Source organism: Micromys minutus, assembly GCF_963924665.1.
Source record: "Micromys minutus genome assembly, chromosome: 14".
Taxonomy (NCBI): domain Eukaryota; kingdom Metazoa; phylum Chordata; class Mammalia; order Rodentia; family Muridae; genus Micromys; species Micromys minutus.
Genome location: NC_137983.1, coordinates 28,953,517 through 29,075,262, shown reverse-complemented (window position 1 = coordinate 29,075,262; position 121,746 = coordinate 28,953,517). Strand labels below are relative to the sequence as shown.

The following is a 121,746-nucleotide window of genomic DNA, read 5'->3' as shown; positions in this document are numbered from 1 at the left end:
GCTCAAATGTGTCCTTCGTGAGAGTGCCAAAGGAACAGGCTCCTTATGCAGAGAGAACTGGGACCATATTTTGGCCCAGCCTGCAGAAATTTTGAGATAATATTTTTAATCTATTTGGACATGCAGGTACTAAATGAATAACAGATAGTGTGAACTACTAGTCTTCTAAGTGGAGGATTATTTTTATATCTAGAAGAAGAAAGTTGTAAGAGGAGGCTGGTATGCACTGTTTCTTTTTCTTTTTCTCTTGTTTTTGTTTTGTTTCATTTTTTGAGACGGGTTCTCACTATGCAGTCCCCTGGTTGGGTTGGAATTCCCTGTGTATGCCAGGCTGGCCTTGAACTCTCAGAGGTTCACCTATCTCCCAAGTGCCATATACTATCTCAATATCTGAATATGTAGGCAAGAAATCTTAACAGTGTAAGATCTTTAGTCCTGCTTTATTAAATTTGTGGGAGAAAGCTAAGGTTAGAGCTGCAGCTGCTGTTTCTTCTCCCTCTCACTCCCTCCTCTCTCCTCGCCCCACCTTTCCCATCTTCTCCAAGGCTGACATCAAATTCAAGACCCTCCTGCTTCTACACAGAACACCTCCCTGACTCCCGTTCCTCAAGGTTGCCTTTTTTAGGGCTAAGGATCAAACCTCAGGAGCCCGTGCATTCTAGGCAAATTCTCTCCTGCGATGCTATACCTCAAGCTCTTTAAATCAATCCTGAAGTCATTACTCCTGTCGAAAACATTTGCTCATACCCAACAACTTCTGGATACTGTCACAATGCTGAGTTTTTCATAAACTTTAGAAGGTAATGACAAAACAGATATACGTTTGCACAGTTTTAATTTTTATTCCAGATTCCTGCTGGAGTAAAATCACTGTTGCTAGAATACGTGACTGCTAATCTTTTTCACTGATTACCTTATCTACCCTTTTGTAGCAAAATAGAGAATTCCTGAATTGTGTAAGTCACTGGGACATGTAGGGAGGGTGGGAAACATGACAGATAACAACACAGGTATGACACAGGATGGGACACCACGATGGCCAAAGATTAGACACTATGTCTATAGGAGGTAGTGGTGAGACTTGAGAATTTTGTTTCATTCTGTTTTGTTTGTTGCTGTTTTGCATTTATTTCTTTAGCCCAGACTAGTCTGGGAGTCCCTCTGCTTCCCAGGCTAACCTTGAACTTGGGGCAATCCTCCTACTAAACTAAGACGACAAGTGTGAGCCACTAGATTGTGTTGAAGACTTGCAGGTGATTCCAGTGAATAGCAAAATTTGAACGCCATGATTTTACTTTTAAACTATTATTCAAGTCCATAACTACAAATTAGGAAGGTCTCAGTTCCCCTAGCATCACTAAAAGGAAAAAAAAAAAAAGGTTCTAGAATGTCAAGGGTATTAATCAATGGGATAAAATAGAGGGCCCACATACAAACCCAGCTTCCTGCAGACACCTGAGTTTTGATAAAGAGGCTAATAGCACACATTTGAGAAAAGGTACCATCTTCAAAACAAAACAAAACACAGCACTAGTCAAACTGGATAGCTAAGTGTAGAGGAATAAAATTGGATCATTATCTCTCACTTTGAACAAAACTCAATTCCAAATGGATCAAGGACCTCAACATGAGACTTAATATCCTGAACCTCAAAGAGGTCATTGGCACAGGAAATAACTTTCTGAATAGGATCCCAGAAGTGAAGGAACTAAGATTTAAAATTGATAAATAGAGCCCCATGAAACTAAGAAGCCGTGGCAAAGAACAGGATCATTCATTTGAATAAAAAAGCCAGAACAGGGGAAATCCTTGACAGAGAATTACTAGCTAGAAAATACAAAGAACTCAAAAATTCAAACAAACAACCCAATTTAAATTTTAAAAAAATGTAACATGCAACTAAACAGAAAGGTGAAATATAAATCTAGATGAGAAACATTTTTATTTCAACAGAATATATTTATTTGTTTAATTTTTAAACATAGCAAAGGATAAAATCCCAATCTAAAGCCCAACACTTTATTTGACAATCTTAAAAGCGTTGAATTCTCAACAGCCTTACATCTAGAGAAGCGTTTTTGTTTTAATGTTCAACATGCCTGGCCGTTAATGATAGACAAAACGTTTCATCTTATCCCAGTCAAAACGGCCAAGTTAAAGAAGAAGAAAACAAATCAGAACAAAAGAAACAAAATACAAAGAAAACAACCAGCAACACATGTCAGCATGGGTATAGGGAAAAGGAACACTAACCCATGGCTGGTGTGTGCAGTGAGAGTTATGTTTTTGTTTTAATTCCTGATGTGGGCTATGGGATGCTTCAGATTGTCCACAGCAGCTGACTATGGTTCACCTTGTGGTCTGGCAGGGGTGTCATTCTGCCAGCCGAAGATACTTTGTTTGGAATTCTGGGGACTCGGGGTATAGAAGTGCCGAAAGAGAAACATCTCGTGTTCTCTCACTTGTGTGTGCTGCCTTTGCGTCTGAAGTTATATGTGCTTCCTCCGGAATACTCACAGAAGTTAAGAAATTAGAAAGGGGCCACTGATAGAATTGCTTCTGAGGGTGGGAAAATCTTCCAAGTGTGCTCCAAAGGATGAAAGGGGAGTATTGGAGGTAAAAAGGGGTGCCTCCACCGAAATTGTGTTTTCTGCACATATGTGAATTCATAGAGCTTGTGATTACATACATAAAACGTGCAGAAAGTTAGTCCAAAGTCCAAGCATGGGAAGGACAGGGAGTCACTAAGTCCTGCCTTTGGTTAAAGAGCTATTGGCAATCAGCACCAATGAAGAGAGTTCACTTTCTTTACAGTGTGACCTCTGGGAAGCTACCTGTGCAAGTTAGTGGCTATACACCTTTCACACAGAGGCAGAGGGTTTTTTTAAAGTCAGTAGGTTTATTTTAAAAAGTATGTGATGTTGGGAGGGAAAAGTAGTGGAGGGGATAGGAAATAAGAGATTTATGAACTTCTTTCAAAAATACAAACATTAAATAAAAACATCTTATATAAACATTAAATAAAAACTTGAAACTGGGTGAAAGGTCACCAATCAGAATAGCTAAGATCAAAAACTCAGATGACAGCAGATGCTGGCAAGGATGTGGAGAAAGGGGAACACTCCTCCACTGTTGGTGGGGTTGTAAGCTGGTACAACCACTCTGGAAATCAGTCTGGCAGTTCCTCAAAGAATTGGACATAGTCCTACCTGAAGACCCATCTATTCCACTTCTGGGCATACACCCCAGAGATGCTCCAACATACAATAAGGACACATGTTCCACCATGTTCATAGCAGCCTTATTTATAATAGCCAGAAGCTGGAAAGAATCTAGATGTCCTTCAGTAGATAAATGGATACAGAAATTGTGGTACACTTACACAGTGGAGTACTACTCAGCTATTAGAAACAACGGCTTTATAAAATTCCTAGGCAAATGGATGGATCTACAGAATATCATCCTGAGTGAGTTAACCCAGTCACAGAAGAACAGACATAATATGCAGTCACTGATAATTGGATACTAGCCCCAGAAAGCTCTGAACACTCAAGAAACAACTCACAGACCATATGAAGCTCAGAAAGAAGGAAGGCCAAAATGTGGAAGCCTCAGACCTTCTTAGGAAAAAAAAAAGTGTATAGCATCCTCTCAGAGTGTGGTACACCTGGACCTTAAATCATTAATAATTCAAGAGCTAAGAAGATAGTCTTGTGGCAATCCTTGGTATTTAAAAATCATTATGTTTAATATTTGACACCAAGAAAACATTGACTATTTCCATGTTACGTTTTGTTTTATATGTACTTTATGCTCATTGTAACTAGTAAGTTTTCAATGCATACTATCAAACCCTTTTTAAAAAAAATCTAGTACTGACAAAAATATATTCATATAGTTTTATGCAAAAATGCTTTTAAAATCTGTACATTTATCTCTGTTTTTTAAATAAAGTCATTTAATTAAAAAAAAGTCCAAAGCAAAAAAACTGGATGATTTGTATATAATATACAGTTTTGTATGCCTATATATTACATAACACATATAAATATTGCTCAGATATCAGCAAGATTTCTGAGTAATAAAAGACACTTGCTAAGAAGCTAGAGGACAGGCACTCCATCTTCAGTACTACATGGTGGAAAAAGAGAAGAGACACCCAAAAAAATGCCCTCTGACCTGCATATTTGTGTGCATGCAAGCATGCTCGGGAACACACACATACACACACACAAACACACACACACACACACACATGTAAGTAAACAATTAAGACGTTTTATAAATTAAATATTACTTAGCATTATATTTAGTGGTATTACATTTTAAAGATGATGGGAACTTTTGACAGGTGTCCATCTCAGTGGACTAGTGTTACCAACTCAGAAGCAGCCTTTTGTCCGTCAAATCTTTAAATGAAGTCATTTCAGAGTGTCATATCTTTTTCAAAGGGTTTATGTTAAAGTGACTACCAAACATAGTTTCAGGAATATGCTAAGTCTTCTAAATTTATACACCCAAGTTTGTACTTTTACCAAACAACTACTTCATTATAAAAAAAAAAAAAAAAAAAAAAATGGGGGAGGGGGTATTACAAAGGTTTCTTTGAAAATTTGGTCTTGGGCCAGGAAATGACTTAGCAGATAAAAGCACTTTGCAGAAAGCCTTGTGTGGTGACTTAGATGAAAAATGTCCCCTATAGTCTCAGGCATTTGAATAGTTGGTGGATGGTTGGTGGCATAGTTTGGGTTGGTTTAGAAGGTGTGGCCTTGCTGGTCACTGGGCACAAACTTGGAGGTTTCAAAGCCTCTAGCCATTCCCAGTTTGTTCTCTGTGCTTCCTGCTTCTGCTCCAAGCCGTGAGCTCTCAATACCTAAGACCTCTCTGTCTTACAATCATGCACTCTGACTATTAGCCCAAATAAACTCTTCCATGAGTTGCTGAAGTCATAGTGTTTTATCGCAATAGAAAATTAACAAATATATCTGAAGACCAGAGTTTGACTCTCAGAACTCAGGGAAGCAGGAAAAAAATCTGACTCTCAAAGTTGCTCTGCTGTTGAGGTTTGGTCTGTTGTAATGCTACATGCTGGCCCTGGTTGCCTCCTGGTTGAGAGAAGAGGCAAGTATACCAAGTAATGCTATGGACCTTGGTCTTTAATGTAAATCTATTGGTTGGATAAAGATGCACACCTATAGCTGGTCAAAAGAGAGGTAGGTAGGGCTCTGTTTCTGGGCGTGGGGTCAGAGGAGAGACCCTGATATGGAGAAGAAGAGACATGGTGAGAGAGAGGGTTCCATTAGGTAAGGGATTGTGAGAACTGGCTATGAGGATTAGCCATTGGAGTAAGAGTGGTCAAGGCAAAATATGGTTAGTCATATCTCAGGGTTATTGGCAGGGAAATAGACATAGAGGGTAGGTATCTGTCCAACTCTAGTGCTTTTAAGGCTTGTTATAAATGTAAAATATACTATAGATATAAAATAATTTTAAATATATATTATCTGGGAACTGAATCATCAAGGCAGGGTAGAAATCCCCAATGGAGATTTTAAAAATTAATACATCGCTATTTTGAATTAGAAATTATTATACTTTAAAAGTATTATAAAATTATCCACTGAAATCATCTTCAAATATCTGCTCTCAGACTGGCTGTATGATTCAATATAAGTTATTTTAAGGAGGTGGGGGATGCAATTCAGTGGTAGAATATGCCTCTCATGCATAAGGCTCTTGGTTCAATTCCAAGAACCTAAATAAATAATTACCCAGTAAGTGTGTGTGTGTGTGTGTGTGTGTGTGTGTGTGTGTGTGACTTTTTTGTGGAAGGGTTTCACAGTATAACTCTTGCTAGCCTGAATTCTAGTGTTGACCAGGTTGGACTCAAACTTGCAATAACCCTCTTGTTTCTACCACCCAAATGCTGTGTCACTATGTTACCATGCCCCATGCCTGACTAACAGTCAGAACTAACTTAGCAAACTACACTGTATTAAGCCTTAAGGCAAAAACATCTAACTTTAGAAATGTGCCACGGCACGTGCCTTTTATAAGTAGAATCATAAAACAAAAATATGTTGGTAGCATAAAAAATTGTTTAAACGATATGTTTTGAATGAGCCATTATGAGAAGACAGAAGAAGAGGGACATTTCTGCCAGTGACACAAACCAGTGCCTTGCTCAGCCATCATCAGAGACGCTTCCTCCTGCAGCAGATGGAAAAAAACAGAGACCCTCAGACAGACATTGTGCAGAGAGTCAGAGACTTTGGTGTGGAGAGCCGTTTTGGCACCTCTGGTTAGCTGGTGGCAGAGAAATATTAATTTTTCAGGACACCTTGAAGCTGACCGTAGGCAGGAAACTGGCTTTTGTGCTGTGCCCCTTAAGGGCTAGAATCAAACCGCTTAGGACTGAAGGCCAAGAAGGTACATTTACACTTGAAATGCAGCTCCAGACAGGGCAGATTCAGCCAGAGCAGATTCTGCGGGCTCAGCAGTCTTTTTGTCTTTTGAGACCACGTTTTGTCCCTGATCCTCACACCTGGCCTCCAGAAGGATGTTTACAGGATCTTTGATTGTTAACTTGCTTGTTCCCTGTCTTAGAACTGATGTAATCTTTCTGCGCGCAATTAAAGTGGTATATAACAAGAAAAATAAACAAAGGCTTCGCTTCAACCACGAGGCTTAGGCCTCAAGTCCGGCCGAAGTCATATTGCAGCTTTAACTAACTTGTATTTTTCTTTCAATCCTCACTCCGGTTCCGGGTGGACCTCTTGGGAGTCGAGCTGGTCTCGGACACTTTGGAGCACTCAGCACTAAGCAGTCTGTCTCGGGCTCAGTAACCCCTTCAGAAAAGGAGGCAGAGACAGTGTAAAAGCCAGAGGGAATGTACGACACCGAGAAAACAAGGCCCAAATCAATATGATCAGAGCACCGATTAGCTAAGAGACTAAGGTACACGCATAGAGCCTGCTCGTGTCTGCAACAGGTCCTTTGCACATGTGTTAGAGCTTCCAGTTTAATGGGATTTCTGTGTGTGCAAACTAGTTTTTGTTTCATCCTATCACATTATTTTATATTAAACCCTTAGAAGCCTGTTTGTTTTTTCATGAGAGACAGAAACGAAGTAGATCGGGATGGAAGGGGAGATAGGAAGGGCCCAGGAACGGAGGTGGGGTAGGAGAAACCTTTCGATAAAATGAAAAAGAATACATTTAAAAGAAAAAAGATCTATCGACAGCACTATATTTTCTAAGTTATCAGTCATATGTGAGCTACAACATTCATGTAGACAGTTAAAAGGATTGGAGAGGTGGCTCAGCGATTAAGAGCACTGAGTGCTCTTCGAAAGGTCCTGAGTTCAAATCCTAGCAACCTCATGGTGGCTCACAACCATCTGTAATGGGATTAGAGGCCCTTTTCTGGTGTGTCTGAATAAATAAATAAATCTTAAAAAACTGTAGACAGTTAAAATATTACTCATAAGCACTGCCTGAGAAACAGTGATATGCTGCTTTTCCAAACTTGCCCACATTTTCTGAGAATGGAATATTACTATATCTTTGTTGTTTATGCTAAGAATTTATATATTCTCTTAAAGAGCTCTAAAAAGCTAAACAGATTTGCTCTCCAAAATAGTTGAAAAGCATTTGGGAAGCCCAAAGAGCAATGTGTCTGTTCTATTTTTAATTCTGTAGGTGGAAATGAAAAGTTCTACTGTGAACTCCCAACTACTAACTCACTCAAGAGACAAAGAGACTGGAAGCTCATTAGATTCTAAGTCTTTCCTTCAAATCGCAGCTTTGCTTTGCTGTCAACTATCCCTGTCTCTCTCCAAAGCCGATGGTTATTTTCTCAGTCCTGGTGTCTGTCACTCGCTGTCACGAGAAAAGACTATTAGTATTATTACAGTCCAGTCAGGCGTACAGGTAATAACTTACCTCAAGTCCCAGTCAGGCGTATAACTTACCTCAAGTGGAAATGAATTTGTACCCAGATAGGCTCAGTCTACACAGGGCCTCCCAGGAACTTCTAACTGAAGTCAGAATTACAAACGGTTTTCCCCGTTATTTGACTAGATGCAGGCAATGTTGACTCTGGCTTTAATCCAGAAACAACATGTGGAAATCAGTTTAACTGGAAGGAATAAAAAATAAAAGGCAACCCCCCAATACTTTTATATTTTCAATTTCTCTTCCTTGCAGGACATTTTTATTGATTACATATCTTTATTTCAGCCTTTTATAGTTGCGTTCAGCCAGAGAATTTTGTACTTTATCCTAAAAGCCAAGCTCATCCAAAAGATTAAAAGTTAATAAACAGCCACCTGCAAAGAAGGAAACTAAAGTATCATTTCAGCTAAGACAGGGACAGAGGCTGCTTTTATCTTAGGTCTGAAAGCATCACCTCCACAAGCTTATAATGGACAAGATGGAAACATCTTTTTATTATAAGTTTTTATCCCTTTTTATTATAAGTTTTCTTTATTCTTGAGAACTTCAGCCATGAAAACATGAAATATTACCATATCTACCTCCAATGCCCCTCCAAGTTTCCCCATGTCCTCTACAGCATGTTGCCGTCCCAACTTCATTTTTTTTATACCGTCCTAAATTCCCATCAGTGCAGCCTGTGTGTGCATGGATGTGGGACTGTGGATTAGCAACAGTGTTCTCTGATGTGTAAGATTGTGACACTTCCTTCCTGTAAGCCTTAGCTGTGTTCTGCACTACCTGTTCTTTTTGCTTTTAAAGCCCCAGGAGCAGTTTCCAAGGTGTGAAAGGTAACATTTTCAGTTTTACTGATCTTGTGTAACAATCTCAGACTGGAAACCAGGTGATCCCTTCTCTTCATTCTGACGTAACTCAAGTTCTGTTGCCCCTATTTCTTAACTCGGATTCCCGGTAAAAAGTAGAGTGTTTTCTTTCTGTGCTTTGTTTGTTACTGAGGTGAAAGCTTTGTCTGCGTTTGACCTTCCGGTTAGATACTTTCTAATGACTGACTCAGGAAATTTGGAAGTTCTTATAGAAAAGCCAGTCCTGATGACTTAAAATAAATAAATAAATAAATAAATAAAGAAATGCCATTTAGGCTGAAGTGATCTATGCATACAGGAGGAATGGAATGATGGCATTTGAAATAGTAGAGAATTCAAGCCTCAGATATTAAAAGGAAAGCATGGAATTTTAAAGCTAAGGTGATAATAGCCACCTTGGTGACATGTAATATTTTGAATGTATCTTTCTTGCTTTCTCTGAAAAAAATAACTGTAAGCTCTGTAGTCACAGGTGGTCTGCAGGGCACACAATAGTACCAACAGCAAGAGCTACCACATTCGCCACATGCTCTGTGTGCCAGAGTGAGAAGCGGGTTTTCTTTGCCTTTTGGTGATGGTGAGGATTAATTAAACCCATGGCGTAGCACAAACTGAGAACCGCTTTACAGTGAGCTATATACCGGCTGCCAGAGCTGCATTGAGTGAACCCTCTACATCCGACTAGGCTGTCAGCTGACTCCATTCCAGTGGGGAAATAGGCTGGGAAGCTGAAGTGACTTGTCCAAGGTCACACGGCCATTGAGAGGTTGAGCCAGAACTCGAAGGCAGTCCGGCTCTGAATTTGTGATCCTCACTCTGAAAACTAGGTTATGTAGTCAAGGACTTGGCTCAAAACTCCGGTCCTAAAAGAAACCCGGGAAAAGCTAACAAGACCTTGAGAACAAAAAGTAGGGTCAATGTCCTCTGGAGGCATGCCCCAAACTGCAAATTTTAGGAATTTCATTTTGGGGGTGGGAGGATTGGAGAGGGCAGAATAGTATGGAAGGATGGTCATAAAGATCAGAGGTGGGCTCTGTCTGGTGACATGGATCACAAGTTGGGCTAGTCGTTGCTTGGTCATTCTCTCAATCTCTGCTCCGTCTTACCCCTGCACAGCTTAGACAAATTATGGGTCATAGATTTTGTGGGTGGCTTGGTGTCCTCCTCCATCCATTGACAGTCTTGCCTGGTTACAAGAGGAGGTCATTTCAGCACATCTCCTATTTCTAGGAGTCCTTATAAGTTCCTGGGAGTTTTGAACAAAGGAAGGGGAGATGGAGGGAGGGGATTGGAGAGGAGAGGAGGGAAGGGGCGCTGGGATCCTTATGTAAATAAATAATTTAATAATTTTAAAAAATATCAGAAATGTTGAAATAAATTCTATGAAGATCCTACCTGCCCCCAATAGTCTAGGTTCCCGAATAAAACATATTTTAACGTATCTTAATCAGCTGAATAGGTAGGCCACTTCCTAACCTCCACTACCTCCCGCCAATAATCCTGAATTACTACTTACTAAATTCTGTGTTCTACTCTGGCTGCCCTGGGCCCAGCTGGGCAGCCCTCTGGGTCGTGCTCTCCCAGCTTCTTCAGATGGCGGGTATGCCTCTCTGTCCTGCACTAGTCTCAGGCTTGGTGTTTCTCCCCTCCCACTTTCCCCAGCCTCTGATCTCCTCTCTCCTCCCAGTCCCAAGACCCGGACTCCTCAAATCCCGCCCACCTCTGTCTGCCCTGCCCAGCTACTGGCTGTTGGCATCCTTATTTACCAATCAGAACCAAGTCAGGGCAGGTTCCCAGAAGCTTATGAGCAGACACTCTCCAACAAACCAAATATACTTAGTATTCATAATACAAGCAGCTATGCGGAACCCCTGGGGGTGGTGGCATAATCCTGTACTATCAGCACTCAGGAGGATGAGGCAGGAGGATTTGCAGGGTTTGAGGCTGGCCTCGGGTACTTACTCCCTATATATTGGAAGGGGGGGTCAGCGAGAGGAAAAAGGGGGGAAAATAGGGAAAAATTGTTAGTATAACTAAATTATTAAGGCTGTAAAGCATGCCACAAGACCATGGGTCCACTTCCCACCTCACATCAAAAGCAACAACAACAACAAAAAAGTCAAGATTGTGACCTCTGGTGTTCACTTATATATACATAAAATAAATAAACTTTTTTTTTTTTTTAATGAAATAAGAGGAACAGGTTGGTCCCAGTGTTGAAGCAATGAACAAGAAACAGAAAGGTCAGGATTCATACCTGAACACAGGAGTGTTTGTGTATTAATAGACTCACACGTAGCTCAGGCTGGCCTGGAACTCTGGATCCTTCTGACTCCTTTACTTCCCAGGATGCTGGGATTACAGACATTCAACACCACACTTACTGTACTCCAGGCAAGCTCTCTACCAACTGAGATGTCTCTTCAGGCCCAATGCCTAATAGGCTTTTGTTTTGTTTTAAAATTGTATTTATTTTATATGTGGGTGTTTTTTCTGACCATACTTTTGCATGTGTGCTTAGTGCCCACAGAGGGCAGAAGGTGGTGGATTCCCTGAGACTTGAAGTTAGTGCACTACCATATAGGTGCAGGGACTCAAACCTGGGTATTCTAGAAGAGCGGCCAGTGATCTCATCTGATGAGCAACTCCAGCCCTGCCAATGCATGTTTTTTTTTTTTTTTTTTTTTTTGCTGTTGTTGTTGTTTTGAGACAGGGTCTCACAATGTAGCCATGGCTGTGTTCCACAACTCGAGATGCTGACCAGGCTGGCCTCAAACTCACAGAGATTCATTGTCTATTTCTCTAAAGTACTAGTACTAAAGGTGTTCAGTGCTATGCCTGGGTCCTAATACATGGATTTTAAAACAAACTTCATTGAACAAAACTGTGAGATCATTACAGTTCACATTTCATAGAAGCTGGATTTATATGGCTCAATACTTTCTTTCTCAAGGATTGCATGAAATATATATGCATTAGTAAAATATTAATATTTTGATAATAATATATATCACATATATATCCATAATAATTTATATTTTATATTAATATTACATATGTTAGTGATTATTCCTGGTTGTCAACTTGACTATATCTGGAATGAACTACAATCCAGAATTGGAAGGCTCACCTGTGATCCTGATCTTGAGGCATAGTGCCTATGATTCCCAGGAGACTAAAAAATTGCTGAATTCAAGGTCATCTGGGACAAAGCAAGTCCCAGATCCAGAAATGTTGGTACACACCTTAAATCTAGGACACACGTTCTGCTGGAGATATAAGGACACTGGTAGAAGGAAGACTTGCTCTCTTTGCCTGCTTGCCTTGTGGGACTGAGCATCTGCTACATCCTTGGACTTCCACTCACAGCTTCTGCTGACCATTGTTGGGGAGTTGGACTATAGACTGTAAGTCATCGACAAATTCTCTTATTATATAGAGACTACCCATAAGTTCTGTGACTCTATAAAACCCTAATACATATATTAATATAACATTAATAAACATTTACACACATTAGTATAGAAAAAGAGAGAATTGCTTTCTAACTTTTAGAGGTATTTTATTTAGAAAACCTGTTCATTGTGGGCTGTGTCTCTGATTAAAAAAAACAAACAACCAAACAAGGAGACTTGGAAAACAGAGGGCACTGGATAATCATGGGGGTTTTCTTTGTAAGAAATGGTCAGATTCACTGTTTTACCCTGCTTCAAGAACATTTTCATTAAGGAGAAGATATACAGCTTCTTCAAGAGTTCTCAGAGATAAAGGCCTGGTGAGAAGGGGATCCGAGTAGCCAGGGGGCAGAGAGATCTCTGCCGAGTGTGTACAGAAAGCGTGCCCCTGTCCTGCCTGATCTAGGGACCAGGAACCCAGCATTGGTACCTCTGTTCCCACCCTGCGGCTTTGGGGCGCAGAACAGGGCTCGGCCCATCTGCCACCTGGACCAGCAGTTCCCAGGGATACAGGCCTGGTGAGAAGGGGATCCGAGTAGCCAGGGGGCAGAGAGATCTCTGTCGAGTGTGTACAGAAAGCGTGCCCCTGTCCTGCCTGATCCAGGGACCAGGAACCCAGCATTGGTACCTCTGTTCCCACCTGGCAGCTTTGGGGCACAGAACAGGGCTCGAACCATCTGCCACTTGGACCAACAGAGATTCAGGGACACAGGCCAGGTACAAGGGAAAGGCAAGAACATATCACTGACAACAAAATGGCAAGAGGAAAGCGAAAGAGCATATCCCAGGGAAACCAAGACAACCTGGCAACACCAGTACCCAGCTCTCCCATCACAGCAAACAGCGGAATGCCAAACACTCCAGAAAAAGAAGACGCAGACCTAAAATCATACCTCAAGATGATGATAGAGATCCTTAAACAAGAACGGGAGGAAAAGCAAAAAGAATCAGAAGCTTTTAAAGAGGAAACAAGAAAAACACTCAAAGAACTAGAGGAAAACAGAACCAAAGAGATGAAGGAATGGAAGAAGGAATTTAAAACAGAAATTGACACAATAAAGAAAACACTAAAAGAGATAACCCTAGAGGTAGAACACCTAAAAAAGAAATCAGGAGTCACAGATGCAAGCATTTCCAATAGATTACAAGAGATGGAAGAGAGAATCTCAGGGGCCGAAGACAACATTGAAAACATAGACAGAACAGTCAGAGAAGATGCAAAAACCAAAAAGCTCCTAACCCAAAATGTCCAGGAGATCCAGGACACAATGAGAAGACCAAACCTAAGGATAATAGGAATAGAAAAGGGAGAAGAGTATCAACTAAGAGGCACAGTAAATATCTTCAACAAAATCGTAGAAGAAAACTTCCCTACCCTTAAGAATGAGATGACCATGAGCATAAAAGAAGCCTTCAGAACTCCAAATAGATTGGACCAGAAAAGAAATTCCTCCCGACACATAATAGTCAAAACACCAAGTGCCCAAAGCAAAGAAAGAATACTAAAAGCAGTAAGGGAAAAGGTCAGGTAACATATAAAGGCAGACCAATCAGAATCACACCCGATTTCTCAACAGAGACTATGAAAGCTAGAAGAGCCTGGACAGACATCATGCAGACCCTAAGAGAGCACAAATGCCAGCCCAAGCTGCTATACCCAGCAAAACTATCAATCACCATAGATGGAGAGATGAAGATATTTCAAGACAAATCTAAATTTACACAAATTATCTGACCATAAACCCAGCACTACAATGAATTATAGGTGGAAAACCCAATACAATGAGGGGAACTACATCCTAGTAAAAACAAGAAAACTCCTAAGCAAGAAAACCAAAAGAAGAAAGAGACACAAACACAACTCAACCTACAAAAGCAATAATAGCAGGAAACAGCAACCACTATTCCCTGATATCTATTAACATAAATGGACTCAACTCCCCAATAAAAAGACATAGGCTATCAGACTGGATACATAAACAAAATCCAGCATTTTGCTGCATACAGGAAACTCATCTCAGAGACAAAGACAGACACACTATCTCAGAGTAAAAGGGTGGGAAAAAACTCCCAAGCAAATAGCCCCAAGAAGCAAGCTGGAGTGGCTATTCTAATATCGAATAAAGTAAATTTCCAACAGCTTCTTCAATACCACATTTCTATGCTCCGGGATGGGTCAGCTTAGTGGTGATAGATAAATCCTTTTCTTCTCTTTTTGGAATAGCTCGCCCAGAGAACTCCTGATTGTAGAGATCAGACCCGGGGAAGCTGTCATCCGAATCTGCCGGGCCAATGCATCGTGCCTGCTGGACTGGACGCCTGCCTGGTATGTGATATTTGAGCAAATCCCAGTGGTGAAGGTTTTGTTTCAGTCTGTCCATCTCCTGCCAGCTCAATCTACTGTGGTGACAGGTCAGTTCTCGGCTCCATCAGGCAGACCCCAGGTAACTGACCGTTTGTCTGTCGCTTAGTACATCTTCCCAATATATGGTTCTCTTCCTAAAATTCTGCTGATTTGTTTTAATTAGCACAGCAAATAACGAGCTTCACTGTAAGGTTTTCATGGCATTTGTTTATATCCATTTCCCCCTTGCCTTTTTATCCTCCCCTTCTGCTTCCCATTGTCCCCATTCTTCCTCCCAAAGCATCTCCCTTCTGCTTCCATGTCCTGTATCCAAAGCTAAAGTCTGTGTGTGAGGAAAAGAAGAGCGACATTTCCCTTTTTATTTCCCCTCATTATTCTCTTGCCCCCCCTTCCTTTTATCCTATGTCTGGTGTACAGAGTTTGCAATATATATTCCATATAGGAGTAGAAACCTGCAGATTTGGTATTTTGAGTTTGACTTGTTTTACTTAACATGATGGTTTTTCAGCTCTATTCATTTTCTTGCAACTTAATAATTTTACTATTCTTTATTATGGAATGTGAAGCAAACCAAATAAAAACAAACAAACAAGCCAAAAGAATACAAGTGCTTTTAGAAGAGAATTCAAACGCTACAAAAAAAAAAAAAAAAAAAAAAAACAAAAACAAAAACCAAGGATGACAGCTGAGGTGGAAAATAAGACTGGGGAAATACTGTATGTCCTCTAACTTCGAAGCCTTTTTTCTCAGCTGCAATTTCTACCCTCGTCATACAGTGCTCATCCTTTGTTCTTCTTATTTCATTATGTAGAGAATTTAGATGATCTGGAAAGCATCTTCATTTAAGAGTACCAGGGGCACTGGAAGGAATAAAACATGCTCAGAAAAAGAAAACAAAAACAAAAACAAAAACAAATGAAATCATGCATGATACAGAATGAGACCAGGACTGGAGAGAGGGTTCCATTCACAAAGTGTTTGTCTTACAAAGTACCAGAGTACGAACCCCAAATCCTAAGCATATTAAAAACAAATGAACAAACAAACAAACAAAAAAAAAAAACCAGAACAAAAAGCAGGCATAGTGGCACGTTAAAAAACAAGTCAGGGCATGGTGACATGCAGCTGTAATCCTAGCACTGGAGAGGCAGGAACAGGTGGGTCCCTGAGGCTTGCTGGACAGTCAGTTTAGCCTGCTTGGCCAGATTCAGGACCTTCAGAGACCCAGTCTCACAGAGAAAGTGGTGGGGGGGGGGTGGAGAAAAAAATCTTCTTTGTTTTCCTTGTAGGCTTATACAAGGAGAATGTAAAATAATAATAATAATAATAATAATAATAATAATAATAATAATAATAATAATAAACAATATTGATAAACATTTGTCAAGTTTCCAAGAAATGTAATTTCATGTTCCACAAAGCCCATGTTTCTCCAGTGTTCTAGTTAAGATACAATGAAATGGTTACTTGGTACTTTAGTTTCTCACTTACTTGAACTTTTCATTTTACCTCTTATTATACAACCAAGAGTGCATTAATTATCTAGCAGGAAAATATTTAAACCACCTTTTCTCACAAAAGCTGAAAAAAAAAAGCTTCAACCAAGGAATATGTTTGTTTTCCTTTCTTGGTATGAGGAACTTTGGAATTGTGTATATTTTATGCTTCCAAACAGCACCATCTTTTTTCTTATATGATCGTAATATTTTTCCCACCAAATAAAGGTTAAATTCTAATTAAAAACAGGTTTTAAAAAATACTTAACACACAAAAAGAAATTCAGCTTTTCTGTGTGAAAAAATCTGTGGGGGAGAAAAAGAAAACAAGAACACATGGTAGGTAAAACTACATTCTAAAATATGCTTTTAAAAAAAATAATAATAATGATAATATTAATAATAATAATAAGGATTATTAGATACTTTCACACTTGCCATATGTCAGGAAATGGCCCAAAAGAACAAAAAAAATAAACAAGCTCAAATTGCTCTCTACCTACTTTGTGTTTAATTGTCCATTAAGCATTCTTCGTCTTGTTATTGTTGATAGTTTGAGTTTAAACAGTTTTGGTCGCTGGTTCTTCTGTGGTGGTTGTCTTGGGTGTGTCAGGATGCTTCGCAGGATTCCAGGCATCTCTCTTCTGGCTGCGATTGACATCCTTTACCCCTTCTTCCCTGTTGTCAACCAAAATGAGCCCAGATTTTGTCAAGTGAGCCCCTTAGGGTCCAAACAGCCTTCAGCTGAAAGCTACTATCTTACTGTTATCTCTTTTTTTAAAAAAATGTCTATGTCTATGTGTTTGTATGTGAGAGAAAGAGACACAGGGCAGTCAGGAGCAGGAACAAGGCAGCATAGGGCTGTAGAAACAAAGAAGATGGGAGAAAACACATGGGATATTAGATTTGTGGGAGATACACCAGACAAATAGCAGATCCAATTAAGGACTGATGCAGGCAAGCAAAAATGTAGCAAGGAAGGGTAACTCCAAAAGGAGTTCTTGGACTTTATCTGAACTGTACAGGACCTTGAAAGTGTTTGCATTTCAGTGGAAGTGAAGCTTCTGTATTTTCCTATGTAAACTTCAAGTCTCAAGAAGAGAAGAATGCATCCGATTAACCCAGTGACCTAAATGTCCATTGCTGTAAATAATAAATGGATGGCTTGATCTTTTATCAGCCCCACAGTCTCACTCCGAGGACACTGCTCTAGTGTGGAGTCAAGCACAAAGACTCACATGGTCACATGGTCTGCAAGTCACACTCCCCACAAGGGTCCCTTCCCAGGCGGTTCACTCTGCCCACCCTGTTTCTTCTGTCCCAGGTAGATAATGACCACCCTGGCATGTTCTGTTCCTCTACCACCCAGCACAATCATGACTCCAAAGTCCAGTAGCTTTTCAAGCAGGTTTATATATTAAATTCTCAATCCACAAACTCTCTACACACAATAAACTCACATCCAATGGACAAAGATACAAACTGCCCTTCTATATGAGATAAGACCTATAGAAACCCTTAGAAATATTCATATCTACCTATTGCCAATTAAGATCACTTGGATCTAGATCATCCTTCTCCAGCTCCATCTTTATTCCCTTCTGGAATCTCCTCTCCGCCTCCTGCCTCCACTTCTGCTCCTTGACCTTTCTCCGCCTACTTCTCTCCTGTTCAAGCATATAGTGCCTTAACATAAATCTACACATACAGCATAGATCTGACATATAGAGTTATCAGAGCTCTGTATATCATATCGGTGTGTAGCTCAGTGTATAAGCCATGTGTTATATAGAGTCATCTGTTATATAGAGTCATCATAGAAATACCCCTGATCTTTTGTTAATTTTGACTGGTGGGGGAGTCACTGTATGTAAGACTGTCTCCTTGGTAGGTGTCTCCCTTAATGCATTCAGAAAACAATAAAAATCTATCAAAGAGAAAGGGGAATCTATTTGGTTAAATGGAAGATGGCTTGGTTCAATAGCCATGCATAGCAAACATACTCTCATTCTCCATGACTGTACTTGACACTGGAACCTGTATGAAGTCCTCTTCTGTTACTGTTGGGAATGTATATATTCTAGGTCCTTTTCTGCCTTTTCTTTGTTTCTTAGCCAAGCTTTGCAAATGCGATTGTCTACACTCACTGGCCTCACACTCTCCCTACAAATTCCTCAACCAAAGTCAGCAACCTTTGACCCCTTTGTGATAACCACCCACAGTAGAGCCACCTGGCTATTTCTAATTGATTTCTTACAGTTTTTTCCTTCCGTCCCCCAAATATTTTTTTCTACGCAGGCAAGAAAGTTTTCTCAGTTAAAAGTGCTGGCTGTTCTTCCAGAGGACCTGGGTTTGTACACACAGCAATTTCTGAACAGTGTAGTGCCTCTCACATGTCTCAGTGTAGTGTCAGTGATATCGTACATCCCCCAACTAGCTGCTGAAAGTACAACCAAACCTAATGATCTTATTTATTTAGAGAAAGATACTTTCCTAAACCATATTTACTAATTTTTTAAAAACCAAACCACACTCTTCCAACTATGGCAAACTTCAGTCCTTAGTTCATGTAGCTTTTTTTTTTAGATTTATATATATATATATATATATATATATGTACACTGTTGATATTTTCAGACACACCATAAGAGGGTATCAGATCCTATTACAGATGGTTGTGAGCCACCATGTGGTTTCTGGGAATTGAACTCAGGACCTCTGGGAGAGCAGCCAGTGCTCTTAACCACTGAGCCATCTCTCCAGCCTGTAGTTTTGTTTTCAACAACAGGGTTTCAGTAGTAAAAAGCAGAGGGTTTTCTCTTGGAACCTTTTCTTCAGAGACAAACCATCAGTTCCAGTCCCATTTTTTTTCAGCCTTCTTGTTATCTAATTTTTCTATTTAATTAAAAAATGTACGTTTAGTTATAACACACATACCTTCATGCTGTAGAGATGGGTAGAGACTAGGAAAGAGTGGACTTTCAGTGTAGTCTTTTGTTTACTGTGACTTGTGTACCTATAATTTGATCCTAACAGGTATACATTCTACATGTGATTACACTGCTGCAGGCCGGAACAGGATTGGAATGGATACATAGGACCAGTGAAGACTTATAACCCTCACCCCAATGAAGACACAGGAAATGTTAAGTAGCTACAGCTCTAGAGAAACAAAGCTGGGGAAAGGTGGACGGCCAGCCAGCATCTAACCTTATTAGAATCAAAAGGGTTGTATTTATAAAAGGAGTGAGTTTTTGGGAGAAATGGACACAAATTGGTTATGAATAAGTGGGCAAGTAACCCAAATATAAACATTAATAATGCATTTTTGAGAACAGCAGTTAGATTTTTTTGAGTTTGGTGATGAAGACTCCTAACCAAGCAGTAATGGGAGATACCATAGTAATGTGATAGAAGGGAACCAGAGAAGGGTATCAGAGGTTTTGAAACATTAATTATACATGTGGATCAGATCGAATTAGCAGATATGATCATACAATTGATTCAATTATATATGTTAACTTTTTTCATGTAAAGAGATATGCAAAATCACAATTAGACAATTTTCTCTGAGCAGAGACTAGCCAGTGCTTCTCAGCTAGGAGTGATTTTCTTTTCTCTTTCTCTGCTCTGGGGAACACTTGGTAGTCAAAGTCAGAAGAACCTTTGGTTTCCATCCTGGGAATATAACTGTTTTAGGTATCTTGTGAGTAGATACTAAGCAGGGCTGCTAAACATTTTGCAGTATAAAGAATAGTTACCTCTACCCCTGAAACAAAATACAACACAAACAAACACATTGGAGAATATTTGATCACATTGTGAACCCTGAGGTGCTATTTACTAAAAAAAAAAAAAAAAAAAAAAAAAAAAAAAAAAATCCCTTAGCACACCACGTTTAATCCCAAACAATGAAGGTAAAGTTAGTTTGTAGAGGGAGCACCGTGTTTGAAAGTGATGTCTAAATGACTGGCAGACAAAGTGATGAATCAGAGAAAGATTTGACAGAATAAGATATGTTCAACTCTCACAAGGAGAGAGTGGAAAGGGAAGCTACTTGATGGGCAGTTTTACCTGGAGAGTTTCACAGAGACAGGCTGCAGAGAAAGAACAAGCTAGATGTAGATGCCAAAAGAATGAGCCAGAGAATCAGAAGTCCAAAGATTAGAACAAATTGCCAGAGTTCATTTGAAGCCAAGCAGAGCAATCCAGGAGAAGCCATTTTGAATCAGTCAGTGTGGAGAGGAGTTTTGAGCAAGAACAGCTGAGTTGACCAGCCAGCCAGAGTTCTGAAAGAGGTAGAGAGGGTGAGTTTACTCAGCAGTAAGTCTCAGAGGCTGCAAACAATTCTATGCCTAGGTTAGATTGTGAGAAGGCTAGAAGCTTCCAGGACTAGGCCTAGGTTAATAGACTAAGACAGTAAAACTCAAGAGACAACAACAACCAACAGGAGACTAAAAAATAATTACACACACACACACACACATATATGCACACTCACACACATTCACACACATACTCACAATCACCATTCAGGCCATCAAGATAGCTCAGTCTGTAAAATCCCTGTTTCTTAGCCTGAAAACCTAGATTCTTTCCTTAGAAGCCACATGCTAGAAGGAGAAAACAAACACCCAAAAGCTGCCCTCTGATCTATGTGCATGCACATAGTTAAAAACAAACAAATAAAAAACAAACATCAAGAATCATTAAGTCTGGGGACTGGAGAGATGGTTCAGTGGTTAGGAGCACTGACTGCTCTTCCAGAGGTCGTGAGTTCAAATCCCAGCAACCACATGGTGGCTCACAAGCATCTGTAATGGGATCTGATGCCCTCTTCTGGTGTGTCTGAAAACACCTACAGTGTACTCACATAAAATAAATGCATCTTAAAAAAAAATAACCTTGGAGCTAGATTAAAGCAGAGATGTCACTGTGCATAAAATGAACAAAAGAATAAGAAGTAGGTCAGAGGTCATTAGTGAGCATCTTACTTGGCACGATCAATGAGTTACATATAGCTCTAAAGTATATTTCAAAATTACTTTTCCATTCTACTTAGGGTTTGCATGCACATATATCAACATGAATAAATCTCAGAAAAATAATGGTTAATGAACAAAGCAAGTGAAAAAAAAAGAATACATTCAATGTGATGTCATTTTGTTACTTTAAATATTTATTTATTTTATATAAGTGCACTGTAGCTATCTTCACACACACCAGAAGAGGGCATGAGATCTCATCACAGATGGTTGTGAGCCACCATGTAGTTGCTGGGAATTGAACTCAGGACCTCTGGAAGAGCAGTCAGTGCTCTAAGCCGCTGATCTCCAGCCCTGTGATGTCATTTTTAATCAAATTTGAAAATAAAAAATAATATTTATTCATGATATCATAACTATATATGAACAGTGGAAGTGATAATAACCAATTCAGGGTAGTATGTATGTTTGAAAAGGGTAGTATGATTTGTAGGAAAGAATGGGGAGTTCATAAACACAGTAAATCAATTATTTTGGGTTATGTAATGAATCCTTAAGTGACTTTATTATTTTAGCTTACCACAGGTATTTTATACAAATTTTTCTGTTGTACCAAAAAAAAAATAAGTAATATGACAATGAGCTTCAGTTAAAATGGGCTGTTGGATAGTGAAGATGTCTACCTTTTACGTTCTAAGGTTCTATCAGGGCTATGAGGTCCCGAAGACATTCCCCTTACGTTCTGTCGCCATCTGCAGAACTTTGTTTTCAGACAAAAACAAAGTAAGGAGCACCAAAGTAATCTAAATCTACAAGGAATTGAGACATAGAGAAACATAAAGGCCCACATCTTCAGTTATAGACATAGCCTATTATTAGTAGACATGCAAATTATATTTTAAAATACAAACAATATAAACACAAAATGTTTTATTGTAAGTACCCCATAACCAGTGTCCTATAAGAAACAGAAACAAGTAGTAGTTTTTAAAATTTACTTTTATTTTTTTACTTATTCATTTTAAATGCCACTCACTGTCCCCTTCTGGTCATCCCCTCCCACAATCCTTCTTCTTCCCCCCCCTTCTCCTCTGAGCAGGTGGAGGCCCCCTTCCATGGCACTTCAAGTCTCTGTGAGGCTAGGTGCTTCCTCTCCCATTGAGGCCAGACAAGGCAGCCCAGCTAGAAGAACATACCCCAAGTAGAGACAACAGCTTTTGGGACAGCCCCCTGCTCCAGTAGTTCAGGACCCACATGGAGACCAAGCTGCACATCTGCTACATATGTGTGGGGAGGCTTAGGTCCAACCTGTGTATGTTTCATGGTTGTGGTTCAGTCTCTGAGAGCCCCTTGAGTCCAGGTTAGTTGACTCTGTTGGTCTTCCTGTGGAGTTCTTATCCCCTTCAGGGCCTTCAATTTTTCCTCCTTTTCTTCCATAAGAGTCCCCAAGCTCCATCCACTGTTTGGCTGTGGGGGTCTGCATTTGTCTGAGTCAAATGCTGGATGGAGCCTTTCGGAGAACAGCCATGCTGAGAGGACAGTCAGAGAGACAGACTGAGGGAGGGAACTTGGAGGGGGAGGGGATGGGGTGGGAAGTGGGGAGGGACTCAGAATCGGTTCAGGGAGGGACAGGAGAGATGGCCAGATGGCCATGAGAATGGGTGTGAGGGGTGAAAAAGTAGGGGAGGGTTGTCTTAGGGTTTCTATTCCTGAACAAAACATCTTGATTAAGAAGCAAGTTGGGGAGGAAAGGGTTTATTTAGCTTACACTTCCACATTGCTGCTTATTACCAAAGGAAGTCAGGACTGGAGCTCAAGCAGGTCAGGGAGCAGGAGCTGAAGCAGAGGTCATGGAGGGATGTTACTTCCTGGCTTGCTTCCCCTGCCTTGCTTAGCCTGCTTTCTTATAGAACCCAGGTCTACCAGCCCAGGGATGGCACCACCCACAATGGACTGGGCCCTCCCACCTTGATCACTAGTTGAGAAAATGTCTTACAGCTGGATCTCATGGAGGCATTTCCTCAAGGGAGGCTCCTTTCTCTGTGATAACTCCAGCTTGTGTCAAGTTGACACAAAACCAGCCAGTACAGAGGGCATTTCCAGGAAGAGACAGAGACTTGGGACATGTAACATTCCAAGAATTAATGGAGGTGGCCTTAGTTGTGACTCACAACATTGGGGATTTGAAACCTGAATAGGCCACTTCCTGTAGCCAGGCAGGAACCCCAGTGGATCCACAGAGACTCCAACAAAACTTTCAACCTCATATTTATCCTGTCTACAAGAAATGCAGGAACAGGAGATGATGGAACAGAGACCGAGGGAATGGCCAACCAATAACTGGTCCAACTTGAGACCCATCCCATGGTCAAACTATTAATAGTATTCTGTTATGCTTGCTGACAGGAGCCTAACAACTAGTATTTTACCTGGCACGATGACTAACTTTATTAATGGAAACCCGAGTAAACGGAATTGTATACATTTAGTTACTCCCTAATGCCAAACCAGGCACCTCCTCTTGTTATTTCTCCCTTTTCTTCTCAGCCTAGTTTGTGGTAAACATGACCACCTCATGCTATTTCAACTCTCAGCTATTTCACGTTCAGTGCAGAAGACAATGCCTATAATCCCCCGACACACAAAGGGTAGAAACAGGACAATCATAAGTTTGAGGTTAGCCTGATGAAGAAGTAAGAAGGAGAAAAGGAAGGAAACATAAGAGCTGGGGACACAGTTGTAGAATCGCATGTGTCCGATGTTCTAGGACCTAGTTCTCTCTCCAGAGCTGCAAAAACAACTAAACAGCAAGACTTCTTCCAAAGTCTCTTTCATTCGTGTAACTTTAATTTCAAGCTTATTTTTAGTGATGGTTCTTCAGTGCTTTAACCTTCTTTGTAGCCCACCACCCAGCAAAGGTAGTAGGGAGGAAAGGCCCTTTCCTTCACGTGTTTGCCCCAGCAAAACATCCAACCGGCTTCACACGTTCTCTGGAGAACAAAGTCTGATCTCTTCAGATTGGTAGTTATGATTTCCTGTACTTTGGACCCAACCTATCACTCAGTCTTACCTTGTCCAATCTCCTCTCATAAATCTCTACTTCAACCAGTCTGGTTTCTGTGCTTGCCATTGCTAATTCTGAGTGTACTATGTATTCCTGGCATAACCCATTTCTTTCCAATCAGTCTGCCATTTATACTCCTGAATATTTCAACAAATGTGTTCAATATTTCTTCTAAATGTCAAATATTGGAAAATCAGTTCCCAAGTGTTTCTTAATACCCAAGTTCTTTGTTTCCCACATTTTATTTTTACATGTGGCTGCTCCACATTTCATCCTCCATAGAAATCCTAGAGCTACTATTATTTTTGAGCTAATGTAGCCCTACTCCCCGTGCCCCACCTGCTATATCATTTACTTTGGCATAATCAGGTATTATTAATACCAAACTGATTTGTTTCCTTAAGGTGTTGTATGCCTTTATATATACAAGCTAAATTTTTGGAAGTCAAGATAATTTTACAACCTCTTAGTCTCTCCTCGACCCCTCATATTTCCCTACAAAGATCATTGATGCTGGTATTTTAGTTTGAGGAAAGTTTTTAAAAAATACAGTATTTTCTATTGATTCTTTTTGAATTTCATGTCATGTATTTTGATCATATTTACACATATCACACCTCCTTCCCACACGTCCCCCAAAATCCACCCTCTCCACTTCTCCCAAAATGGGAGAATCGTATCTTCTTAAAAGACACACACACACAGAAACACACACACACACACACACACACACACACACACACACACACACACACACACACACGGAAGGGTTGAGGGGGGGAGGGAAAGGGAGAGAAAGATTTAGTTCGTGTAAGCAACTCAGTGCGATTCAGAACCAAATGAAAAATAAGAGGCCTAAAGATATATGTCAATGGTAGGTAGAGTGCTTGCCTAGTATGTCAAAATGTCCTAGGTTCAATATCCACTATTAGGCTGGATTTATGTAGCTCAGTTGACAGAACGTTTGCCTAGCATGCATGAAACTCAGGGTTTGATTTCCAGCAAGGTACACCTCAGCATTGCAGAGGCAGAAAGATCTGAAGTCAGAGAGAGTTGAGGGCAGCCTGAGATACAAGAGACATTGCCTCAGAAAGGGAATAAGATGAAATCAGAAGGCTATGGACACAGTAGTCAATTGCAGTGGGCTGGAAAAGTTTTGTTTGTATGAGCCGTGGTGCTCTGAGAGAGCTGTACTGTCTTGTTTTGTAAACAATTTGTTGGTAATTGTGGGACCAATTTATTGTGGAAGCACAGAAGCCTATTCTTTTCCAATTATATTATCCTACATTTGAAAACCCCATTTCACAATCACAAACCGTCTAAAAGCAGAATGTACATGCATGTAGCTAAAATTGACAGGTAGTCTAACTTTGGAGCCTGGCACATTAAAAGCCTTGCAACTTTAAAAATTTTTTTTTTTTTTTGTGCCACATTTACCAATCTCAATACAGCTGTTAACAAGAATATAAACAGGATTTCAAAGACTATCGGTTCAGAGGAAACTTCAGGAGATTAAACTCTGTTTACAACTAAATGTTTCTACCAGCAAAGCAGCCGAACAACGTTCCAAGTGGCAATGATCACTGACGATCACTTAGGATTCTTGCACAGACTAACCACACACCACACATGACAAACTGGTTTAATCTCCTTGTTAAAATTAGGGGTTTGATTGTGAAGGCCCGTCAGTATCCTTCGTGACGGTAATGTGGGTAGGAATTCACTACAAGAGAGATCCGAGGATTTCCAGTCCTTCCGTCTCCCATCTGGAAGTTCATGCCTCCACGGAAAATTAGAAAAAGACCGGACACTTGCAGTGAGTTTAAAGTACTTATAACAAATTCAGGCAGGCCTCAAGCCTTAACACAGTGGCCCCATCTGGAAAGGCGCACAGCATACTGGGATTTGTAGTTCCGTATCCTTTTGCTACTCGTTTGAGTGGGCATTCTGGGATGTGTAGTTCTCAGGTTGTTCGTTTGAGTAAATCGGTTCCTGGCTAGAGGACCGTGAGCGACACCACGGACTCCTAAGCGTCACGTGACTCCAGTCCTGCACGCCCTGTGTTCGCACTGCGGCTCCAGCCCGGGAGAGTTCTCGCCCCCGCCCGGCCGTTGCCGAGGAGACGGCGCTCGTCTCGCGGAGCGTTGCGCCCCCCCCCCACCCTGCAGTTCCCCCGCCCCCCTCTTCTCCCACCACAATGAGGTCCTAAGATGGCGGTGGCTGCGGCGGTTGGCGCCTAGTTAGCTAATGTAGAGAAGGCGGCCATTGGGCTTTGGGCAGTCAAGGGAACTTGTGGGCCTCCCTCTTGCGGTCTTCGAGGAAGAACCGCTGCTGGTGGCGGCTCCTGGAGGAGCCGACCGCCACTCCGCCCTTGGCAGGAGGGGCGGCTTCGTTTACAGGTAATGCCTGCGGGGCTGCGGCCCTTGGCAACCGGGCTGGAGAGCTGGGAGGTGCAAGGCGGGCGCCGAGCCTGAACCGGGCCTGGGCCACGCCTGCCCGTTTAACTTTGAGGTCCCTTGGCCGCGCGATCCTTCCCCCCAGCCCCCACCCTCAAGGCTGACATGGAGTCCTCTCGACTCTGACACCCTATCACTGGTGAGCGTCTGGGGGTACGCTGGCACCTCCACGATCTTGGGGAGATTTGAGGACCGCTCGCGCGGTGCCCCAGACATTCCCCTTCAGGGTGGAGGGGAAGCTGGCTTGTAGTTTGGATGATGAGTTCTGAAAGGAACAGGCCTTGGCGGCCTGAGGCCCACTGACCTCCCTCCCTTCCTGCCCACCCGCCAAATTCCATCCTGGGAGGTCTCCGGGCAGCCCGAATCTTCCTGGGTGCAGAGCGTCTGCGGCCGGGGAATGTCTGCTGTCGCTTTTATTCTGGGAGCAGAAAGGCCACGGTAGGCGTTCCTGACTCCAGCTAGTAGGTTCTCCCTAAGAAAAATGTTAATTTAATAATCCTCGTCGGCGCTCCTCCCACTGCCTCTTCTCCACCCCTTCGTGTGGATCCAGTTTCTTCACACCTTGAATCGGGGTGTGTGGGGTGTGGCGGGGGTGTTGGGGGGACAAACGAGATGTCCAGTGGGATTCTGGCAGCATGGCTTGCTTTGCAGAAACTGCTGTTCAGGATAAGTGTTAGGCCCCTATGGGGTGCCTGCTTGAACCAGCTTTTCCTCTCACGGCCAGCTCCTACCGCAGCTAACCTTGTCCAAAAACAAAACACAAAACAAAAAAAAAGCTTTTCTTTCTTTCCTGGCGGTTTTAGGATTTGTATTGTGTGAACTACTGGTAAACAGATCGTGTTTTGGCGCTTAGAAGAAGCGGGCTTTCTGGGTGCCCCTACCACCCCCGCCCCATAACCGCTTTCCAGGCCCCGCCTGCTGTGTTCTCTGGTTACTAGAGCGGGTGTTAAAGAGCTTGTGCACCTGCTTTTTTCCCTATCACCTTCCTGGTCAGGGCCACTGGCTGTCGTCGTTAATACTGAATTTCGCAGTTAAAGGTACACCTCGTGAATGCAGTGAAAAAAAATTCTCATGCATAAGACTTTTTTTTTTTTTTAAATAGAGAGTAACAAGTTCTTGAGTAGTTTGAGTAACAGGGATTTAATGACTTAATCAGGAGAGTAAATTTTCTTCAGGGGTCTTTAAAAGAAGTTGGGGGCTATTTTCATTATATTGCAAAGTGGGTGCTATATCCAAGTTGTTTGGAAGAATCTTAGAAATTTGGGGTCTCTAAACATCTTTGATAATGTAAATTGAGTTTAAAATTGTTCATAAATTACATATTTTAATTATCTGAAACATTTAGGTCACAAAATTAGTGTTTGTTTTTAAAGTATAAAGTATAAGAATTTACTCGTGTGTGTGTGTGTGTGTGTGTGTGTGTGTGTGTGTGTGTATGTGAGTTATGGCTAACGGATGAGGAGACTTTGTTTAAAGTATTTTAGAGTTGATCTTTGTGTATATGTATCTCTGCGTGTGTGTATGTATATATGCATGCATCTATCTTCAGAAGGAATCTGAATTTACTTCTTCTATGCAGTTTGAGAAAAGCCATAAAAAAGTATATACCTTAGTCCCAGGAGTTGTGTAGCTGAAACAGGAAGATTAGGAGTTTGGGGCTAGCCTGTCCTATATAACCAGACCAAATCAAAATATCACACACACACACATTATTTGTGTGAGTGTTCTGTCTGCATATATTTATATACGCTATCTTTTTTTAAACCTTTCTTTGCCTGGTTCCAGGAGAGCTCAGACGAGTGGGTCAAGATTCCCTGGGACTAGAGGTAAATAGGGTTGTGATCAAAATGTATGTGCTGGAAATGAAACCTAGGCTAGCTCAGTCTCTCTTGTGTTTGAAACAGGGTCTCATATACCCCTGGCTGGCCTCTAATTCAGTGTGTAGTTGAGGAAGACGTTGTGTTTGTGCTCACCTCCCAAGCACTAGCATTCCAGGTGTTTGTCAACACAACCTGCTAGGAATTTTATTTTAAAATCATTTAATTTATTCTTGCCTTCTGTGAAAATAAACACATATTTAGACTCTCTTGTGAGGACCAGAAGTGAGACTGTTATACAGAACTACAGAATGGTAGTTGGTTTATATATCAATTGCAGATCTTGGTGGTTTTCTTTTTTTAAACACTGGAAGGTTATAACAAAACAGAATAGGAAAAAAATGGAACTTAGAAAAAGTCAAATGTGCGTGTTTAATGCTAAGTGATTGCATTGTGGTTGACATTTTGTGAGATAAAAAGAATTATTATAAAATAATTTTACTAAAAGGAAAAGTTAGGGAAGATGGATAAGAGGAATGAAAATATAGAGTAACTGACATAATTCACATGGGAAGACTTGGGGGGTTTTCTTGGTGAGAATTGTCCCATTGTAAAGGAGCAAACATCAACCTTGGTGGAAAACCCAGAAAGGAACAGTGACATGTAACTGTAACTTTTATTCTCCTGAAGTTGTTTCTGATGGCCTCAAATTAATGCTAGCAATTTGTTTAATCTTCTGGGTCCTTCGCATTCTCTGGCGTGTTCTGTCTTCACCTGTTTCAGTTAAACTCTCCAGATAAAGTTGCCTCCTTCCTGTCTCTTTCTGTACTGCTCCATGTTAAGAAGCCTCTGTTTTCTCCTTGAGAGTTGGACATATCATATCCTGTCAAACCTTTCTCTGATTTGGCACTTTGCCACTTAATTATTAGATATCATTTCTAAGCATGGGTATTTTTTCTACAACTAACTTTACCATCATTGTTTGGGATTAAAGGTGTGTGCTATGGGCCTAGCCACACTACAACCAGAAACAGGTTTTTCCAGTAACTAACACAATCTTGGGGTTCACAGTGTGATCAGACATCCTGCAACAGTCACATTAGGGAGTTTTGTATGATGATAACAGGCAATTCATAGCAATACATTCATTATATAAATTTGAGTGCTTTTAATGTAGTATGTATTGACAAATATTTGGGGATAAGCCAATGAGCAAAATAGACAAGATGTATTCCCCATGACAGTGCATTTATGTTGTATAATGTATATGACTTAAAGTCATGTCAAAAGTCAAAGCAAAGGCAATATCACTTTGAAAGGGTATGAATAGAAGCAAAGAAAGCAGGCAGTTGGTTTTCTAGAGTTAACAGAAGGAGCAAATAGAAAAGTCAAGGATGCTAGCAAGACATTTGTGATATATTACTTGGTTTGGGGTAAGAATGTAAAAGATTAAAAGAGAAGATAAAGAAAAATAATCGAGGGAACTGGAAGTATTCAGAAAGATTCAGAAAGAACAGATTCAGCATATTTAGACAGTGATATAGTAGAATGTAAGAAGCAGGACCAGGGAGGAAATTTAAGTTCCTGACCTTGAACAAATGACCAGTTCAGAGTGAAAAAGGTATTGGAATGAGGAAGATAAAATAGACGTTGGAATTGAGACTAGTCTCTTAGAAAAATCATGTACATACACAGTTCATAAAAGCAGGGAATGGTTGGCAAAACTAGGAGTCACTGTTTTCAAGGGTAGGACTGAACAAAATGATGCACAAGGGGGGTCGTATTTTTGATTTTGTATTTTTAAAAGAGGAAAAGCTGAGGATTTGTTAGTAAAAATGGCCTGCAAATAGCATCTTTTCTTAGTTAGCCAGAAGAGTAAGAAAAGGAGCATCTTTTAGAAGTGATTTGATAGGAATTGGTGCTTTAAGGAGGATTTGAGGTTTTATTGACACAGAAGAGGGATGTTTTGGAGCAGGTGGGGGATGCATAGGTAGTTGGTTTATAATACTCTGGATGTGTTTGATAGGAGGAGGTGTTAACTATAGGTATGGATTGGAGTGGCATTAAAGATGGAGATTTGAGGTTAATAACAATAGCACAGTGAAATGAATTGATTTTTGCTTAAAAATGAGTATATATTTATAAGGCAGTGATAGATTTAGTGTATATAATTATAGGAAGGAAAATGTCTTAGCAAACACGTTTATATATTGGTGGATTGCCTTTAGGGCTCATTTCTTACTCTTTATGAAGTAAAGCTATATTGAACAAATTTTGCTAGTGTTAAAATATTCTGCATAGCTAAAACAAATATATACTATAAAGAAATGATAGGGCTTGGAGAGATAACACAGATATTAAGAATATAAAGTGCCAGTCCAGAGGACCAGAGTTAGATTTTCAGCATGTCTGGTTCTCAAACATCTTTAACTCTAGCTCCAGGGAGATCTGGCCTACTGGCCTCTGGGGGTACCTGCACTCTTGTGCATGCATACACAATTAAAACTAATAAAAATATATCTTTTAAAAATGAAATAATGTTTGAGGAGATAGAAATGTTTGACCTAACTTCACATTTTACCCTGTAAATATATGTAGTTAAAAAAAAAAGTCTTGATCTGGTGCATACACTTGTTACCCTAGCACTTGATAGACAGTGGGAGGAGAATTGCTGTGAATTTAAGGCTAACCTGAACTACACAGTGTGATCCAGGTCACCTTGTGCTATAGCATTGGTTCTCAACCCCTTTCACAGAGGTCTCATATCAGATATCCTTTATATAGGATTTTTACATTACAATTTATAACAGTAGCAAAATTACAGCTATGAAGTAGCAACATTTGAAGATCTGTATTAAAGGGTCACAGATTTAGAAAGGTCGAGAACCATTATGCTATAGTATAAGACCTTGTTTCAAAAAGCGGGGGGGGGGGGGGGGGTGTCATAGTTAGGGTTTTACTGCTGTGAACATACACCATGACCAAGGCAAGACTTATGAAGAAATCTAATTGGGGCTGGCTTACAGGTTCAGAGGTTCAGTCCATTATCATCATGGCAGTGTCCAGGCAGGAATGGTGTAGGAGGACCTGAGAGTTCCATCTTTTGTTCTGAAGGTAGCTAGGTGAAAGACTGGCTTCAGGAGAGCTAGGATGAAGGTCTTAAAGCATTCCCACACTGACACTCTTTCACCAACAAGGCCAAACCTACTCCAAAAAGGCCACACCTTCTAAAACTTCCTGGGCTACGCATATTTAAATCATCACAGAAAAGCATGGAGAGACTGCTCTGCATCTAATAGTACTTTTTTTGTAATTGGAGAGGATGTGGTTCAGTTCTCAGCACCCACAGGAAGAGGAAGAGGGGGGAAGGGAGAGAGGGAACAAGGGAGAGAAAAGGAGAGAGGGAGGGAGGGAGGGAACTACATCATAAGTAACTAGTGAAAGACAGCACAATAAGTTTAGTTGACAAGGTACCTTGAGAGGTTAAATGCCTTGTCTTCCTTTTTTAGATAAGGTCTGCTGTGTACCCTTGGCTTGCCTAAAATCCAGCGATCCTCCTGCTTTTGCCTTCCAAATGTTGAATGTTAAGTTCTCGTCAGATTCAGTTGAATGCTACATTTTGTTGTAATATTTGTCTTATCGTCCACTAAATCTTCAGAGTTTGGAGGTTTTGTTTTGTTTTTTTTTCCCAATTTGATAAAGGTATCTTGAATCCTAGAAACTCACTCAGTTTTTAAAAGACCTTTAAATACATTTATTTATTATGTGTGAATGTGTGTGTACTTGGGCACATAGGTAGAGGTCAGAGGACACCTTGTACAATAAGTTTTTTTCTTCATTGTATGGGTTCAGGAGTCAAATTGTTAGCAAATTGGTGGCAAGTACTTTTACTTGCTCAGAGCCACCTTATCAGCTTTTATTGAATTTTTATTTTTTAGTCTTAAATAGAAAGGGCAGTGGGAAAGATCTCATGTGGGTATGTTGTTTTTGTTTGTTGTTTTGGCAGTGCAAGCTCCAGGGAGCCTTTTGTCTGTGCTCTCCCAGTGTTGAGATTACAGCTATTTATATGTGGGTGCTGGGAGTCTGAACTCAGATCTTCATCCTTTATTAAGTGCTTTACCAACTCAGCTGACTCCCCAGGACCCCTTAGAAAAGTTACATAGGAGACACGAGTTCCTTTGAGAGAGATATTTATAGAATGTTAGCTAATATATTGAAAATTCATACATATGTATATATTATCTAGCTTTATACTTTTTTCTCCTTACAGTTTTTCAGTTCTCTCTCTCTCTCTCTCTCTCTCTCTCTCTCTCTCTCTCTCTCTCTCTCTCTGTGTGTGTGTGTGTAGGTTGCAGGTGAGTACCTATAAAGGCTAGAAGATGATGGTAAATTACCTAGAGTTGGGGTTATAGGTGGTTGTGAACCATTTGACATAGGTGCTGGAAGTGGAACTCAGATCCTCTTTGAGATGTATATGTTCTTAACCACTGAGACATTTCTCCAGCTCTAGCTTTCTGTATTTTTTTTTTTTTTCTATTTATTTGTGGCAGGACCAGCCTGGAAAAACATGTTTTTCCAGTAAATAACACAATCTCAGGGTTCACAGTGTGATCAGATATCCTGCAATAATTAGGTTATTAAATATTGTTGTATGAGTTTTTCTGAGGAATCTAATTTTCCCTCACCCTCCCCCCCAAAAAAAGGAGGGACATCAGAGAATTGATTATATTCAACGGTAGCACATTTAATTAGGGTTACTTACATGAGCATGGGCAGGTACACCATCAAAGAGCAGTCTCTTTTCTCCCAGCCATTGTTAATTGTTGTATATTCCTAGAGTGGAGTGACCATGTGCACCTCAGGAGGCTCTCTTTCCATGACAGCCTGTCAATGGTCCCAGGGTTGTATAGGGTTCATGCTCTGATTTCAAGATGGCAACAGAGCACAGACTCCAGCACTCCACCTCTTCCGTATTAGAGTATACTTTTAGCCCTCCCTTCCATGGTGTTCCCTGAGCCTTGGGCATGGGTAGATGGGGGGAAGTCATACAGATGTATGATTTTCTCCCATTTAGTGGTGAGTATTGGGCTACTTTGTTAAAGCAACAGGGATTTGTTCTTAGTTCTTGGACTGCTTTTGAGTCTCTTCTGTAGCTGCTGTCCAAAGCAAGAAGAAGCTTCCCCAGCCAAAGTTGACAGCAGCAATAGTTTATGGGCATAAACATAAATGTTCAGAGAATTTTGATGGGAAGAATTTTGAGAGTTGTGTCATGAACATAGTTGGCCGTAGCTCTCTTATTGGGGCCTGTCACCTCCTTAGCTACAGCTGTTTGTTTTAGAGCATCAGATTTAAAGTTTACCTCCCTCTTCTGGAGTTAAGCCTTAAATCCCACCAGAAAGTAATTTTTATACCTCACAAAAGTCAAGGTACTTATATCAGTGAGAGCATCTTGATTTGCATGCATATGGTGTTAATATATCTGAATAGTATGGAGACAACAACCTCCAGCCCAGCCTCTATAATAGTATTTTTTGTTTATTTGTTATTTTGGCACTAAGAAAGGTAGCCATCAAGGAGGGAGCTTACTTCTAATTTGATTTCTCCGTTATTCTGACCCATGATGTGCTGTGTTAAGAGTTGTAGGATCTTAACATTCAGCTAGGACATGTGACCAATATTAGTGCAGTAGCTTGTGTTGTACCTCAGAGAGAAGTACCCTGCCCTTGGTATTGTTTTTAGTAGTAATCTTCTGGCTTCTGGGAGTATCTTTTACAATTTGACATACATATATACTTAACTGTTTTTGTTTACATAGGCACCAATAATATTGTAGGGTTTTCTTTACCACTTTGTCAGCTGTATAATTTATGCCTTATTCAACCATAAACTCCTAAGAGTGCCCAGTCTCTGTTCTTATGTGGATAATTTCCCATCTTTGTTCCTTTAGTTGTGTTTGTACTTTCGGATGCTTTTCTAAATCTGTCAAGTACCAGTTAGCATTATATAATAAGTCCTCTTAAGAGAGTGTAGGTAGGATCTCTGAAGGACCAGCATAGTTTGTTCTAGGCTTGTGCCAGTCAGTCTTTCGACTCAGCACTAAAGGGGAATCAGGACCTAAGGGGATTCATACACAGTAAGGTCTATTACAGCACAAAAAGATCCAATGTTTGTATCAATTCTTCAAAAGGGCATTTTTGGATACGGTTGTGTGGTTAGAAGGCACAATCAACCTTCTCTAGGTATTGTTCCACCTCCTCATCCTGGAGCATGAGTCACATTTCCCTACCCCTTGCTCAAAAGGGAGCTTGGAAGTGACACCAAGCCCTCAGCCTGCTCTCTGTTGGGCTTTGCAGGCCTGTTACTTGGGCAGCTTTGCAGCCACCACACTCCATTAGCTACACCTGGATGCCAAAAGCACCTAGGCTGAGCAAAGTGGATTGAATTCCATTGTGCCCTCGGCTAAAGAGTTAGGTGAAGTGTTTAGGCCTAAAGCCTTCCAAAACCTCCCTAGTACTGCTTTTTTGTCTTTCAGTTTTTTTCCCCTTAGAAACCGGGACAAATCTTGCCATATTTGCTTTTGTCCACAATAATAATACCTTTTTGTTTTTCCTTCTTGCCTTTTTAATTGCTTTTACACTTCATGAACCTGATTTACATGCTTATTTAAGTCAGATCTGCTGGAGCCTCTCCTACTTTTTAAAGATACTGACCCACTGTTGAGGTTTGGCAAAGCTACAAAAGACTTAGTCAGGGTTTGTATCCCTGCACAAACATCATAACCAAGAAGCAAGTTGGAGAGGAAAAGGTTTATTCAGCTTACATTTCCACATTGCTGTTCATCACCAAAGGAAGTCAGGGCAGGAACTCACACAGGCTAGGTACTTGGAGGCAGGAGCTGAAGCAGAGGTCATGGAGGGATGCTGCTTACTGGCTTGCTTCCCCTGGCTTGCTCAGCTTGCTTTCTTATAGAACCCAGGTCCACCAGCCCAGGGATGGCACCACCCACAATGGGCTGGGCCCTCCACCTTTGATCACTAGTTGAGAAAATGCCTTACAGCTGGATCTCATGGAGGCATTTCCTCAACTGAGACTCCCTTCTCTGTGATAACTCCAGCTTGTGTCAAGTTGACACAGAACCAACCAGTACACCTACACTAGAACCGAGGCCTCCATTGACTTCCTTCTTTCTTTTCTCTGTAGTGAACATAATCCAGTATAGCAAAGCGAAATAAGTATCATACCCTGCCTTTACCCTTACCTCATTTTCTCCCTCTTAGGTTTTCCTCATGTGTCCAAATTTGTTTTGTTTGTTTTTAAATCCTGAGAAGGGTATTTAGCACAGATCTTATTTCTGTTCTTTTTTCCTTATGTAACAGGCTGGAAGCGAAAGTTCACAGCATCTGTCTGTTTGACATCATAGCTAGCAGTTTATCTTACTAATCCAGTACACATGATTATATGTTTTAAAAACATTTCTTAATTTATTTTGAGCAGGGGCAGCTCATGTAGAGGTCAGAGAAACAGTAGTCAGTTCTCTATACAATGTAACATCTGAGTGAAATTGTAAATTCTGGGGTCTTTTCTATGTCCTGTGTTTATTCCCAAGTAAGTGACACAGAGACCTTATATTTATTAACAAGCTGCCAGCACTATGGCTGGGTAGATATTCATTTGTTCTGACTCAATCATGCTCGCCTGGACTACTTTCCAGCCTCGTGCCCCATACTTGCCATCTGAGTTTTGCCCTGGCTTGCTCTGATCCATGTGTGTCCTTACTCCCTTGGAGACCTGCTCTTGGTGAATCCTCCTGGTCCTTCTCTTCCTCTCTTCTCCCTCTCTCTGTCCTTGAGACCCCCTGTCTGGGATAGGAAATTCTGCCTTCCCTCTTCTGACTATTGGCTAATCAGCACTTTATTAACCAGAAGTAATAAAAACAGTCTTTACGTTATTGACAAAGATGACCCAATAATTATGACAGCGCCAGTGTCCACATACTGCACGGAACTCTGGGCACAGAAATGGGCGTCTGACATAGACAGTAGACAGAACCATCCCAGTTCCTTCATGCTCTGCTGCTTTGCTTAGGGTTCTAAATTTAGCAAAGGTTTAGAATGTAAAAACATTTTCTCCTAAATTACATTTTTAGTTCCAATATAAAAATTTTACTAGTTGTTGAGAAAAGATTTAAAAAATATTTGCTATTTTCTCTAAATTATATAGTTTTTATTTTAGAAATTTATATAGTGTTTAAAGTCCGTGATTTATGCATATGTCTTTAGAACAAGCTGTGAATTTTAGTTAGAAATTTAGAATGTAAAACATTTTCTTCTCAAATATATTTTTAGTTTGGCAGTTCTGGGATCAAATTCAGGGTCTTAAACATGCTAGGCAAACTCTGAACTGCTGAGTTATATCACCAGCCTTATTTTTGGTGTTTGTTTTCATTTTGAGATAGGTTCACTCTGAAGCCAAGTGTGCCATTGAATTTGCCACTTTCCTTCCTTATTCTTCCTAGTACTAGGATTTCAGGTTTGAGCTACCATGCCCAGCTTCTTGCCAAAATACATTCCTAATTTATGTTAAATTTGGCTTACTTTGTAATTTACAGAAAGCATAACATACCCCATTCAAGGAAAATTTTAATATTTATGAATTTTTGCTTAACAAGTAATCATCCTATTTACTTATTTCTAAGTGTGGGTGTGTCTCTGTGTGTGTGTTCATGTATGTATGAAAGTGGTTGCCTTTGTGCCAGGAACACATGGGGTAAGTACATAGGGAGGTTGGGTGTTGATTCTCATCTTCCATCTTGTTTGAGACTGAGCCTTTCTTATTGGACATTGCTGTTGCCCATACATTTCTAGGCAGGATTCTCCTGTCTGCTTTTTATCTCTTCAATAGGAACACTGTACTTCTCCATTAAACCTTTGCCTAGGCTGTGGGGATTTGAACTCAGGCTGTTAGGCTTGTGCTTTAAGTACTTTACCTTATGAGCCACTTTCTCAGTCCCACTTTTTTCTTTTAAAGCAGTTTGCTTTTTGTGCTTTTAAATACAGGCTCATTTTTATTACCTGTCTAATTTTGAGCTCCTATTTCTTATTAATCTAAGACATTGCATGTAGAATATGTTCAATAACTGTTCATTGTTCAGGTAAGTCTCAGTTCAGTGTGCATGTATCTATAAATATTATTTTAAAAGTTTTTCAGTATATTTCTAATGTGCAGTAGTGTAAATGATTGTTAAAAATATAAATCAGAAAAAAGTAAAGGTTACTGCATTTCTCATTCACAACTAGTAATTACGTGTATGCATGCTTTTCAGTGTTTTTTCTCTCTTATAACTTCCCCATAAAGATACAGCATTTTCCCCAGTCACAAAAGAACAGACATAATTTGCAGTCACTGATAATTGGATACTAACCCCAGAAAGCTCTGAACACCCCAGAAACAACTCACAGACTATGTGAAGTTCAAGAAAAAAAAAAAAAAAAAAGAAAAGAAAAAAAAAAACCATTATGTTTACTCCTTACACACCAAGAAAACTTTGACTAATTCCAGGTTACATCCTGTTTTACATGTACTTTATGCTCATTGTAACTAGTAAGATCTTAATGCACACTATCAAACCTTATTTAAAAAAAAAGCCAAGCAATGACAAAAATGTGTTCGAATACTTTTATGCAAAAATGTTTAAAATTTCTACATTAAAAAAAAGATACAGCATTTTCCAACCTTTATAATTATACATTTGGAAGGATGCTTAGCATTCTAAAAATTCAGTGGATGTAACACTGTTTGCCTAATAGCATTTATCCTTTCATTTCATAGGATAAACATCTAGTTATGTTAAATTTATCATGATTAAAGCCCGATGTTAACTTGCTGCCCCTTATTTAAAATAGGCTATATATGGAGAGCTATGATCACTGATATGTAAGTTTTGTTCTTTTTTGGGGTGTGTGTGTTAGTGTGTAGCTCTGGCTGTCCTGGAATTTGCTCTGTATACTAAATTGGCCTTGAACGACAGATCTACTTGCCTCTGGCTCCCAAGGGCTGCTTGGATTTAAGGTGTGTGAGTTTTGATTCTTGGTACATTATTGCCAAAATGCCTTCTAGAAAGATGATACCAGCTTAGATTCCTACAGTTAGTATTCATTTTGCTTTTAGTGCCGGTCAGTATTAGAAAATAATTTATGTGAAATTTAGCAAGTTTAATACTTCATTATTTAGTTTGCAGGTGGATCTGATGACTTTTTATTTTATATTTACTTTTTTCTTTTGTATACTTGTTTTTCTTTTTTTGTAGAGATGTTGGGGGCTATAGATGTGGCTCAGCTAGTGTTGAGAACATTTACTGTTCTTGAAGAGAACCCTACCTTGATTCTAAGCATGTTAACTATAAATTTCATACTTCTCTCAGATTTCTTCCCCCAATCTATTATTTTCTGTTGTCAGAATTTTTGGGACTCACTTTGTATGTAAATACAATCTAAGACATTTTTTTATTTCTTTGTGTTCTAAATTTTGTGAGATTTCCTCTTGTTAAAAAAAATTGCTTTTTTTTCTCATTTGGCTTTATAAAAGTCCCCTCCTCCCCTCTTTTAAGGCTGGCCAGAGCCAAAGACAGAAGCAATGCAGGAACCTTTTATTTGCTTTATATATTTGAGTAGCTGTCTTCAGACACACCAGAAGAGGGCATCAGATCCCATTACAGATGGTTGTGAGCCACCATGTGGTTGCTGGGAATTGAACTCAGGACCTGTGGAAGAGCAGTCAGTGCTTTTAATCCCTGATCCATCTCTCCAGCTCTGACACTTCTGTTTTTAATCTGATTATTATCTTGGTTTTGGGTAAAATAAGCTTTTTCTATGTGAAATGGCTAGAGCTTTAATGACATAGCCCCCCCCCCCCCTTTGACATTTTTCTATTAACTTTTAGGAAGTAATGATGTAGAAAAATACTGGGTTATATCTTTGGGAGATGTGGGCAAACTAGCTAAATCGTGTTTCTGTGTTCTGTGCTTGAGGTAAAGAGTTCTAGCTAAGGAAATCTGCTAAGGCTTTAGCTCTTTGTTAGGAAATAGTTCAAACTGTTGAACAATCATATCACAAAGTTTGAGGCATAAAATTCTTAATGTTGTGCTTGTTGAATAGTAACCAGTTTTACCTCTGTTAACAATTACTACAAAATATTTTTAGCTGGATGTATCTTTTGGATTATTACATATTTTGTCATTAAGTGCATCATTTTTCCTCTTTAAAATTGTTGTTGATATTTTGATGTTCTATACTCTTAAAGATTTATTTATTTATTATATGTAAGTACACTGTAGCACACCAGAAGAGGGCATCAGATCTCATTGCAGATGGCTGTGAGCCGCCACATGGTTGTTGGGATTTGAACTCAGGACCTCTGGAAGAGCAGTCAGTGCTCTTAACCGCTGAGCCATCTCTCCAGCTCATTCTATACTTTTTAAAATGAAGGTGGGGGGGGGGGGAAGAGTAAAGTAGAAGAGGCCATGAGCATGTGGAGAGAGAGGGAGGAGGGGCGTGGGGAGAGAGGGGGTAAGGGGCAAGAGGACAGAGCAAGAACAAGAGAGCAAGAGCAAGTTAGGATCTTATAGTCAAAGAAAATTGACTTTATAATTTTTTTGTTTTTTGAAAGACTGAATGATTCTAGTAAAATTATGACTGTTGGTTTATTCCTTTTGTTGGTAGTTAGTGACTTTTTGTACTAAAATTACCTCCATGTTTCCTCTTTTATCTGCTCCTTTCAACATGGTAATCCCATAGCAAGTAGAAATCCAGAATCTTCCTTAAGACTTTTTAGAAGTCTTTCCTCATGGTCATTTCTACTTCTGATCTTCAGCTTCTGTTTCAGATTGCTTCTATTTCTTCTTTCTGATCCAGGCATAATATTTAGTACTCTTATTTTTGTATGTATCAGTAAAAACTCCATGGGATATCTTGCGAGGGTTGGTGGCTCACACCCCTAATTTTTAGTACTTGGGGGTCTAAGACAGCCTAGTTCAAAGCCAGCTGGTCTATATAGGAAGCCCAATCTTAGAAAATTAAACAGGGCCTTTGGAGAAGGTCATTAGGTAGAGAGATGCTTTCCCCAACACCTGACAACCCAAATTCCACAGTGGAAGTCGAGAACTGCCTCCTGCAGGTTATCTTGGTCTCTATACTTGCATTGTCGCATGCACCCTCTCCCAATAAATAAATAAATACATACATACATACATACATACATACATACATACATACATACATACATACATACATACTAACTAACTAACCAACCAACCTGCATTGTGGCATGCAACCTCTCCCAATAAACAAACAAACAAATGTAATTAAATTAAATCCTCAAAAACACCACCAAAAATTTAAAAAAAAATCTGAAGCCAAAAACCTCTGCAAGGAGGATTTATGAGTTTGGTAGACTTCAGGGAGATTGACACAACACTATGAGAGACAGTGAAGTAGTCTTTAAAACATGTTTAGTGTGTTTGTTCTGTTTTATTTGAAACAAGGTCTTAAATAGCTTATTATAAGCTCAGGCTGGTCTGGAACATGTGATTCTCCTAGTTACCTCCTAGTACTGAGACTACAAGCATATGTACCATCTCTATTATATAATAGATAGAGCACATGAATCAATTTATCTGTGATATGTATTTGATAGTGTATTTCTTAAAATAAATGTTTGAGCGATTCCTGTGTATTAAGTTTGATAGAATGTTTTAAAATCTGAAGTTTGGGCCAACAAGATGGTTCAGCATGTGAAAGTGCTTGCCATACAGACCTGATGCCATCAGATCACACAGTGGCAGGAGAGAACTGCCTCTAGACAGTTAGTTGCTCTGACATCTGCACACATGCTGCGATCAATTCATGTCTGCACTTGCACACAAAAACATGCATACACACAATATAAGTACATTTTAAAATAGAATTTGACTTTATGTGTTAAAAATTTTATTTAATTTTGCAGAGAGTTAATTAATTAGAGCCAGCATGGCCACAGGTGGAGGTCCTTTTGAAGAAGTCATGCATGATCAGGATTTACCAAACTGGAGCAATGACAGCGTGGATGACCGGCTCAATAATATGGTATGACGTTTACTGTGGGTGGTGTATTGTTTATCACTAATGTTCAGTGAGGCTTTCCTGTCAGTTGAATTCACTGAAACTGTAAAAACTGCGGGCAAATTGATTAAGAGACTCTCAGTTGAAGACACTTGAGCTGTAGTTAATAGAAAGCATGAGTTAGCTTAAAATAAAAAATAATTTATTAAAAGGAGGTGAAAGTGCTTTATAGAAACCTTGTTAAAGGAGTAAAGCTCAATTTTAGGGAGGGAAAAAGAGAAACTGCAAAGTTGTCCAAAATTGCTTTTCACCATTGTGTCTGTGCTTCTAAGAACCTTTCCCTAACCTAGTTCCCCTCTAGATCTGCCTTTTCTTTCTCTTTCTCTCTGGTTTATGCCATATACTGAGGTTGCCTTTTTGAAGATTTGCAACCATGGAATTATATACTAATTTATACTAATTTAAATATATGATTAGCTAGCTAAATTTGGCTTAGATTTTTTTTTTAACTTAGTGTCCTGAAAGGGGATGAATTAAATAGTATAAAAGGTTCTCAGGACTACCCATAAATGGAACAGTTCCTAGAGAGACAACATTGCTTAGGATGAGGACAGTACTAAACAGTTTTAGTATAGTAGTAGCTAAGCAGCTTCTAGTGTGGATAATGTGGGAATCCATAGTTGTTTTTGTTGAATGAATTGTTATGTAGGTATGAGTAAATGTCCGTATTTTCTAGTTAAAATGTCATTTTATTCTGTATCGGATAGTATGTAGTAGATTTTTGCCTATAAAACACTAATGGGGACAATAATAGTTATACTGGTACTTGCCAAGTGCTAGGCATTGTTCTAAATACTCATGCATACTGCTTTTAATCTTATTTTTAAGGTACCCTATTTTAAAGATTAAAAAACTGATCCCATGGGAAATGAAGGGATTTGCCTAGTGTTTCTTTAGTAGTAATTGCTTTAGAACCTAGGTCAATTATTTCTATCTTCTTTTGTTATACATACAGATTTTCATCTAAAAGTGGCCTATTAAAGATGTATTTATTTCACTACCTGTTTTAGAACAGTTTTCTACCTTTTTAAGATAAGGTTTCAGTACACAGCCCAAGCTAGCTGCCCTTGAATTCTTTTAAATGTTCCTTCCAGCTTCTCGTCTTAGTCCTCTTAGTGTTGAGATTAGATATTCGTCATAGAAGGTAGATAGAATAGTTTTAGAAATGCTTTTGAGCTCTTGCTCCTTTTGCTCTTACCTCTTTGTCCCTCCTCGCCCCTTTCCCTTCCCCCTTCTCTCTCCATGTGCTCATGGCCTCATTGCTGGCCTCTTGTCCTCTACTCCCTCTTCTCCTCTTCTCTCTCTGCCCTTACTACCCTCTTAACTTCCCTCCCCATGCCCTGAATAAACTCTATTCTATCCTAAAAAAAAAAAAAGAAATGCTTTTGAGCTGGGCCTGTAGTCTTGTATACTTATACAATTGACAGACTGAAGTAGAATCATGAATTCAAGGATAATTCTGGATTGTATGGTGAATTCAAGGCAATCTGAATTAACAAGACCGTATTTCAAAAAAGAAACTATTGAAAATATTTAAATTAATTTGCATGTTGAGATTTGTGAGTTGGAGCTTAATATCAATAATAGGAAGATAATAGACTTTTTAAAGACCAAGCTGAAATATTAGGATAGATGTAATAATGGAAAAAAAATGGGTTGACAGAAATAAATCTCTAAGATAGAGTATTTGTATATGAAAATGTCTTGGAATAATTAATATCCACACCAAAGTTTTCTTTTTTTTGAACATACCAAATTATTTTCTGGTTTGCTATAGGTCAGATTAACTTTTGCTTTTACTTTTTTAAAGGAGTGGGGTGGCCAACAGAAGAAGGCCAATAGATCATCAGAAAAGAATAAGAAAAAGTTTGGTGTAGCAAGTGATAAGAGGGTAACTAACGATATTTCTCCGGAGTCATCACCAGGAGTTGGAAGGCGAAGAACAAAGATTCCACACACGTTTCCACACAGTAGATATATGACTCAGATGTCTGTTCCAGAGCAGGCAGAACTAGAGAAACTTAAACAGCGGATAAACTTCAGTGATTTAGATCAGGTTTGTGAATTGCTTTCAAAATAAGCTATCACAGTGGGAAATACTTGAAATGGATTAAGTAGTATCTTAAGAATAAAAGATTGGAAAGAATAAAAGTTTCTGTATCTGTGGAAAGAACTTTACATTCTGATGATGGTATTATTTTTAGAGAGAAGCAAAGTTGTATTTTTACATTTTCCAAAGCTACTTCTTTCTGGGCTATTATTATTCTAATAGTTAGCTTAAATTATAAAAGTAGATTTTGCTAACTAGTTGAAATGCTACTGAATTTAGTACATGTATTGGATAAGTGTGAATGTGCTTGGTTATCTAAAGTTTAGAACATAACTGACTTACAATAAAGGTCACCAAAATAAACTTTAGATCATTTAGATCTAATGATGATAATAATCTCTTCACTGGTGTTTTATAAGTATTTTGTTGTCATATCTCTGTCTTCTTGCAGAGGCAGAGGTTTTCAAACATGCAGAATAATAGGTTCAGGTCTAATATGGCAGTGAAAATGTAAATGATTATGTAAATGTACTAGATACACATATGCTAGGTATTAAACTGATGTGTGTATGTGTGTGTATGTATGGTGTTGGTTAAACTCATGGCCTTAAAGATACTTTGTAAACAGTCTATCTCAGCTGTATTGCCAGTTCTAAACTGCTTTGTCAAATAATGTTTCATGTAGATAAATCATTGTGCTTATATTTTATTAGTTAATACTGATTCATTGGCTCCAAAACCTAAACAAATTTTGTTAAGTAAATAGAGTATGGATTATAATGTAGCCCACAATACTTGTGTTAGACTAATCTTACTCATATTTATCAACTGCATTATCTCAAAAAATGAGAATGAGAGTAATAAAATTTCAATAATGTATCAAAATTTTGTAGATCTGAAGCTCAAAGCTCTTTTACAAAGCTATGTCCTCATCATCTAATGTTGAAACTAAGAACATTGGAATCTTAAAATTATTTGTTGAAAGATTAATGTTTATGTGATTTGGTTTCCTTTTTGTGTATAGAGAAGTATTGGAAGTGATTCTCAAGGTAGAGCAACAGCGGCTAACAACAAACGTCAGCTTAGTGAAAACCGAAAGCCCTTCAACTTTTTGCCTATGCAGATTAATACTAACAAGAGCAAGGATGCTACAGCAGGTCTTCCAAAAAGAGAGATGACTACGTCAGCACAGTGCAAAGAGCTGTTTGCTTCTGCTCTAAGTAATGACCTTTTGCAAAACTGTCAGGTCTCTGAAGAAGATGGGAGAGGAGAGCCTGCAATGGAGAGCAGCCAGGTAAGAAAGAAAATAGGTTTATTTGGGTGGCTGTTTTTTGTTGTGTGTAATAATTAAAAACCAATCCACGGTATCACTGGCTAGGCACCGTGTGGCTGGCAGTCTGTTCTCAGCCTGGTACATAGACCGAGATCCAGACTGCATGTTTCCCCTTGCCAAGGCCTCTCCCACTAACGCTGGTTATGCCTCGCCAAAGCTCTGTGATAGTTCTCTTGGTTTCTGCGGGCAGCTGTGGGTGTGCTCTCGCCAGTCCTGCTCCCTACCCTTCCCCTGGGGCTCAGTCCTTGCCCAATCTTCCCGTCCCAGCCTGGCAGACTTTTCTACCTCGGAAAAGATTTCAAAGTATAGATATTAAGATCTTAAGAAGTATTAGGCTATGCATATAGGAATTTTAGTTAAGTAGAACTAGTTTTTCTCTAACCCTCTTCAATAATTTACCATATTCATTTTAAGTAGAATAATACTTTATTTCTAAATGGTTGGGGAATTACATATTTGTGTTCATTAAATCTCTAATTTGTGAAATACTGAACTGCTAATTTTTAATAAAGGGGGATTGGAATCAGTATGATTAGGCTTTTTAAAAAAGAATTTGTTCCATGTAGCTATCTGGAGAGATGGTTCAGTGGGTAAGGGCTCATAGGGTTCTTGTGGAAGACCCAAGTTTGGTTGCCTACAAATACTCTAGACAGTTCACACCTCACCTCTTGAAAGCCTGGCTCTAGGAAGATCTGATACGTCTGTTTCTCACAGGCACCTGTGCTCTCATGTACTGCCTACATGCATGTATACAACTAAAAGTACGTAAGTCATGAAAAAGAATAAGGCAATGTTGATGTTTTTGGAAAATACTTTCAAAAGTGTAGTACTTTTAATTTTATTTCCATAACACTACCAATTATTTGTAAAGAGATGTAAATATTAGAAGGACTGTTTAGGGCCAGTGAGATGGCTCAGAGGGTACAGGTGCTTGCTGCATAAGCCTGGCCACCTGAATGCGTCACCTGAATGTGACTCTGTGTGAAGGTGGAGGGAGAACCAGTGTCATATTGCCACATATGACTGTCACATGTGTGTATACATAGACATATATTGTGCATATGTGAGTACCACCCTCACCCCCGCCGCCACCTGGTGGAATATATAAATGATTTCTCAGCAATTTGTTTTATAAATACAGTTTTGGGGCCTGGCGAGATTACTTGGTGGAAGAAGCTAAACTGCTTGGGTCCTGGTACTCTGTAGGGAGAACGAGGGAACGAGGAAAGACACATGGCTGTGCTGCTGTGAACTGTACGTCTCCACGAAGGTCCTCGTTCACTCGGCTTCCTCTGCTACCTACAAGCTGCACCTAAGCATTCAGTACCCAGAAAACACGGATAGTAGAAGGACAACTCCATACAATTTTCAGATAGTATAAAGTAAAATAGTTTTGTAATTACTTTTAAAGTGATGGTGACTGAAGTTTATTGGTCATTATGTTTTAATTTTAAAAAATTTAAGTTTAATTAAACATTTCTTGCTTGTAAAAATTTATATGGTAAACTTAGATATATCTTTGCTTGGTAACACTATTGCTATGGACTTAATTATGCTTGGTGTTGTATGTTGTATACTGCCATTCTTATTTTTATTTTTAATATTTTTCCTACAGATTGTAAGCAGGCTTGTTCAAATTCGTGACTATATTACTAAAGCTAGTTCTATGCGAGAAGATCTTGTAGAGAAAAATGAAAGATCTGCTAATGTTGAGCGTCTTACTCATCTAATAGAGCACCTTAAAGAACAAGAAAAGTCATATATGAAATTTCTCCAGAAAATCCTTGTAAGTTGTAGACTTTTTAAGTGATGTGTTTTGAGTTATTTTTATGATGACCATGTACAAATACTGATGACATTCTGATGTCACTCCAGAGGAGTTAACATATTTTCAAAAATCGTGCCATCCATTATAACATTTTTATTGCCCTTTTTAATAGTTGTATGATTTATACCACTAAAATATTTCAGGCTAGAGAAAATGAGGAGGAGGATGTTCGGACTATAGACTCAGCTGTGGGATCTGGTTCTGTAGCTGAGAGCACATCGCTAAACGTAGATGTGCAGTCTGAGGCTTCAGATACCACGGTAAGCGGCTTTTTGGTAATTAAAGTGCTGGAAAGGAAGATTTGAGGTTTTCCTCCAGTTTTCAAGATAATAATTTTTGGCATTCTTTAGTAAAAAAGTGTATTCTAGGAAAGAAACCCTCAAATTGTTAATGGTATGCACAGTTCCTAAACATGGAAGGAAGCTTGGAAGCTTTCTTACTAACATTATTGTTGTTGGAAATCTAGCCGTTTTTATATTTCGTTGTACAGAAATGCCAGCTTAGATTCATTGTCGGTATAAGAACTGTTAGTATCACTAGGATGTGATACTCATGAATATTAAGCTTATAATTGTTGGAGAAGTTTCCACATTCATTTTCTGATGAGGACTCATTTTAAATGTGCTAAGATTAAAAAAAAATTTTTTTTTTATTTCTCATGCTGTAGTACTTTAGCAAAGCTAGATGTCTAAAACATTGAAATAACGGCTAATAAATGAGACAGGATAATGTTGACATTATTTACTCTCAATGAGGAAAAGTAATGTGGTTTCTGACTATAAAATAAAATTAATAAAACATTTTCTCCCTGGGAAAAATAAATTATAGAACTTTGGAGAAAGAAAAGGTTATAAGATTGATTTACTTCAAAGAATATAGTACATTTCAAAACTGCTTTGCTTTTAAACACTTTTATTTGAACAGATGTGCACTTGTCTGAAGTGCATGTGATAACCACTCCACTATGGAGACAATACTATAATCATACACGTGTAACTGTTAAACACATAGTACTAGTAAGCCTTTCTTTTGAAATGATTAGCACTCATGTATTATTTTTTGAAATATATTTTAAAATACCATTCAGCACTAGGAATTTGAGGGTTTGTTTCCTTTTATTACTGCTCTACAAATTTTACCTGTTTCTTTTCTCCTCCCTATCCTTTCTATTTAAACTTTTTTTAAAATAAGAAACTTGAATTTTTTTCTTTTTATTTAGGAAATACTCAGGGGGCTTGATCCAAACAGTTGTTGAAAACGGATTCTGCTGTGGGAAATTGTTTTCTGTTCATAGTGGTACTGGGAATAATTTTTCTCTTACATATCAGCAGAAGGAGGATTGGGGTTGGCTGGTTATAGAATGTTATAGGAGAGGTATGGGGAATGGTATATTTGATTGTTAACTTATATGCTAAAATCCAAAGCATTTACTGTGATGGCAATTTCCTTCATAATGATGAAAAAAATCATGGCCTTTTGTAAATTGTTATGTACCAAATATTAAACTATGCTTTAGCAGTTTTGTATACTTGGAACTTGTCACAGATATAGTGCTTGCTTATATTTAATAAGTTAACTTTATTCTATAGAAACTTGAAAGTCTAATTAAATTTACTTCCTCTTGGGAATGGCTTTGGGTTAAATTTTTTTAAAGGTGAAATGAGACATTTTTGTATTTATTTATAAGGTTGGCTTATATGTTAAACAGGAGTTTGTGTTAAGAAATTAATATGTTACACTATCTAATAAAGGAGGCATCTTTTAGTCTGAGAATTCGGCCCTGCATTGAGGACAAACTAGGGAATTCAGCTTCACAAGAACAGGTTTCAGACATTGACGTTACTACAAGTCCTAAAGGGAAAGGTGACAAGGCTCCTCAGAATGACAGGGAACTGAGACCTAATAGAAAATGTAGCCGAAAACGTGGATTTCCCTCAAAGGTATACTTTACAATGTTAACTTGGGAAGTCTTTAAATGAGCAGCTCTTTAGTTCTATTTCTTCCTAATTTGCTTTTCTGTTAACTGCTATTACTCTTAACTCTAAATTATCAACTCCATTAATATACTGTAATCAGTTTTAGTAAAATGCTGTTGCTAAGTCTTTTTTGCTTTAGAATATACCTCTGCATGAATAAAACATAGGAGCTAATTGGATTAGAATAATAACTTGTTCTTTTTGCTATTGAAGGTTTAGCATAAACAAAACATTCTTAGACCTTGACAGTTGCTTTTGTTTATAATATTAGTGTTTATGAATTTGAAAGATACTTTAAATTTTTGTATTATTACTATAGAGGATCACTAGAGAAAAGGAAATAGTACAAGATGTTAGATTTTCAGTCCTAAGTGGAAGAACTGCCTTGTATTTGTGTTACTGTTGCAAACCTTCTTCCTCTCTCTCTCCCTCTTGGGGGAAAAAGATTTAGTTGATTTGCTCATTGATGCTTTAATGTTTTGCTAGATTTCTTTCTTCGGTGTTTGATTTTTTAACATTTTTTTGTTTTAGTTTCCTGTGATTTGTATAGAAGCACTTGAGTGAAGAAAACTATTTCTGTAGTTCTTCTAATACATTTGAAAGAAATAGCATTTGTAAAACTGTGTATCCTTTTAGCAAGAGCAAAATGTTGTTTTAATAGTTTAGGGTACACCATAGTAATTTCATAAGTTTTATTACTAGCTTGTTACCAGTGATCAGTCTTTTACTTTGTAGTTATGCTTTTTTTTTAATTCTTAAAAAAAATTTTATGTTTATGTTTAAGTCAACAAAATAAACAATTTTGGTAGTTTTTTTGTTTTGTTTTTGTTTCTTTTTGGTGTGTCGGGGGTTGTCTTTAGTTATATACACAAAGCATTAAGCTTAAGGTACCCCTTTAAGCAGAAAAGTATCTGGCTCTTTAGACTTAATAGTATTGAAGGGGCGAAAAAGAATGTGAGCTATTCCAGGTATGCTTTAAAATTTGTTTTCCTACCTTATACCATGGGCAGGCACTGCAGCATATTTACCAGGTCTTCTTTCACCCTATAGTAGCTCATTAAAAAACAAAATAAAGCAACCCCCTACCCTGCCAAAACCAGAAATCTCTTCTGTTTTTGTCTCTTGGAAAGTATTAAAAATAAGAATAATTGTAACTTAAACTTGCTTAGGGATTTGTCACAATTTAACTATCTTTAATCTTGATTAAAAAAAATAATTTATTTTTAGTGTGTGTGTGTGTATGCCTGTGGTGGGCCACAACATGCATGTGGTGGTCAGACGACAACTCGAATTTTTCTCCCTGTACAGTGCAGGTCCTGGGGATTAACTCAGGTCATCAGACTTAATGCTTATCTGTATATGACCAGCTCTCTAATCTGCTGAGCCATCTAATCATTATTCTTAAGGTCCTCCTAATGCAGCATACTTACACATAATTCACAAAATGATTTTAATTAAATAAAACCTTAATTTGTATCACCTGACTTTGCTTATAGAATCTCTTAACTAATTTCTTCTACTTCTCCCCTTTAAGAAACCTTTCCAATATATTCTATTTGAAGAATAGAGAAAAAGGTTCGAGGTCTTAGGTTAAATTTGGAACTAAAAAAAGCCTTGTGAGTTGCAGGTTGATATGAAATGGTATTTACAAAGACTGGTACTTTTGGTGTATTTTATAGATGTACCATTTTATATTATTTAATATGTATACGCATCCTTTGTGAGAGGATCACTGTCCCACCATTTTTTTTTTTTTTTTTTTTTTTTTTTTTGAGAGTGCCTCTGATTGGCTTGTAACCGAACCACACAGACTAGTGAGATTGGCCATGAATTCCAGGTATCTGCCTATCTCCACCTTGGAAGGAGTGAGCTTACAAGGTCTGGCCTTTTTCTTAAAAAAAAAATACAGGTTCTGAGGATCCTACTCAAGTTCTGTTCTTATAAGGCAAGCAATTCAATTTGCTTCCTCCTAATTCCCTCCAAATTCACCCTCCCCTTTAAAGACAGGTCTTACTGTGTAGCTTAGGGTGGAACTCCTATGTAGACCACATTGGCCTTGAATTCAGAGTTTTACCTGCCTCTGCCTCTCAAGTACTGAGCTTTTAAGGCATGTGCCACTACACCTAGTTTCTCAGCTTTCTTCATAGTTGATTATAAATACCAATCTGAAATGTGAATTATATGTATATAGAAGTTGTTAGGTGTCATCAACCTGCACTAAACTTCTAATTTCGCCTTAACTTTCTCTGAGTACTTAACTGTACTTTCTTCACTTTCTTTTTCCCATTTCTAAGTCACAATGTAAGATGTTGTCATGGCTACCCATTCTTATTTGCAATAGTGATGGTTCTACTTGGGAGGAGGTAGATGGAAGAGGCTTTGTGTAGTGCTGGTGAAGGATGTCATCCAGAAGAAAATTTCTTGAGCTGTCTGTTCCCTGTGGCTTCTCTAGAACTCACATGTGCCCAGGGAAAGTAGATCAGTGTATTCATTTTTACTTTCAAAAGAAATCATTGAACTCTTTACTTGCCTTAGTAATTTTGGGGGAGAAATCATTTAAGATTTTATATTCTCAACAAAAATTTGTTAGTGTGGCAAATTTGAAATCAGATCAATACATTAAAGGGAATATTCTATGTCAATGGATTAAAATAATAGAGCTTTAAAATATTTTGATTGATGGTAAATCATTTATGAAGATTTACATTATATATTTTATACATAATTGGACTTAAATTTTATTATTTTGGGCTATATTTACATTTCTGTTTTTGATTAGTTTTGTTCAGCTGTGTTTCAAATTTTAATTTTTTTTGTATGTGTTTGTTTCTTTTTTGAACACATGGGCCTTAAGCAAGAACTTTACCACTAAGCCATATCACTAGCCTACTTGGTCATTACTTCTTTAAAAAATTTTTTTTAAAAATATTGGTTTATTTTTCATGTGTAAGTGTTTTACCTGTATGTATGTGTGTATCCTATGCATGTCTGATGCCTATAGAGATCAGAAGATGGTCTCAGAGCCTAGGAATTCAAGTTATCTATTCTATGTGACCTTCTATGTATGTGAGCACTGGGAACTGAACCTGGGCTGGGTCCTCTGCAAGGGTAACAAGTGTGTATAACTGCTGAGGCATCTCCAATCCCATTGGTAGTTTCTTTTATGTTGCATATAGAGAGGATGATACATTATAGTGTGTTGGGGAAGTCTTCCAAACTCAGTTTATGTCCCAAACTTAGCTGGATGGACATAATTTAAGAGTTAAAAACTAATAAAAACACTTGATACAAAATAGAGTTTTCTGCTTTGTTATATATTTAATGTGCCTCAGTTAGGCCTTTTTACATAAGATAACAAATATATTTAAAATTTTTTGATGTTGGTTAGAAGTTGGTATCTTTATTCTCTGTGTCTTTCTTCTCCTGCCCCACTCCTCACTTATTTAGCTTTTGTTGTATATGTTAAAACTTGTTTTCTGGAATGAGTAGAAAGTTTTGTTAACTGAGGTTGAGGAGAAAATCTTTGAGAGCGTTAACTCAGTATCACTTTGTCTGTGACATGTACAACTCCAGTTGCCTTCTTAGACTTTGAACCTTCTGTTTTGTAAGAGTTTGTTTTTTCCTTTCCTTTTAACTCTTCATAGTTTTCACTGTAAAGTTATTTGATATTTAATGTGGGATATACCAGTTTTCTAAGTCTATTGAAACTGTACCTAGAGTTGCAGATTTATTCAAACGTAGTATCTGTGGTACTTTGCCATTGGCAAATGAAACAGGACCATGGATTTCAGCTGTCATGTATCAGTATTGTTGGTCTTATTTTTCAGGCCAGAGATCCTCAGCAGGAGCCTATGGAAGAGACAGAAAATTTGAAGAAACAACATGATTTATTAAAAAGAATGTTACAACAGCAGGAACAGCTTCGAGCTCTACAGGGCCGACAAGCTGCTCTTCTAGCTTTGCAGCATAAGGCAGAGCAAGCTATAGCTGTGATGGATGACTCTGGTATGTGATAGTTGTAGAATAACAGTTTTAGAAAAAAGGCTCGTTAACTGTTTGTATTACAGAGTGAGTGTTATTACTAACTATATAATAAGATCTTGGTTGTTGGTGGTTTAGTGACCTGCAAGCAAGGTTTATTACTCTGTCCAATGTTTTTCTCTGGTTATACAGAAGAGGTTCAGGAACAACCCCTGGCCATCATACTATACTGTGCAGACAGACAGCTCCTTTTCATAAAAGAGACAGGCCTGAATATAGTAATATTTTTCTTTTGTTTCCACTTTGCAGCAATTACTACTTGTATTTTTGTTTTGTCTTCTTTGGTTTTTTTAAATTTCACTCAGTTAAGATTGTTTTTTATCTGTCTTGTGAAGAAGGTTTAAAAAATCATAAGTGAGCCAGACCTGGTACTGTAACACCTGTATACCAACACTCAGAAGGCTGAGGCACGGAGGCTCAAGAATTCTTAGGGTATGAAAAGTGCTTGATCCACCAGCATAAGGACCTTAGTTTGGATCCCCAGCAACCACACTAAAGCCAAGTGCAGTGGTACACATCTGTAATCCCAGCTCTGGAAGGGACAGAGACAGGAGGATCCCTGGGGTTCTGTAGTCTACCCAGTTGATGAGCTCAATGAGTACTCCAGTTTCAAAGATAGGATGGAGAGTGACTAAGAAAGACACCCAAAACCAACCTCTGATGTGCATATGTGTGTACACAGATGCCCTCCTCTAATAATACTTTATAGTGAGACTGCCTCATAAAATAAAGTAGGGAGGGCTGTAGGCTTGCCAGCTTAAGTGTGCCCTGGGTTCCCTAGCATCTAGAGAAAACAGAAACAGATTTTAAAAAAAGTAATAAGGAAGTAAATGAACAGAACATCTTTAGTGTTCTGTGTTAGCAGTTCTGCTATTCAGTTTAGATATCTGGTTGTATATATGAACTTTGAAAGCTGCTATTATACTTTACTCAGTATTTGTGAGACTCAAAACATACTTTTCTTTCTCTTTCAGAACTATGTATAAATTATAATTTAAGTGACAGTTGAATTAATTAGTATTGAGTCTTAATTTTGAAGTCGGTCTTACTGTCTTCAAACCTGTTTTAAGTTTATTAGGTTAAAAGTAAGATTGTTGCTTATTAAAACTCAAAGCTAAGTTTTTTTAGTTTTATTTTTAATTGACAGATTGTATATATTTGCTAAGTGATATAATAACTTCCATTGGCTTAAATATAATTATTTTTTTCTCATCATTTCTCAGCTGATTTATCTTTGAGCATTATAATTATGCCAGGTTTTTTACTATGTTTGTGTTTTGTTCTTGGGGAGGTGTAGTTAGCTTCATGAGGATTGCTTACAGGATTGTGGGGTGTGCCGCTGCAGCACTGTGTCCTGCCTGTCAGCCTTTTGCTGCCTGTGCGTCGTCTTGTCAAATCATCAGAGTCGTGGTTACTGACTAAGGCTTTCTTACCCTTGCGACTGTTCTATAGAAAGGATGTCAAATACAGTTTCTGACTTGGCTAGGCTCTATAGAATATTAGTAGAATTTTGGTTAAAATGTACAAACAATTTCTTTTACAAAAATATACTATTAGGAATTTCAATAAAAGGCTATAACTAGGAGATTTAAATTTGCACTTTAACTTCAACAAAAATTTAGCTTAATAATTTTGAAACAGTTTTGCCCCCGTGTGTATGAAATTTCATTGAAGAAAACTGATGGAAGCAAAGGTTAGTGTTTCTAATTTGTTTAGAGACACCACACTTCTTCCTTTCTTGGAGAAAGATTTATTCATTCATTCATTCATTCATTCATTCATTCATTCATTTATTTATTTATTTATTTATTTATTTTACTGTCTAGCAAGTTCTTTGTTAATTATTTGAATTGTAATTTTGTTGATTTTTATAGAGAGTTTAGGCTAGAAAAAGGTTTCTGTCAGTCTCAAATACTAGTTTTTGTTTCTTTTGGTTATTATTGTTTTAGCAGAAAACGATAGTATTGTCTTAAAAAAAGCATTTTGTAGCTCCTGGCTTTTAAAATGGAAAGGCTAAAAGTGAGGATAAAGATGGGACACTGCACAGTAGAACAGGAAGTGTTGTCAGCACTGTTTCAGAAATGGGCTTTAGGAGGATGAGAGGACGGTTGTTTTTAATGGAGATGATAAAACCCGTGGTCTTTAGTGTAATTGCTGTGTCACAAGCAACTACAATAAATTTGTCTGTTAAACAATGGGAGTACAAAGCTTGACTCGCTGGATTTGGTCTACTTCATGGCTTTTATGGGACACTGCCATTCTTAATTACATATTGCTAACTTTTTGCCTTTTAATTGGGAGAAATGGGTGGTTGAGGCAAGAACTGTGTTCCAGAGAGCCATGCTAATTTTCAGTCTATACTTTGTAGAAAAACGTTCCATTCCTGTAATGCAATATTAGTTTTCTTGGAGGAGGCAGAGTCAGCACTGTTCCTCTGTTAGAGCCCTTCTACCTCTGACCCAGCAAATCACATGTATTAATTGGGATTACAATCCTAACCTTCCTTGTATGTTAGATTGAAAAACATGAGTCACTTTACTGGAGTTTAGCAGTCATCTCATTGTTTTTCCATTGTCAGATACAAGCTTCTAATAAAATGATTGCTTGGTAGATAAGTAAGATAATTAAATGTTTCAAAATATGTTAGTTTGAAGTTCTCTGCCCCATTCAAAATTTATGCTTACCTTGATGCTTCTTTATACTGAATATAGTATTTGTTTTTAGTTGTTACAGAAACTACAGGAAGCTTATCTGGAGTCAGCATCACATCTGAACTAAATGAAGAACTGAATGATTTAATTCAGCGTTTTCATAATCAGCTTCGTGATTCTCAGGTAATTGGTTTATACAGTTAAGTTTAAAAACTACATTAATTAATCCAGTGGGTCTCAAGCCTTAGTAAACGTAAATATCACTGGCATGACTGTTTAAAAAAATGGAGCTGGGTGGTAGTGGGGCATGGTTTTAATATGAGCTCTCGGGAGGCAGAGGCAGGTGGGCATCTGAGTTCAAGGCCAGCCTGGTGTACAGAGAAATTCTGTCTTGAAAAACAAAAAAGGAAAGGAGAAAAAAAAAAATGGATACAGAATCCTTCAACCTCCAAAATTTGTAAGATTTGAGTGGTTCCCATATGATCCCAGTGCTATTCTTGACACTATCCTTTGAGAAATTCTAGGTTAGAGGAAAATCTACTTTGTTAAGACTTATTTGTATATGTGTACCTAAATGTGTGTATGTGCATCATATGCATACAGAGGTCAGAAGTGGGCATCAGATCCCCTGGAACTAGTGTTACAGGCAATTGTGACTGTCTGATGTGCATGTTAGGACCTAGGTCCTCTGTAAGAGCAGCAAGTGCTCCTAACCAGTGAACCATGATGGATCCACACTCAGAAAAACTAATTTAACTGTGCTGAGTAGTACGGTTTTCTCTGTGTAGGCTGTTAGATAAGCGTTCTTTGTTTTGTTTGTTTGTTTTTGTTTTTTGTTTTTACCTCTTTTAAACACTAGGTGGTTATAACCTTTGAAACTTAAAGTTAGGTTGGATGTGATGGTGCATACTTTAATCCCAGCACCCAGAGGCAGAGGTAGGTGGATCTGTGGATTCAAGGCCAGCCTGCTCTAGCTAGTGCTTTCCAGGACAGCCAGGGCTATATAATGAGACCCTGCCTTAAAACAAGCAAACAAAAAAACAAACAAAAAATCAACCAAAACAAAGAAACCAAAACAGACTTCCTCTTCCTGGGCCCCGCTCACACTATACCCTCTTCCCAAGTCACCTGCCTACCTCCCCTTGAGAAAAACTGGACATGGGGATGGGGAGGGGAGCCTGCCAGAGAAGGACCCTTTTCTGCGGCATTAGATGGGGGAGGGACAGCTGGGGTCCCTCTAAATTCCTGACAACCCCCAATCAGTGTTTGAGCCTCCTCATTCCCTTGGTGAATCCTTGGTGATGATTTTGACAACTTCGGGAATAAATGACAATTCTCATGAAAAAAAGAAACAGACTTAAAATTAGTTTCAAGTTTATGCCCTTGCATTATTTTATCTTACTGACAATTTTAAGAAAGGCTTTTGAGGGAGGAAGAGTGTTTTTGTTTGGTTTGGTATTGAAGCAAGTCTTACAGACAGTAAGACAGCCTGACCTTAAATTCTCCATTTTTCTATGCTAGCCTTTTAAAGCACTAGGATTACAGGCTTGTGCTGCCATGTCTAGCAAGACAGTTTTAGAAGTGATAATGTTTCAGTTTTGTGAACTTTGTAAAATAATGAAATGCGTGTGAATTTTGAGTGTGGGATTTGGAGAAGAATGGGTGAACATTGTCTCACACTGGGAAAGTAGTGATGCTTGTCTTGCCCATGAAGAAAATGAGGAGAGCCATTTGTTCTGGACAGTTATCTAGCAAAAGTTTAGTGAAGTTTTCTTTTCTTTTCCCCCCCCCCCTCTCACCCCATTTATTTAAAGAAACAGTAAGAAAAGATACAATGCAGGAAAAACACCAACCATCCGTCACACTAGGCCGAACAAAGCACAGTGATTTTCCTTTGTCTCTCCACCCCCACCCTAACTCCCCAATTCCCATCCATATCAGTTTGAGTTTTGAGGTTCTTTGATTGGGAGTACCAGTGAGGAGGGAGCTGGATGACTGGAGGAACCTTAAATCTGGCCACCCCTAAGTCCCAGAAGAAAGGAGCTGCAGGCCCAGTCCAGCAGAGATGTGGTGGGTCTGTGACATGGTGTCTACCTCCCATTCTGTGTTCAAGCCCCCAGGGAAAGGTCTGGCAGTAGAGCATGACTAGGTCCAGGGTGCCCAGGTCAGTTACTGAAGCATGGTCCGCTCACCAATGCAGCATCACTAGACAGCAAGTGAGCCAGCCCTCCAGTGGTGAGTGGGGAATTAGGACCTGTAGGCCAATGTATCCCTGAGGAAAAGTCCAAGAGAACGATTCAAGAAACTAGTAAGAAACAAGGGCAGAAAGCTGTGGGACAAAAGCACAGCAGGTTTCCGAAGCCCAAGATCCTTTTTCTTGAGCCCAGGACCATCCTTATCTGCCACAGTTCACATTTCACAAACAACAGTTTGCCTTCCATCAAGAAAAAAGAAGGCCCATTTGAACTCGAGCCCCAGCTATGTTCTTCAGACTGTAGTTCCTTCTGTATCTACTCTTTTATCTTAGAGACAACCCCAGCTCAGAACCACAGTGCTTAAATAACCAAGTGGCCCTGGAAGAAAAATGGTATTTAAGGAGGTAACATTCCATTTGGGTACATTGCAGACATTGGACCCCCTAGTCTGGTCTTAATTTAAGAATGGCTTGCTCCCATTTTAATGGCAGCAGGTCTTTTAGGGACAAATTCAGTTTCTTTTTCTCAGGCTTCTGGAAACATGGGCACAAACCCACCCACCATGACAAGAGTACCTGGCTCCATAGGTCCAAACACGGGTCAAATCCCTCTCCCATGTCTAGGACCCCTGGCCCCATGGGTCCTAATTCAGCTCATTTCTCAAGAACAGGTGGCCCCATGGGAGTCAATACTGGAGTCTTTCCAAGGGGGACAGGATCAGGAGGACTGAACCCAACTGCCTTCTCTCAGTTTTCTGGCATATTGGCCTCAAATCCAGGTGCCTTTCAGAGGTCTGCTGGCCTCCAGGGCTCAAATCAAGCTGTTTTCCCAAGAGCCTTTGGGCTACTAGGCCCCAACCCAGCTAACTTTCCAAGGGCCACTGGCCTGCAGGGTCCAAGTCCAGCTGCCTTCCCAAGATCTGCTTTCCCCAGGTCAGCTACTGGCCACCTGGGCTCTTCTCCAGCAGGCCCTGTGGGTATCAACCCAGCTCCTTTTGCAAGACCAACAGGGACCCTGGACCTTAACCCAGCTTCCTTTCCAAGGATAAATGGCCATGTAGGCAAGACTTTGTTCCCATTTTCTAGAGTGGGCAGCCTCCCTGGCTCAAATCCAGATGCTTTCCCCAGACCAGGGAGTCCAGTGTCTGCAATGTACCCAAGTGGAGTGTTATCCCCTAGTGAAGTTTTCTAATGAGCCCTGTCAAACCTTAGGTAAAGAAGCTCTCAGCTTCTCTAAGGACATAGGGATAAGATTGTTAGTGGAAGGACTGTGTCAGTGACAAAGTAGGAAAAAATCAGTGTCAGCATACAGTAAAATGCAACTTAATTTTCTTTTGTTTTGTTTTAAATGGTCTTTTCCTTTTTTTCTTTACTTTTTAAACTCAAGCCTCCAGCCGTTCCAGACAACAGAAGACAAGCAGAAAGTCTTTCATTAACTAGAGAAATTTCTCAGAGCAGAAATCCCTCAGTTTCTGAACATTTACCTGATGAGAAAGTACAGCTTTTTAGCAAAATGAGAGTACTGCAGGAAAAGAAACAGAAAATGGACAAATTACTTGGAGAACTTCATACACTTCGAGATCAGCATCTGAACAACTCGTCATGTGAGTAAATCTGACTCCGCAGTATTACATGAAGGGCATAGTATACAAGGTGGCACATAGAGCCCAGGTTGGTTCTCAGAGCCCACATTAGGCAGCTCCCAACTGCCTGTCTTTCCAGTTCCAGGGCATCTGATGGCCTCTGGTTTTTAGAGCACCTGCATGCAGGTGGTGAGCATAAATTCACACAGGTACATATACATAAAATATAAATACGTCACTCAAAATAACAAAAAGAGTTGGATGTTCTCTTGTGTTTTGAGACAAGACTTTACAGTGGTGATCAGGCTCCCTTCAAATTTGCAATATTTCTGCCTCCCAGGTCGGGATGATATGGTTGCATTGCCACATCTATCTTGTAATATTAATTCTTTATTCTTCACGTATCTCCTATTTCTCTGCCACTTTAAAAGGAACCTGACTATTTCTGCCCTGAACCACACTCATTTCACTCTATCTCAGCAGCCTTTCTCTTCTCTAGAGGATAGTATCAGTTGTTACCATGTAAGAACAGAGGAAGACAACTAAGGAAAACAAAGTTTGAAAGTCTTATTTATGGCTTTGTGTCAGTTTTATACACAAAGAAAGTCATACTCTGCTGCGTGACAACTCTTAAAGACCACTCCTAGAAAACCGTGGAAGAGCAGCAGTGAAAGGAAGGATTACAGCGCAGTGTAATGAGAGACCATTGGAACCAGCTGTAACAATTGTGGCATTTAACGTGAGAAGTAAACAACAATAGTCCCATTGAGAAAGAGATAAATGGCTGTAGTTTTGAAGTAGTTGGAGGTAGAAAATTATAATATATTTATCTTACTAATTAATTGGCTGCTAGGGTTGGCCTTTTGTGTTCTGTATATTATATATACCCACCTTCTTTAATCTCAGACAAGTTTATCCTGTTGTTCTTTTGGTTGGTTTTCTAGCATATAGCATTGCAATTCTTGACAGTTTCTGTCTTGTTTTTTTGAACCTTCTATTTTAATCTAGTAGCTATAATGCAAAAGTTCTAGACAGTCTAGAAGGAGGAAGTAAAAATATTTTCCCTTGTGTATTTTGATGTGTTTAGTTGTTGAGATATGTTAACAAGCGTTCTATTTATGCATTTAAGCTGTCAAGATTTAAATCTGCAAATTTTAAGATGCTAATTAATTTTATTCTGTTTGTAAGAATCCAAACTGCACATATATGCTGGTTCATACTATGCTTATTCTGGTAATTTATTTTTTTCTTTCTTTCATAGTTGTGCCTTCAACTTCTCTCCCAAGAAGTGGGGATAAGAGAAGTTCAACTGCAGCTCTGCCTGCTGCCGTGGGCTTTGCACCGGCTGTCAGTGGGGAGTCCAATAGTCTCACCTCATCTGTTCCTTGTCCTGCCACCTCTCTAGTTTCTCAGAATGAGAGTGAAAATGAAGGTCATCTAAATCCAGCCGAAAAACTACAGTAAAATACTTTTTACAATCCTTCACATCTATTAAATAAATAATGAGGATAATTTTTTAAACTGTTGAAAATTTGTAAGAACCTGTAGTTTAGTAAGATAAACATTCTTATGATATACAGTGGAAGAAGTAGGAGATGTAATATCTGTGAATCTTATCATTTGGCTGAAAGGAATATGACATTGCTCAGGTAGTTTCTGTAAACTGCTGCTAATCATTTTTCAGAGAAAGGGTTGCAAATAGTAGAACTATAGGTAAATATTCAAATAAGCCCCATGCTCTGGAGTCATACCCCTGAAACTATATATACAAGACTGTCAGTGTGAGCAAAGCTGAAAACCAGGAATGATGTATGTGACATTCAGTTCACATTGTTGGAGTTTTGTTTAGCTTTTGTTTTTGTTGGTGTGTTTTGAGACAGTGTCTCACTATATAGCCAGTCTTGGCTGGTTCGGAACTCACTGTATAGACCAAGTTGGCCTTGAACTCACAGAGATATGCCTGCCTCCACCTTCTAAGTTTTGGGATTAAAGACATGTGACAACATGCTCAGCTGAACCTATATTTTAAAATTGACAGATGCCCTGAGATCTTGGTCTAAATCTGTGTGTGTGTGTGTGTGTGTGTGTGTATGCGTGCGAGCGCCAACTGCTATTAAGTGAAAGTAAGGGTTTTCTTTCTCTTTTTCTAAGATGGTGTTGGTGTTAATGTTACATTTTTTTTAATCAGGAAGTTAAATGAAGTTCAAAAGAGATTGAATGAACTGAGAGAATTAGTTCATTATTATGAACAAACATCAGATATGATGGCAGATGCTGTAAATGAAAATACAAAAGATGAAGAAACTGAAGAGTCAGAATATGATTCTGAACATGAAAATTGTGAACCTGTTACTAACATTAGGTGACAACAAGTTTCTTCTTCCCAATGTATTCATCTGAGTGTTTGTGGAGTTGGGGCAGGAGGCACATCAGTGAGGTGTTCATTATTAGCTTTGCATTTAGCTTTTACTGTGGAAGTTATCTGTTAGTGTGATAGTCATTCCTGCCCTGTGAAGAAAGGAGGAAATACCGAAGGCAATAATTTAGGAAAATTGCTGTTTGTAACTGAATGTAAGTAAGTTTATGAAGTATCAAATTCAGCACTTTCTTTCCCTACTTCTATACCTTAGGTATATTGTGAGTTTTCAGGTGCTTTTGTTTATAAACTTCTAAGTTTATGGAAAAGCAGGAGTCTGTTATTAAGAATTTCAGCTTAAATGATTCAGTTAATGCTGTTCTTGGCTTGCACCTACATTATTTTAGGCCTAAGGTAGATTTTTAATTTTTATTTATTCTTGTTGTGGTTTTAAATAACTTGGCTTTAATTTCTTTCAGAAATCCACAGGTGGCTCCTATCTGGAATGAAGTGAATACTAACAGTAATGCACAGTGTGGCTCTAATAATAGAGACGGGAGGTCAGTCCATTCTAACTGTGAAACTAATAACAGATCTGCTGCCAACATCAGAGCTCTAAACATGCCTCCACTCGGTATGATTTTCTATATTCACAGGAAATTTTGCATATTATTGTTGTGGAGCAGATTATCTTTGATTTATACTCTTAATGTTTTAAAATTATATACTTGAATGATACTCGTTTTTAACAGACTGTCGCTACAATAGAGAAGGAGAACAGAGGTTGCATGTAGCACGTGGTGAAGATGAGGAGGTGGAAGTAGAAGAGGAAGGAGTCAGTGGGGCTTCATTATCTAGTCGTAGGAGCAGTCTGGTTGATGAGGCACCAGAAGATGAAGAATTTGAACAGAAGATTAGTAGACTCATGGCTGCAAAAGAAAAACTTAAACAGCTCCAAGATCTTGTTGCTATGGTACAGGTCAGTTTGTTGAAATAGTAGTCATGTAAGATGCAAATTTTGTGTGTGGTTCATAATTATGTTGTTATAATTTCTTTTTATTTTCTTATATTGAGGGCCCTGCACATATACTAAACAAGCATGTTGCCACTGAGTTATATTCCCCAGGCCTATATTTGTATCCTAGGTGTTCCCATTAAAGGATTAGTTGTTTATATGCTATATCCATCAGATCCTGGTAAACTTGAGAAATCGAACCGGACATGGTGGTGCACATCTATAGTCCTGTTACTTGGGAGGTAGAGGTAGGAAGATTAGGAGAAGTTCAAGGTTATTCTTGACTACATGCAAATTGGAGGTTGCTTTAGGCATAAGAGACTTTCTAAGAAAAAAATGGGGAGATGGGTTAGAATAGGTATCTTTGTCTTTATAAAGCATATAATGCCCTTTACAACTTATTGGTGAGAAAGCAACTGCATGTATATAAAAACACAGGAGCATGGCTGTGTACCACTGAGTTTTATATATAACCCTGTATATAGAATTGTTTTTGCTGATGACACTGACATACATAAATCTCATAAAAGCATCATGAGGTAGATATTAAACAAACTGTTATATAATTATGATGTCCAGAATTTAGATGGCCTAGAGCAAAGCCTGAGATCTTCATTTTTTAAGATTTATTTATTTTATGTGTGAGTACACTGTAGTAGTCTTCAGAAAATGGCATGGCGTCACATTACAGATGGTTGTGAGCTACTATATGGTTGTTGGGAATTGAACTCAGGACCTTTGGAAGAGCAGTCAGTGCTCTTAACTGCTGAGCCAAATTTCCAGCCCCAAGCCTAAGATATTAACCTATTTGATGTTTAAAAAAAAAAAAGAAGAAAGAAAGAAATTGGACATAGTACTACCTGAAGACCCAGTTATTCCACTTCTGGGCATTTACCCCAGAGACGCTCCAGCGTACAACAAAGACACATGCACCACAATGTTTATAGCAGCTCTATTTATAATAGCCAGAAGCTGGAAAGAACCCAGATGTCCTTCAGTAGATGAATGGATACAAAAATTGTACATTTACACAATGGAGTACTACTCAGCTATCAGAAACAATGACCTTATGAAATTCTTAAGAAAATGGATGCATCTAGAGAATATCATCCTCAGTGAGATAACCCAGTCACAAAAGAACAAACTTAATATGCAGTCACTGATAGTGGGATGCTAACCCCAGAAAGCTCTGAACACCCCAGAAACAACTCATAGACTGTGTGAAGTTCAAGAAAAAAAAAAAAAAGAAAAGAAAAGAAATAACCATTATGTTTACTCCTTACACACCAAGAAAACTTTGACTAATTCCAGGTTACATCCTGTTTTACATATACTTTATGCTCATTATAACTAGTAAGATCTTAATGCACACTATCAAACCTTAAAAAAAGCCAAGCAATGACAAAAAAGTATTTGTATACTTTTATGCAAAAATGCTTAAAAATTTGTACATTTATCTTTGTATTTTTAAAATAAAGTTCTTCAATTAAAAAAAAAGAAAAGGAAAGAAAATCTAAATTTTAGGATGTTAAAACGCAACTATTAATATATGTGTTTGAAAATAATTTATATACATGTACATGTAATTATGTAAATATCAACACTTCCTTATTATCTAATGTGACCCAAAGGTCCGCTGAGCTTTTTGCAGTTTACTAAGGTAGGTATAACTTTTTTCTAGAGCAACAAAAATGGTTTAACTTGTGAAATTATTTCTTTGCTTTCTTTTTCTCTGTTGTTTCTTTCATGTGTTTTGTTAGATCATTGGCCTGCATTACCATACCTTTTAACTCTAATGGAAAATTTCTAATTGCTCACCTGAATCACTATTATTTGATAATCTGAGCAAAGCGAGTCCATTTTCCCATACCTTTTATTACATTTTTTATTATATTGGTGTACTATACCTTGTTTATACATTGGGTTTTGGCTTTTTCTACATTTTCTCTATGAGAAGAAGAGCTATTGAAGAAAAGAAAGTACATAAACACGTACCAACCTATGCATGTAAAATGTGTATAAACACCAGTTGAGGTATATGTGCCTATTTTTTTTTTTTTTGCTCATATATGTGAAGTGTGTCAGGAAAGCATATAAGATAAAGAAATCAATAGAAAGTATGGCCATCTTTCTGAATTTTCATCTTACTTTTTGAACGTAGGTCACATGGCTATTACTGTTTGAAAAGCATGAAATAGCTTCTGAAACAGGTTAGGCTGTCCTAAATATTTTTATGGTCATAAGAACTCAATATATAACTCAATATCTTGCTAATTGTTATTATCTTTTACTTGTTATATTCACACTTGTTTGTAAAATTAAAGAAAAAATGAGGAAATGAGGGAAAACTCTAAACAGTGGGCATGGATTATTTGAAATACTATAATAGATACATCTTAAATTTTAATATCAAGTTTCTTGCTCCATGATAATTTTTTTAAGTTTCTGCATATTTGACACAATGCTATTTCTTTGGATATCTCATTTCAACAAAATAAGAAATGGCAAGTTGCTGGGCAGTGTTGGCATACTCCTTTAATTCCAGCATTTGGGAGGCAGAGGCAGGCCTCTGTGAGTTTGAGGCTAGCCTGGTCTACGGAGATAGGTCCAGGACAGCCAGGGATATACATACCCTGCCACCCTGAACCTCCCCAACCCCCCACAGCAGGTTAATTTTTTAAAACATGTTTTAGTTCATAACACTGTAATGAAATGTCTGAGTTTGTGTCACTTTATAAAAAACTAAGCTTATTCAGTTTACAGTTGTAGAAGTTTTAAGGGTTCACATTCTGATTAAATGTAATAAGGCTGTGCAAGATAGTACATGGCAAAAGATGGAGAATGAACAGTATATACATGAGTCTGTTCTTTGTGTCCAGTGTTTTCTGTCTCCTTCCCTTGCCCCTCCTGTAGCCCTTTCTGTATCCTTCCTCTCCGTGTAAAGCCAACAGTGTTCAGTTGTGGGAGCTCCACCTTTATGACTTTACATAAGTGGTAACTCTGAAAGGCCTCATGTCAAAACACCATACCGGGGTTAAATTTTCACTCTGCTAATACTTCACAGTAGGGGTTAAAAACACGTGAACCTTTGGGGAATGCACTCAAGCCTTATTCCAACCATAGCACTAAGTATTGACAGCTCAGACTTTAAATGGTGGCTAAGGATGCCAGTATATCATAGATCAAGTGCCTGATGTGCCCAAGGCCCTGCATTCAATCCCTAGCCTGACAAAAATTGTAATGGCCTCATTTTTGTTTTAGCACTTAATTTCTTATCATTGATAGAAGATACACTTTGGTTTTCTCTAGAAATTATTTACATCATCTGACATTTATAATGTGTCAGTTTTTAGCCTACTAAATTATGTAAAGTGTAAATTAGAAATTTGGATTTCCAGATAGTTTTATATAATTTTGCTGTTTCAGGATGATGATGCAACTCAGGTAGTTGTCCCTGCTGGATCAAATTTGGATGATTTCTATGCAGCAACAGAAGATATCAAACAAAATTCCAATAATGCAAGAGAAAATTCAAATAAAGTAGATACTGGAGTAAATGACAAAACAAGGTATTGTAAGCTTTTGCTTTCATAATAAAAACTCAAGAGCCAGTTATTTAGCTTGTGTTATATTTTCCTTAGTATCCTTATTTTATTGGAGTCCACAAATATGTCAATTTAATTATAGAGAGAAATTTTATGAGGCTAAACTACAGCAGCAACAGAGAGAGCTTAAACAGTTGCAGGAGGAAAGAAAGAAATTGATTGAAATTCAAGAGAAAATTCAAGCAGTGCAAAAGGCATGCCCTGACCTTCAGGTAATTATAAAATTAATTTCTTTCAGTGTGTTTGAAAATGTATGAAAACTACTGTTAGTTTGAACTAGTCTGTCTTTACTGGTGCAAGGTGACAGGTTATACTTGCCAATTTTCTGATTACTGAAATGAATGAACTAATAATGAAATAGATTTGGGTTTTTTTTTTTACTTTGAAAAGTGGTACATGGGGATTAAATGGCTACTTACATTTTTGTATTGGGTTAGTTACCCATTCATGACATAAAAACTCAAAACTGTTGTCATAGTAAGATATTCTGGCTTATATATAGCAGATATAGATCAACATTCCATTTTTATTGACCTAGGATTACAGAGTAAGACTTAAATCATCATGAGTTATTTTTATTTCATTAATTACTTTAAATTCTGATCACAGCCCCCTTCCTCATTACAAGTCCCTCCCCCCATTACCCTGTCTCCTCAGAGAAGGGGAAATCTCCCATTGGGTACTGCCCCACAATGTGACATTCAGTTGCAGCAGGACCTTTACCCACTGAGACCCAACCAGGTAGTCCAGGCTGGGGAAGGCGATCCAGTTGTAGGCCAGAGACAGCCTCTGCTTCAGTAGTTAAGGGAACTCCCATGTTGTTAGGGACCAAGCTGCACATCTGCTACAAACATGTAGGGGACTTAAGTTGAGCCCCTGCATGTTCTTTGGTTGATCGTTCAGTCACCATGAGCCCCCATGGGCCCAGGTTAGTTGACTCTGTAGGTCTTCTTCTTGTAGTGTCCTTGACCCCTACAGCTCACTCAGTTCTATCCCAAACTCTTCCACAAGACTCCCAGCTCTGCCTGATGTTTGGATGTGGGCCTCTGCATCTGTTTCTATTTGCTGCTGGATGAAGCCTCTCTACTGTCAGTTATGTTAGCTTCCTGTCTTCAAGAATAGCTGAGTATCATTAATAGTGTCAGGGGTTTGCTCTCTAACATGGGACGTGTTTCATGTTGGGTTAGTCATTGGTTGGCTGTTTCTCAATCTCTGCTCCATTTTTATTGTTGTGCATCTTATAGGCAGGACGGATTTGGGGTTGAAGGTTTTGTGAGTGGGTTGCTGTCCCCTCCCTCCATTGGAAGTCCAGCCTGGATACAGGAGGCAACCACTTCAGTCTCCATATCCTCTGGTTGGAATCTCAGCTAGGGTCTGTAATTCCTGTAGTTCTCCCTCTACCCCCAGTCTCAGGTCTCCAGCTATTCATATAAATGCCCCCACTGATTTCGGTTCTCACAGTCCTTCTGTCCTTATCCACTCTCTCACCTACATCCCTCCCTCCATGAGTTATTTAAAGATAATAATTGTATATAACTTTAGTTTTAACTTATATACTTTAAAGTAATATAGGTTCATTGTATGGAGCAGAGAATAGGATAATTTTTCCCATATTAATTATATTAGATGTCAGTGTGATATAGAGTATACTCTTTTGAGGTCTTCCTAAAATATATTGATTTATTCTGTATAGTTTTATTCATTTGTATGTGTGTGTGCATGTGCACAAGCCTGTGTGGAGACCAGAGGTTCACGTCAGGTGTCATCTTTCTCACAGTTCAATCATACTTTGTAGACAGAGTCTCTCTCACTGAACTGGGAGCTTAGTGATTCAAGTGCATGACCAATGAGTCCCTGGTATCCTCTTGTTTCTGTTCCAGAACTGAGATAATAGGTCCTCGTAACTTTACGTGTCTTTCTATGTGAGTCCTAGGGATCTGAATGCAGGCCCTCAAAGCTTGTAAACCAAGAACTTTAACCACTGAACCATCTCCCCAGCCTGGTTAACTTTACTGTGTAGTTAAACTTGTTTTTGAAGAAAGAAAAATATCAAATTATGTTTCTGACACAACTGTTTCTAAGTCTGTACTCTACATTTTTTTCTAATTCTTTTGTCCTTTATCCTCAATATAAAATACTGTCCAAAGGAGAGCATATGCCAAGGTTGGGTTGAGTGTAAACTCTCCATCATCTCCCAATATTTGATTTATATGTTTTTACTGTTCAGTTGTTAACTCTCATCACCTTTAGCCTATTATCATGTTTGTTTTCTTCTGTTGTCTTTGGATCATAGTGCCTTTTTTAGTCGCATAATAGCAGATTAAATATGACACTGGAGCTCTAGAGAAGTAAAATAACTACTTCATGAAATAGGTTCAATTATATTAGTGCTGGATGGTAGTATTTGTCATAAATATAAATATATATATATATAGTATTTGTTTAAATGTGTGTATTTGTAGAAGTATGTATATATATATGTGTGTATGTATCTATATGTACATTTATACACATACACACATGCTTTGTTTTTTAGCTGTCAGCCACTAGTATAAGTAGTGGTCCCAGGAGACAATATCTACCAGCTATTACTTCAACTCCGACTGTTAATGACACGGAAAGCAGTGCAAGCAAACGTGTCACTGAGCCTGAAGATTCCTCAGTGGTGGATAATGAGGTGTGGTATGATTTACTGTTCCTGAATTTGTCTCCTGAGCCTGCAAAGTTGTGTGTGTGTGTGTGTGTGTGTGTGTGTGTGTGTGTGTGTGTGTGTGTTTCTCTCTCTTTTTGTGTGGAGTGATGTGGTTAGGAATAGAACTTTAGGCCCTTTACCTAAAGTTATATTGTTTCAAAATAGTCATATTCCTTATTAGCAAATATAAAAGCAGTTATAGAAAACACTAATTATTTCATTTAGAAGGGCATATTCTTTGATTTGCATATACGGCTTTTCTCAAATAGTTCATGAAATATATTTAGTACTTCTTGTTTTCATGAACAGCTGATAAATGACTGTTTTGTATCCCTAAAATACTATCTATCGAACATCTTCAAGAAATTGTAATTGGTGTGTGTTGTGGAGGCATGTGCAAATGAGTGCAGGTGCCCATGGAGGCCGGAAGGGTGAGATGTCCCTGGGAGCCAGACTTAGCAGGCTGTCATGGGTCACCTGGTGTGGGTGCTGGGAACTGAACTCAGGTCCTTTGCAAGAGCAGCATGCACTCTTAGCCATTGAGTTCCTTTTATGGATATCTTAGAATGAAAATAGAAACTTCGAACATAAAATATCGTTGTACTGATAGTATCATTAAAACTTATTCTTTAAAACTTCAGCAAATCCAAATATTTACTTGACTCTGATTTTTAAAATAATAGCTGTGGTCAGACATGCGAAGACATGAAATGTTAAGGGAAGAGCTACGACAGAGAAGGAAGCAACTTGAAGCTCTAATGGCTGAACACCAGAGGAGGCAAGGTCTAGCTGAGACCTCATCTCCAGTGGCCATATCGTTGAGAAGTGATGGATCTGAGAACCTGTGCACTCCTCAGCAGAGTAGAACAGAAAAGTAAGAAAGTCATTTAAAGCATTTTTTTAACCTCACTTACCCAGAACGTTAAGCTAGGCAGACTCATTGTCCTGCACAACCCAGCACAAATCAGCCGTGTCACTAAAGCAAGTGTTTGTCAGTGTGTGACTAAGAATAACTCAATGCAGCCATTTCCTAGTCTACAGCTTTCCTTTCTATCTCAGGTACTCTGGCACTTGATCAAATGGTGATACAGATTCTTTGTAAAAGTTTTATACTTACAAAATGAAAAGTAGGATTTTTGTAGTGCTGGTTTTCTTCAGAACAGAATGCTTTATGGTATTATGACAGAGTCTCATGTAATAAAGACTGGCCTTGAATTCCGTCTGGAGCTCAGGATGACCTTTTAACGATGGGTCCTCCTGCCTCCGACTCCTCAGTGCTCATATTATAGGCATTCTCCACCATGCCCATTTGAAATACTTTTTATCTTAAATTGTGTATCTACCATTTGTAAGGTTCTTAAGGATAATCGTAGTCTTTTTATAAAATAATTAAGTATTTAGAAATGAGTTTGAAAGTTCTGTATTTGGAATAGTTGTTAGAGAGTTAGTTATTTGTAAGATAAGTTAATTAGCTGTATAGTAATATTTAATCTAAAAAATTGAAATCCAGATACGTTGCACTCTTATCTTTAGATATTCAGATGCATTTCTAAAATATTATAAATACTCTCTTCCTTTTAGGAGTTTTTATAATATTGGAGTCTCAGTGTGCTTTTTACTGAATAAATATATTACATCTGTTCTGTTCTAACCACTGCGTATCTGTTTTTTTCACAGACCTCTTCAGATATTTTTGATGAGCATCTAGTTTCAGAATTATTTGTGTAGAGCTAGCTTCCTAACCTATGGCCTGTGACCCCTCTTATGGATTCATGTGACTGAATGTAACTGAATCAGGGACGGGGCTTACAAAAATTATTTTCAACATACTACAGCCAAAAATGTGGTCAGCATTAAATGCTAAGTGAATACAAGGTGTTCCCAGCATTGCCACACCTGAGCTGCAGTGTGTGTCTCAACTATAGCCTTGGCTCTAGGAGTCATGCGTATGCAGTGTGTGCGTTTGCACCATGTACTGCCCGTCTCCAAAGGTTTCCTCAGTTGTTTACTGCACATACAGATTTAGTTGTGGGAAACTTCTGTTTTCCTATCACACCTCGTCATACCTCTTCCTCTTAGTACCAAACTAGTATATCTTTTTATTTAAAAATTGTTGATTTGCTGACTTTTGTTTTCTCTTTTTGGTTTTTTGAGACAGAGCTTTGCTGTGTAGCCAAGATGTTCACTTTTGATATACATACATACATGAAAAGAATTTTGACTTGGTTAGGGCAGAAGTTCCAGTAATTTTCAAAATGATTTTAAACATCCTATAATTCTGTATTACTAACTTGGAAATTATGATATCAAAATATTTAATTACTGAGCTGTGGAAAACAGTAAAGATATTTTGTGTACTTCAGTCTTAAATATTCCTTCAATTTTAATTTATTTCTACTTTTCAACTTTGTGTGTATTGTGGGAGTATATGCATGCTAGCACATCTGCCTGTGGAGGCTCCAGCCATTGGATGCCTATTGCACTGTAGTTAAGGCGCTTGGGAGGCTCCTATGTTCAGACTGAAAAGGGAACTCGGCTTCCCTAATTGAGCTGCAAGTGCTTTGAACTCAGAACCATCTCTCTGGTCCCCAAATATTTGGTTCTTCATTTAAAAACAAAGCAGTTTCTTTGTGATTATCAGATGTTTAAATTGTATAACTATTTGGTATATCTACATACTACTTGGGGTATGTAAAAATTCCCCGATTAGAGGGGGATTCTGAGAGGAGACAGTTTAGCATGTTCAGGTGTAGAGTTATTTTAATATTACAGCTGGTAAATACAGTGGCTATTTAAAATAAAATTTCATTTTTTCCCCAGTCATATCAGTAGCATATTAAGTGCTCAGTATTCATGTGTCCTGTATCTGCAGCACAGGGCAGCACAGATAGCGATCATCACAGTGTTGCAGAAAATGTTGTCAGGTAGCACTTAAGAATGGCAGGCGGAAGTTTAGTTAAAGGAAAACTTTCTAGAAGATGTAACAATTATTTCAATTTCCTTGAAATACTATTTTGTGGAAGGCAAACTATACATTTTGTTGACAGCAATGTAAGATAACATCTCAGAATTACTGTGATGAAATGAAATTTGTATACATGTATGCTTTCTTATATATCAAAATCTTAAGCATTATAGCTCTTAACATATCTGGCTAATCGCCATAATAATGACTGTTTTCCTCTCATCCCTAGAACAATGGCAACTTGGGGAGGTTCTACTCAATGTGCATTGGATGAAGATGGAGATGAGGATGGTTATCTTTCAGAGGGAATTGTTCGAACAGATGAGGAAGAAGAAGAGGAGCAGGATGCCAGTTCCAATGATAACTTCCCTATGTATCATCCTAGCATAAATCAAAATTCTTACAGTGGAAAGGAAACCAAAAATAGGTTAGTAGGTGTTTACGTTTTACTTGATTTTTAAGTATCTTTGTGACACCAAGCAGTTCTGAGTTTACACCAATTAACCAAATATCCTAAAATTTAGTTCATAATGGCACCAACTATTCAAAGGAAATGCAGATCTTACAAATTAAAGAACTTAGTCCCACAAGAGTACTATTCTTTTTAGTACAAGTCTCCAAATTAACTGTATTTTCCTGTCTTGACTAAAATGAGGATTTCCATAATTTGTCTTTAGAATTAATAATTTGCTACAACTCCAGAAAACACTTTACCAATTATTATCAAGTATTCGACTTGGCTGCTCAAAGCAGAATAGCTATATGAGGCCGTCCTGTAACAAATGCAGTGCGAGGTTTCCATTGCCTTCTCTGAGCTCCACCTTAGAAGTTGGTTACCACCCTTGAAAGTTTTTGATGTCATCTAAGAGATTTTATGGAAGTTTTATTATGTAGCTATGATTGACTAAGTAATATGCCATTGATAATCAGATTCAATCTCTGGTTTCATTTCCTTCCCTAGAGGTCAGTGGGTAGGTCTGGAAGTAATAACCAGATCGATTTTTCTGCTGATCGATTTTGATGCCCCTCATCAGAAAGGGCTAAGAGTTATAAACTCTGGCTTGTTTGAAAGGGGCTTATTCTGCATAACAAAACAGAATCTGACACTGATTCCAAACATTTTAGGGGTGGAGAGAATACCTGGGATTCTTAAATTAGATACTTTTTTTTTTCTTTTGAAGAAGTCAAAAGTATCTTTATTTGTAGATGATTACATATATAAATAACAGTTTTTTTTTTTTAACATAAACATGTTGTTGTAATAGTTCCCACCTAGACCAGATCAAGAATCATACCTAAGCTTTTGTCTTTGCTATTCTTTGGGGTAATTAAGCAAAAAATAAATTTTCAGGTAGTGAAAAGTTCTGTTAATAAACTGACTGTATTGCTGGCAGCAACAGTCTTTACTGATAGTTGAGCTGCTGCTTGAAGGGTCACCTGAGACCAGAACAATGTAGTGAGACCTTGTCTATAAAGCAAAGCAAAGTAGAAAAAGTAGAAGTTACCGGAGCAATATTGTTATTTGTGGGTTGTTTTTAAAATTACATATTTTTAAAATGTGTGTGTGTGTGTGTGTGTGTGTGAGAGAGAGAGAGAGAGAGAGAGAGAGAGAGAGAGAGAGAGAGAGGGAGAGAGAGATGACACAAATGGAGGTTAGAGAAAGTTTTCAGGGGTAGGTTCTTTCTTTCATTCCTGGGAACTGAATTCTAGGTTATCAGGCTTGGTGGCAAGTGCCGGTCCTGCTCATCCATCTCTGATCTGCATCTTACTTTTAGTAATGATACACATTTGTGAATAAATGCTGCCAGAGAAAACTGTGCCCCTTGTTGAAGTAAAGGATGAGGATGGAAATGTGCTTTAGTCTAAAAAGTAGTTTTATTTTGTAGAATATAGTTAGACTATAATGTAAGAATCCGAATAAAAACCAGAACACAATTAAAGAATAATTGGATGGGCTGAAAATACGTGATTTTTTAAAAATATTTAATACTGAATAAAGAAGTAACACTCTTTAGACTAGGATTTAAGGTTTGTTGCCATATTTTAAAAATCAAGTTATTCATATGATAACGCTCTGAATTCTGCATTAGGTGGAAGAACAATCGCCCTGTTTCAGCAGATGGAAATTACCGTCCTTTAGCCAAGACAAGGCAGCAGAATATCAGCATGCAGCGACAGGAAAACCTTCGATGGGTGTCAGAGCTCTCTTACATAGAAGAGAAAGAACAGTGGCAAGAACAGATTAATCAGTTAAAGAAACAACTTGATTTTAGTGTCAATATTTGTCAGACTCTGATGCAAGACCAGCAGGTAAATTTTATATACGAAATGAATTTTTTTTAATGTACATCGTTTTGAAGCAGTACACACTCTATTCAACACATTGTAACTAGTGTCAACATTCTCTTTCAACAGACATTGTCGTGTTTGCTGCAGACTCTTCTAACAGGTCCATACAGTGTTCTGCCTAGCAATGTGGCGTCCCCTCAAGTACACCTTATCATGCACCAGCTGAACCAGTGCTACACACAGCTGACCTGGCAGCAGAATAATGTCCAGAGGTGAGCTGTCTGACTACAGACAGTAACGATGGAGAGTGAGTGCTAAGTGACAGCCATGATCTGTTACTGTGGGCCTGGCTTTTGTTTACAAAATTATTGGATTGTATACTTAATGTTAGATAAAGTAGATAGTATTTGAATTATAATACAACAAAATCAATGAGCAAGCAAAAACTTAGGTTCTTATATTTATACCTGTGTCTATTAGAACTAAGCTCAGTACTTGTTACAGTGGCCAAGTTATTAAATTGAGCCAAGCTATGTTATTAAATTGTGTCAACAGAGCAGGCAAATACTTACTGTAGGGCCAGAACAGTTTGTCTATTCTGAATGCTATTTAGTCATGTCTTAAATGTATTCTTTGAAATACAAAAATTTTGAAATGTCAAAAATGTTTTTGAACTTAGTTTATTGATGGTACTAAAAATGACTTAAGTTACTGGCTTTTTTTATAGGTTAAAACAAATGCTAACTGAACTTATGTGCCAACAAAATCAGCACACAGAAAAGCCTAGAAGCAAAGAAAGAGGCAGTAGTGCATCACATCCCTCTTCTCCCAATTTATTTTGTCCTTTCAGCTTCCCAACACAGCCTGTAAATCTGTTCAACCTGCCTGGATTTACTAACTTTCCATCCTTTGCACCAGGTAGGAAACAGAAAACCTGAAGGTAAAGTAAATTTGTAAATGTGGAGATTTTGAACTGGGTATGATATTTCATGCTTATTATCCCAGAACTCAGAATTAGAGGCTATAGGATTAGGATACAGTCAGTCTCAGATACATAGTGAGTGAAGCCAAGCTGGACTAACTGAGATCTGCCTCAGAAAGAAAAGAAAAAGAGTTTGAGAATATAATTTATCTGTTGTGTGGATTTTCTGTTTTTATTGTTTGAGGGTTTCTTACAACGTGTTTTAAGCAATTGCCCCTCCTTGTAGATTTTTTTTTTTTTAAACCCACTTAGTTTACTCAGTATGAGCATGGATGGAACAATATACTGGATTATGAACAGCATTTTCTTTCTCCTTTATCACCCATTAGTTGACAGAAGCTTTTCAAGTAGGGACAGGACTTTGTGACTCCCTTGCCCATCTATATTACATGAGTGTTTTAAAATACATAATTCTTTTGTTCTTTGGAAATTTCCTACGTGCATAAAATGTAGTACAGTCATATTCTTCCCTATTTGTCTAGACCATCCTCCACCCTCTTCTAATTTTATATCCTTTTTTGTTTAATGACCAAGTCCAGTTTAGCTGCTCACAAACTCCTGAGTCTGGTGCCATCCTCTTGTACCCTTAAAGAAAACTGACTCTTCCTTCCTTCAAGGCTACCAACTGTCAGTAGTTCCTCTGCTAGTGATGGAGATGTCAGAGGGAGCTCATGAACCTTTCTGTTTTATCTTTTTCTTTTTAAGATTTACTTATTATATATAACTACACTGTAGCTGTCTGCAGACACACCAGAAGAGGGTATCAGCTCCCAATACAGATAGTTGTGAGCCACCATTTGGTTGCTGGGATTTGAACTCAGGACCTCTGAAAGTGTTCTTAGCCACTGAGCCATCTCTCCAGCCCACCTTTCTGTTTTCTGTGCTACAATGTTGACTAGCTTGGTCTTGTATAGGCCTTCTGCAGACAGCCCTAATTGCTGTGAGATTATGAATGCCATAACAGTGTTTACTCTGGTTTTCCCCAAACACTAGCTCTTTAAAACATTGTGTCCCCAGTTCCTAGATATACCCTGAGCTTTGTGTTTTTTTTATTGTGTGCAGGAGGGGCTACAGATGTACTCTGAGCAGGGGACAATAGGAACGTTTTATTTCAGGAAGATTATACTGTGACATTATTGAGGAATTGGAGGAAAGGAGCTAAGAGAAAGACTGACTAGAAGGGCTTTTTTAGGGATGTTAGGGAAAGGGTGATGGCCTGAGCAAAGACACCAACGAACGGTAAGAAAAACAGTTCAGAGTGTTAGAGTAAGTTAATCAAGATGGAAAAAGAATTGAATTCCTTTGCCAAAGAATGTAGAGGTTGTGAAGTCTTCATGAATGTTAATCTCCATCTTCCATAGTGTATTTCCTTAACAGAATTTTCAAAGCATGGGCATAAATAACAGCTTCTGGAGTAAATTGATAGCAATCATTATTTGAGTAGGCTTTTAAGTAATAAGTAAGAGGGTGCATGTGTTATTTTCACATTAATAATAGTCATACCCATACCAGATGAGTAAATGTGTTTGGCATGAAACTCATAGCATTATTTTGACTATTTCTTGTAATGTTTCATTATTGTGAAATTGTACATAAAGTACTTAAAATTGAGGCTGGCACCCTGTCATAATTTGATAAAGGCACTGTTAAGATTTCTAGGTTTTTTTTTTTTAACATTTTAAATTAATTGTGTGTGTATGTGAATGTAGGCTTGTGCATGCCCACTGAGGCTAGAAGAGGGTGTCAGGTCCTCTGAAGCAAAAGTAGAGGTAATTGTGGGTCTATGTGGGTGCTGGGAACCTGAACTCTGTCTGCAAAAGCAGTTCGTGTTCTTAACTATTGAGCCATCTCTCTGCTTGCATAACTTGTAGTTCTTTTTATTTTCTATTTTTTTTTACATTTTATTTTAATTGCGTGTATATCTGTTTCACATGCATACAATGCCCATAGAGATCAGAAGAGTACATTGATTCCTGGGACTGGAATTACAAATAGCTATGAGCTGCCAAGTAGGTGCTGGGAATCAAAGCCAAGTCCTCTGGAAAAGCATCTATTGCTCTTAGGGCTGAGCTATCTCTCCAGCCCTAATTTCTATTTCTTAAGGGAGAACCATTAATTTCTTTAGTATCACAGTTATCTCAGATGTAAGTAGGCTGACCTATACATAGCAAATGAGCATTAGTTTATTGAATTATATGTTTGATTTGATAGGTTTGCATAGGATATTCATTCAGTTAAATCTCTTAAAAATACATTTTAATTTCATTAAGGCTAAGGCACTTCTTCTTTTCTTCCTTGTATTTTTATTAGGAATGAATTTCAGCCCTTTATTTCCTTCTAATTTTGGAGATTTTTCTCAGAATGTTTCTACACCTACTGAACAGCAGCAGCCATTGGCTCAAAATCCTTCAGGGAAAACAGAGTATATGGCTTTTCCAAAACCATTTGAAAGCAGTTCTTCTCTTGGAGCGGAAAAGCAAAGGTACTCGATTGTATCAAAGTTGGATGCTTTTACTATTCACTTAATTTTTTTAAAAAATTAGAGTTTGTGTGTGTTCTTGTGTATGTGTGTGCATATGGAGGTCAAAGGATAATTTGGAGGAGTAGGTCACCTCATTACACCATTTGGGTCCTTGTGGCAAACTCAGTGGTCAGGCTTGGCACCATTTACATGTTGACCTTGTTGGTGGCCCAAAATTCACTTTGTGCCACAACACAGGGAGAATTTTTGTGATTGTGCAGCTTGATATAGTATTGGTTATATAAAACTTACACATCATGTAGATATTTCTCGATCTTAAGAACTTAACAGCCCCCAGAGTTTTAGTCCAGGGTATCTTACAAGAGTCATATAACATAAGCAGAAATGTATGATTTAATCTTGATTTGATGTTTGTCTTTAGACTAAAAATGTTCAATGTTTACCAATTTAGTACTGGAAACTAGTAGTAAGTGTGAAGGAATAGTTTTTTTGATACCTAACTCAAAAAGAAAATTCCCTATAACCTGTTTTAGTTTGTTTATTCTGGGAGAAGTGGGCAAATTGAGATACATAAGGGTCAGTAGGCAAGGCAGCTCCAAGAACACTCTCCACGGTCTTATTGTTGTTTACTTAAAGCAAACAAATAACCAGGAAGAATGAAAAGCACAGATATCACTTGGACCCAGTGTTCTGTTACAAGTATCTCTGTGATTCTTTTTTCCTACCTCAGATCTTTAGAGATGTACAGTGCAGACTATGCCTCCATCTAGTAATATGATTGGGCATGTCTCAGCTTCCTAAATTAGCATTTGGCACTGTTGTTAAATCATGAACTTTGGAGGGACACTTGATTAACAGATAAATCTTAGAATTCTTGCCTTACAGTCACCTCTAGGAATTACTTTTATCTCCTTGACATTGTTCACTCCTTATTAGTTAGCTTAACCTTCCTTTTTTTTTTTAAAACTAAGTTCCCATTTCATTACAAAAGTGTTCTTTCATCAGAACTTGACACAATGCTTAATGTACAGTTGCCATTTAGGAAAGAGATTGCATCACAAGCAATGAATATTTGTTCAAAGCTTCAGTGAACTGGGCTTCCTGTTGTGATTTTCTGCTTTATTATCCATGCTTTATATATCCTTGGTAGAAGAAACAACTCTTGAGTTTTCATTATGTATGTCATGGTTAGAATGGAACTACATATCTTGTTTTAGCTACTTAAAATATTTCAAATTAGATATCTTTATCTTATTAAATCTGAACTAGTATAGATAAGGGTTAAGTGACTAACTAAAGATAGTAAGACAGTTAAAACCTAGTAGTCTTTAATAAAGACCATAAAACTTACTATAAAGTGCTAGCAAGGAAGTATTTTAAGATATGCAGACCATACTCTATCATAGCCATTCATCTATACAGTTTTTATTAAAACAAATAAAAAGCAGCCAAGGACAATCGATAAAGAACAGAGTGGCTGTATGTTCATAATATTTTATTTATAGGAATTTAAGTGAATTTCGCTGGGCATGTTGGCACAATGCCTTTAACCTCAGCACTCAGGAAGAAGTTTGAGTTTGAGGCCAGCTTAGTTTACAAAGCCAGGATAGCCACTGTTGTTACATAGAGAAATCCTGTCCTAAGAAACCAAAATCCAAACAAACCAAAATTAACAACAATGATCAAAAAAACAAAAAAAGCCATTAATTTTATGTATAATTTCCCCAACTGTAATAATTTTCTGATTAAAAAAATAACTTTTAAGAATAGAAGCAAACACAACTTGTAGTTAATAGGTCATATAGAACAAATTGCAGCTGAATTTGTCCTTTAAACTGGAGACTCTTGTTTTGAGTTTTCAGTGTCTTGGAAAAATATTCTTTGTAAAACACTTTCTGGGCTCTATGATAAAAAGATGTATGTTTTTGTGAAAATGTTTTCCTAGCCTGTTGATTTCATTAACTGGAGATTGCAGTAAGTACAAATACATCTAAAGTGTGACACATAAAACTTTTTTATATTGGTAAGGAATCAGAAACAGCCTGCAGAGGAAGCTGAAAACACGAAGACACCATGGTTATATGATCAAGAAGGAGGAGTAGAAAAACCATTTTTCAACACTGGATTTTCAGTGTCTGTAGAGAAAGCTACAAATAGTAACCGCAAAAATCAGCCAGATACAAGCAGGAGAAGACGTCAGTTTGATGAAGAATCATTGGAAAGCTTTAGCAGTATGCCTGATCCCATAGATCCAACAACAGTAACTAAAACATTTAAAACAAGAAAAGCATCTGCCCAGGCCAGCCTGGCTTCTAAAGACAAAACTCCCAAATCAAAGACTAAGAAGAGGAATTCTACTCACCTGAAAAGTAGAGTTAAAAATATTGGTAAGTTTTGAAACTTGTTTAACATTTATAGTGTAAATATAGACATTGTCTTCTTACTTTGACACACTGACATTTTTGTACAGCTAGATGCACAGGCGTTGGTGAAACCTACTTGAATCGTTTTTAGTTATCTTTATAATTTTTAAATTCTTTTTTTTTACTTTATTTTAAAAAACAAAGATAAATTACAAATTTTTAGCATTTTTGCATAAAAGTATACCAATACATTTTTTAAGGTTGTAATTAAGTATTTGTGGGTACATATACATACACATATGTATATATGTAATAATAATATAGGAAAAGAGGCTATTAATTTGAGGGGATAGGAGAGAGACTAGCAGGGGCTGTAGGGAGGAAAGGGGGATGTGATACAGTTCTATTTTAATTAAAATATATTCTTTTTTTTTAAATTGAACTTCACACAGTCTGTGAGTTGTTTCTGGGGTGTACAGAGCTTTCTGGGGTTAGTATCCCATTATCAGTGACTGCATATTATGTCTGTTCTTTTGTGACTGGGTTATCTCACTCAGGATAAATTCTTAAGTAGCATTTAATGTAGATAATTTAAAACATTGCTTTTATACTTAGTGCTTTTTAAACTTTCTCTTGTTTTAGGTATATGTGTGTGTGAACATATATACTCACACATATCCACCAGTATGCTCTTCTCCCAATGGCTTATCCTTTCTTCTCTTCCCTCCCTCCCTTCTTCCCTCCCTTCCTTCTTCTTCCTTTTCTTTCTTTTCTTTTCTTTTCTTTTCTTTTCTTTTCTTTTTTTTATTCTTATTTTTTTTCCCATAGTCTATTAGTTCCAGTTAGTGAAGCCCTGTGTATGGGTGTAGGGCTATCCACTGGAGCACAAGGAATGCTGCTAGTAGGAGTGCTTTCACAGAAGAGCGGTTCTCTCCCAGCAGCTATCAACTGCCAAACTCAGTTCAACAGATTTCCAAGTTTTGTTACTGAAAAATTGCTCAGATGTCCAAATGTTACTAATTTCTGTCTTTCAGTGTTTTACCAGGGTATTGCTTGAATTTTTATCATGACTTCTCTTTAATTTCTTGATGATTCATTTAATGGGCTTCTAATTCATAATACATTGTTAGTTTTTTATTACCATAAATGAAACCACTTTAAAAATAGACTTATTTATAAATTAGTGTTTCATTGAGTATTATATTAAAGTTTTTTTAATAGCATTGCTACATGTACCTGCTTTAAAAAAATAGGTTCTTGTCTAAAATTATTTTATAGGAAGTTTAAATTATTTTATTGGATATTCTCTTTATTTACATTTCAAATGTTATCCCCCATCCTGCTTCCATCTCCCCTCGCCCTCCACTTGTTTCCATGAAGGTGCTCCCTCTCCCAACCACCCTCTTCACCTCAGTGCCTTGGCATTCCCCTACACTGGGAAAACGCGCCTTCACTGGACCAAAGGCCTCTTCTCACATTGATCCCAGACAATCGTGTCCTCTGCTACATATGCAGCTGGAGCCATGGGTCTCTCCATGTGTGCTCATTGGTTGGTGTGCTCAGTGGGAGTTGTGGAAGGTTTGGTTGGTTGATAATGTTGTTCTTCCCATGAGGTTGTAACCCCTTTCAGCTCCTTCAGTCCTTTCTTTAGCCCCTTCATTGGGGTCTACATGTTCAGTCTGAAGGTTAGCTGCAAGCATGCTCAGCTGTATCTGTCTAACTCTGGCAGAGCCTATGAGGAGGTATCCATATCTGGTTCCTGCCAGTAAGCACTTCTTGGCGTCAACAATAGTGCTTGAGTTTGGGGGTTGCATATGGGGTGGATCCCCAAGTGAGGCAGTCTCTGAATGATCTTTTCTTCAATCCCTGCTCCTCTATTTGACCTTGCATTTCCTCCCATGAGTGTTTTGTTCTCCCTTCTAAGAAGAACTGAAGTATCCACATTCCGGCCTTCTCGCCTTTTTGAGCTTCATAAGTTCTCTGAATTGTTTCTTGGGTATTCAGAGCTTTTGGGGGCTAGTATCTGCTGAATGCATACCATGTGTGATCTTTTGTGACTGGGTTATCTATAACACTCAGGATGATAGTTTCTAGTTTCATCCATTTACCTAAGAATGTCATAAAGTCATTGTTTCTAATAGCTGAGTAGTACTCCATTGTGTAAATGTACCACAATTTCTGTATCCATTCCTCTGTTGAAGTATAATTTTCTTAAGACTAGATTTAAAGCAGTTTTATTAGTTAAACTCCGAATAAAGATCACATGTTTAAATTTGGTGAAACGAGAATTATTCAAATAGAAAATGCTTCATTTCTGAGACAGACTGTATGAATAATCAAATAATTTTGACTTTTTGGTGCTTTGTCCCCACAAATACATAACTGAAGAAACGTGAGCATCTTTATTAGAACCCTCTCAACATTCTTTCGTTTAGCTAGATAATTTGATGTGCTGGGAACAGTATTCCTTAAACTTTCAAATATTTCATCTGGGGCTCCCTGGGATTACCGTTCTAAGTATAGATTTTGATTTATCACTGAGACTGAGGCAGGAGGATTAAGAGTTCAAGGTGAGATTGGGCTACTTACCCAGACTCTTTTTATTAAACAAAAATCAGATCCTGGTTTAGTTGGTTTAGAAAAATATATTATTGTGAAATACCTTATTTTTAATTACAATATTTTCTTTTGTTCTGAGAATTTCATGTTCTATTCAATGTAAAATTATGCCCAACCCCATTCCCTCCAGCTGCCCATTTGTCTTCTTCTTTTTTTTTATGTACAAAATGTTGAATGATCTCTTTCATTGGTAAATGATCTTGAGCAATCCACTCAAGTTAGGTCATTTAGTCCAACTCTCTGAAGTCCTTTGTGTACTGGTGGAGAAACACTACTGAAACTTGTTCAATTCATATTTCTGGATCAGACTTTAATGGTGTGAATAGGCTTAGAAAATTAAGAAACCTGTCTAAACATATGTGGACTACATGAACTTGTATGAGCTGATGCTGACCTAGCTTGCCTTCAGATGGCGAATGAGAGAGAAGGCTGTCTTTTTTGATAACTTACTTCCGAGCATGGGTGTGGGGTAATCCACTGGAGCACAGAAAGTGTTGCCAGTGGAAACATCCTCAAAAGAGACTGATTCTCTTTTCCCCAGCAGCTATCAAATTCCACTCACTCTAAGTTAAGGAAAAGACCTGAAGGGTGCCTCCCCATTTATCTAAGCCAGAAGTTTGGCTGGGCTGATGTTGTGCAAGTGACCATGGCTGCTGTGGGCTCATGAGTTCAGTGACGGCTCATATCTAGAAGACAGCATTTCACTACACTTTGCTCCATCCTCTGTCTCCTACACTCTTGCTACTGTCTGTTCTGAGCCTTGGTAGGGTGCTTAGGACCGAGCACTCAGTTTCTTCTTATCATTTTGACTAATTTTGCATCTTTGCATTGTAAAAGGAAAGCTTTCTGACCAAAAAATAATTGTAACAGGTTCAGTCCTAAGGCCTAAGCCCTCCCAGCCTTGGGATGAAACTTCCTCTGGAGCAGGATTCAAATCTCATTAGTATTGCATCATAGGGTACATTTGCCAGAAGGTCTGTACTGTGGCATGCAGAATCCATTACTGGGTAAGATCATTGATCTCCAATCAATGATTGGAGATCTCCAACTGGCATTAAGAAAACTATCCAGTAGAAAGGAAGTTTCCACTGTTGTTTTGAGGTTGATATTTTTATATATCACAGCCATAGTATGTGATGTCTTCAGGATATAGTCTGTTGAGTATATGCCTAAGAATCATATAACTGAGTCATAAGGCTATTTTTAGACTTTTTGAGAAACCTCCTCAATTATTCCCAGTGTAACTGTACTAGTTGACATATCTAACAGTGTAGAATAATTCCTCTTCAGTAGTATCTGCAACCAATATTTGTTATCATTTATAATGCTGATTATGGCCATTCTGTTAATGCTATATAGATGGTTCAGCTTTTTTTCTTTCCTTTGGGGCAAAGATTGTTATTCTGATCTTTGTATTGCCTTCCCTCATGTTAATTTTTTAAAAATATCAGTCCAAATGATAATTCACATTTGTTCAGCTGACATTCACTGCCATTGTTAAGGTTCTATTTTTATAGCAGGATCAAACTATAGCACTACATTTGATTAACATATGACAGAATAAAACTGGTCTTCTAAATTCTTGCTACATAGAATGTAAGCCATTGATAAAGAACATTGACATCTGCACACTTATTAGAAATATACAAACTTTTCAGCCCAGGTGTACTAACAGAATCAGTGTATTTTGTACCAAGAACAACACTGAAACCAAGGGAACCAGAAGAGAGTTGCATCTTTAGCCATTTTATAGTCCACTGGTGTCCTTCAGGAGTGAGACAGACAGAAAGTTCTTAGGGAATAAGCATCTTTTTTTGAACAGTCTCTCGGAGAGAGAAGAAAGTGAGTGAGTGAGAAATGGCCCCATAACAACTCTTGTGTTCTAGGAAGCTGATAAACAGTGGGTCAGCTCTTCCTTCAGTGGCTTGGAATCATGCAGGGCCTCCAGAATGCCATGGCTAATGTATTTTTTACCAGTAAAGGCATTAGTAGAAGTACTATTTCTTGTAGCTATTTCAGTCGTGCTGAAAAAAATAAGAACCAGTCATAAGGGAGAGTTGTGGACAGAAATTAGAGGTTAGAGCCTCACGCTTTCACAGTGTTGTCTCAGTTAGCCAGTGATGATGTGAAGCACTAACCCTTACATATTCTGCTGTTCTCCTTGGAAAACATTTGGCTTGGTAGCTCACATCTATAATTAAAGTTTTTTGAGAGGCTGAGTCTGGACGGTTGCAAGTTTGAGGTTAACTTGGGCCCGTTGCGAGACACTGTTTCAATAACAAAACAAAACCCCAAAACAACCCCCAAATGTCCTAGAGATAACTCATTAGTCACACATTAGTACTTTAACTTAGAAACCCAGACCTTGGATTGGAAAGATAGCTAGCTCATCAGATAAAAAATTTTGCCACTAAGCCTAGTGACTAAAGTTCCATCCCTGAGATCCCCTTTGTGGAGGACAGAACAGATTTCCCAAAGTTGTCTTTTGACCTCTACATGCTTACACATCTAAACACATACATAGTAAATAAAATTTAAAATATAATATAAAAATTCAAAAGAAATATAGTTCTTGCTCTTGATATTTTCCTTGATTCATGTTTTTCCTCCTTCTTTGTAAATATTTAAAATTATTTTTACTATTACTATATCTTATATTATCATTATTATTTTTCTCTTTCTGGTGTGGTGGTGGTGGTAGTCCCCAGCTAAATGCACTATGGCATATGTGTGTAGGTTGGGGGACGATTCCATGTAGTTTGTTATGTCTGTATGTGTACCACATGGCTGGTGCCCTTGGGCATCAGAAGAGGGCAGTAGACCCCCTGGAATTGGGAGTTATTGATGGCTCTGAATCAATAGCAACAGATGTTTCTAACCACTGACATCTCCGGTCACCAGCTCTTTTGAAGAATAGTACTCATTCTTGACTCTCCTCTTCTACTCTTTTTCCCTAAAACCCATCCTTCTTTTTTCCTTTATGTGCTCTATTTAAAAATAACTTTGTGTTGCTGTGCTGAAATACAATGACTAAGGCAACTTATAAAAGAAAGGGTTTATTTAGCTTATGTTCCAGAGGGATGAAAATCCTTTGTGATGGGGAAGCAGCAGGCATGTCAACTTGAGAAAGAAGGTAAAGGTTTATTTTATGTCTTGACCTGCAAGCAGGAAACAGCATGAAATAAAAATGGTGTGAATCGTTTAGCTCTCAAGAGCCTGCCTTCAGTGACATACCTCTTCTATCAATGCCACAGTTCCTAAGCTCACACCCAAACCATACCATCAACTGGGGATTAGGTATCAAATGTCTGAGATTATGGACATCTCATTCAAACCAGTGAACACAGTTAGTACTGACTGTGTTTACATGGTCCCTGTCTTATCCATGCTTGATTGGCTTGTGCACAATAAATGCAGATAACACTGGCTCTTTGAGTTAATAAGTGTACTTGTTATGTCCAAAAGATAGCATTCCACAGCAGAGATGAGTCCTATAGTCTTTCTGCCTCCTCTTGTACAGTATTTCCTAGGCTTTGTTTGAGGGAATGGCAAAGGTGTCCCATTTAGAGTTGAGCACTTAACAGTTCTTTCATAGAACTTTAACCAACCTGAGTTTCTGTATTAACCTATGCCCACTGAAAAAAGAAGTGTAACAGACTAAAGTTGAGAACAGTGTAAGTCTTTGTCAGTGAGCATAATATTTAGAAGATGGTTTTCGAACACGTCCTTTAAGCAAAACAGTGGTAGTAGGTTCTCACATAGGGCTTTTGATCTCCTTAGTCATGGACTTTGTGAAATAAGTTTACAGTACCAGATAATTCCCTCCTGTAGCTCAGGCCTCAAGTCCAATTAGAAGTCAGTTACTACATAATGGTCATGCCACTGTTTTACCAGTGACCTAACAGATAGCTATTGTAGCATGCAGGGCCACCACTAGGTGGGACTATTGATGGATGTTTCTCCTCCTGAACTGACCTACATAGCACCTTTCAGCACTATAAAAGTTAGCTAGAAGGGAGTAAATTTCCAGGTCAGTTCCAGCTTAATTTTGCTATGCCCTGCATCCAGAATGTGTAGTGTCTTTAGTAAAGGAAATCTTATCTAGTTATAGTAGACAATTATTTCCCACTGTCTTAGTTAGGATTTCTATTGTTCTGGTAAAGTACTATGGCCAAAAGCAACTTGAGAAGGAAAGGATTATTTCAGCTTATAGTTTGACATCATCAAAGGATCAGGGCAGGAGCTGATGCAGAGGCCATGGAGGAATGTTGCTTATTGACTTGCTCAACTTGCTTTCTTATCACATCCAAGACTGTCTGCCCAGTGTTGGCATCATCCACAGTGGACTGGGTCCTCTCATATCAATCATTTACAAAATTATACCTCCCAGATTTTCCTATAGGCCAATCTTATGGATGTAGTTTTTCAATTAAGATTCCCTATTTGCAGATATGTCTAGGTTTTTATCAAGTGGAATAAACCCAACCAATATATTTCTCTTTATAGCATCTGAATTGTAGGATGTTTCTCTCATAATTTCAGTTTTATTAGCAGGTTGATGGCATGTATACCTTTATAAAGTACATAAAGAAAAATTTGCCCATATCCATAAACTATTTAATTTCAATTAGGATTAATTTAATATTTTTCATGTAATTTGGTAATAAAGTCAAAAGTTTAATTTCATTTATGTAAATCTTGTTAGGTTAATATAATTTTTTCCCTTCACAGCAATTTGGGTTGTTTAACAACCATATGTGTGTACTCATATCATTTTCCACAGTATTTTTGGTAAAATTCCCTTTATTTACGGATCTGTTTTATGTACATACAGTAGTAAACTAGACTTTAAGAGAACTATTCTCAGTAAGTTTTATGCTGAAAGGGTAATTGTGACCAGACTTCAGTGTAAAAACCAGTAAAAAAAAAACCTTAGAAATTTAAATCTGAGGAAATGATATATTAACTCATGTTCTTAGAAATGGAAGAGGAGGTTTGAATCCTCATAAGATATCACAGAGACAGCACAATAATTTGGGAGTTTACTTGACATCAAAGCAGCTACTTCAATCTGGGAAGCATAAGTAGCAAATACTCTCTTCACTTATGTAGAATGACAGTGTTATTCTTAAGGAAAGCTATAGTGAAAGATGTAACCTTTCTATCTTTGTCCTTCTTATACTGATTATTATCAGTCTTGTGTCTCTTGGAGATACTGTCAGATACTAGTGAACAATGATGTGGTGATTCTTCCTACCCTTGCACATAAGTAAGCATTAGCTTTTGCAGCTGAGAGGCTTCACCAGAGAAAAGTGGAATGTAACCATTAAAGTTACCCAGCATTTGTTTTTATCCTTAGTCATAACTGGGCCAGGAGAACAGTGCATAAGAAGAAAACTAGCAGCCAGAGAGAATTCATAGACACACACTACCAGAGCAAACAATCTAGCAGAAGAATTTTTTGAAGGATACACAGGTGAACAAAACAAGGGCATTTAAGCAGATTGAATTATAATATATAAGTTCTTTAAATTTTGAAAAATGGTTTTGTTAATCTTAATATTGATTGTTAAAGAGGGTAGATAGATGCCATTAACTCCCAAATTACGAATTTTGAAAACCAAAGACTTATGTCATCATGTAGACCATGATAAAAAATAGCAGGTGATAAAAGCTATTGCAAGGGCATTTTAGAGGCTTAAGAGAAAATCTTGGAGCTCTAAAATGCTATGAGTTGTAAAATAAAAAGCAAGAAGCAATATTTAAATGCATAATGAACATGATTAAGGACTTGAGAGTAGTACAGTTAAGTATAGTCAACTTTCGCCCATCCATGGAGGGATGGGGAAATTGCATGCACAGGGTGACAAATTCTTGACTATCAGAGATAAGTTAAAATCAAACAAACAAAAAAAAAATGGCTCTTTACAGAGAAAAACAAAACCCCTAACTGGCATCAAACAATCTCACATTCTGTAGAAGAAAGATGAATACATAATTCAAATATAGACGCAGATATCTGTTTCTAGCATTTCGGAGTCCAAGGAGGATTTAATTAATTTAAAAGCATCCAGATCCATGTCCAATTTATTAAATGTAAAACAAGCAAACAAAAAGGCATACTGGTTACAGTGGTCTGGGTCTGCAATCCTGTATTCAGCAAAAAAGACCTGGCTTAGCCATTTTGAAGCAAACCATAGAAACCAAATGTGATTCATAGTAGATTTGCCTTTGTCTAAGAAAGATAAGATAGAACACTAGCTAGTCATGGTCTTGTACACCTGCAGCCCCAATACTTTGGAGGCTATGTCAAAAAGATCTGATGAGCACCTGGGCTACAAAGTAGCAGACTGCATCCTGTCACAGGGAACCAAAAAGAGACAGCCAGCCAGAGAGGTTAAGAGAAGACAAACACATACACACACTAACACACTTTTTGTTGTTGCTTTTTGAGACAGGGTTTCTCTGTGTATTTCTGGAGTTCTGTAGACCAGTCTGGCCTCAAACTAAAAAGATAGGCCTGACATTGCCTCCCATGTGATGGAGGATTTAAAGGCATGCATCACCACTGCTCAGCTATGATGTATATATACTTAGAAATTGATATACACAAACAAATCTCAGTGAATATTCAGGTGTAAAGAGGCTGATGCACGAGGGTTGAGTTACCTTTGTCTAGGAAAGATAAGATAGTGCACTAGCTAGTCATGAACGTGTACACCTGCAGCCCCAGTGCTATGTTCAAGGGCAGATGGAAATTTTAGAGTAAAAACATGTAGCAAAAGAAAAAAAAATCAACACTAGCAACTGCTACTATATCAAAAGAATATTAGGTAATTGAATGTACCAGTTAACTTCAGAAACATTCTCATAATATATTACCAAAAAAACTTATCTTAAGAGGAAAAGGCCATATCCACAGTGGTAGGTTAGATTTGAAGTCATTCCTAATTAAATTAAAATAGATTAAACAAAACATAGTTAAGGATGATAAAGCCATTAGCCAGTGTTTATCACACTGTAGAATGGAAACACTTCACAGGCATTTCTGTCAAAATGGAAAAATAAAGAAGTACTTTTTTATTACCAGCCTGTTCAGCTTTTCTGGAAGCTTAGGACCAGAAATATTGGAGTTAAGAGAAATATTTGCTTCTATTAGTATTTTAACTAATGTTAATAAGGTAAACTGTTGAAGTGGTTGGTAACTGAATAAGTGGCCAAACACTTCTTTGCAAACTAGAAAAATAGCAGCAGTTCTATAAAAACCTGTATTTTTTGACAATATAAAAAAGGTTAAGTATAAAAACAGAGCTACTTCTGAGATAAAAATGTATGAAATTAAATATAACTTCTTCAGACTAAGTGCACTTAATTCTAGTCTGTTTTACATTGCCTTGGTTTCTTTTGAAACTGACAAAAACAAAGAGGTTCTTAGCATCTATAGAAAGATAGATTCCTAAGAGTAGCCAAGGAAAGAAGCTAAGTGGGGTCTGTTTGCCAAATTGTGTGACTTCTGTGACCAAAAGAATACAAAATGACCCTGCATGTAGGGCGGTGGTGTGGTGACACATGCCTTTAACCTCAGAACTTAAAGGCAGAGACAAGCAGATATTTGTGAGTTTAAGGCCAGCCTGGTCTACAGAGTGAGTTCCAGGAGAGCCAGAGTTGTTACACAGAGAAACTCTGCCTCAAACAAACAAAAATACTTTGAAATAGAAACTAAAACAATGCAAAAAATAGAACACTTAAATATGAGGGTTCCTTCAGTGTTTATCTCAGTGGGAAGAAGATAGACTTAACCATCAGTCCAAAATGAAAGAAATTGAGTCAGGGCATGCATAAAATGAATGTGAAATGTAAAAATCGTAGAAAGAACATGTAGCAGTGTGGATTATTTGTTTATTTATGTATTTATTTTTATTGTGTAAAGTTGAAAATGTGTTACCTTAGAGTCTAATAGAGAATTCAGATCTTATGAGATTCGCCTTACTGTACTTTTAGTTGAAATGTTCTGATGAGTATCAGAAGATAAGTGAACTGTTGGAATTGATTGTTACCCAGTCCTACTAAAGGTTATTCTGAAGGTATCCAAACACATTCTTTTGTATTCTGTCTGTGCCCGGCCATTATACAGTATAAGCTGCGTCGCTTGTACAGTTTTACTATGGGATCAGTTTCCCTTTCCGAGTAAGTTAGTTGCATCTGATAACAGCTGTCGCCTTTTTTACCCGAGGGTATGAAAGTGCCAGTGTGTCTAGCACATGTGAACCTTGCAAAAGTAGGAACAGACATTCAGCCCAGACTGAAGAGCCTGTTCAAGCAAAGTTATTCAGCAGAAAGAATCATGAACAGCTGGAAAAAATAATAAAATATAGTAGGTCTGCAGAAATATCTTCAGGTATGTTTCTCTTTTTTTGTTTGTCCTAATCCAGGGAATTCATCTTAAACTTGAAAAGCTACACTAAAGCAAGTTTTAATAATAGACTATCACAGATTCTTATCATGTGAAAGGTTTTAATCATAGAGAAATGTCAACTTCAAGTAGTTTCTGTTGCTCTGATCTCTTTAGTGTTTTTGACACATTAAAAAATTTTATTGTAAACAAGTAATTGTCAATAGGAAATTCTTAATTGAAATTCTAGATATAAAATCTAATTACTTCTCTTCTTAAAACATTTGCTGCATCATGTCTGTGATAAAGTCTGTGTGCCTTATTTTAACAAATACAGCTAACAAGGAATTAGCTCCTTCTTGTCTTGTATATTCATATCTCACAATCCTTTGCCTTGAGCCTTTTTCTTTCAGTGATACTAATTAGAGCACTCCCATGTTATTCTCAGGTTACCAGTTAGTTTTTGGTTTTGTTTTTGTTATTTTCTACTTTTACTCATTACTAAAAGTTTAGTTCTATAATCTTGAAATTGTATCTGCATTTAAGGTTGTGTAGCTTTCCCTTTCTCTTTCACTTTCATTTGTGTCAGGGTAAAGCTTTTCCCTTATCTGAGTCACAGGATATTATATTAACTGATTTTAGATGTTCGTGTTGTCCTTTTGAATCCTTTGGGGGCAAGAACTACCTTTCGTATGTTCACACTAAGTGTCAGTACGGTATGTAATTGGTGGAATGCTCTCAGTAAGTGTCTATTGAATGGAGTCAGTGACTCACCATTTTAAGTATTCACCAATATTTAATGATTTATAAAAGAATAGGTATATGTCAATACATAGAGTTGATAAATAGAGATTCAGTCTTATTTGTCTCCTGTGGTGAATATGGTATCATCTATTTGTATCATACTTTGTATATAAAATTTTGATTATAGAATTTTTATGAATGTCATTTGAGCCTATAATGCCACATTATTTTATTTTTATTTTTCAATTGTGGAATTATAGGGAAGGTACATGCTTCTTCCAACACTTCTAAAAAGGCTGCTAATACCAATTGTACTTTTTTGTAAAATCTTTGAAAATGATGCCCTTAGCTTGTAACTATTCATTGAGATTCATCCTAATGGAGAAGTAAAAAACATGAGGGTTTAGTATTGGTTGAGCAGTATGATTCCATCTATGTATGAATAGAAATATAAAGGAAAACAAGAATAGAAGAAAAATGTTTGCAGTGATTTTTATGAACTATGTGTTCTGATTTGTATGTTAGTTGTTAGTTTATTAAATTAGAAAAGAAACTTCACATTTGCTTGTATGTTGAAATGGCTTTCTCTTATTGCTAGGAATTAGTAGCACTTAATTTTTAACTGTATAGTTCAAGATTCTTTTGGCAAAAATAACAATTCTATAGTCCTGGACTCAGCAAAAATTTAAAATTTTTATCTCCTTTCACTGTTTTTACCCAACAGTGTTATTGTCAAAGAGTTGGGTGGCAGTTGATGGAGGGCACAAAATTGAATAACTTAGTAAAAATTTAAGAGTATTATCTTTATTGAAAGTTAGTAGTACAGACCTTAGTGTTGTCATATTAAAAAAAAAGAGGTCTGGCACAGTGGCACATGCCATTAATCTCAATACTTGGGCAGAGATAGGCATGTTTGTGTGAATGGTGGCCAGTCTGGTCTACATGTTGAGTTGTCTATCAGGGACACAGAGTTAAAACCTGTCTCAAAAATTTATTGAATTTTTGGTGAAAAACATAGAGGGTGTAAATATGCTACTCATCAGTATTCTAAAAGGCGTGATTTTCATTTACCGTGACCCTAGGATTATTCATTGATTCTTGATGTGATTTGGCCTGTAACATGGTAATTAGAATGCAGCATTTATTGCTATTATTGGATTATGCTTTCCTCTTTTCCCACAGTAATTATAGGAGTGTCAGTGTTTTTATACTCCCTACCTTCAAAACACAGTACACCACTACGGCTCTCATCACTTATCACAGCAACTTTAGTTTTATAGCAGAGGTTTTTTTTTTTTTTTTTTTTTTTTTTTTTTTAAATAAGAACATTTTCCATTTTAAGCAGAACTTCCTGTGGATGTTTTGGGGCATATATATTTTATGCACCAAGTGAATGTCTAGTGCCTGAGGAGGCAAGAAGAGGGTATCGATCCCCTGGGACTATAGTGATAGATGCTTGTGAACCACCATGTGTGTGTTGCAAATCAAGCAGGTCCTCTGGAACATCAGCTAGTGCTTACTCTTAACCGTTGAGCCATCTCTCTTGCCCATCCAATGAGAATGTTTCCAAATACAGCATAAATTATTATTTGCAGTAGCATGTAGGTAAATATCTTAAAATTTTTTCCTCATTCATTTATTCATATTATAAGCCCTGTCTTTACAACATTTTATGTTCATACTATGTCTGTCCTTTCTATAGCATATGCTAGAATTTTGCAGCAGTATTAACAATTTAGAGAAATCCATGTGATGAAGTTCCAGGAAGTAAAATCTTCTTAGTTCTAGTGTCCATATTTGTTACTTTTCTTTATCAAACTTAAAAATTTTTTATATTATCCTGATTTTTGTTTGTTTGTTTTAGTTTTATGAGTTGGTCTCTGTGTGGACTAGTCTGGCCTTGAACACAGATCTACCTGCCTCTGCTTCCTGAGTTCTGGGATTAAAGTTGTGTGCTACCACACCTGACTTGTTTTGTGTTTTACTTTATGTGTGTGGGTGTTTTGCCTGTGTATGTCTGTGTGTTGGATGCCTGATGCTGGAGCTACAGCAGTAGTTAGACATCATGTGGATGCTGCGAACTGAACCTGAGTCCTCTAAAAGAGCAGCTAGCACTCTTTAACTGTTGAGCCATCTTTCAACCCTTGGTTTTCTTTTCATTTTTAGATTTAGCTTAGATATTACTAAACAAAAATAAAAGCCACATTCTGAAGTCATTGATTTATAATTTGCAGTTGGCAAAACTGGCCCTTCCTTATTTTACAACACATTTGTAAAGGTAGTAGAAACCTTTTTTTTTTTTTTTTTGGTATGGCATAGTGTTTAAAAAGTGTTTCATATATCTGAGATAATGAAATGCATTAAGGTTTTTGTAAATAGATACAGGTGTTTCTATGCTACACTATTTTTTACTACCATTCAGTTTCTACAAAAATAATAAACTATCCAAAAATCCTAACTATGATGGGCATGGGCTGTAATAAATAAAGATCATAGAAATTTAGAAATATTTTAAAATGCTATTTTGATTCAGAAGTCTATATTTGTATTAGTACATATTTATATTATTTAGAATTACAAAAGTATTTTAGCTCCTGCAGAATATGAGGGATTTTTTATTTCATATGATTTGCATATGATTTAAAATTATAAAAACATCTTAGCTTTCTTCTGCAGCAATATATGAATAGAAAGTAAAGTCCTATTTGAATCCTTAGAGGACACTAAAGAAGGTAGGACAGGCAAGAGAGAAGGCTGATGTTAAATGCTGAGCTCACAGCTAGAGTGCAGATGGAAGAGCTCAGCCCCGACAGAACCAGATGGACTGCAGTAGAATCAACATTAGGTGGCGGGGGGGGGGGGGGGTGCGTTTTCTACACTCATTTCTGTTTAGAATGTGAAATTTAAATCTCTCAACTGCATAAAGGGAGAGATGAAAGTTAGAATTCATTAGGAGTAATTTTATTTTAGAATAATAATTTATCATAACAGACTTACTAAGCCATTAACATACTATTTTCTTAGAGCTTTGAAACAACATTTTAAAAATTGAACTATGATTTCACTTGCCATCTGTAAATAGAAAGTTTACATAACAAATAATATGTCCTGACCTGGATTTTTTCCTTTAAGTGGAAATTTTTTGGTTTTCATTTCTACTTTACTTAATGTCATATTCATCTTAATATATCATGTGTGGACATTTTGAAACTATTAGAAGAAATTTGATATAGCATCTTTTAAAATGTCTTACTATCTAAGGACAGATCAGATAGGTTGCATGTGTTTGTGGAAATTAATACCTGGACATGTAGTGCAACTTAGCTAATTAGTACAAAGTTTATTTTATTAGTTCTGTATTATCTTACTTCTATTCTGCAAAAGTGATTATATCTTCATGCTCTTGGTATACTTTTAAAAAAGCAACATAATGAAATATTCAACCTTTTTTATTTCTTAGAATCATTGATTTTTGAAGAAAAAAACAATATTTGCAGTTCTGTCTTGTTCTAGCAATTATAGAATTTGAGAGCTAGAAGAACTACTTGGGCATAGGTTGCTTTTGGTTCCATTTCTGTTTCTAGAAAGAACACACAAATTTCTAATTTGTACCCTGAAAAGAAGTTTAGAGCTAACCATATGGTTCAAAGTAGCATATGTAAAACCCAGGGATTGTTCTCCATCATTAAACACCCACCCAAAAAGAGTACAACTTTGAAAGAGTGTTGCCAGTAAGTTTATGGGAAGTGTCTTATTTAAATAATTCAGTGATGTGGAGAATCTGACACCTATAAGTGGGCACCTTCTACTCTAATTTGTACCAGTTAAATAAATATTACATTGTACTGAAATTGACCAGTTATAACATAATTATGCATTGTTAAGCCACAGCATTTTTCTCTCAATATTAATAAATAAATTTCCCTTTTTGTTATAAAGTTCATATTACCAAAATAAACCAAAATTATTTTAATTTAGCTTATCACATTCAAGAGCTTATTGATTTTTTTTCAGTAATTAGTACCATGATGTAATACAGTCTTCCAGGTTTTTTTTAAATTAGATATTCTCTGTATTTACATTTCAAATGTTATACCCTTTTCACCCACTCCCATTCCCCCATCAAGATTTTGTTTTTATTTTTGCTTTGGTTTATTTTCAGGCCAGTTTTTGGCTATGTAGCCCAAGCTACCGACTGGCCTTTAACTGAGTCCTTATGCTCCACTTCTGGAATCATAGGTGGGCTCTACCGTACCTTCTTTTCTTTTAACTGAGAAATTAATATGATTCTAAGTGGTATTAAATGTTGCTATTCTTGAATTTAAGTATTTTAATACATAGTATTTATCTTAATATTTTAAGATGATTTCTTTAAAAGCTCTGAAAAAGGATTTTTTGTGTAAAAGCTTAGAAAATGATGTAGATAAATAGGAGTTATTATGAAGGTATTTTATTGTCATTATTTTCTTGATCTTTTTTTTCTTCCAGAAACTGGAAGCGATTTTTCCATGTTTGAAGCTTTACGGGATACTATTTATTCCGAAGTGGCTACATTAATTTCTCAAAATGAGTCGCGTCCACATTTTCTTATTGAACTTTTCCATGAGCTGCAGCTACTTACCACAGACTACTTGAGGCAGAGAGCTTTATATGCACTTCAGGTATCTGGTCCCTCAGCCTCTCTCACTACTCAGTGCTCACACATGGTTATTCCCTTAAGAGAAGCACGGCCTTTTCCTCTGTGTATTTTGATTTACTTTCTGTTTTTTTTTTTTTTTTTTTTTTTTTGTGACATTTCATTTAAAACTTATTATATTGCTTTAGTACATTTTAATTTATCTTTACACACGTTTTTCTATGTTTTTAAAAGCTATTCTTTAATATTTAATCTACGAAAAGTACTTTTTCTTTGATCTACTTCTACTTTGAAGTTTGTCACATAAATTCAGAATAAAGTCTGAATATATGTTGTATATAAATGTCTCTATTTCACTGTTTAGGATATCGTATCCAGACATATTTCTGAAAGTGATGAAAAAGAAGGAGAAAATGTAAAGTCTGTGAATTCTGGCACTTGGGTAGCGTCAAACTCAGAACTTACTCCAAGTGAGAGCCTTGTTACTACTGACGATGTAAGCCAATATGATATGTTAAATGTGGGCGCACTTTCAATGTATAATAAGGAAAAGTCAAAGTTACTGTCAGTATGTGGATATTGATAGTATTGTTGATGTTTTAAAAAATGGTAATACTTGGAGCCTGCAATAGCCACATGCATTTTTAATAGGTATTTAATAAGTCTTTGTCAGATTCTTCAGAACATTATGTAGACCAAATAGCAGTCAAGTCAGAAAACCTTTAAATATATAAGTACAAAATAAATCAAGTCTTTGTGTAAAAGAAAAACCGGGACTAAAAAAAGAAAATCAAGAAAAAGTTGAAATTTAATGTATTCTTCGTAGACAAATTTGTGAATAAACTAGAAAGATCAGAGGAAAATGACAGGATATTTTTATATATTAGACACTTGAAAATGACTCATTTACAGGTTCAGATACTGGTTTATAGTTCTTGTATAGCAAATACTTGTATAATTCAAGCACCTGGAAATCTCTAAGAAAGAATAAAATAACAGATTAACAGATATCCCTTATACATAGAGTTGAAACAACACTGTTGTGATTTTTACCACTATCATAATGTTAACACAAAGTATTCTGAAGATGGTTTTTCTCTGAAAGGACATTTTTATCTCCATTTTAGGTAAGAATAATCTGTTTAGAAACTATTGAGAATTTTATTTTTTACTCTTAAAGTCATGCTGAAGACAGTATCTCCTGAACTGTCCTTCTTAAAATTGTTCTATACTATGCTATATATCATATGCTACTATAAAAGATACTGTCTAAAATTTGCCTATGTTTGGGGAAGGTCTCAGTTTATACCCCTGACTGACTTAGAACGCATGTAGACCAGGCTGGCCTTGAACTCATAGAGATATGTGTGTGTGTGTGTGTGTATCCTAAGTACTGTATCTAAAATCACTATATCCAGATAATGGTTTTTAGCTGTAGAGAAGCTGATTATGTAAATGTGTACATTTGTCCAAACTCTTCAAACTATACGGTCAAAATCGGTACATTATTGTATGTTAATTGTACTAATAAAATGTAATTTCATAAAATTATAAATGTCATGCTTTTCTTCAGACATAAGAGAGCAAGATTTTACATATAGTAAGGATATAAAGTATCCATGAGATATAAAGATAATTTAAAATGTCAACTACCAATTTATGATTTTTAATCAAAGTTGGCTTTCTTATTTTAATTTAGCAAAAACGCTCTCCAAGATTACTTAATATTTTAATGTTTATTATAGTTCTTTAATGATGGGTATTGTAGTTGTGTCTGATCAGAGTTCTCACGCAACTTTTTAGTAACTCTTTTAAATGTGTGGCTTTATGTAAATTAACAGTTTCTGTATTAAATCTTTAATCCTTATGAAATGTCTTAGAAGGAGTATTTAGGAATTGTTTCTTTAACTTAGGAAACGTTTGAGAAGAACTTTGAAAGAGAAACACATAAAATAAGTGAACAGAATGATGCTGACAACGTGAGTGTCATGTCTGTGTCATCGAACTTTGAGCCATTTGCAACAGACGACCTAGGTAAGCGAGCGAGCTCCCTTCATCACCTAGCACGTGGTTTAGATGTTGTCTTGGCAGAGTTGATCGAACAAGGAAATAACGAGGATGAGAACAGAAATACCCATTAGTCCAAATCCATGATGCCTGTTAATCCTTGACCTGGGGCAAATCATCCACTCTATAACTATGCAAATGCTGACAAAGTAGGACTTTTATCTAAATTGCTGTATTCTTGGGGAAAACATAGACCTTCAAATATGAATAATAGTAGTTTTTTAAATTGAACTTTATTTTTTCCTTAAGGAGAAAGGTCATCTACTTATTGAAAATTCACAGTTTCTCCAACTATTTTCTTTTTCTTTTAATTTTGTGTGTATGAGTACACTGTCGCTGTCTTCAGACACATGTCAGAAGAGGGCTTTGGATCCCATTACAGATGGTTGTGAGCCAACTTATTGTTGCTGGGAATTGAACTTAGGACCTCTGGAAGAACAATCAGTATTCTTAACCACTGAGCCATCTCTCCAGACCTTCCAAACATATTTTCAATAAAATGAAAAGTTAATAGTCTGAGGTAAAAACTCAGATTCTGTAATAATCCCTTTACTTAAGTGGTTGTGCAGTCTGAGGCAAGCTACTTAAGTGCTGTCATTTGTAGGCTTATTTAAGGATTAAATTAGGATGGTGTACATGAAACATCTCATTAAGTACATTAAATGGAATACTTTAAAATCTAACTCTGGGCTGGAGAGATGGCTCAACACTTAGGAGGGCTTACTGTTCTTCCAGATGAACCTGTGTTTGGTTTCTGGCACCTACATGAGGTGGCCAATTACTACCTGGAACTCTAGTTCCAGGGGACCAACACCCTCTCCTGGCCTCAGTGCATCACTCACTTACACAGACACATACATACACATGAATAAGGATAGGTCTTTGAAAAAGCTAATTTTCTTTACTTGTGTTTATGTTTCTATATTTTTGAAATTATGCAAAAGGATTTGCTTTTATATATTCTAGAACTATTTCTGTTTCAAATTCAGGTAACACTGTGATTCACTTGGATCAAGCTTTAGCCAGAATGAGAGAATATGAACGCATGAAGACTGAGACAGAAAGTCATTCAAATATGAGATGCACTTGCAGGGTTATTGAGGATGAAGATGGTACTGCTGCCACTACCACAGTCAGTAATTCAAAAGGTATGTTTTTAGAGTGATCCAAAGTCATAATCCGGGTTGCAAATAAAAACTCTAAAGCTAGCTAGGCATAGCTGTAATCCCAGAGCTCAGGAGGATGAAGCAGGAGTATTCATTTAAACCTAGTTTTGGCTACACAGCAAATTCAGGACCACTTTGAACCTTATATTTGTCATCCTGTGTTTAAAAAAAAGTTACGCCCTTTTAATTCTAGCGGTTTTGTTATTGCTTTTAATTATATGGACTGCTAAAACTACTTGGTTTTTTTTCTTTATATTATTTTAACATAAAATTAGTATAATAATCTATAAAGTCTTATTTAAATACGTATATATCGATCATTGGCTTTTGTTGACATACCATTTTTCTTAAAAAAATAGAAACTCCCATTATTGAGAATCACAGTTCACCACAACCTACAAGTGACGTTGCTGCCGTCCCCTGTCCTAGAATTGATACTCAGCAACTGGACCGCCAAATTAAAGCAATTATGAAAGAAGTCATTCCTTTTTTGAAGGTAAACAATACAAAATAAAGCAGCATATATAATTTATAATAATGAACATATGAGACTTACTTATAAATAGTACCGTTAAAATTAACAGGGCAAAAAAAAAAAAAAATAGAAAAGTGAAATCTGGCAGAGTGTGGTTGCTAATTTAGTTTTCAAGAGGCATAGACAGGCAGTTCTCTGTGAGTTTGAGACCAACCTGGTCTACAGAAGGAGCTCTAGGCCAGATGAAGAGGTACATTTATATATTTGAAATTGCAATCATCTAAGGAATTTTAACAATGGGAATGAAAACATAGTCTGCGTTGCACCCAGATATAGAAAACTATGGAAATGTGCTGCACTCAGAGTTGCTTTAGGTTTATCCTGTCACTTTTTTGAAAAATAGTTTTTTCATCCAATATATTCATTGTTTCCCCTCCCTCATCTCTTCCTAGATCCTCCTACCTCTCCATCCAATTCTATGCCTTATTTTGAAAGAAAGGGAGTGGAGGAGAAACCATAAAATTAGGAAACCAGAGTATCTAAGCAAAAGACCAGTAAAGTATAAAAAACAGGGGAAAAAAAAACCAAAAAACCAGCTAAAGCATCAAGAGATGCTTAAACTTGATCCATAATGTCATTTAACTTAGATGTGTTTTGTTTTTTTATGAAGATGATTTGTCTTTTGTAAGAGTAGAATATTGACATCAAATACTGTTGTTTTGGGGCTTAATCTGCATCTCTACGTCTCGTACAATGTTTGGTTCATTAATAGGGTTCACCTGTGTTTGGAGAGCTAGCCCACGTGTAGTTTCCAAGTGTCTGCAAGTTCAGTTCCGGGGGATGTGATACTATTTTCTGGCCTCAGACATTGGAAACAAATGTGGTACACACACAAACTCAGGCCCCCACACATATCTTTGGTATAATCTAGTTTGGCCACCTCATTGTTAGTGGGGGAGGGTAATTTGACCAAGAGAAAGGGTGACAGGACCAGCTTAAATGAATTAAATAGCTGAGGAGTGAGAACCTTGAGATTGTTTCAGCTCAACTCTAGACTGACTGAGAAGCCAACCAAGTTCAGATTCATTTTATAATTCATATACATATACAGTTTTTTGTTTGGGTTTTTTTTTTTTTTTTTTTTTTTTTTTTTTTTGGAGACAGTTTTGGTGGATAGTGCAGCTTGGTGTAGAACTTACAACAATCCTCCTGTCAAATACTAGAATCATAGACATGCAACCACACTTAGTTTTTATAAGGTTTTTATGGTACAGTTAAGAAAAGGCTTACCGTAAGTGGCATTTGAAAGGAGAAAGATATTTCATAATTTCTAGAGACACTTTTAGTTGTTGGTTTGGGTGCCAGGGTGTTGCTGGTGGAATTACTAGAACACCATACCACAGCTCTTTCAAGAAAAGCATTTGATTGAGGCATGTGTACAGTTTCAGAAGGATAGTCCACCACCACCACCATCATCGGAACAGGGAATATGATGGTAGGCATGGAAGCATGGGCTTTTGAAACCTCAGAGCCCCGTCTCCCATTCCTAGTAGCTCTCTTCCTCCAACAAGGCCATGCTTCCTAAGCAGTCTAATTCTGTCAGAGTTTCATCCCCTGGTGACTAAGCATTCAACTATATGAGTTGCTGGGGGCCTTTCTTACTCAAACCACCACTGATATTATAGGAAATTGGTAGTAGGCAACATTTTAAGAGTAATTGAGATTAACTGGACTACAAGCAGGAAGACAGTCAGCATGCATAATTCTTTTTACTACAGAAGGGAAATGATGAAGAATGTGGGAACAGGAAATTTATTTTATTGGTCATATTCTGATGTGTGGGTTAAAATCGCCAAACCTTTTAGTATATGTACTATAGAGATTAGCTACTCTTATAAATGAATCTTTCATATCTTTATCAGAAAAATGAGAAACTATGCAAGAGAAATTAATTAGTATAGACTATTATTTTAAAATAATAGATAAGTTAATATCCTAACCTATTAGGATTTTTCTTAGGAGCACATGGATGAAGTATGTTCTTCTCAGCTTCTCACTTCAGTAAGACGTATGGTTTTGACCCTTACCCAACAGAATGACGAGAGCAAAGAGTTTGTGAAGTTCTTTCATAAACAACTAGGAAGTATATTACAGGTAAGTAACTTAAGTGTACAAGTAATATTATTATACAGTGTGAGCAGGATCTATTTATGTATTTAGGAATATATACATGTGTATGTGTATACACATATTAATCACACACACACACACACACACACACACACACACACATACACACACACACACACACACACATACATATGAGTCTTATTTAAGAGTTTCTGTTGCTGCAGCGAAACACTATGACCAAAAAGCAAGTAGTGGGGGAAAGGGTCTATTTGGCTCACACTTTAATGGCATATGTCAACAGCTGTGGTAGTAAAGTATTGAAGGAAGTCAGTACAGGAACTCAAACAGGGCAGCATCCTGGAGGAAGGAGCTGATACAGTCATGGAGGGGTGCTGCTTACTGGCTTTTTTCACATGAGTCTGCTTTCTTATAGAGCCCAGGTTTACCAACCTAGGGATGGCATCACCCACCAAAGGCTGCCATCAGCCTCCACCCCCATTGATCACTTATTGAGAAAATGCCTTACAGCTGGATCTCATGGCAGCATTTCCTCAACTGACGTTCATTCCTCTCTGATGTCAGGGTGACACACACCACCATCCAGTACACTATGTAACTATAATTAATGAAAGAGAGAGGGGGGGAAATAGAATTATATTAAATTCTCAAAAATCAAGTAACTAAATATATCTATATATGTAGAAAATATTAGAGATACTGGTTTTCTCTAGGCAACTATGTTAGTTTAACCTTTTTAATCACCTGTATTTTATACAGAATTTAACTTTACTGTGATCTTAAAATTATTTGCTTTCCCTTTAAACAGGACTCACTAGCAAAATTTGCAGGCAGAAAGCTGAAAGACTGTGGAGAAGATCTTCTTGTGGAGATATCTGAGGTGCTGTTTAATGAATTGGCTTTCTTCAAGCTCATGCAAGATCTGGATAATAATAGCATAGCTGTTAAACAGAGATGCAAAAGGAAAATTGAAGCCGCTGGAGTGATACAGTCTTATGCAAAAGAGGTGAGCTTCACTTTGCCTTTAAGAGTAGCTATTGTTAGCTCATAAATATATCATTATTAATAAATAAACTCATTTAATCTTAACAAGAACAGTTACTTTTGGTAAAATCACTTAGATTGTATGTCAGTATGTGGTCTGCAGAGCAAACTTAGGATTCACAAAGGCATAACAGTGCAGACAGGAATTGGTGCTCACTGTGAATTGTGAGATACCCAGTTTATTTCAGGATTGCTTATTAAGAGCTCCAAGAGGGAGAACAGGGATCTTGTTCCTGGCTAGCTTTCCTACCATAGCTGTTGAAAAATGCCATAAAGTTTCCAAGAATGTGTGTCATAAGGAAGTCACTTTCAGTCAGCAAATACATGTATCCATTGGCTAGGGTTTTAGGGTTTTTGTTGTTGTTGTTATTGTTTGTTTTTTTAAATTCACTTTACATCCTCCTCACAGCCCCCACTCTCTGTCACTCCCCTCCTCTTCTCCTGAGAGGGTGGAGGCTCCCCTAAGTACCCCCCCCACCTTGGTACATCTTTGTGGGTCTAGGTGCATCCTCTCTCACTGCAGCCAGACAAGGCAGCCCAGCTAGAATATAACTCATTTACAGGCAATAGCTTTTGAGTTAGCCCTGCTCCAGTTGTTTGGGACCCACATAGAAACCAAACAGATGTTTAGGTTTTCTATCTCTAGTTTTTCTGCTGTTTTAATTGTTACTGAATGCAAAACTAAATCAGTTGGTTTTTCTGTAATTTAAAGCTTATTAGGAGGCTTTCTCATAGTGGGCACCCTTTATCTTAACCTCTGACCATCAGAAGGGGAAGCAGGCCAAGACCCAGACAAAAAAAGAGTAAGAGAAACCATTCTAAGAATATAAAATAGAGTTAGGCCATCTTTGCCACATTGCTCCTGTTTTTATTCAGATATAGATTCATTTCAAACATTGCCAAGTATTTAAGGAAGATAAAGCAGCATACTATAGTAAGTTATTGGAAAGAAGTCTTTCAGTCTGTCTTAGATACGCAATCTCATGAAGTTCAAAGGTCCTGAAATAGGAACTGACCTCAAAGACAGGCGTTAGTCATGAAGAAATCAGTGTAGTGATTCAGAGGCAGGGTTGAGCAGTTGAACAAAGTAGGGCCATAAAAGCAAAAGTATGAGCTAGTGGTAGAGGTGGGAATGGAGGACTTGCCTGGTGTGTGTGTGTGTGTGTGTGTGTGTGTGTGTGTGTGTGTGTGTGTATCTATATATATATTTTTTCATTCCTGAACCAAGCTAATGCCAAAGATTATGAAGAAGCTAGTTGAAGTTAACTCTGGTTCTTCCTCCTAGCCCATACTCCCAGAAATAAGACTCAGACTCAAAATATATTTACAAATACTTTGGCCATATCTAGTATTTCTGACTAGAATCATAACTTAAGATAACCTATTTATTTTAATCTACATTCTGTTCTGTGGCTCAGGTACCATGAGTAAGTCTTGTCACACATCTTTGGGTGAATCTCACCTTCCTGGCTCTATCTTGAATTCTCTCTGCCTCCCAGATGTTCTATTTTCTATTCTACTCTTTCGTATAGGTTATATATGAAACATATATTGACATCTGATGTATACATACAATATATAAGATATTCTCTCTCTACAATCTAGAGCAGAGGCATAGAAGTTAAGAGTGCATTTTCTCTTGCAGAAGACCTGGGTTCAGTTTCCAGAATACACATGCTTTTAACTACCTTTAAGTCTAGTTCTAGGAAATCTTAAATCCTTTTCTGGCCACCTTGGGCACCAGGGCAGGAATGTGTACACATGTGAACAAAACTTTATAGCTGGGTAGGGTGATGCATGCCAATAATTTCATAATAAACTTGGAAAACAGAGGCGTTTGGATCTCTCTGAGTTCCAGACCAGACTAGTTTACACAGTAAGTTCTAGAATAGGCAGGGCTACAGAGAGAGTCCCTATCTCAAAAAAATCAAACAAACCCTTCATACACATAAATAAAGAATCTTAAAGAAGTGTTAAGCTGGGCCAGGGAGATGACTCAGTGGGCACAGCAAGGACATGGATTAAAGCATCAGAACCCACGTTCAAATCTCTAGAACGCATGTTAAACAGAGGCATGGTTGTGTATGCCTGTGACTTCAGTACTTCTACAGCAGGATAGGAGAGTCCCTTACAGCTAGCTTGTCTAGGTATATAGCAGCAAACCACAAAATGACACCCTCTCAAGGTAGAATACAAGGAGCAATATATGAAGTTATCATCTGATTTCCACAGACACACAGACACACACACACACACACACACACACACACACACACACATATATTAAAGAAAGACAGACATTAAAAGAGGATAATGAGGTGTGAGAAAGTATATCATTTATATGTGTAAATTGAGAATAAATATTTCAAAGGAACGATAAGCTAAAGTCTGTAGTGGTTTAGATGTGGATAATGACAAGCAACAAAAACTGATTTATTTATTAAGACTAGAAAAACTGGAATTACAAAAGTGTTCTTGCTAAATTCTTCTCAATTGATTTGCTATTAGGCCAAAAAGATTCTTGAAGGAGATCATGGCTCACCTGCTGGAGAAATTGATGATGAAGACAAAGTATGTGCTAATTAGTATCTATCAATAATCCTTTTAGAACGAAACAAAATTTTAACAGCTTTTATCTTTTTTTACAGTTAAAGTATGTAGTTAAATCTCTTCTGACAAATCATGATTTTTCTTTTAAAACAAACTAGCATATCAAAAGTAATCATTACACAGTGACTGTTGTTGCTATGAAAGCTCTATCATATATACCTTTTTAAGTACTCTAAGGAGTTAATTATCTGCATTGTTTACAGGACAAGGATGAGACTGAAACTGTTAAGCAGACTCAGACTTCAGAGGTATATGATGCTAAAGGTCCCAGAAATGTAAGATCTGATGTTTCTGATCAAGAGGAAGATGAAGAAAGCGAACGGTGTCCAGTGTCTATTAGTAAGTTTAAGGGCTTTGAAATATACATATGCTTTCTGTAGTTCACTTAAAGGTTTGTAGGTGTGCAGTGAGTATTGTGTCAAACTCTGCATTTGTATCCCAGTACTATTTTGACTGAATGATCTGTGTGACCTGATTAAATTACCTTTTTATTCAGTTCCACAGTTTCTAGTGTGTACTGATTTGTATGCTTCAGATACAGTATATAAAAGTACCTGTGCCTTTCAGTGATGCAACAGACAGTAACCATTGCTGTGATCAAGTGGGTAGATGTGATGCGCAGCAATAGGAGGTGGAGTAGTAGGGTAGGTAGATTTAGTCCAGCCAAGAGTTAGTACAACAACAAAGTGAGACTCTCATCTACACCCCTACCCCCAACCTTGAAGATTAAGTTGTGAGTTAACTAAAATTTGTATGTAATCAACTTAGATCTATCTAAAGCCGAAAGTCAGGCTTTAACTAATTATGGAAGTGGAGAAGATGAGAATGAGGATGAAGAAATGGAAGACTTTGAAGAGAGTCCTGTGGATGTCCAGACTTCACTCCAGGCAAACACTGAAACTACAGAAGAAAATGAACAGGACAGTCAGGTATTTTGTTACAAACCAGTCCTAGTTCAGCTACTGAAAACAGCCTTCTGAGAGCTGTTAAAGTGCATACTTTTTTCTATTATTATTTTCAAAAATATTTATTAAAAAATAGTATATGTATTTAGATTTGAAATATGCCAGGCATATAACAAATGTCTTTAATCTCAGCACTCTGGAAATAAAAGTGGGTAGATCTCTCATGAGTTTAAGGCCAGTCAGAGCTACATAAGGAGACCATGTCTCAAAAATAAAAACAAACAAATAACAACAACAACAAAAAATCAGAAGCACTGGCTTTAGTTTATATCTCATAATCTTTAAGGCACCTCATGTTCTTTGTAACAAGTTGTTAAACTACAGAAAAACTTTAGAAGATCTGAATTTTGTAGTTAAAGTTTCATATTTTTCTCCTAGTTACGAATTAGAATAGTATATATCAAGCATAAAATGATTTCTTTTCCTCCTGCCTTTACTTTAGCCCAAGAGGCTATACCTGATACAGTTTCTCCTGCTGTAGGTATCTGCTGAACCTTGAATGTTTAAGATTTATAGCGATATACTCTGTATGTGAGATATGCATGCTCATGTGCATATTTTGAAACAATTGGCTTAGTTTCCTTGGAGTTTCTCTATGAGGCATTTTTTGTGGACAGCTTACTTTCTGATAGAAAGTCCCAGTTGTTGTCCCAGTCTGTGTTGGTGTGTGTTGGTTTCCTTTGAGTGGTTTCTCAAAAAGGGTTCTTCCTTCTCCACCCTGCATCATAGGATTTTGTTGCTGGTATTTCTAAGTGGATAGAGTAGGTAATTCCATCTTTATGTAGATTTACAATAAAGGCTTATTTTCAGTATTTTTTTTAACCATGTCCTTATTTATACATTGTTTTTTGCCTTTTGCTTTTTCTTAGATCTCCCTTTTATTTGAAGCTAATTCAGGTCTCAAAAATGTAATCTTCCATGAAAAACTAGAAGTCGATCCTTTTCCAGAAGACTAGAACTCCCATTAACATCCCTTCTTGTAGTCATTAACCTACCTCACCACCGTAGTCCTCCCTAGTATTGGGTATTTCCATTGTGGGATCAATCTCAGATTCTGTTTCTCCCTCTGCTACAAGCACTTGATGTTGTTCATCCTCCTCTTCTTTCTGACTTCTGTGTCATTCACTTGAAGGTTACAAGTAAATCCTTTAATTTTAAGAGAAGATCCTGAGAAAAATAGTAAAAACTTCTAGGATCTGTTTTACTCTAGTCATTTAAATTATTTTATGTTTATTTAAGTAGCAAACGGTTTTAGTTAACCATGTGTTCCTTGAAACATTTTAAATACTGTTATATTTCTTGTTTTATAGCCCTGGGGTTGGTTAAAACCATACAGTATTATTTTTTTTTCTATAGGGATCATGTATTTTAAGGTCTTGCAATTAAAATTTATTTCTCTTTTAGGTTCTGCAACATGATCTTGAAAAAACACCAGAAAGTACAAATGTACCATCAGACCAAGAACCAAGTAGTAAGAGTAAGAATTGTAAACAACCCTAACTTTGAATTCTTAAAATATTTTCTTTGTCCTTAAATGTAAAAGAAGTAGTTTTCGTTTGTCACTAGTGTGAGTGTCAAGGCATTTTGGACCTGAGGTCTATCTTTGTTCTCCTGGTATTTTATAAAGAAAAAAATGTAAGAGAATGGCGCTTGATTTCTTATTTTGTTGTTTAATTTAGTATAGTGTTTTGAAACAGGATCTCATGTAGCCCAAGCTGGCCTTGAGATCTTTTTTTAATTAACAACTTTATTTTTTAAAAACAGAGATAAATATACAGATTTTAAAAGCATTTTTGCATAAAAGCATATGAATATATTTTTGTCAGTACTTGATTTTTTTTAAAGGTTTGATAGTATGTATTGAAAACTTACTACTTAACAATGAGCATAAAGTACATGTAAAACAAAACATAACATGGAAATAGTCAATGTTTTCTTGGTGTCAAAGATTAAACATAATGATTTTTAAATACCAAGGATTGCCACAAGGCTGCATTCTTAGCTCTTGAGTTATTAATGATTTAAGGTCCAGGTGTACCACACTCTGAGAGGATGCTATACACTTTTTTTTCCTAAGAAGGACTGAGGCTTCCACATTTTGGCCTTCCTTCTTTTTGAGCTTCATATGGTCTGTGAGTTGTTTCTGGGGTGTTCAGAGCTTTCTGGGGCTAGTGTCCAATTATCAGTGACTACATATTATGTCTGTTCTTCTGTGACTGGGTTAACTCACTCAGGATAATATTCTGTAGTTCCATCCATTTGCCTAGAAATTTCATAAAGTCGTCGTTTGTAATAGCTGAGTTGTACTCCATTGTGTAAATGTACCACAATTTTTGTATCCATTCATCTACTGAAGGACATCTGGGGGCCTTGAGCTCTTCATAGAGTTCAAGATAACCTCAGTTCTCCTGCTCCATCCTTCTGAGTCATCCTTGAGTTGCAGGTGCATGCACCCATATTGTGCCCCCAACTACCAATTATTTTTCATTTATATATTTGTTTGTGTATTTATTTATTTATTTTGAGGCAGGGTCTTTGTATAAATCAGATTGTCCTTCAACTTGAGATATCTATCTGCTTGTTTCTGTTTCCTGCATTGTGGGGCTAAAGGAGTGAGACTCTTGCCCAGTACAATTATTTTTATGTTTGTGTATTCATTTTTTTAAAATGCATATGTACCTAAGTATATGTATATGTATCATATGCATGTAGTGGCCAGAAGAGGGCACCAAGCACTAGCTCATCTGGAACAGGTGGTTGAGAAGGACTTGATGTGTCTTCTGGGACCTGAACTCCAGTCCTTTGTGAAAGAAGCAAGTGATTTGATCTGATAAGGCGTCTCCTTAGTACTCCCAACCCTCTTTATAGATATTTGACAAATATTTACCTTACGCAAAATTCATCCAGAGTTTCATGTCTTAGATACAAATGGGAGGGGTATGTTTTGTTTCAGTTTGTTTAAAAATAATATTCATTCTAGGGCTTTAGTCTTAAAACAGTTGGCCTTGAAATTTATAAATTAAAAATTTCCTAGCTAAATCTGTTCAGTTACCTTGGGAACCATGAGTAAGAAAAAGGGATTGGGATCTTTTCTTTTGGATCTTCCATTACTCTCATTCTTATATTTGATCTTTAGTGTTACGAGTAAAATTGAACAAATTATTCATTCCTCTAATGCTGAGACTTTCTTTTTAATGGCAGATGATCAAGACAGCTCTCCTGTGAAACCTTGTTATCTCAATATCTTGGAAAATGAACAACATTTAAATAGTGCTACCCATAAGGAATCACTCACTACTGCTGATTCATGTAAACAGCCTGACCCTATGCCATTGCCCTTGACTGCAAGTGAAACCTTAGTGCCTCGAGTCAAAGAAGTTCAATCTGCTCAGGAGACCCCCGAGAGCTCTCTGGCTGGAAGTCCTGATACTGAATCTCCAGTGTTAGTGAATGACTATGTATGTAATATTTACATTTCCATATAGTTTTGCTTCTGCATGTCTGTATACTTTTCAAGAGTAATGCATTGAATATATAAATAAAACTCCACTTTGTGCTTAGGTTTAGAACCTGTCAGATCATTTATTCTTTAAAACTTTGATATTAAAGGGATACTACATTAAATGACCATTTTAAAATCTGAAAGGTTTAGTTTTCAAAACCAAAACATTAGTTTTGGGTTACAACTTTAAGAGAGTTCATATACATATCTGAAGTGCTCATGATACATGATAAATCAGTTAATCTCTTACACTATTCTTTTTTTAATTTCTTAGCTCTTTAGAGCATTTTAAAATTCTTTTTATATACCTAAAGATTTAAATTTGTGGTATGATATAAACCTGTTTGACAGAGTCATTAGTTGTATATAGCAAATTGCATAAAAATATACTAAGGAGTTACACTTATAATAAAAAGTACTTTAGTTTTACTCCGAATCTTGATTTTATTTATATTTTATAGCAAACAGTTTAGTTTGTAGATGTGTGGGTCTCATATTTTTAATATAAAATTTTCTAGCAGAAATGAAGAGTTTGTAGCATAATATTTTGACCCCAGTGGGTATAATGGATCCCTCTCTTCTTGTTGTTTGATTTGGTTTCTTGAGGAGTTTGTTATGTGTATTGGGCCAATCTGGAACTTGATAGGTAGACAGACTAGCCTAGAACTTTAGGTGTTCCTCTTGCCTCTGTCTGAGTGCTGCAGTTACAGGCTTAGCCTTCAGTTCTTTTTTTATAAATTAAAATCTATTTTCTTAAAGATATTTTCATAGTTATCGCTTACAGATTCGTCAGAAAGGGAATGTTTCAAAAACATCAGTAGAAACTTACACTTTTAAGCTGCTTTGTTTTTATGCTATGTACATTTAAGTATTCAAAGCTCTGAAAATTGTTTGATTTAATCATTACACATTTTGCAATATTTATCTATTTTATGTGTATGTGTCTTGAGTATATGCATGTGCACAGTGTGTGTTCAAGAGCCAATAGAAGTAGGAAGTGGGCATTGGATTCCCCTGGAATTGGAGTTGTAGATGGCTGTGAGCCACTGTGTAGAGAATTGATCGGAGTCCTCTATAAGTGAGGTTAACCACTGAGTCATTTCTCCAGCCCCTTTCAAAATATTTTATTAGATTTAATTAATTAGTTGAGAGAGAGAGTGTGTGTGTGTGTGCATGTGCCATATTATGTGTGAAGGACAGAGGTCTTGCAGGAGTTTGTTCCCTCATCCTCAGTGTGGGTCTGGGGAGTTGAACTCAGGCTTAGCAGCAGATGCCAGCTGAGCCATCTCATGGGCCCCCACCCAAATTTACTCTTGTTTGTTCGTCTTTGAGACATGTGGTCCCTATATATTTCTACTAGCCTGGAGCTCGCTATATAGAGCAAACTGGCCTCAAACTCAGACCTGCTTGCCTTTGCCTTCTGAGTGCTAAGATTAAAGTCATGTGCTGCTACACCCAGCTTGATTTATTCATACTATCATTTGATGAATATAAAATTACTATAGATTTTCTATTGATAATACCTCAAACCTAGATTACAAGGGTTTTTGAGTTTGAATTTTTAGGCAGAGATCCATGCTGGATCTGTTTTTTTCACAAAACAGTGAAATGATTAGTACTATGTTCTCTGAAGGGATGTCTGGGACCTGTAGAGATGGCTCAGTGGTTAAGAGCACTGGCTGCTCCTCCAGATGATCTGGGTTCAATTCCCAGCACCTACATTACAACCTACAACTCTCTGTAATTCTAGTTCCAGACATCCTCAGACAGACATGTGCACATAAAATTTTTTTTTAAATTCAAAAAAGATGTTGCCAAAGGGAGGTGTGCACCTGAAAAAGAGTGAGAGGGGATGAGGGTACAGAAGGGAGGATAGCCTCAGTTCCTGTTTGGGCTGCTGACATATTAAGACCCCTAAAAATTGAAAGGGATAATTTGGGAGAGAAGAGAATTCAAGTTGAAGAAAAAAAATGGAGGCGTGAATTACTAAATTTACAACTGATATTTTTATATGAACCTTAACAAACATGGTAAGTAAAGAACTTACTAATATTTTACTCTGAATATAGTTCTGATGCATTCTGTGAACATAAACTGTAAGGGTTGGTGAAGGACCTTTTGTCTAGCATATGCATGATCCTGGGTACAGTCCCCAGTACCACAAAAGAGACACAAACAAACAAACACTTGGTTATTTACCTTTCAGTGTTGTAACTACTATTAATTATTCATTCAGCCTTTGTAAACTTTTTTTAATGGAGAAAAAAAGTATGTTCATAGTACATATGTACCCTGTTTTGTAAACTATTTTATGTAAGAATCCACTTATTTCTTGGGACAATTGATTTAGATTTTGGTGCAGATGTAGAAGGTCTTGTGACTTTTGATTTTTTATTTTCATTAACTTTTTTTTTATTATTATCTCTAACTTATCTCATAGGAAGCAGAATCTGGTAACATCAGTCAAAAGTCAGATGAGGAAGACTTTGTGAAAGTCGAGGATCTGCCGCTCAAACTGACCGTCTGTTCAGAGGTACTGGGCTCTTTCAACCCAGCTTGCCTTTATCAAAATCTGAGATGAAAGATTATAGTTTTAATTTTTGTTCTAAAGGCAGAGCTGAGGAAGAAAATGGTAGAAGAAGAACAGAAAAACCATTTATCAAATGAAATATGTGAAATGCAAACTGCAGAATTAGCTGGAAATTCTCAGATACTGAAAGAGCCTGGTAAGTTACCAATTTTAATTTTGTATTGACAAATCATAATCCTACCAGTTTAGTTTGTTTTTGAAAATATACTATTTCTTCCTAGAAAAATCTAAGCCTCCTATTGGAAAAGGAGATGTTCTGTCAATTAATTCAGGTCCTTGATTCTTTTCAAATTATGTAAGATTATGTTTCTTATTTTTAAAATCTTTAGCTTAATAAAGTACTAAATGCAATGCTAACATATTAGCTTTATGAATTTTTCATGTTTAAAATTCATGTAATATCTTTTATTTTCCCTGTAAAAAGTATGTATTTAGATCAGTATTCCCCTCTGTCATTGTTCACAATATTTTGGGAGTTTTGTCATTATTATATTAAATATCTTTTAACTTTTAATGTAGAAAGTAAGAACCCCTATTTTTTCATTATAAATTTTCATTCAGATAAATACACATATTGCTTTTATAATTGTAATAATTATGTCTTATTTTGTTTCCCAAATATATATACACACACAAACATGTATATATGCTCATTCCTCGTATCAACATCAAAGGATTTCCTTTTTGTTATTCTCTATCAATACTTAAAAATCATATAAGATTTTTTCCCCTCTTGTTTTTGTCAGTGAGGTGGTGATCAGAACATTTAGACAGACCAAAGCTTTACCTTTGAGCTCATTTCTGCCCATTTGAATACAAGGCATCCAAAGCAGCAACAACCTGTCTTAGTGGGCTAAGGTGCAGCTCCCTCTTGGTACAGCCTCATGTGCCTGCCATTCAAGGAAACTGTTGCTATCTCTGCTGTTTCCTTCCAGCCTCTCTTCTTTTGTCTGCATTTAATCATTTTTGTAGTTTTCTTTTTTTTAGTGGAGTTCTTAAAATATTTGTTCTGCCTCCTATCATGAAAAACATCCTCATTCTGTATTTTGTCAGGGAATTTCACACTTTTTTATTGTGATCTTGTATGTATTGTAAGAACTTTTATGAAAAAGAATTTTAAAAGTAAGTTTTAGCAAGTAATATTTTAATTCATTAATTTATAAAACATCGATTATTCTTCTTTTCAGAAACAGTGGGAGCCCAGAGTATATGAAATGTCTTCAGAGACTCATCTAACTCTCTTACATAGTCAGCACATTAAAAAAGACACTAAATAAACATTTGTTTTGATCTGTATAAAATGTAAATTAGTTTGACACTGCATTTTTGATGGGTGTGCTAATTTCTGCCCATGGCAGTTTAAAACATTAGAATCTGAATCCTGGACAGATTCGGACCTTGACACACTGTGGGATTTTTCTTTTGCTTTTATTATTATTATTTTCTTATGATCTTGACCCTCACCCCTAATTGTGACATTTGGTGTGTTAACTTTAAAATGTAGTTTTAAATAAAGTTTGATCTTATCTGTAAAGTATGCTTTTGGGAAATTTTGTTGAATTCTATGCAGCAAATTGCTGTTTTATGTAACAGTACTATTCAGAAACAGCAGTGGTCAAGAATTTGAGAAATTCTTTATTTCTTTCAATTCTTATTTATTATAGAGCTCTGACTTAGACCAGTCTTCCCAAGTAATGGCAGTGTCCTTGCTGTTGACTCTGTGTAAGAATAAAGCAGATTGTGAAGGTGACCAGGAATCTGTGGAGTGGTCTTAGAACATGTTAACTCGGACTGTGTACAAAGTTTAGATATTGTTAGTAACTGGAGCTTAACAAAATTATCTATTAGATTGATACCTTTCAGAGTTGAAACTCCTGTCTTATGTTGCCTCATTCTAAAACTTTAAAAAAGCTTTATATGTATTTCTGTACAGACAAGTAGCATTCTAATTAATTTAAAATAAACCAAACTGAAATTAGGATAAATAGAACTAAATTTATGTAACAGAACATGAAGATTTTTAATGCCTATGGACAAACATGCCTTTTGAGATAATTTAAACCAAAGCCTAATAGTTGTTTATATGTTTTGAGTGCGAAGGGATACATCACTAAGTAAACCAATGTTAAAAAGTGCTTTGCCTTCTGATTCTGTCTGTTCTTACCAACTCTCGTACTCTCGCAGAGCCAGGTAACCATGAGTGCCAGGCTCAGGGTTCTACTTGAAAAGGAGTAGTGTGAAGGACTGATTGCTCATTCCAAGTATTTCCTTAAATGTAAGTCGTTGCCTCTAATACTCTGTAAGAACGTATTTGGTTTCCTTTACAACCCTGGCTGGCAGCTGTGTAGAAGTGACACAGGCCTGTGATCCCAGCACTCCAGAGGCAGAAGCTGGCCAATCTTGTCTACAGATTGCATTCTAGGACAGCTAGTGTTACGTAAAGAAACCGTGTCTCGAAAACCAAAATAAATAATAAAATTCTTACTTATTTGATAGGTTAATATAAATGTCTAGTCAGTGAATAACAAAAGATGCTTTTTCTCTGAGGACTTTTATTGTATTGTTACTTAATTTAAATTAGGACCCTATTTTTTTAAACTTCATTAAAATTTATTTGCAAAACTTCTAATCCAGAGTTTTACCCAGCTGGACAGACTTCAGGGACGTTAGACCAGTAATTTATATTATATGTACAAACAAGTTATATATTTTCCAGGCTCAAAAAAAAAAAAAAAAACAAAAAACAAACAAACTTCATTTTAAACCTCAAGCCAGGCCTTACTCACTACAGTGCACTCTCCTCCCTTTCGTGCTTTCTCTTTGCATGCGTACAGTGGAGGGCTGAGTCATGGCACCCACGAGCTTTATCAAGCTAGTTTACTTGACTTGCGTCCTGCTTGCTATCTATATCTAGTTCATTGTTTTGGTATTTTAGTGGATAATTTAGTTTTAACATAACCAGAGATTAAGAGCAGACAATGTGTATAACATGTTGAAGTATTCTGTTTGCATTTATTTGTAAGTTAAAACTTTGGTTAGTGATAGATAGAGAGAAAAATATCCCAACAAGAAAGATACAACTCTATGTAGTTAGAGATAATGCTGCCATAATAAACCACCCAACTGTGGAGGTACTCTGTATTTTGTAACATTCACTTTGGGTAAATGCTTTTTCACTGTTAATAAATGTATGTCCTACATAAACTCTGAATTGAATTTTTATTTAAACTGACATGTTCATAGTAGTTTAGAATTTATTCTAAAATTGTGTCTTAATCAGCATTTTTTAATGTTAAAGAATCAGGAATAATACACTGACTATCAAAGGTGTGAATTGAGTATTTTTCTTGTGAAGAACACACTTCATTCTTTCTTAGTTGCATTGCTTTTTAAAATGTCTTTGATATGTACATAAAGGAGGGATTCTGAGATTGAATCTACCTTCTGTGGTCTGAAAATATCTAAGAGAATATAAATGTTAAATGTGATGCAGTAAAGTCTATCAACATGAGAGGGATCACACTTTGTCAGATCTGTTCTAGAAGAGGGGTTTTAATTGTAAACTCGCCTACCATAGACTCCTAATTACTAACTTCCAGCACGAGGCAGAGTAAAACAGTCTTGTGTAGGCTCTCCAGAGCAACTGGAATTCTATTCTGCCTACCTACCTGACCTTAACAACTTTGGCCTTAAGGTCAGTAGACTCTTACCCTGTGTTTTCCTGTTACTGAAAAAAACTGCATTGAGTAGGGCACTGTAGAGAGTATGCTGATCAAATGGCTGCTCAGGAACTAGCCTTCAGTATTATCAAAGTAGTAAACCAAAATATCTGCTTATTTTTAAACAAACATATACATTAAATTGTTATACAATCTATGTGTAAACATACATTAAGTTGTTCATTTTGTGGAGGGATGCAGGTGTGCTATGGTGGACATTGGGGAGGTCAGAGGACAACTTGCAGGAGTCTAGGAGTCTACTTTCCATTATGTGGGTCCCAGAGACAGAACTTAGGTCAAGTCTCCAGTCTTGGCAGCAAGCAGCTTTACCCACAGAGCCATCTCACCACCCGGTGGTTATAGTTTTAATTCTCTGTCTTACGTGACATTCCTCAGATTGTTAGTTTTTAGGTTTTTCAAATAGTGGGACAGGACAATTGTAATACACATTTTACATCAGCTTCCTAGTAACATTCTAAAGTCCATGTGTGTGGGCTAAGTATGGAGATTTTTTTTTTTTTTTTTTTTTTTTTTTTTTTTTTTTTGTGAAAAATGCTGAGAAATTAGTGAAGAAGCAGGCTGATAAAAGAGAAACTGTAGTGTCTGGGTAGAGGATCTCAAGTCTCTCAGTACTAAGTATGCTGTGGAAATTATTTTCAAAATGGGAGTAAGGCTACAAAGAATGCAGCAGTTAGGAGTGCCTGCTGCTCTTGAATAGGATGGGGCTCAGTTCCCAGGGTCCATGCTGAACACCTTACAACTTGCAGCTCCAGTTCCAGCTCCTGGGAATCTGATGCCCTCTGGTACAGAAACTCTGGTACATACTTATATCTGAAAGTAAAATCTAGAATAGGGTTAAGACAGGGAATGACGGAAAAAAGTCACCAGAAAAAGGTGAATGGAGTTTACCAATATTGGCCCACATACTGTGCCCTTCCTGATGTCAGAATATTGATTTGAAAAGTAGCCATTTTAGGGGAAACAGTATACTGAGTTCTGACCCCTGTCTTTGCCACTGGTAACAATGACTGAAAAGATAGTGAGTAGGCTTAACTGCCAAAGAGAATGGAATGGGTTGGACATGCATCTCAGGAGTAGAGCTCTGTCAGGATCAAAGTCCTGTGATCATCATCAGCTCTGCAGAAGGAGAGGAGGAAGAGGATGAATTAGACATTAATAAAGAAAATTAAAGCTGGATGAAAAGGGGAAATGTTTTTCAAATTGCTCAGTTTGATGTCTGGATATCATGGCCACCCAAGAAGGAACAATACAACGAATGGGAATGAGCCCAGGTTCACTCATTTAGCAAAATGAATTTTACTGGAGACCTCCCATCTGAAGTAGACTTGATACTACTAAATAACCCACTAATATGACTCCCAATGTGTCTAGACCAAAAGACCAAAACCTTACGACCGCTGAAATAAAAGGGATACTAAAAGGTTGGTTTTTAGAATATAAGTCCTTTTGTTTGAGTTTCTTATTTTTTTTTTCTTTTTCTTTTTTTCTTTCTTTCTTTCTTTTTTTTTTTTTTTTTTTTTTTTTTAGTTTTCAAGACACAGTTTTACTTTGAATACCTGGATCGCCTGGAACTAGGTCTTCTGTAGACCAAAAACCTCAAAACCAGAGATTTGCCTGCCTCTGCCTCCCGAGTTCTGGGATTAAAGGCTCCTTGTGCTGCAACACTCTAAATACTTGACAAGAGTCTTATTGGGTTCACTCCTGCATCCGTGAGAGTAACACTGTAACAGTCTTAAGCCATGTCAGGTACTGGCTTCTGCCTGCAACGTTTGGAAGAACTTTAAATCTAAATTCCTAAACCTAAAGGAACTCTGAGAAAATCACTGCTGAACATTTATTTTATACCAGAAAATATGAAACCACAAGATAATTATTAGTCAGCCTATTGGTGAAGCAATCAGAATCCTAACATTTTCCTGTTTGCATGTAATGCAATGCACGTAAAATAGAATGTTTGTGGGATGATGGAATGACTCTGTGAGTAAGGGTACTTGTCACCAAGCCTGATGACCTGAGTTCTATCTCCATAATCCATATGGTGAGGAAGAGGCTGAGAGACAGCTCCACAAAGTTGTCCTCTGACCACCACATGTGAAGTGCATACGCCCATACATATTAAAGGTGTTTAGAACACATGCTGAGGTAATCTGGAGGAGACAGTAAAAAATTCACTATATTTCCTTTAAATTATGAAATGAATATGAGAAGTAGGAAGGAAAATTACGTTATCGAATATTCAAAGGTAGACCTTCCAGTCTATCGGCATGCTTTATGTCCGAAATTACAACTTAAAATTCCTGACCAAGTCTTATAGGCAGCTTCGGTTTCTGTTGTTTTTGAGATTAGGTCTCAACATAGCTCAGGCTGGCCTTAAACTAGCAATGTAGCTAAGAATGCCTGTGAACTCCTGACCCTCCCAAATACTAGGATTATAGATGTATCAAACCTGACATTAATTTTTTTAGGCACTGTGGATAAATTTAGAAGCACAGCTAGGTGGTAATATTTAAAATTACATTTGTCGTGTGTGTGTATATATATGTGTGTGTACACTGTTGACACATGTGGAAGTCAGAGGACAACTTCATGGAGTCGCTCTCTTCCTCTACCATATGAGTACTACAGATTGAGCTAAAGCTATCAGGCCCTAAGGTCACTCAACCATCTTTTAGAATTGGGTAGTAATTTTCTTTAAAAAACCTTCATCTTGAGATGCCAGAGGTTGAACCTCAGGTAGGCCTCACACACACTAGGCAAATGCTTTACCACTCAGTTCCGCTCCCAACCCATGTGATAAAATACAAGACAACATTTTACAATCATCTGAAGAAAGTCTCAGAAGATCAATGGCTTCCCCCCCCCCCCCCGCACTGGTAAATAAAACTTTAAATGCTTGTCAATTACTGACAATTATGTCCTACTGTAGATGCAGTTTTGGAACAGCCTGGGCCACCAAATTGTCTGCTTCCGTGTCAGCTATAAAGGTTCTAAGTGTGGTCTGGGCTGATGGTCTGGGCTGAATCTACCAGAATCTAACGCCTCTGTACCTCCCATTCATGTCTCAAAGATACCATGTGCACTGCGATGTCACTGCGACCAGTAAGATCCACAACCATTATGGCAGGTTGAGGTCCTCAAGAAAAAAAAGGAGGCAGAGCTGAAAGCCAAGTTATGTTTACATCTGTTTATGGTTTCTATGGAAATGTACATCGTTCACTTTGACCTCCCTTCAAAGGCGCCACTGAGAAGGCAGCTGTCCCAAGGGCTTACATGCCTGAATCCTAGCCTGGCAGCTCCAAGGGACATCTATACACAGGTGCAGCATGAGGTCACAAGAACCATCAAGAGTCTTAAGACCGGACACTGCTTGCAAGCTAACCTGTCAGGCCTGCCACACAGCCGGATGGCTGGTGGCACTCCTGGTCATACCAAGAAGCATAAGCCTCTATTCTGCTTGCCTTGCCCCTCCCACATCCCTCAGGGAGGCAATGGATAGGCTGTACTCCATGATCTGTACCACAACTGTGGCATTTCAAGCTGAGGAAACTACCAGAAATACATGAAGGGCTGCTGTCTACTAGGGAGTTGATCTGACTTTTGTCCTGGAGAAAGAATCTTTATTATTCAGAGCGAATCCTTGCAGGATCTGATGAAAAATTTCACATGGTATGTAGTTGCCATGGAAAAGTGCCTGAGCAAACCAGTCTGCTCTGTGTCTGCAACTGGCTGGGAAACCTTGCTTTCCCAATCCAAGAGGGAGGACATCCCCAGAGGCCAACAAGTTGCTGTGTGATGGCTGAGGGTCAGCCACACCTCACAGTATGAGGTACTGTAGGACTTGCTTGCCATGTCCTACATCCACACTTCTAAGATGGTGAATGTAAATAAATTTACACAGATTAACAAGGACCCACATACTGAGTTACTACAGTCATAAGTTCCTAGGCTTTGCAATTCAATGACTTAAGGGACATGTAGTTCTGTGTCACAGAAAGACTAACATTCTTAAATTCAGAATCCCCAAAACTGAGCACATCTGAGTTTGCAGAAGTGAAAATCATGTGTCTTCTTAAGATAACACATTATCAAAAGATTTGAATCTCAAAAGGTTTCTGATCCCTACAGAAGCCAAAGTGTTTTGTGAAGAGCCAGCAGATGGCAAAGCCCAAGTAATGCCACACTCAGCCTGGTGGCTTGGGTCATGGGAACTTGAGCAGAAGCCTCCCTTGGAAGGCCTGCTTGTTGAGCTACTTGTAGTTAGTTGTGAAATACACCGTCATGATAAAAGCTCAAGACTTAGACACCTCTGGCTCAAATCCCAGCTCTGATCCCTCCTGTTAATGTAACTGAGCAACTCAACCTTAACTTTTCAATCCTTGTCAAGTCGGCTTTCAAGCCTAACGGGTTTGTTCAGGAAACAAGCTGCTGCATGGAGCGCTGTTTGTGTTACAAAGCCTGGTACACAGATACGGGGATGAGGTGCCTGGTACCCAGATGAGCTGTATGGATTTTCCTCTGCTTATGTGTATGTATGTGCACTGCATGAGTGCCTGGTACTTCTGGTGAAAGCCAGAAGAGGGTGATGGATCCCCTAACACTGGAGTTACAGACAGTTGTAAGCTACTGTTTGGGTACTGAGTCATAATCCTGGGTCCTCTGCAAGAGCAAAAATAGTGCTCTTAATAACTAAGGCATCTCTCCAGCCCTCTTATTTATCTATTTATTCATTTATGTGTGGGTATTAGGGATTGAGCCTAGAACCTGATGAGTATCTGGTTAAGTGTGGGACTGACTCCATTTCATATACTCCTAAACCCAGTTTGATGGCTCATGCCTGAATATCAGCACTCTAGAAACTGAGGCAGGAGGATCACAAGTTTGAGGCCAGCCAAGGTTTCAAAACAAAAACAAAATATTAAGCAGGTAACTTATTTTCTATGCTCTGGATCTTAATCTGAGTCTTAATATTCCTGACAATTTAGCAGGGGAAATGACTGTCAACATTTTGGCTCCCATTTTGCTGGTCATCACTT

The 121,746-nt window shown here is 37.5% G+C and overlaps 1 protein-coding gene across 18 annotated transcripts; it reads left to right on the top strand.

Moving 5' to 3' along the window:
- The first annotated feature begins 26,350 nt into the window (after positions 1 to 26,350).
- Positions 26,351 to 119,244, top strand: PCM1 (pericentriolar material 1). Of its 18 annotated transcripts, XR_013975329.1 has the most exons (40): positions 26,351 to 26,582; positions 41,456 to 41,574; positions 43,421 to 43,666; positions 44,685 to 44,954; positions 46,609 to 46,779; positions 46,965 to 47,081; positions 52,625 to 52,802; positions 55,563 to 55,672; positions 59,071 to 59,287; positions 60,528 to 60,726; positions 61,455 to 61,628; positions 62,102 to 62,256; positions 62,375 to 62,601; positions 66,064 to 66,206; positions 66,325 to 66,454; positions 68,779 to 68,919; positions 69,618 to 69,808; positions 72,129 to 72,326; positions 73,990 to 74,209; positions 74,315 to 74,460; positions 74,916 to 75,106; positions 77,481 to 77,652; positions 79,681 to 80,039; positions 90,868 to 91,032; positions 96,259 to 96,431; positions 96,771 to 96,902; positions 98,320 to 98,440; positions 99,463 to 99,621; positions 99,999 to 100,135; positions 102,134 to 102,268; positions 103,071 to 103,268; positions 105,815 to 105,877; positions 106,120 to 106,255; positions 106,685 to 106,845; positions 108,286 to 108,367; positions 110,083 to 110,339; positions 112,824 to 112,916; positions 112,995 to 113,109; positions 114,161 to 115,248; positions 118,241 to 119,244. XR_013975329.1 is itself a non-coding variant. In XM_080928577.1 (39 exons), the coding sequence occupies exons 2-39, from the start codon at positions 41,479 to 41,481 to the stop codon at positions 118,297 to 118,299; spliced, it is 6,222 nt and encodes a 2,073-aa protein (XP_080784703.1). In that variant the 5' UTR covers positions 26,351 to 26,582; positions 41,456 to 41,478; the 3' UTR covers positions 118,300 to 119,244. The 18 variants fall into 18 exon arrangements, 17 of the variants coding, with proteins under 17 accessions (XP_080784703.1, XP_080784702.1, XP_080784691.1 ...); XM_080928577.1 differs by lacking the exon at positions 114,161 to 115,248 and having other exon boundaries at positions 108,286 to 108,352; XM_080928576.1 differs by lacking the exon at positions 114,161 to 115,248 and having other exon boundaries at positions 108,286 to 108,358.
- The last annotated feature ends 2,502 nt before the right edge of the window (positions 119,245 to 121,746 follow it).

Bases quoted from the DNA above. Each gene is read 5' to 3' on its own strand.
- PCM1 (XM_080928565.1), top strand. From the start codon at position 41,479: ATGGCCACAGGTGGAGGTCCTTTTGAAGAAGTCATGCATGATCAGGAT. The intron at 62,602-66,063 runs GTCAGTTTGTTG...TTGCTGTTTCAG, and splicing joins ATCTTGTTGCTATGGTACAG to GATGATGATGCAACTCAGGT. The intron at 91,033-96,258 runs GTATGTTTCTCT...TTTTTCTTCCAG, and splicing joins GTCTGCAGAAATATCTTCAG to AAACTGGAAGCGATTTTTCC.